Source organism: Pteropus medius, unplaced genomic scaffold (assembly GCF_902729225.1).
Source record: "Pteropus medius unplaced genomic scaffold, Ma_sr-lr_union100, whole genome shotgun sequence".
NCBI lineage: Eukaryota > Metazoa > Chordata > Mammalia > Chiroptera > Pteropodidae > Pteropus > Pteropus medius.
The window spans coordinates 1,088,806-1,232,984 of NW_024354360.1; the positions used below are offsets into that span (position 1 = coordinate 1,088,806).

Below are 144,179 nucleotides of genomic sequence, written 5' to 3' on the forward strand. Positions count from 1 at the left end.
ATGTGACCAGGGAGACTGCCACGGAATGCCACAGGACACCATCCACATCAAGTCACTCTGTCAATATCGGGAGATGTAAAAGATCTACTTAATATATAGAGAAAAACAGCAAGTCAGCCAAAACAAAGAGACAACACATGTCCCAAATTAAAGAACAGGACAAAACTGCAGGGGGAAAAAAATGGAGAAAAGCAAGCTACATGAACAGAGTTTAAAACACTGATTATACGGATTCTCAGTAAACTTGGGAAAATAGATGAACTCAGTGAGAACCTTGAAGACAAAACAAAAAGATGAGATAGAAAGCATAAAAAAGAACCAGTCAGAACTGAAGGATACACCAGTGAATAAATAGCACATTAGATGAAGCAGGTGGTGAATCAGCGATCTAGAAGACAAGGTAGCAGAAAACATCTAATTAGAACAGCAAAAAAAAAATTTAATGAGAGTAGTTTAAGGGACCCTAGGAACAACATCAGGACCAACATTCATATCATTAGGGTCCCAGAAGGAGGAGAGAGAGAGCAAAGGATTGATAACCTATTTAAAGAAATATGTCTTAAAAACTTCCCCAACTTGGCGAAGGAAATAGACATACAAGTCCAGGAAGCGCTGAGAGTCCCAAACAAGATGAATCCAAAGAGGCCCACACCAAGACACATCATAATTCAAATGCCATAGGTTAAAGACAGAGAATCTCAAAGGCAGCGAGAGAAAAGCAGTGAATTACATACAAAGGAGCTCCCATGAGACTATCAGCTGATTTTTCAATAGAAACATTGAAGGCCAGAAGGGATTGGCACAAGATATTAAAAAAAAAAATGTAAAACTGTAAGCAAGATTGCTCTACCTAGCAAGGCTATCATTTAGAATCAAAAGAGAGATGAGTTTACCAGACAAGAAAAAGCTAAAGGAGTTGATCACCACTAACCCAGTATTACAAGAAATAATAAAGGAACTTCTTTAAATAGAAAAGATAACTGAATGAAAAGGTATAGGAAAGAAAAATTCTCAACTACAAAGGCAAACATTAAAAGCAGTGGATCAATCAATTATACAGATAGTACAAAGGTTAAAAGACAAAAGCAGAAAGATCATGTGTAATTACAACAATAAGTTAAGGGATACACACAAAAGAGGTAAAAATAATGACAACATAAATGTGGAGGTGTGGGTAAAAATTGTGATTTAGAATGTGTTCAGTCTTAAGCAACCATCAGTTAAATAGACATCTATAAACTGGTTGGGAAATATGAAGCACATGGTAACCACAAACCAAAAATGTGTAAGAGGTACACAAGAAAAAAAGAACAAAATTCAAACATAACATTACAGAAAGTCATCAACATGCAAGAGAAGAACAAGAGAATAAGGAACAGAGAACTATAAAAACAAAACAATGAAATGGCAGTAACTACATACCTATCAATAACTACTTAAAATGTAAATGGACTAAATGCTCCAATCGAAAGAGGGTGGCTGAGTGGATTTTTTTTTTTTTTTAAAAAGACCCATACATACATATGCTGCCTATAAGAGACCCACTTTAGATTGAAAGACACACAAAACGAAAATAAGGGAATGGAAGAAATTTCATGCAGATGGAAACAAAAGCTGAATAGTAATACTTAGACAAAACAGACTTTAAAACAAAGGCTGTAACAAGAGACAAAGAAGGGTATTTCATAATTATAAAGGTATCAATCCATAAAGAGGACATAATTCTTGTAAACATTTACTTACCAATGTAGGAGTACCTAAATCTATAAATACTGAGAGGCATAAAGGGAGAGATTGATAATAATACAATAATATTAAGGAACTTTTAACACCTCATTAATATCAATGGATAGATCATCCAGACAAAAAATCAAAAGGAAATAGTGGCCTTAACCATCTTCTCTGACTACAATAGTATGAAACTAGAAATCGATTACAAGAAGAAAACTGAAAAACCACACAAACACATGGAGGCTAAATAACATGTCTTAAACAATGAATGGGTTGATAATGAAATCAGAAAAGATATCAAAAGATGCTTGAGACAAATAAAAATGAAAACAATGACCCAAATTTTATGGGACACAGCCAATGCAGTTTTGGGAGGGTGGGGGGGATTCATGGAGATACTAGAAAAATTTCATACCATCTAACCTTATACCTAAAGGAACTAGGAAAAGAACAAACAAAGCCAATAGTGAGTAGAAGGAAGGAAATAATAAAGATCAGAGCAGAAATAAATGAAAATAGAGGCTAAAAAAAAAACAATAGAAAAGATCAGTGAAACCAAGAGTTGGCTTTATGGAAAAGATACAAAAAATTGACAAAACCTTTAGTCAGACTCATCAAGAAAAAAAGGGAAGGCCCAAACAAATAAAAGAAGTGACAACTGACACCACAGAAATACAAAGAATTATAAGAAAATATGAGGAACAATTATATGCCAACAAATTTTACAACTTGGAAGAAATGGATAAATTCCTAGAAACATACAATCGTTCAAGACCAAATAAGAAAGAAACAAAACCTGCATAGAACAAATAACTACTGCTGAAATTGAATCAGTAATCAAAAAACTCCCAACAAACATAAGTCCTAGACCAGATGGCTTCACAGGTGAATTTTACCAAACATTCAAAGAATTAATACCTATTCTCATCAAACTATTCCAAAAAATTGAAGAGAAAGAAGGCTCTCAAACTCATTTTACAAGACCACTATTATCCTGATGCTAAAACCGTAGAAAGACACTAACAAAAGTTACAGGCCGATGTCCCTAATAAACATAAATGCAAAAAACCTCAATATTAGCAAACCAAATTCAGCTATACATTAAAAAGATCTCACACCATGATAAGTGGAATTTATTCCTGGGATGCAAGGTTGTGTCAATACTATAACAGTTAATGTGATACACCAAATAAATAAAATGAAGGATAAAAATCACATCATCATATCAATAGATGCAGAAAAAGTATTTGACAAAATCCAGCATCCATTTATAATAAAAACCATCAGTAAAGGAGAGATGGAGTAAAGATAACTCAACATAATAAAGGCCCCATATGACAAACCCACAGCTAATATCATACTCAACAGTAAAAAGCTGAAAGTGTTTTCTTTAAGATCAGGAACAAGACAGGAATGTCCACTTTCACTTCTTTATTCAACATAGTAATGGAAGTGCTAGCCACAGTCAGATAAGAAAAAGAAATTAAAGGCATCCAGATTGGAAAAGAAGAAGTAAAACTCATTATTTGCTGATTACATGACACTATATATAGAGAACCGTAAAGATTCTATCAAAAAACTATTAGAACTAATAAATGAATTCAGTAAAGTCGAAGGATACAAAATTAATGTTCAGAAGTCAGTTGCATTTTTATATACCAATAAAGAATTATCAGAGAAATTAAAATATTCCCATTTACAATTGCATCAAAAAGAATAAAATGCCTAGAAGTAAGTTTAACCAAGGAAGTAAAAGACTTGTACTCAGAAAACTATAAGACATTGAAGAAGCCACAAATAAATGGTAGGATATCCCATGCTCATAGATAGAAAGAATTAACATCGTTAAAATGTCCATAATACCCAAAGAAATATATAGATTCAATGCAATCTCTATCAAAATACCAATGACATTTTTCACAGTACTAGAACAAATAATCCTAAAATTTATATAGATTGACGAAAGACTCCAAATAGCCAAATATTGAGAAAGAACAAAGTTGGAGGTATCATGCTAGCTGATATCAAACTATACTACAAGGCTATAGTAATCAACATAGCATGGTACTGGCGCAAAAAACAGGTGTGTAAATCTACAGAACAGAGAGCCCAGAAATAAACCCAGTCTATATAGTCAATTAACCTATGACAAAAGAAGCAAGAATACGCAATGAGGTAAATATAGTCTCTTCAATAAATGGTGTTGGGAAAACTGGACAGATACATGCAAAAAAAAAAAATGAAATTAGACTACTTTCTTATGCCATGAACAAAGGTAAACTCAAAAAGGATTAGAAACTTTAAGACCTGAAGTCATGAAAACTCCTAGAAAACATAGACAGTCAACTCTTCTGACATTGCACTTAGTAATATTTTTTTAAAAATATATTTCCTTGAGCAAGGGAAATAAAGGAAAAAAATAAACAAATAGGACTGCATCAAACTAAAAAGTTTTGCACAGCAAAAGAAACCAACAAAACGGAAAGACTAACTACTGATTGGGAGAAGATACTCACCAATGATACATCCAATAAAGGGTTAGTATCCAAAATATATAACTTATATAACTTAATATCAAAAAAAATCCAAACCAATTGAAAAATGGACAGAGGACCTGAATAGACATTTCTTCGAAGAGGACATACAGATGGCAATAGACACATGAAAAGATATTCAACATCACTACTCATCAGAAATGCAAATTAAGACCACAATGAAATATCACCTCACATCTTTCAGAATGCTTATCATTAATAAATTAAAAAGCAACAAGTGTTGGAGAGGTTGTGGAGAAAAGGGGACCCTCATGCACTGTTGGTGTATGTTAATTGTAATTGAAAAATAAATTTTCAAAAATAAATACAAAATGATTATAAAGAATCATTAATAAAATCTCTGCTGGCAATGCAGTTCCTCTGTTCAGAGCCCCTATGGTGTTTGCTCAGCTAATCTAGGGTGAAGAAAGCTGAAGCAGAGAAGGTGGGCTTTTACATCACATTCACATCTCATGTGACTTAATGCCCCATTGCCCTGGCTGAGGCCACCACTGCGCAGGTAGCAGCATAGTGACCTACACTGTGCCAATGGTGCCTCAGGAAACAGACAGCGCTGGGACCTCCCAAGTACAGATTTCACTGAACAGACTTGGAACGCTCTACCTTTATTTTTCTTAATGGTGCAAAGAATCCAAATTCACTTCATAGCCACATTTCCCAACGGAACACTTCTGTTATGATAACTGGAAGTGTCTAATTGTTTTGTTGAGCATGAAAATGCTCTTACATCTCCAGACTTGAAGGGAAATTAGAGAGAACAGCACCAAGGTCCCAAACCTTACTTAGAGCAGTTCACTCAGCATCTGTAGGGGTGGGAACCGCACCATATGTAAGAACCACATGAGAGCTGACGGCTGTCTTACAAAAATCTACATCATGGTGAGTAATGGCCTATGAGCTGGATTGGTGTCCTCTGGCAGGATGGGCTGGCAACAAGGCAGGAGGTTAGAGGGAGCGAGGGCGTGAATTGGGGTGACTCTAACCCCAAGGTCAGTCATCCCCAGGAAGCCTTGTTTGCAGTGGATCCTGGAAGGAACTGGCAAAAAATATGTGCTGCACTCAAAGGAAGGCTGTTAGAAAACTCATCCAGCCTCAGAGGAGGGATCTGGACACGGGCTGCGGTCATGAGGCTGAGGAGACATCCATTTGCTAGGATCACAAGAGAAGTTCAGCTTTATTTTTAACAGAGGTTTTAGTTTTATGATAGGCTGGCGTTCCATTAAGAACTGTCATTCCACAAACAGGAGGAAAGTGTACAAGTACAAGCTGAGCAGCATTGGGCCTTGGCCTTCAACTTTATGTACATGCGGTGGAAGCTCTGGAGATTCAGCTTTGGTAACGACTCAGAAGCAGGTGTAACAATACTTTCATCAGATCACCCCATTGTACAGAATATGGCATGGCATCAGAAGAGGTACACAAGGAGTTGCTGGCTTTTCTGCCTCAGACAAGCTTAGTGCTCACAGCCAACACTGCGAGTGGATAGTATGCACAGCTTTATGAAACAGTACTATCCTGAAATTAGTGAGGACTAAACACAATGACCTCAAATATGTGCCAGCTCCCACCATGGGCCTCAGCGTCATTCAAGGTTCAAGACAATTCTTTTTATTTGGAATCCCGCCTTTCCCCCACAGTTGTGCACCTTAGAGTTAAGCGCCTGAGTTTGAAGGTGGAGACAAGCAGCAGGCTTGATTTATACCAGTAAAGTCCCAGTCAGGAGGGGGCTGTGCAGACTCCATTGGCTGTTCTGGGGGTGGCCCACTCATATAACATGAAATTACTCCCATCACGTAGGAGTGAACTGTGGAGCATAACAATAGTGCCTCTGGAAAGGAGCCGTCACACATGCCACTGTCTTAACCAGTTTCTGTTTGCAGCCCATTAACCGTTTTGGTTTCCTGCTTCTGCCAGATGAACCCTCTGTCACATGTAAGCATCTAATTTTTTTTAAAAAAAGTTCCAACTACTGTCACAGACGTCCAGTTGGGGCTCTGAGCTCTCCAATGCCCAGCCCTGAGGCTGCATCTGAGCAGGCGAGTTGATAGCTCACTGCCATAGACTCTCCAGTGGGGTGCAGCTGGTGTCATCAGGTCGGTACTGCCTCCTGGTGGCTAAAAGTTGTCCTTGTTACAGCTTTCCTGAAAGAACAATATGGTCTTAGAACTCCTGGCAAAACGGCCGGCCTCTCCTTCTCTCTCCCCATTTGCCTGCAAACTGTCTCAGATGTGGTCAAAGGCCTCAAGTCTCCTGTCCTATGTGTTCCCCCTTGGGGTCTAGGAGGACCTTCAGGAGGGGACCCTGCAGGGAGGCTAGGCTTGGAGGATGAGTCACAAAGAGCCTGCTGGCAACAAGGAGGGACATGGGGCAGTCCTTTAACCCAGAACACTGTAAGGCCTCAGGTTTGAATTGTCACAGCCGCCCACTCCGTGTGATAAATCTCTGGTCTGGCCTTGTGGTGCCCAAGAAGGAGCCCAGGGCCAGATGCCTGTGGGCCTGCCTGAGAATGCTTGTGCCGCCTCCATGCTGGGATGTGCTGCTCACCTGTCTGCCCACCACTCCTAGGGCTCCCCCAGCAGACACCCAGCCAAGTGTTGAGGCTGAAAGCAACTGCTCTCACCAGCAACCATCTCACTCATCTGGGTTTCCTGCTCTGTCAAGGGAGTGGGGGTGGCCATGGGGCACATCTAATAAGAACCAGCTGGCCCTGTCCTTCAAGCCCAAGGCTCTCTTGTCACATCTGACTTCAGTCTCCTGTAAGGGCCCCACACTAGCAGGATGGGCCCCTGAAAAATCCCCAAAGAGGGGCGGCCACCCTTGGGCCACATACCCACGCCTTCCTCCAGCTCTTCATTGTGCGGTCATGCTCCCCAACCACAGCTCTCCAGGCAGCGAGCTCTCTGGTCCATTTCTCCTGGTGTGTTGCCTCTACAAGACAGAAGCAGGGCTCCAGGTCTCAGCTTCACAGGCCTTTGTGGCACCTTGGATGCCCACTGTCCACTGAGGTGAGCCAATGAGTGGTAGGTGACAGTCCCCCCGGTGAGGTCCCACAATTGGTCTGAGCCAGGCCTGAAGCTGGGTAGTCTTAGGTAAGGCATTTATCTAAGGGACTTCACCTTCCTGGCTATGGGGGCTTCTACAGTCAGTGCTCCCCACCCATCCTTTTCCAGGTTACTAGCTCTGGTGGCAGCTGCTCCCCAAGGCACACTGGTCCTGTCTTCCATATCTCCTTGGCACTTTCTGTCCAGGTGGGAGAAGGGCTAACCTCCCATGCCTCTTGGGGTGATGGAGGGACCCGGGGCCTCAGGTGGATGGGGCCTCTCTTCCCTTCCACTGAGGTAGGAGCTAAGGCTTAGAAACCAGCCTGTCTCACCAGGGCTGGTGGCCTCCCAGGCCAGCAGACAATGTGCATCCTGGGGACATTACTACACCTGCTATTTGTTCCTCAAAACCTGCCCTATGGATTATGAAGACAAGTTACTGGTAGGGCTGTCCCAAAGGCACAATCCTGAGCCACAGTTTTTCTTTGTAAACACAAAAATGAACTACATTGTAGCTTTGGGCAATAGCACATCACTAGTTTCAGAAACGGGGTCCAAGAACCTGAGCCCTTCAGACAAGAAGCAGAGCTCACACTCTGAGCAGACCTGAGCAGGCCAGGGATTATGGCACCCATATAGCTGGCCCATGGCCAGTGGTCCTTAACTGCAAGGCCCTGCAGGGACTCCTGACTCACAGCACACCAGGCAAGCCCCCATATCTGGAGAGAAGCGTTTAATTTCTAGCACATCCTAAACTTATCCTGGTCCCCCACCACCTTCACCTTCAATAAACAAGGTGGGTGGATAAAATGCTGAGGTGTCTGCACTGTGGTTATGCCTTTTAACTCCTCTCCTGCCTTTTGTGTCTGTTATCTGTAGTGACTTGTGTATAAAATTGCCCACCACCAAAGTCAGGTCCTGTTCCATACTGGCTGGGGAGCAGTATGATTTTGCGTAAGTCACTTAACCTTCTTCATACAACTGGGGATAACTGTTCCTACTTCCTAAGACAGTTAACTGAATTATATGAGGTAAAAGTTGGCTCTCTGGCTGTTACTACATAGTGATTTGCTGACAGCAGCATTCACAATTTGTACATCATATTTAAACAATTGTTCCATTTCATTCTGACAGCAACAGACGGGACATTTTACAGAAATGAAAAGAATAGAGGTGTTCTGGGTGGGAGTGAATATTGCAATTATTTTTTCCTTTCCCAACTCCCCACTAAAATGACAGAAAGGGACCACTTAAATACATTCTCCCTCTCCCTCTCTCTTTCCCTCTTCCGTTTCTTCTCCCTCCAAGAACAGGAAAGGAAATAGCAAAAATGTGGGCATTGAAGAGCAGAATTACCAATGGAAACTGCCTCAGAAGACCCAGGAAAGCTGAATCCTAGGCTGGTAATTGGGAAACCAAGGAGCAGCCTCACAGAAAAGCCTGGAACCCGGGTGTTAACAAGCAGCTTACTTCGAAGGCTGTTGAAAGTGGGCACATGTGCCCCAGGGCCCTTTCCCACTCCACCCAGCCAGGGAAGCTCCCTCCCTTGCACCAGAAGAAACTGATCATCTCAAGAGAGCACAGGACAGGGTGTCTCAGGCAGGTATTGCTGAGGGCAGAGTCTGCACTGAAAACTGACAGGTTCAGAGAGCATTTCTGTACTAAATGATGAAGTCCTGTCCTCCGGCCCAACCTAAGTCCCCACTGACAGCCCAACCTAACCCCTGGAGGACCTGCTGTTCCAGTAGCTGCAGCCAGATGCTCCCAGGGGACTACAACTCATAAGAGAGTGGAGAGGCGCTGGGCAGACCGGTTAGTCTGATGTTGGGTGCATGCAGGAATCACTTGGAGAACTTCTTAACAGAAGGTGTTCCCCTGCCCCCAGGACTTTTAATTCAGCAGATCTGGGGCTGGGAGGCTGATACTCTGCATTTCTAACAAGCTTTCTAACGATCTCTCAGGTAACGCAGTTGCTAACAGTCTGTAGAGCACACCTTGGGTAGAAAGGGCCTCAGCAGAAGGGATCTTTGAATCCCTCTCTTAAATGTAAGCAGAAAATCAAGGTCCACGAGATTTCGGAGGGGAAAAGAAGATGGAAAAAGCAAGAGAAAAAGGCAAGTTGGAGAGAGAAGAAACTGGAAAAATCCTTTTCCTCAGAGAGTGAAGAGAGGATACTGCATCTCTGAAACAAGAAAAGAATGCAATGAGAGACAAACAGAATACAAAGCTCTTAGTAATAAAAAAGTGAGATGAAAACTCAGTAACAGGTGTGCAAGATAAAGTTGAGAAAAGTTACCAGAAGTAGAGGGAACATGAAGAGAGATGACAGATGAGAAAGAGAAGATGGAGGGGTAGAGGGCCAGCCCAAGTGGCTCAGCATCTTGGAAAATAGTTTCAGAAAGAGAACAGAATATGAAGTGGAGAAGAGTGAGCAAATGTTCAAGAAAGCCTTCCAGAGTTGAAGGGCGGGGGCTTCCACATGTAACGTCCCCACCAGGCATGAAAACTCCAAGACACCGTGAACATGCGCAGTGCTCAAGAAGACAGTGGTCATAAAAAGTCACAGGCAAGGTTTTGGGAGCCAGAGGTTAGGGGAGTGAGCCTTCGGACACTAGGGAAATGGTTTCCAGGCCAGAATTGTCTGCATGGCCAAACTCTTACCTGAAGTGTGAAGACAGAGAAAAGACACAGGCCCGGAAACACTGACTTCCCAAATGCCCTGAGGTGGGCTGGAGGACACACTTCACAGAAAAATGAAAGTGTGCCTGGGACATACAGCACATAGTCCACTGTCACAGGAATGGAACCTCCAGCTTTCAGGCACAAGCCCAGGGTAGCACTTAACTCCTGGTACAGAGGTTCTGGGAGGCTAAGGGCAGGACGCCAGTATGTCTGCATTGATCAGGGACTTAAGACAACCACAGAGTCTGGTGTGGAAATAATAACTAAGAGCCAAGCAGATGGAGCTCAGCACAGTGGTACCTATGTGGGAAACAAAAGTACAGGAAGAGCCAACACAACAGCCCCATGGGGCTCAGCCATCTCAATGATGTCATGCACACTCTGAGAAGATGGGAGATGGGGATGTGTGTGTGCACACATCCATGCACTGGGGAGGCAGATGGTGAAAATGAACTGCCATCTTTCTTAGTGAAAGCCAGACTGAAATGTCACCACACCGGCCCACTGTCGGAGACACAGATTAAACAGTGAAAACTTGTGGCCTAGAAGGGCTGCAGTAGGGGCGGGGGTGGGAGGCACTGCTTACCAGGTCTCATCACGGTGACCCGCACTTGGGAGGTCTGGCTCCCTGCGGACGAGAGGACAGAGCAGCGGTACTCGGCGCTCTCACGGATGGCGTCCCGCAGCCAGCTGAGCGTGTGGGCCCTGCCATTGGGTAGTGCATGGGTCTGCGCAGGAACACACGTCTCCAGTTCACGCCCATTCTTCTCCCAGACAAAGCGAACATCTGCAGGACCTGGGGATACACAGACAAGCTCCACCCCATGTCCCAGGACCCTGTGAGGACCCACAGGAACCTTCTGGCACAGGGGTTGGGGCAGGGGGCTGCCCAGATTGGGGGCTTCCATTGTCCCAGCTGGACCTGAAGTGACAGAACAGCATTCAGGTCACTCCCTGCCCTGCCCCTGAAGGAAGCCTGGAGGAGGTTCCCACTCTGGTCCCCAGTGATGCTGGGAGAAATGGGCATACATCTCAGTGCCCTCACTGCCCCATGGGCCCTGCTCCTTGGCCTCACTCTGATACCTTTCTCAAAGCGCACCTACATGGCTGTGTCTCCAAAACACGCGCTTAGGGGCTGTACCCCTTTCTTGGGTGGAATGACTGCTGGCAATGCTCTGGGCGTGGGCGTCTATTCTGTGGGGGGTTCTGGGCCTGGGAACTTCCTCTGCCCACCCTGGCCCTTCTGCCACTGCCTTCAGCCAAAGGCTTTGCCTCCTGAGGGCCACACATACTCTCCTCACTGCACCAAGTGGCCAGAGCTTCTGCCTTTGATGGTGCTGGGATGGGCCTTGTCAAGCAGAAAGAGTACGACTACCCCCAGGAGCTGCTGGTGAGCCAGAGGATGGGTGCCAGGGAACTGAGAAGCACTGAGGGCCTGTCCTATGGAAGGAAGGACTTGGAGGAGAGTGGAGAACGGGCCCCAGCACCTTTCTTCCACTCCCGGCCCTGGACCCTGCTGAGCCAGACTTGGGCCAGGAGCACAGTACATACACCGGGCTTCTTGCCTCATCTGGGACTAGGGACGAGCTTCCAGCCCAGCTGAGGGGAGAATTGGTGGGTCATGAAGAACAGTTCATGGAGAGCCAGGAACAAGACCTGGGCTCTGGTCCCAGCACCGGAAGCAGCCTGCTGGGGCCACCTTCCTCAGCTGCAAAGTGTGGCTGGACAAGTCTGTGGGTTTCAGGCTTCAGCCTGGGGTCCAGGGGCTGTGCTGCCACAGGCCCAACCCCCATCCCTTATTGAAGGACAAATGCGCAAGGATACCTCCACTGTGGTGTGTGTACACACTAGTTTCCACTCGAGTCAGCTGAAGAAAGGGCTGAAGTAGAATGGAAATAGCCCCTCTGAGCACCACTGGGCTCCCTGGGGTGTGTGCAGACTCGCTGTGCTGGGACGGCAGTGAACAGCAGCAAAGGCCGGGCCAGGCCCTAGGTGGGTATAGCAGCCCAATCTGCCCCCAGAATCCCAGGCCAGTCACTGCTGGATGAGAGAAGTGATGCAGACTGGGTGACGTGTGGGCCTCTCTGTCCCTGCTGCTCCAAGCCACAGCACTGGGGGCCGGGGCCAGGCCCCACTAGCCCACCCTGCTGCTTCCTCGCTCACCTGTGCCAGGTGGACAAGCCAACAGTGTGGACCAGGGGACACCCTTCAGCCTCCTTGCCTAGGACCTGGCTCTCTGACAAATGCCTACTACTCCATGTGGACTCCACCCATACAGGCAAGTGGGATGTGGGGCTGACCTGGTTCAGAGCAGCTCTGCCTGATCATCACACCGCCTGAGACTGGGTCTTTAAATGCTAGATTCTGCTTAGATGCCCACCAACTGGGGAAGGATGAAATAAAACGTGGCATCATGGAGGATGGTCAGCAGTAGAAGGAAAAACCATATCTGCCTACCTGTGGCTGGAGTCCACTGAGCAGAAAAAAACAAATTATAGAGCTGAGGGATTAATAAACCAGCACAAACAGCAACAGGCATTTGGGTGTGTGAATGTGTGGGAGTGTGTGCACTGCCAGGCCCAGGGTAACAGGTGGAGGAGGCCCCGCACACCATCTTGGGAGGGCAAGGTGGTGGTCAGAGAGATTTCTCTGTCACGTCTCTGGCCTTTTAGAAAGAGAGGTTTTTTTAACTAAGATTACTTTCGATGGATTCTCAGCACCACTGGGTTCCTGCATGACCAACGTGGCACCTCTTCACGCCTATCCAGTCTCCTTGTTGGGGACCCTCAAAGAAACTTCCTCTCAAGGGAAGGTCAGACCCTTGAACCAGACGTCCTGAGAATGACTCCTGAGGCAATGACCAGACCCTACGGAGAAGCACCAATGCTGTGTCTGTGAGGGAGAAGTTGGAAAATGGCCAGGAAGGGTCCCATAAATGATGTGACAGCCACTGTGTTGTCATCCATTAGGAATTATATTTTAAAAAAAGATTTAGCAACAGAAACGCACTAAGAATATTATGTTCAATTAAAAATATAAGTGCCTGTGTGTGTACACATATGTACACGTATGTGTAAATATGTATGTATGTGTGTGTAGGCACATTCATATATATACACAAAAAGAAGGCCTGAAGACAGCCATAATGCTATTGGTGGCTACCTTTAAATTGTTTAATTTTAGGTTGTTTAAATCTTGCTCTTTATGCTTTCCTGGAGTTTCTAAACTCAATATAACAAATAGTGCTTTTGTAATAAAAATAAAATTCTATCTTGAAAGAGAGAAATGCACCACAGACTGAAGGAAATTCTGAAAGTTGTTCAAAAGTGCTTTGCACAGTCCACTGGCTATCCTGGCCTAGTGGACAAGCCCTCCCAGGTTTGTTTACTTGTTTTCTGTGCAGGATTTTAATTTTTTTTATTCTGTCACTCTACAATTTGTTGTAGTTTTATACTCTGCCCATATATAACTCTTTCTATACATACAAAGATATGCACAGACACATATGTATGTGAACATACGTATTTACCTACCTACCTGTGCACATACGTATGTTCACATAGACACACGCCTGTATTTACACACTCCTACTAGATGCCCACTGCTCAGGCACAGATGGTCCCATGACTGAGGAATGTACCTCACAACACCACACTCTGCTTGGTTGTTCCCTGGCTGCCAGGCATCTCGATGGATTCTAACTTTAAAAACTGATTCTCTTGAGGCATGATCGAGAACATGAGACTTTTCTTTGAATGGACACGAGAGTCAGTTCTAAAAAGACCCAGTCTCCTTCCTCTCCATTGCACTGCCCAATGGGGACAGGCACCGAGACCCACTGGCCTGGAGCCACCCAGAGGGTCATAGCAGCTTTTGGAAGGTTCTTATGACCAACTGTGGGACACAAAATCTGGGTGGCTTGAGCTGGGAGTCGATTTGCCACCCCAAGCACATGGGCTAGGACTTTCTTTTTATCATTATTATTACTGTTATTTTACTATGGTGACATTGGTTAACGAAATCCTGTTAGGTTTCAAGTATACAATTTATCAGTAAGTCATATATATTTTGCATTGTATGTTCACTGCCCATAGTTAGATTTCTTCTTTCTGTCACCACATATTTGACCTCTTTTATAGGATCTCTCAGGAGCAAAATTCCCCAAGACCACAGCTCCTGGGGCACAAACAGTATGAAAAACATTTAACACATGCACTTCTATCATGAGAATATTCTTACACATCATTAAATATCCTTTAAATGTATATTTAACCATAGTAAAACATTAAAATTTTTTTTTAAAAAAAGTACTTACGTTCCACTTATTCTTTTTAAAAGCTATCCAACTCATTCTGAATGCAGAGGAAATTAAGGAGAGAGGGAAAGTGAAAGTTAAAACCAGTCAGCAGGGTCACCACACTGTGACATCAGTCGGAGCCAGACAGCAGCCCAAACCCCTCTATACCAGAGGGCTCCTCTGAAATTCAAAACACTGGGCCTGTCCCCCATAGCCACCCAGGGCCAGCCTCTGTGGGGTGGGGCTGGCAAGAGTCTCAGCTCTCAGCACCCACCACAGGGTTGGCATGGGGCAGGGGCTGTTGGCTCCGTTCTGCTCTACCCCACTCCACATCACCTAAGGAGAGCACTGGTGCAGAGCTTATTTCACTTAGTGACAAAACCAGAAGCCCTGGGAGCAATGGCCTCCCCCCTAGGGGGAGGATAAACCATCTGGAGGTAGGATCCAAAGAACCCCAATTTGGGGGGAAGTGTGATGGGATCCACCCCAAGTGCTTAGGCCATATCTCCACCGGGTACCCCCACTACCATCTGTGCAGCTCCACACAGACAAAGCCTTCTCCAGGAGTCCTGTGCATGTGGCCTATTCTGACCCCAGGGCCAGCTGCTAGTGGGAAAACCTACCTCCCATGCTCATGCCCAGGGTCCTGCCAGCAGCTAGGAACCTGGGCACACCCCTGGAGAGCTGTTCTCGGAGCACCCTAGATTGCATGTACCAAGGACACTCACAATAGATCCTCAGGACCAGGCATTCCCATGAAGGGCCCAGAGTCCACATGGCACAGAGATCAGGCAGGCCCAGCTGGGAAGAAAAAAGTTTTCCAGGGTCTCCAGCAGCCTGATTTGGTTGGCTTTTCTCCTCAAGATGTCTCAAGCCTGTCACAGAGCTGCTGGTGCCCTGTGATCAGTTAAAAAGTAAGTCCCCAGATGCCCAGGTCCTCATTACTGAAGCTATATATGGCAAAAGGTGCTTTGCAATGTTGTGGGGAAGTGCAAGGAGGTGCCTGTGTGGTCCCCCAGCTTCACAGGGGGTGGGGGATTCCCTTCTGTGGATGACTCTCCTGCAAAAAGGAGACTTCCAGAAACCACGAGACAGCACCACTCTGTTGTAAAGGCATGCAGATTATCACACAACAGAGAGAGATGCAGCTTCTGGTAAAACCACCTCATCAAGCACGAAGCATTGGGACTGCAGCAACGGAATGGGTCACTTCTCCCCGAAGTGGAAGGGTAACCCTTTCTGGAAAATGACCAACTCAAGGGTCAACTAACTCCATAGCTTGGCCTTGGCCTTTTAGCTCCGACACACACATACTTGCACCAACAGTCACTGCAGGAGCTGGGGACCAGGACCCCTTTGAAACCCAGGCCTCTCTCTACTGCCCCTCTAACCCTGATAAAGGGCTCCGATTGCTAATGCTGTAGTTAAAACATAAACTTAAAAGGCCATCCAAACCTGAATATCCAAATGTTACCTAAAGCATAGGAGGTCCATTCTTAGTTTTAAAAATGACACATGTCTAGCTCTGACAGAGTCATATAAGGGACAAGGGCAGGGGCCACAGGGTAGAGAAAGACTCCACTGTTGTTAAAATTACATAGATCTATTTAAAAATTATAAACATAAAAAAATTATGTAGATTATATGTGTATACCCACATATGCAAGTGCATGATTTGTATATGCGTGGGTAAGGACACATCACCATCAATTGCTATTACCTATGTGTCTGCATTTATATGCCAAAATAAAGCTATGTGCGCTTACGTGCGGACAATGGGATTATTTCATTGCTTATCTGTACGATTCTAATTTTGTGACAAGGAGTGTGGATTCATTATTTTAGAAAAGTACAGCATGACTGAATGCTCACTTAATTTTTTCAGCTCAGGACTGCCTTTCTCTCCTTTGTCAATATTCTCCTAACTCTCTGTAATGCATAGGTCCCTTCTAGATGGAAAGCAGTGTGCAATTGGGACAACAGCTCCGGAACCCAGAGTTCTTCCTGCTACACTCAGGCCTGAATCTGGAAATGGAGATGTGGCCAGAGTGCAACGCTCAAGGTGCTCTGGACCAAAAAGAAACACACAATTGCACACACACATAGAGGCACGTACACACATATACAGGCATGTACACACACAGAGATGCACATGCACACACATACTCTGCTGAGGTCAGGAGATAGAAGGAAGATGGTGAGCTGAGAAGCCTCTCAGAGTCACCAAGCTCTGAGGCTGTGCCCACCAGAAGTCAACCTGGCCTTAGTTGGGCCAAAGCCTGAGCCACTAGGACACAGTTTCATAAACCCATCTCTATCATGACACACAGGCCTGAGACCACAATGGGACTTCACAGGGAGAAACCTGGAAAGGGAGGCACCTCGGCGCCAGAAGCATAAGCCAACGTTGTGCAGGCTACAGCCTGAAGAGACTTGGCCTTTAGTCCCACCACTTTCTAAGACGCAAGACAGGAGATGGCCAGCGCTGCCATTTTAATCACCATCTACCTGAACGCCCACATTGCACAGTGAACTAGTAGTGCTGGCTCGTGGGCTAGATTTAGGGGAAAAGGGCAACGCATGCTTAGAATGGATGTGTCACCGGGGGCGCCCAATGCTGGTGGCTATGGCAGGGCGGCTGGGGATGCAGCCTGCACAGGGGCTCAGACAGGGACCTGCTCTCGTCTGGTCTCTCAACGGCAGGATGCCTATAGGACCTGCAGGTTTCCTGGGGGGATGTGCAATCGCCTGGTTGAGGAACATTTCTTTGAAGGTCCATCAGTGAGGTCCCTGAGAGTAAGCTGTTACCTGCTGAAAGGAGCAGAAATGAAAGGGGGTCTTTGTAGAGAGTAGAGTGGGAACAAGGCTTCAGGGGAAGCTGGAGCCACATGCCTCCCAGACACCAACAGCTTCTGCCTGAGGGGCTCAAAGAGCACACCACCTCCAGGATGCTCAAAAGGTCCCAGATGTGGGGTGTCTGTGTGTCATTTATCTGTGGCATGTGTGTGTGGTGTATGTGTGTATGGTACATGGTGTGTTATGGGGTTTATGTGTGTGTGCAGTGTGTGGTGTGTGCGGCATGTGCATACAGGGTGTGTGAAGTATACCGTATGTATTTTGTGCGTTGACAGCCCTGAGTTGGCTTGGGTAAATGTAGAGCCTCAGGCCCAAGGGCAGCCTTGACCCTGAATAGAAACTGCCCTCTGTCCACCGCTCCTGCTTGGGCTGCAAGGCCTGAAGCTAAGATTCCCTATCTTTGGCCTTCCGCTTTCCACTTGGTCCCGCCATGGAACCACTGGCAGAAGACAGGCGGGAGGCTTCTTGAAGCACCTTGGCATTAGTGAATGAAGTGAAGTTGGTGTGGCCGCAAGGGGCGGCAAGGACGGCTCTGAGTGACCCTACTCCCCCTGCCCAGTGGTAGCTGGCTGCAGTCACGTTTCAGGGATCCTTACCTCCCTTCTGCCCCCAGCCCTTCCATCACCTTTGTAACTAAAATCCTGCACTGAACTCCCCATGTTCGAAATACCCTGAGCAGCTTCTGTTCTGATTCAGCTGTGAAGTCTGTTTTCTCAGTTAACAGGTAACACACACCTGAGAGTGCATGGCTCCTGACCACATGGTCTGCCTGCGTCTGTCCTCCTGCAGGGGCCCGGGGCCTCTGCCACATCGTGGGAACTCAACATCATCTTCCCCACTTTCCCACCAATGAGCAGGGTCCCAGTGTGCTCGGGAGGCTGGAGCACTTCCTGGGTGCTTCCCCAAGAGAATCATGGCCTAGGAGCAGCATCCAGAGGTCCGTGCGCAGGCCTGGTCCCAGCACACGGGAAAGACCGAGGGCCACATGGACCTGCCCCTGGGAGTTCCGGCTCCACCACCTCCTGTTCTCAGGCAACTTCCCCTGCCCACTACCTGTGGCCTGTGAAGAACCACTAGGAACTACACATGCTAGTTCGCGGCAGATAAAGGGTGTTCAAAGGTTTGTGAGCCAACTCAACAGGGAGAAAGACAGCAGCTTGACATTCTTAGCAGCTTCTCAGTTTAAAAATCTCAAAAAAAGAAAAAAGACATGATTTGTTTTTTTCCTCATTAATGTCATCCCTCCCCTCTCAGGAGAGGATGGAGCCGACAGGGCTATAATGTGGTTTTCTCTTTGGCTACATAGATGCCCACATGTGGGGAGACCTAGACCACCAAGTACTGCTCGAAGCCCGATGCATTCGAAAGGTGGGTTTGCCTGACGCCCCAATCCCAGCATTCTCCAGTGAACACCTCCCAGGTCCAAAGGGCGTCCACTAGACTCACGGTCTTCTCTGCGTTTAAACTTCACCAAGCAAGTCCCATTCTGGAGGCTCAGGTTTATTTTTGAAGTCTCCAAATGCCACATATATCAAACTCACAGACATAGAAGTAATCTTATAAATCAGTGACTGGTAAGCCACACCTGGCCTGATGCCGGCATTTGTAAATACAATTTGATTGCTGCACAACCTCACCAACCCACTGGCAGCTTTCAGGCCACAAGGGCAGAGCTGAGCAGTTGGGACAGAAACTATGGCCTGCAAAGCCTGAAACAGTTAACATTTGGCCTGTGTGAAAAAAGCTGGCTGGCCCCTGCTTCCCAGAGAAATTGCGTCAGACTATTAAGTTTCACTGGGGATCACCGAGGGATACAGGAAGCCAGAGTTGGGAGAGGAAAGCCTCCACCCCCCACCCCCCACCCCCCACCTGAACAGATGCCCCGCTCACCTGTGGCCTGGCAGAAGAGGTGGAAGGTCCCCAGGGCATGCACGTGCTGGGCCTGGTCGCTGAGGAAGGGCGGCAGCAAGGTGACCCTCGGGAGGCTGTCAGGCCCTGAGCCTGAGGCCAGCCAGGGGCTTCGGGGAGAGGAAGATGAGTCGGGGCCCAGACAGGACAGGGAGGAGGACCCCGGAGGAGGGAAGGGCATAGGAGATGAGGCTGCGAGACAGAGGACAGAAAAGAGAAAGGGCACTGAGGCAGAAGTCATTAGGAACACACTGCATGCAGAAAAGAGAAACAAGCTCAGGAAAAGAAAAGGACCGGGGGCTGTCCCGGCCCCCTCCTTAGACCGTGCACGGAGAAGGCAGGAAATCTGGCTCCACCTGTCACATCAAGCGAGAGGGTGAGAGGAGGGCCCATGGCCGCAGCAAAGCACATGCCCACAGCAAGGATATAAGCTTCACGTTTATTCGGTTATTTTCCAAATGTATACAAGTCAAAGTAGAAAAATAAAAACAAAATAAATCTTATAAAACACAAATGTTTACACCAAAACAATAGAGTCCTATCATGCTGGAAGATGAGACTGTCCACATAGGCACACAAAAATCCAGAGTTTATTGCTCTTTGCCACGGAAAACAAGTCTCCTCTTGTGGGCGTTTAGACAGCAGAAGGTGGAGTGTGACGTCAACGATGTGCAACTGCACCACCCGCTGCTCCTTAAAGACAGCACCAGGCCACGCAGCTCTGCCACCAGGCACCCGTGGGCAGCTGTGGTCACAGGCCCACCCCGCCCTGCTGCCCAGCTCTCCTCCAGCTGTGGAAGGCTCAGGTCAGCCAAAGTGGAAAGTCTGGGTTGGTAAGAGGTGTGAGATGGAAACAAAAAATAAAAAGGATGTTCAGGTGACCAGAACCTTGGTGAACGTTCCATCTGTCTGGACAGGAGGTTGTGACCAGTGGCCGTGGGCAATGGATTGTGAAACACTCGTCCCCTCAGCTCTGGGTCAGCCCGGCTTCACCGAGGGCCCACCAGGGCCACCGCCCTGCTCTCAAAACCTTGTCCAGTGGTCCTGGGACAGCCCTCCATACTTTCTTCTCTTCAAAAGAGTTAAAACAAAAGGAAAAAAAGTACAGAAAGAAAATCTCTCTGAAAACAACACTTCCTTCAAGGAATAATTTTGTTTTTTTTAAAAAGTAAGTGTGCTCAAGAGACAGCTTCGTCTGCATTTCTAAAAGCAGAAAGAACGCATTTAGCAAAAGTAAGTTTATCCCTGAGAATCTTAAGCAACGTAAGCCATATCTTATCTATCCTAATATACAACAAAATCTAGAAGAGGTACATCTCCTAAATATTAAAACATCTGCTTTAGTAAAAAATAAATGAGCTAACACTCCAACAAAATGAAAACAAAGTCCTAAAAAATAATTACATGGAAGAAAAGCTTCGTGCCAATCTGGACAACAGGCGATAAGTTACCAATCTGATAAACTAAAACGTCATTTCCAATCTGGAATTAAATTATCTTTCAGTGGCTGCTATGAGGAGGGGACACTCAAGGTACAACTCTTCCCAGGCCAGTGGCAGTCCAGCCATCTCCCCACCACAAGGGAGGGCTCAGGTGAGACACCACCTGCAGGTACATCTCACAGCTCTCCAACCGATAGAGGGAGCCCGGGTGTGATGTTCGCCGTGTTCCGAAAGGACAAAGAGAAACCAAATCACAAGCTCGACGGAAGAAAAAAGACACAGAAGACTAAGGTTTGTGGACAACGGGCTACCTACGCAGCACAGGACGAGATCACTGCACAGCGAACACAAAGACTTTTCTGCGACCGACGCCTCAGTCCCCATCCGCATCCGAGTCGGCGAACTTCAGCTCACACTTGACGTCGAACGGCTTATCCCTGACTGGCAGGTCGTCAATCCTCTGTGAGTCCTCCCTGTCAGTGGGCGCTCTGCTGGCCGTGGTATCCTGCTCTGTCTCGTAGCCGGTGTCCAGGGCCGGCCTCGGCTGCCCTCCATTCTGCTGGGAGACGCTGCCTTGTTCCACCAGTGTCTCCTTCACACTCTGCTCGCAGTCGGAGAAGTCCGATGTGGGCTGCTTCTTCCCCAGCAGCATGGCAGAGCGGAATTTCAGGCACTGTCCGGGCAGGTAGCCCTTATAGCAGTTGTAGGAAAAGAGGCAGAGGCAGAGGATGAAGAATGAGAGGAAGAGGAACATGAGGAGGCGGTTGTCACTGGACTTGAGATACAGCGTCTTCTCTGAGTGGACCTCAGGGACTGTGTTGATAACGATCTTTGGTTCGCAGGATGTGCTGGTGGGCACCAGGCTGGAAGGTGTGGTGGCCCAAACAGCTGGGGTCTGGGGGGAGGAGTCTTGGGTGGGCCCTGCTGATGCTTCAGGGGTAATCTTACCACCTTCTGTCCGAGGGGCCGATGAGGTGGAGGCCACTGGGGCCCGTGGGACAGTCTTGACCTCCAAAACGTGCCTGGCCACGACCTGCAAGACTGTTTTGTTCTTGACCCTCTCCTCTGATAGGCACTGGTACACCCCACTGTCTCCTTCTGACAGATTGAAGATGAGCAGGTTCTTCCTGCCCACCAGGCTGTACTTGGGGCTCTCGGCTTTGAGCACACCATTCTGGAACTTCCACACCACCCGTGCCAGGTTGGACTTTTGGGAGCATTTGAGTTCTGCTGTACTGCCATGCTTGAAAAAATGCTGCCGGAAACTTTCCTTAATTTTATCTGGAACATCAAAATAAATGTGCACAGCATCAACAACCCTGCTTGCTACTTAACTTCTTTTAAAAATAGGTCAATAAGCACAAGAAGACACAAGAATTTCACCCACTGGAGCAACATGGAATCTTCCAGAACAACTAAAGAAATAAAAGACATGCGAGACCAAAAAGCAAAGATGAGCCCTGGATGGCAGCCTACAGGGACAAAGAAATCAGAAGCACCTCTCAGCAGCAGAAATCCCGTTTTGCACCCTGATTTCCCAGGAGAAAACGTGTCAGTCAGGAGGCTGAGCAGTGGCCAGTTGTGTGTTCTGGTGGCCACATTCTGAGTCAAACATGACACGCTTCTGTTCAAGGCTACCACACATGTCAGCCTTGTGGTGTCTTCCTCCTAAACTTGTCTTAACTGATGACAGCTGTCAGGTCAGGGACGCGAGGGCAGGAGCCCACGGGCACGTCTACCTTCAGCTGGAACAGGCGGTGGGATCACCCAAGGGGAATGCCACCCACGTTTCAACTGCTTGAGGACTAATCTTTCCTCTTGTTCACAAGAGGTGCAGGTTTGTTTAAAGAGCCCGAGCTAAGAAAAGAGAGATGCATCTCAAGAGCGAACATTACATTCTGGGATAGAGAGTGCTTTCGAGTAAACAAAAGATGAAGGCACACTGTGTGTGCCTTCAAATATCCTTTCTGCAATAAAAAGGACAGAGAAAGGTCACAGGGTCTGTCAAAAGATACTTGACGTCTGTTCTGAATGGAGAAAGAAAAAAATGTGGAAAATGCCACACCAAAGCATCATGAAATGGTTAAGAGACTGGTTGTTACTGAATGTAGGCAATGTAGAGAGAACGAGCAACTTACCCGGGCACGCGGATGCATCCCCGCTCATCTCCTGAATCAGACCCCTGCAAAACAAGGGGCACAGAGTATGCACGTGCACGTGCTTCTCGTGGTGGGGCAGGCAGGGCACCTGAGTGCTGCTTTCCCCCCCGCCTGGTACCTGCTGGGGCTGTCGGTTTGGTACAGGGCCACACAGGCCACTGTGGCTGGGCTCCAGGCGCAGTAGGGGTCCCGGGCCAACACACAGTCCTCACAGGTGCTATGCTTTCCACAGAAGGCCACAGGGGCCTGGACCACGCCCGAGTTGGAACCAGCATAGACAAACTTTCTTCCCTGTGGGTGTAAACACATGAGAATGGGCCCAGGGCAGCTGGCACCATGAGGGGTACCAAGTGCAGCCTCCTCAGCCTAAGGGGAGTGGTGATGAAGTGCTTCTTGGAGGAGAAGCTCCCCCTCACTCAGAACTGGAGCGAGGCCAGGTCAGATCCCGGACAAATCTGAGTGCAGCTTTGTGACAATACAGGCAGCACATGGTTTTTGAGCAAAATCTGCACACTAACTCAGAGGGCACTGGGCCTTGACCTGGATCCCTCCGTGTCCAAGTGCCCACCATCACCTTGCCCACCAGGAAAGCACATCTCTGAGCCTGTTCAGCCCCGCACTGAGAGGGAGATCCACTAGCTGGACACGCCTGGCCTCACTACAGGGCATGGTTTCAGAACCCGACATGGGCACCGGAACACAGAGAGCAGTGTCTTTAGTGTCTGAATGCAGCACAGCCCACAGCCAGGAGGTGTGAACAAATGTCACTGAAGAATAAACATGATGCTAGAAAATGAAATAAAAGATGTGATGAGGCATCCGCTTATCACATGTCTGCATTTACAAGGGGGGAATATGTAGACAGGGAACTGGACCACCATGCTCAGGAGAGCAGAACAGGCTCCTTAGTGATCTGTAACGCTCGGTTTGGGATGTCCCCACCTACTGGCCATCCCGCCTAGTGCCGAGCACTGGCAGAGAGCCTAGCATACAGGTCATCAGGGCTGGCTGATGTCTTCACTGAGCTTGACTGGAACGAGGGCCCCCGTACAATTCCACCCGAGCAGACACGGGGCTTGCACTTCGGGCGCTAGCATTCACCCTCTCCTTTGCCTGGGAGCCTCCGAGTCATCTTGACGTCCTAGAAAGACCTCTGGTTAACATCAGAAGAGTCCCAAGTTTATACAGAGTTTAGTATCTAGACTAGAACAAGACCTGATGGCCTTTATCCTCAGAGGGCAGTTTCTGAATTAACTTCAGAGTTTGGCTGGAACTCAAAGTCTCTGGTGTTGCCCCAGACCTTCTGGCCTATGATGAACTGAAGGTCACAGAAGCACTGTGTGCAAGCACAGCCAAGAGAAAGAGAAGTCCCCTCTGCAATGGAGTCAAACTGTGAGAGAAGTGGCAGAGAGAAGCAGGCCCAGTGCCCACCCGTCCAGAGCGGTAGAGATCTGGGCAGAAGAGGCCACATGCCTGCTATATTTGTAAGACGTGAAGGCACCATAGATCACAGTCAGGGGATCACATGGCTTGAAGAGGTGAGGAAAATTTCCAGGGGTGAAAGGCCAACTGGGCAACTTCAAAGGGCCACTGGGGCCCACAGAAGAAAACTGGCAAAGGCACAGACACTTATGCAGCATAGGACAGGTGGTTCAGGCTGCCTGAGGGGCCCCTCGACACCCCACCTCACTTAGGTGGCTGGGTGTGGGGAGGGCAAGCCTGCCCCAGGATGGCTCCATCCTCTCCACCCCACAGGCCGCTCAGCCCCCAGCTCTCGCTTCCCCAACAGAGGTGGCTTGAGCGCCCATGAAACAACTGACAGCACCTCATAGATTCCAGTTAACAAACATGGAAAGAGAAGGAGGATAGCAAAGTGCCTTGGGAATGAGTGACAGCGATCACTGCAGGCAAGGCCCGGTGGTGGGTGCTAAGGTCAGCAGGAACCAGGGCATTTGTGTAGCTTACAGGTCTCCCATGGGTGTTAGCCACAATGGGGTCTGAAGATGTGCCCACATGCCTCCCTCCAGGAGCTGGGGCTAACACCCCTCCCTCCATGTGGGACAGATCCACTGCCCCCGGGGCGTGGGCACAGCACTGAAAAAGCAACAGAGTAACCCTGAGAGGTCACATGGATTCCAAGACAGTGCCTTCACAGTCACCTTCCTCAAACCCTCGACCCAGTCTACTCACGAGAAAATGAGACATGCCCAAACCAAGGGCGTCCCACCAAATACTGACCAGTTCTTTCCAAAAGCCTCAAGGCCATCAAGATGAGGACAGAGAGGGGAGCTGTCCCAAACCAGAGAGGAAGAGGGAGACAGGTGCCTGAAGCCATGTGGGAGCCTGGGGCCCAAAAGGACCTCGTGGGAACGTGGGGCATCCACATCTGGTGCTTAGTGAGAGTGATGTGCCAGTGGAACCCCTCAGGACAGGCGTGAGTTGTGTGAAAGGCCCATGGGGACTCCCTGAACTATCATCCCAACTCTTCCTTGAATCTAAAATTATTTCAAAATAAAAAAAATTTTAAAGGCGAATGAAAAATATCCTGATCAGGAACTGCCCAGCATCTCTGAGGTTTGTTGAGAGCACATGGGTCCTGGCCCTCTCTCCCCAGCCCCTCACAGGTCCCCACATCCCTCTGGGGACTTTGGCCTTGGCCATGGCACTGGGCTCATGCTGTCACATCTCGGTCTCTGTGCACACAGACCATGTCCAATCCTGAGGTGTGTGATCGGAGGATGTAGGCAGAGTTGAATGAGCTCTTTAAGCCATTTTCTCTCCTTTGCTATGCAGGCTATGTTACACCACCAAAGAGTGTTCCCATGAAAAATCAGGCATAGCCTGCTCTGTGGGCTCAAAGATGACCACACAAAGCATACCTGCCATGTATTCCCAAAACAATTCAAATCAGAAACTCAGATATTTATACACCCATTATTCACAACGGCTTAGGGGTGGAAGCAAACCAAGTGTCCATCAACAGATGAATAAACAAAATGTGGTCCATCCATGCAATGGAATATTACTCAGTCTTCAAAAGGAAATTTAACACATGCTACAATATGAATGAACCTGATGACATTATGCTAAGCAAAATAAGTCAGTCACAAAAGGACAAATATTGTGTGATTCTACTTATCCAAGGTCTCTAGAATAACTAAGCTTACAGAGATGGAAAGCAGAGGTAGGTGCCAGGGGCTAGGAAATGGGAGGACTAGGAAGTTAGTGTTTAATGGAGACGGAGTTTCAATCTGCACGATGAAAAAGTCCTGGAGGTGGATGAGGTGACGGCTGCACGACAATGTGATTGTACTTACTGCTGCTGAAGTGTTCACTTAAAAACAATTAAAATGGTAAATTTTATGTAGCGTGTATCTGCCGTAATAAAAAACAAACCAAATGTGCTTGTCGTCAGGGGAGAGGAGCAGGCCGAGGACAGCACCCCTAGGAAACGGGAGGGGCTATGTGCTGTCTCATCTGTGCTCCCACAGCTTTGCGGCAGCTCTTCACCAGCTTTCTACAAATGGGCCAGGCACGATCAGCCCAAAAGACTTTGCTGGTGGGGGGCATGGGAGGCTCTTTTTGCCCCTCCATACTTGCTTCCTGCTACCCTAGCAGTGCTACTGACATTCCCAACCCACTCCGAGCCCACCAGCCTGAGGAGCAAGTATGTGAGGCTTTGGGGTGCAAAGTGCATTTCCACCTGTTCCAAGCAACGGAGCCACACCCCAGTGCATAAGCCATAACCACCCACACCCAACCCTACCCTCGTCCCTTCTCTTCTCCTCCCGCCTGTGGGACTGGCACCCAAATGCTCCAGAAGTCTCGAGTTTAAGATGGTAGGGGCTTGGTCAGCCTGGGTCCTTGAAAGACATCATGGAGCAGAGCAGAGCTGTGTTCTCATCGCATGTCTGCACTGGGGCCCAACCTTTGTTCTGTGAGTATTCACCAATTTGGAGGCCTCCAGGTGCTGGTCCCAACACCTGAGCAATGTGGTGGTGTCCAGAAGGGCTTCTATGTCTCCTTCTTTCAACAACAGTGTCAGATGGTCCACTACCCACAGCCAATGGTGACACGGGCCTGCATGGCCTGGGCTCCACAAGCTGGGTGGAGACCCCCTCCAGGAACTGGGCTGAGTGGAAGTGGCACAATCTCCTCCCAGGGTGAAGCTCCACCCACACCTGGAGAGGGAGGGCTGCTTGAGAGTACAGAAGGTCAAACTGAAATGCTCAGCAACAGGGCAGAGGAGGCCGACTGCCAGGTCTGAGGCCCTGGATCAAGACTCCTGAATCACAGTGCAGGTGGGAGAGGCCGAGTGATGGGCGGGCCTGAGGCCAAGGGGAAAAGGAAACATGGCCCACTTGCAGTTGACAGTGCTAACCCTGATACTGCGAAGGCCTCAGAGCCCATCAGCTCAGGGGTCACCGTGTGGGGACACCCACGAGGAGGAGTGAGGTCCTCAGTCATAGTCGTCACAGGACGGGCCAGGCCAGGCCCCTCATATGTATGGTCTGTTGTCCCCACTGTACAGATCAGGGCACTGAGGCAGAACTGGCCTGCTCAGGCTCACAGTCAGGTGCCAAGGAGCCAGGTTTGGACCAGGCGATCTGGTATCTGACCTATACGCTGCTCTAGATGGCTCCACTCCAGCTATAAACTGGTTTTGCGTTTTTAATTGGTTGAAGAAAAATCAAAGGAATAATATTTGTGACATGAAATTAAAAGTTCATGAACTGCTGCAAGCTCAGTGTCCATCACTAAGGATTTGCAGAAACACAGCCAGGCCTGCTTGCTCACAGAGGCTCCACACCACTTACGTTACAAGGCAGAGACTGCGATTGTGTGTCCCTGAGAGTGTCTCCCACTCACGCTCGGTCCTTTAAAGAAAATGTCTGCTGACCCTGATGTAGGAGTTAGCACCTCGTCTGAGGGGAGGGAGTAAGGTTTTCTATGCTGATGAGTAAACTGCACCAACAGCATAGCACTGATGGGGGCTCACCCTCACCAAGTTCAGGGCACAGAAGTGTTTTTGTCACAGTCCAGCATGCACCACCTCATGGCATCCTGTCAGCCCCAATAACTCCGTGAGATTCTCCCAACTTTCAGGAGAGTTACATCTCCCCAGTATGTCTTCCCTCCATCCCAAACCCCAAGCACATTGAAAAACTTCCTGTAAGAGCCCAAAGGTGGGTTAGTCTGGGACAAAGGGGCCTGCCCAGCCCCAACCCAGTGATCACCAAGACTCGAGGCCATAAGAAGGCCACCCCTGCCCAGCCACGTGGTCACTTTACCTTCTTGGAAGACAGCAGCAGGGTCTGAACTGGCTCCAAGTCCCGGAAGAGCTGTGTCTCTTCGATGATGTGGACATCATTCTCAAGGCTGATGGCTTTGTGCAGGGCACCCCGGTCTGCAAGGTCAGAGCAAAGGTCACTGACCCACCCCAAAAGGAGAAGACAGTGGTGCACTGTCAGCCACCGCAGCAAACAATTACCCTCCTTCTTCTCTACTTTTCCTTAGCAAGAAACTTAGAAACGGATGGCATTTTTGTATTACAAATGGAAAAAGAAAAGCCACTGGCAAAATCAATGAAAATTTAAGTGGCATGGGTTATTACCAGTGTTTTATGAAGAATAAATTGTTTCATTGTTGACACCAACGCCCGTATCAGTGCAGCCAAGGTTGTGCCATCAGATCAAACTATAAGTAGTTCTGGGCTCCACTGGCCCCCTGAAGGTGCCATTCTTCGAGGGCTCTCTGACAGGTGAGGGCAGGGCCCTTTATTTTGCTCAGTGGCACAGCTGGAAAGAACGCAGGGCTGACATTGGTGCAGCTACTGCTGCACCTGGCCACTGACTCCCATTCCAGAAATACTTGTTTCCTAGTCCTTGGGCTTCCAGGGAAGCAGTGCCTCCCATGGCAGGTCAGGACAGGTCTCGAACAGGGCTGCTCATGCAAGGAAGAGGGACATGCTGTCTGACACTCCTATCCAGGATCCCTTTGCACCAAGCCAGACCTACCAGACCTGAATTTCCAGATCTGGGCCAGGACTTGTATTTCTAACCAGTGCCCCAGGTGGTCTGATGGTCACGCAGATCTGAAGCCATCCAGGTGTGGAGACTTCTCAGAAATACAAATTACTCCAGGCACCTGAGGGAGACGCTGGCTGGCTGGCTGACTCAGCCAAAATCAGCTGGATTTCCTAAGGCTGTTACCAGACCCACCTGTGCCGACAAACATGACTTCATAGACAGTCCCATCCAGGGCCTGGGTTCTGTCCACCACAATCTGTGTGTAGCTCACATCACTTTTGATCAGCCTGGGCTTGTTGTCTATTGGGGTCACAGAGTCGTCCATCAGAGGGTGGTCTTTGACGAACTGCAGTGTCTTGTCTGGCAGATTGAGGGAGCTGGAGACGTTGGCCGCCCGTGCCTCACGGTTGATGCACTGAGGGAAAAAGACCATTACTGTTGACCACTCACCCATGGGCAGCCCAGCATGCACTCCGCACGAAGCCAGGGCTTCCAGGAGGTGCAAAGCTTGGGACTCGCAGTGGATTTCTTGAGAAGAGAAAAACCATGATGGCCTTTCTGAAGACAGTTACAAAACATGCAGGAAATGCAAATATGTTTTTAGCCACAAGACATAATTGTGTTTCATGATATATAGTCACTGAAGTAATTTTCACCTATTTTATAAACAAAAAAGTTTCAAGCTTTTGAAATAAAAAATAAACACATCATTCAATAGTTCTCCCATGGGAAGATTGCCAAAATCAATAAAAATAGTCCAATTCTAAATAGTATGAAGGCCAAGAGCATGAAGGATTCTTTTTATTTGTCCTAGCTCCTGATGCACATAACTCAAAATTTGTGATGCCAAAGTGAACATGTTTTACTCAATGTTATGCACAGAAGGAATGATGACTGGTGTCAGCGGAGGTGCGTCCTAGGGAGGGAAGACAGTCTTGTGGGGTAAGTTCCAGACAGCAGGCCACGTCCCCTGGTCAAAGCTCTACCTCTTGGCCACACACAGCCTGACACACTGTCACAGAACAGACAAAGCCGAATCAGCCTAGAAACCAAATCCCTGGAAATTGATCTCTACATAAAATTCATTATTTTTAGGAGACAAATGTAATTCATATTAATGAATGGAGAGTATATCTCATCTCATTGCCAAGAAATTATGTGTTTCTCTATAGGAACAGAAAATGAAACAGATGCAATTATGTTATGCAATGTTAATGCCACAAAACAACTCATGCCGGGCAGAACAGACTCCTAATTGGGCAGTATGCAGCAACAGCGGTTACACAACAGGCCAAAGAGAGGAACACAGGAAAAGGAGAGTGCGTGCCTGTCACCCTAATCCTGGGGGGATGCTTCTTCTCCGTGGAGACAGACCCAAACCCTGGCATGGCACAGGGGTATGTGCGGCATGGTGCGGCGGGTGCGGCATGGCGGGCCCCATACTAGGTTCCACGCTCTAAGTCTTCCCGCAGCCCAGGCCCCTCTCACTTACCGCCCCGGGCCTTGGCGTGGGCACAGGCCCATTGTAGCGCACCCACTTGGTGTGCGACTGCTCCACTGTGGCGCTCTGCATGTACTTCCCTCGGGAGAAGACTGCCTCAGCTGTGGACAGGTTGTAGGCGCACACGGCTGACAGCCCAATATTGTTCCTGGTAAAGAGGGGGCCATGTGACTATCTGGAGGGTGAGAATGTGGAGGAAACCCCCACCCTCCCTGGCACTTACAGTTGCGGGGTGAAGACCCCATAGAACACAGGCTCCTTCAGGCCTGGAGATCTGAGGACAAAGATGTCCCTCAGCACATTGAAGACAAGGTTGCTGTCTGGCCTGGAGCAGATCAGCCTGGCCTTCAGGAAGGAAGTCCACTTCTTCTGTAAGGTCCTCAGGCCACCCTGGTCCCCCTGAAATGCAAATATGTATGTAGAAGGATAAGGGGAGACTCCCTGTAAGGTGATAAATGAGGCACTTGGGCCCAGAATAGCTTTCCTTGAATGAAATGAAGCTGCAACCAAAAAAGAAAGCCGGCTGCAGAGAATTACATGACCACAGCTCTCCTCCTATGCAGCTTGGATCACAGATTTAAACCAAACCAAACCAACAAAACCCTGTTGGTGAAAAGCTACCCAATGGCAGCTAGAACAACTGCTCGAATCTGCCCACACTCAGTGTCACAGCAGCCATCCTGCACACTTTCACTGCTTTGGCCCTTTGGCCTATACCTCACCAGACTCATCACCTGTCTGTGAGTGACCCATGGAGCCAGGGGCCAGCAGATGCATAGGCTCCCCAGTCTGTCTCAGGCCCACGTGTGTAGGTCTGGTCTTCTCCAAAAGATGCTCCTCGTGGGAGAGCAAATCTTCATTCTTTCCTCCCTCCCCAGGTTTTCTGCTAAAGTGCCTTGGACCTGGCCGGTTCTCCATAAATGTTTTTAAGTGACCATCATAAAACACACCTGCTGTGATCTGGTCTGGAGAGAAATACTGAAACTCAGAAATATGGATGCAGAGGAATATAAAATCAAAGCATCCCTATTTATTTTGGACGGAAAGAAAACACACCCCTCTCTATCTTTACACTGAAATGGTGAAATCCCAATTGCAACAGAACTTGGTTAATGGGAAACAAAACTAACTTTCTGTAACCCGGGGGAGGTCTGAGGAAGGTGCTGAAAAGCAGATCCCCAAGGACAGAAAGCTAATCACGCGTCACTCAGGGGGCCCGAGCTGCCTCAGTTTCCAGGGACCCCTCCAGATGCCAGAGGAGGAAGGACCATCCGCCCTGACCTGAGACCTGGGGGAACAGCATGGTAGGTAAATCGACTTTTTAGAGGAAGTTTGGTGCCTGGGCGAGATGACTAATCCTCCAGACATGCTGTCTCCAAAGGCAGAACCAAAGACAAATGAGGGGATGGCCTTACCTTGCACACTCTTGCTATACGGGGGATCATCAGCTTGAAGACAAACTCATACTCCACAGACACCTCTGTGAAGAAGAAGTAGACCCTATCGTCCCCGCCCTCGGCGCTGTTTGGGCTTTCTCGAATCACGTCGGCATGGACAAAGATGGGCTCTGCAGAGATGAGGTATGCGGTTAAACAGCACATGCCTCAAACTCCCAACCACCACATCCAAGGCCCAAGCTTCGGCTGCCCAGCCACCCTGCACAGATGAGCCTGCTGTTCCTCGTCTCTCAGATCACCAGCCTCCGAAAGTCCAGGAGGCTTCAAAGCCCAGGCCCTACTGGACAGTGCCCATGAGAAAAGCCTCACATGAGTAGCCTCAAGCTATCTGCACTGTGAATGCATGTGGACACGTGTTGTCCTGAGGTAACATGAGAACATCGCACACTGATCTGACCACCCTGAGCTCCTGCTGACTATCAGATCTTATTTTATGAAAGCCTCCTAGATCCATTTTCCACATGGGGTGAAGGTGGCCTTAAAACGGTAGAAGCCCAGGGATGCTGGCTGTGGAACCCCATGTAGTTCCAGAAGTGCTCCCCTCCCCCAATGGCTGACCAGCTCTGGGGCACCCATATGAGGTTGTACCAGCAAAAGGAAAAATACAGCAGGGTGGTGGGCTCTCCAGACGAGGGAGAAACACACTCTCAATGACGCCGCCCACTTCTTACCGTTAAGCCAAGGTATCGCATACTCCGTTCTCAGAGGACTGTGGGAAGAATTTCGGGAGATGATGGGCTCACTTCCCAAAAAGTTATATGACGTCCCGGAATAAAGCTCTCCATCTTCAGGCCCAGGAGGAAAGAGGAGAGGGGGGGTCAGCCAGCACCAGCACTGCTGGGGTAGATGCCCAACACCTCACTTGCCTTTACAACCCAACACAAGACCCTCCTGGGACACGGAGGCACTTTTACCTGCTTCTGCGACATGTGTTTCTGTTTCATTTCTTTGACACAGATAATCTATGCTCCTTGTTAAACTGTATTTTATGAGAGTCAGGGTTAATAACTAATAGGAGCAAGTAATTCCTGCATCAGGAAAATAACAAATAAGACAGCAGGTGCACACAGGCTTAGGACCTGTTTGCCTCAGTGCAGAAGTCCACTCCAAGGCTCAGTCACAAACTTCCCCTCAAATGGGAGTGTCAACTCCATGCAACCAAGTAACCCCAGCGATCTGCACAAATAGTGGATATAAAATAACTTCTCCCTACAGATCTGACCTGTGGACCAACTGTGGTGGGGCTGGTTATCCTTTTGAACAATGAATTCAAAAGCTCATATTAGAGGGTCTGAGAGGCACACATAGCTTTGTGAGGATGGTGAACAAGGAAGGGAAATGGAGGAAGACTGCTGGGAAGGAGGAGGCACTGAGCATCCTGTGTGTGCTTGACATGACAGTATAGCCCTGACAGTGATGAGCATCCCAGAGCAAGACTCACCGACCATGACAGACGTGTAGCTTTGTGCTGGGTCAAAGGGACATCTTCCTTTGCCATCTTCATTTTTCCCCAGAAACTGAAAGGATGTTAGGCTCTATAATTGAATGAAAAGAAAGAGTATCATAAAACATCTGAATTTCTGTAGTAATAACATATCTTTGCTGTATCATTTAATTTTATATTCCAAACTCTGGAGGAACCAAGGGAATAATGTATGTGTGGCCAGCCACGGGAATCCCAGGTCTGGACAATGGCACCCTGGCTCTGATACCCTTGAGAGCTACTCAAGATCTTGCAGCCTCAGTTTACTCATCTATGAAATGAGGATGGCAATGCTAGTGGCTCTAGGCTTGTAAACCATCCAAGACAAACCGAATATAGAATGCACTCAGTAAGTGATCAGAAGGCCACTGCAGGATTTTAGCATCAACAAAGATGGCAGTGGGGGACCGGACAATCCAATAAACAGATAATAGGAAAAAAGCAGCAGAATCTCTACCCACCAAGACACACACCAGAATGATCAATGGTTTGAATACTAAAAATGGAAATTTGCTGCACTAACAGAAAGTACAGGCAACTTTCTCTTGTCTTGGGACAATCTCTCCTCACCCGAGACAGCCCAACATCATCTGATGAAAAACTGGACAGATCTAACACATAAAGAACTGGACAGCTTTTGTACAAAGAAAAAGTGGGGCAGAATTCAACACGTGATAAACTGGGAGAAATGCCTGCAAAATGACAGATGAGGCATTTCCAGCCCTGCACATATGACAAGCTTGTCCAAATAAGAGAGCACATCCCAGCAGGAAAACAGTAAAAAAAAAAAAAAAAAGTAAACAAGAAGAAACTCATCTAGGCAGCAAAGACCAGAAGGGACGTGTAAGCTGCTGGAAAGCCACCTGTCCCTTACACGTCCCTTCTGGTCTAAAGCCTACGGTAATGTAAACCTGTCAAGGCAAGGGGAGAGGGGACACAGTCACAGACACAGAAGCAAAAGTTCAGGGGTGCATGAAGAGCTCTAGTTACAATTTCGACACTAGTCAAAACAATATACAAGCTAGAACCTCTTAGGCTAGGAAGTATCAACTGGGGTGACAATGCACTCCACTGATGTGATTCACTGATCACATCTGGGGGCTCATTTGGGGGCTCTCAGAGAAATCTGAATGGAGACTGGGGATGAGATGAAATTGGGGAATTATTGGAAATCACCTTAGACATGATGACAAGCTTAAAGTTATGTAGGAAAACGTCATTCTTAGAAGATGCCTGTGAAGGCACTTAAGGGTCGTGGGCCACACTTCAGCACGTCCACATATATGCACGCACACGTTCCTAATAATTGTGCAACATGTTTCCCTTAAGGTAAAAGAAGCTAAGTCTGTCTTTGAGGGCTGAGGGTCTCAACGCCTAGGGAGAGTCAACGACGTGACGCAGGTGAGGGAGAGATGGTCTTGCTTCTCAAACGGCTCGAGCACCCCCGTGTCCTGCTGTCATTTCTCAGAGGGGATGTATTTCAGGATGGGAAGATCAGTGGGAAATCTGCACCCCAACAGGAGACACAGGATGGTGATGCCCCAAGACCAGGCCAATGAATGTGCTATCGTGGTCAGCTTGGGCTGCTGTGACAAAGCACAAAGACCGTGTGGCTTTAATTACACATGTGCATTCCTCACAGCTCTGGAGGCTGAAAGTACGAGTGAGATCAGGGACCCAGCATGGCTGGTTTCTGGTGAGGGCTCTCCTCCTGCCTGCAGATGGCTGCCTTCCTGCTACGTCTGAATGACAGGGATCTCTGGTATCTCCTCTTCTTAGAAGGCCATCGATTCTATCCGGTCAGGACCCCACCCTTATCACTTCATTACCCTCAGTCACCTCCTCACAGGCCCCATCTCCAAATACTGAGGGGGATTATGGCTTCAATGTATGGATTTGGGAGGGAACACCAACATTCAGCCCATAACATATGTGAACCAATAATATGCAGTCCAGGACCAGAAGTCATGCCTTTCCACTTGATCACACACTCATCATAGCTAGGCCTCCCTCACAAAACACAAAATATGACAAAAGAGAAGGTGGCAAGATTCTGGATCATAGCACATCGGTGCTCCTGTCAACAGTGCACTTCCCAGAAGGTCACCCAGGACCAGCTCTCCAGCATGCGCCGTGGGCCGTGAGTCCTGTCCGTGCCCTGCCCTCAGTCATGGTGGTTTGCAGACAGGTCGCCAGGGCCTGCAGGAGGTAGCAAGTAGGCTAAAGTATTCTGGGGCCTGAGCCGCCGCTCCTCACACAGCAGAAGTTCGAATAGCCTTCTGTGTGCACAACGGAGGCCATTTGATGCCTTAATGGAGCCCCACTCTGCTGTAATGCTGACCACAGGAGGGGCCCAGGCCTTACCAGGTGGTCACAGGTTGGCTGGAAGGCATTGGTCCCACATACATAAAGGGCAGTGGTGCCGAGTGGCTGCAGCACTCTGATATAGTTGAGGCATTCTGTCTACAAGAAAGAGAAATACATGGTCAACCATCACCAGCTTCCAGTCAATACCTTCCACCATCCACACTGGTCACATCGCTCACTTTAGAGCTCAGAACCAGCTCAGCACGTGCTGGCCCTGGTTCCCTGATGATCAGTCCCAACTGTGTACTGACTGCTTCCTCTCACCTCAAGCCTTCGATGCTCTCCACCTTCCTGCACCAGCTAAGCCCTGCTGGCCGCAGTGAAAGCAACTTCACTGAGATCCTGTTCCGCCCCTGGATAAACCTCAGTCTGCAGCCAGCCTGAGTGCTTTTGTCTCCGCAGCACCCACAGGCCAGCTATCAGGTGCCAAATGAATTTCACTGCAGTCACTAATCTATACCCAGCAAAGATGTGCTGACCAAAAAAGCAATGGAGGCTGACCTCTATCCAGTCTTACCCACCCACCACAGAAAAAATGTTTTTACTCTTTCTGAACACACAAACCATTCCTTGCTGCCAGATCTGAGGAGGTGCATGCTATGAAGGATTTCCTCAGCCTTCCTTCCCTCTGGGGGACCCCACCCTGTTTGCTCCAATGCATGAAACTGGAAACAGCAATTCAGGAGTGGGTGTGTCTGGTCAACCCAGCCCAGGGGAGAGGCTGGACTAATGAGGGGCTCCGAGTCTGTCTCCACATCATAAAGGCCCAAAGGAAAACCAGAGGCCACTTAAGGACCCACTCTCTATTTTAGGCTGAAATGTACTTGGATTATATATGCTATCATCTGAAATTATCTCCATTCAGGAAAGTTTTATTTGGTATAATTGTTTTTAAACTTGTTGGAAGTAATTCATGCTCCCCCACAAGAGCTGGGAGGGACCCTATCCACCACATAGCATCCACACAGGGCGGGCAAAGCCCTGGTCTTATTTAGCTCAACGACAACTCCCTGTAATATCTGTTATTACATAGAAATAGCTGCATTTTTCATTTCCTAAAGTAACTTCAAATTTAGTGACTTTCACTAAAGTATTTAGCATTTTGCTTTAAAAAGTTCAGCAAAAAGTTACTTGTCCTTTAAAAACTATTTTTAATTGTTTTAAAATTAGCCAACAATTGATGAAATTTACAACTCAGCTGTCCTGATCAACTCTCAAGGCACACAGGGCTCTCAGACTATGAGATACTGACATCAGCTCAGCACTAGTTGGGGGAAGGGTGGGGGGTAACCCAGAGCTCTGGAGGGAGAGGGACACTCAGCCCAGCTCCTCATGCGGCCACCACACTGACACTCTGACACTCGGTCCAGCACTCCCTGGATGGCCACCACACTGACCTGCTCAGTATCTCCTGCAGAAGGGGCAGATTCTCAAGGGATAGTGTTACCAAAAATCCAGAAATCCTATAGTAACCCCTCCAGGCTGATGGGGTATGGGGAGACATGAACCCTGCATTTTACGCTGTTAGACAATAGGCACCGGAAATCATTTTCCAGGGCCGTTTGAATAAATTCAATTAAACTTTAAAAAGTATTTCTCAAATGACTACTGTGTTTAGCACTTACTTTGAGAGATGCACTCTCACCATATGGGAATAAAGGGGTAACCTGCAAGGTGAGTCCTGAGAGACCTGAACAAAATGCCCAGGCTGCATTCCAGAAGTCATGGCATTCAGGAGATTAAAACAACTAGGAAATACCTGGTGTGTTTTTTGTAGCTTGCAGAAGTTACCTGTTTTGATTTCCCCTTTTCTGCGCATTTTGCTTTTTTATCTTCTGAAACCTTCCAATATGCCTGTTAGGAGGAATAAGAGTCCATTTCACTTTTGAAAGGAGATACTGGTTTAAGAATGTGCAGTTTACAAAGCACACAATGGCACTGAGAACAGATATTTCCCCTGAGACAGTGAAATCTGAGATTGCAAAGAGAGGCTCAGCGAGCAAACACTGAGGCCAGTGAACATCGGGGCACCCTAAAGCTCCTAAGTAGGATCTTGGGCTGGAAGCCAGCAGGGCCGGGAAGTCTCCTCCCAGATTCCTGCTGTTCACTGCAAACAACTAGACTATTGAAAGTGGGGAGGGTCAAATTTATCAAAAAGGTAAATTGTAGATACTTTCAAACATCGCGTGGGTTTTTTTAATCCATCCAAAAGGGACTCTAGAATCCAATAAAAAAAAAAAAAAAGAAGCCTTGACATTTATTTCAACTATCAGTGGACGAGCAGGATATGGTTCTATAAATTTTATGTGATGACAGCAGTTGAGAGTGTCAGAGTGACCACGTCTCAGGCAGAGTGCTTTCCGCTGAGATCTGTGATCCTGCCTCTCTCACAGGATCAGGACCGTCAGGCAGGCGGGTCACTTGTCCTGCAGAAGATGGAAAGCAACAGACCACATGACCAAAGGCTCCCACTCACCTGCCCCAACTCCCCATGTGCTATTCCATCACTAATGCCACAGAGAGAGAGAGAGAGAGAGGGAGGGAGGGAGGGAGAGAGAGATGCGCTAGAGAATATCTGTGCAGGCTGTGCAGGCTCAGAGGTCAGGAAACACATGGGCTTCTCAGTGGCAAAGAAGTGAATCCCTGTCAGTGTCTCTACACTAACTTGACTTCCTGCCAAGACCTGGACAGCAGGTACAGCAACAGCACAGTATATTTTCAGAGAAACGGAAGTCCCAATCAGGACACACAAAAGCAGGATTAAGCCCCATTTCGAACAGCAATTCCCTTCAGAAATTAAAATGAAGACAATTTCGTTATGATCTACATGAGTCAATGCACAGAGTCAGGGGAACATGATTTTGACAGGCCCTTGATCACAGGGCTTTCACCAAAGCCTGGCCATGGTCCTTTTACTTTTTCCTCTCTTTTACATGTAGGAGACACTGAAGCCTTTCCCTCACCTCAAGGGGCCACAGCGATGCCATTAACAGAGCAATGACTGCCTCTAAGCAACCACGAGGTTACACATGAACTTTATTTTCAAAGGGTAATGACCAGAATGTCATTTATTTGTCAAACAGAAATTGGGCACTATGCTAGACTCTGGAGATTAAGACAAAACAAAAAATAAGAAGTCTAGGGCAGAAAATGCACAAGATAAGCCTGAACCATCTTGAATTCAGAGACTGAGAAAACTACACCAACAACTAAGGACTTGGGAACTAAGAAAAGGCTGCCAACGGCAAGGGAAGGAACAATGTGAGCATCAGGTGAGGACCTGGCTGTACACGGATTGAGGGACTTCAAACATGTTTAAATCCACGAGTCCACGGTTATACTAAAAAATCAAAGAATTAAAAAGCTCAGTCTCCCTTTGGAAAGAACTCACTCATTATTTCAAGAACTCATGCAAAGATTTCAAGCCTTGATCCCATCATTTCCAAAGGAACTGGCCTAGGGGCACAAATAGCTGGTGACAGGCATCTCCCCTGTAAAAGCCATTTCTGGCTCGCAGACGGAGGACAGATTCAGAACATTCCATTTTGTAATCTTTGCTGTGCACATGGCTCCAGACTGCAGTGGTCAAGGGCCAGGAGAGAAGCACCTACCTCGGTGGCTGGAGGCCCTGAGTCTACTAAGGACACTGGGAGCCAGACCAAGGCTAGGGGCCAACAGGACTGCAGAGTGGCTCTCCCAGTGGGGGGACCCAGGGTGGCTCCTGGAAATCGGGACTCAAAGGACAGAGTGCCTGGGGACACCGATGGCCTGATCCTCACTGAAGTCAAACTGAATAGTCAAACATCATTTATGAGACAGTCTATGAAATCTGAACACTGATTGACATTAATTTTTTGGATGCGATAATGCTATTTTGGTTATTCTGGGGGAAAAAATTAGTCATTTCCTTTAGAAGATGCCCAGGGAAGCACAGATGAAGAGTGTGTGTCTGGCATTTGCTTCCAAGTCATGCAGAGGGAGCAGAGGGTGAGGATACTGGGGGAGGACAAGGGGCCAACCCCTGCCTGCAGGAGCTGCAATGGGCACAGGGTCCATCTCATTATTCCCTTTACTCCTGGGTACCCTTGAGATTGTCCATAATAAAAACTTTAAAAATCCAAGCTGAAAATAGTGCAATCCTTGGGTACCCCGAGATGAGGCTGCATGGACAGAAAAGAAGCCCACTCAGGATGACAGGGCCTCAGCCTACTGATGGGAGGGAGGCTGCTCCCTAGCCCCAGGATGTCTATGAGGCCAGCCACGGGGTGAGTGGGCCACATAGCCAAGAGAGGGCCTGATGCCCCATGAGGAGCCAAATGTGCCAATGCGAGGAAAAAAACACTGGAAAGATCTGTGGCCCAGACCACAGGGGAGCCCAGGCCATACCTCGTGCTGCTTCTGGGAGACATCAAGCGCATTCAAGGCAAACACGGCTTCCCGGGCGCCCACGTACAGGGTGTCTTCGTCCTCGCTCAGCAGCAAGGCTGAGTAGTTGAAGATGTCTGGCTGGTGAAACTGCACCAGCTGCACCTCTGGGGAGAGAGGGTTGGGGAGGGAGAGGGGCGCATTAGGCATTTTTGAGCCCGGACACACCCTGAGCATCTGGTCTCCCTTTAGTGTACTACCATGCCACCAGGGCTGTGGCGTGGATCTGCTGCCGCAGTGGCCAGCCCCCAGCTGGGGCCAGAGCTCAGGCACCTCTGGGTGGAACAGACTGAGGCAGCCACCAAGTGCATGGAACCCCTGTGAAGCCACTGTGCTTGACCGGTGCTGTGTTCTAACTTCTCATCTTGCTTCCTCTAGGCCAGAGTTCCAAACCTTGCACTCAGTGTGGTCTCCAGGCAGCATGACTCCCCAGGATTGTGACCCCCCACCAGCATGTGACCTCACAGGAGCATGACCTCTGAACATGTGGCCTCCCAGGAGTATGACCTTCCAAACGCATGACGTCTGAGCAGGTGATCTCCCAGGAGTGTCTCTTCCCAGCAACGTAACCTCCAAGGAGTGTGACCTCCTAGGAGCATGACCTATGAGCACGTGACCTCCCAGTAGCATGACCACCTGGTAGCGTGACCTCAGCAGTGTGACCTTGTTTCCTGCAGGCCAGACACCTGAAGCTGCTGGTTGTGGCAACTTCCTCTGCCTCCTACCATATTCTTGTCTATGAGTGTTGAGTCATCCACAGATTAGTTGTGTACAGAATTTACTTAGGGTTTTCTTATTCAGGAAAAAAAAAAAGATTTACCTCAAACCCTTTAATAAAATCTATTTCAGTGAATATATCCCTTAATCCCAGCATTTTTCAGGGATAACCACCACAAACTTAGAAAACAGAGAAAGAGGTAACATTTTTCTCTTATTAGGTAATTGTACCAATAGCTATTTAGAAATAGTAGGAATATAAGTTAGCTATTAGGGGAAATATAAATGTACAGACATTATTTCAAGCTGTCTCTTCTTTTTGACCATCTCAGCATCAATGCAAATGTTGTGAACTTGGCTTTCTGTGTATTACCAAGCTTTGGTTTTACTTAGAGGTTACGTGTTCACACTTCCTGCTCTTCTTAGTTCCAGTGCTAGACACAGAGCCACATGGGATGAAGGCCCTCCCAGCACACCTACTGCCCAGAGCTCTGCATGGACAGCCCAGCCTTGCAGGTTCACCTCGCTCAGGGCCACTGAGCTGGGCAGACTGGGGTCCCAAGACACAGCTCCCAAGAGAGGAAATAAATACGACTGACACTAATAAATAGCAAATGACAACTATTGGGCTGAAGCTCAGATGTACATAATGTCTTCAAAACAAGACACAGTATGGTTTGTGTCTGGGCAATGGGCACCAAATGTCATCAGGCGCAGGGAGGTAAACTTCCTTTTAGGGACCCCCTGATTTAGAAGCCAGATCAGAGGGCCCTGCACAACCCTGCAGATGTTTCTAGTTACTGAAGCATCTCCTCTGACACACAACTACGGCTCCCTGCTCACACACAGTGTGAAGAGTACGGAGCCAGCACAGCAAACGGAGTACCCTCATCTCAACATCGCAAGCAGATGCTTTCAGTGCCTGCCATGCTTCTGCCCTCACCTCTGTGCTCCCAGGTGATTCTAGGTATGGGTGCAAATGCCGCCACTGTCCCAAACAACACAGCGAGGGCAGTGAGCAGCCCCCCGATGGGGGCATACATCCTCATTGACACAGGCCGCAGCGGGGGCTTCAGAAGCAAATGCTTGTGGGCAGAGGCCACAGTGGGTGTTCGAGTGGATGCTGCTCAGAGCCCCAGGGCCATGATGCACAGCACGGCCATGTGCTGGTGGATGTCGTGACCCGTGAGGACCCACATTTCTCAACACGCTGAGTCAGGTCAGGTGGCTCTCAACACCGCAAAGACCTCTTTGTTCTGTTCTTAAACACGGTGGCTTCTTTACAACCTTCTGAAGAAATTCTGGAAGAAAGTAAAAAGGAAGGGGTTACCAGTCAGGATGTGTGGTAATAACATCTCGTTTCTGTTTGCTCAATATCCTCCACAGTTCTGCTGTCAACAGAGCCCCAGCCACAGGCTCTGTCTGCTGAGGAGCAGAGGGAGCTAGGGACACAGGGAGATCTGAGGGAGACAGCCCCACACAGACATCGCACTCCAGACATCTGGTAACAAAGCTGGAGTTACAGGAGTCATAGCTTCCTGTCCCTGAGCCCAGCACAAATGCAGGACAGAGAGAAGGACCCAGACCAGGGGAACACGTCCTCCTGGCTGCCCAGCTTCCTCTCTGTAGACCACTAGTGCCCAGCTGGTAATGCAATGGGAAGAAAGAGAGCAGAGCCAGGGTTTCAGTTTCCCTCGGAGACTTCAGCTTCCCAAGTCCTGTAATGCTCATTAAGGAAGATGGCCACAGAGAAAGGCCAGACGGCTGCACAGAGGCTGAGATGTGCACAGGGCCACCCCCAACCGCCCTACTGCTCCAATTCTGCCCAAAAAGTCTGCTCGTCATGGAAACAGTGGTTGTGGGCTCTGCTCTGATTTGTCACCGAGAAGCACCTTGCTGAATGCAAGCACAGGCCTGTGCTGAACAGAGAAACTATGGAGCTGGGGAACGTAGGCCTCCTGGCACCCACACTCTGCCCTAGTTCCATGCCTGCCCATCCAACCCACACGCCTTCTGCAAGATCCCCTGCAGTAGGCTGCAGGACAGCCAGCTCTGGATGCTCCAGATCAGTGAATTGGGGCAACCCTGCACGAAGTCTGCCCCGACCCCAGGGCCCCAGCAGGATCCCAGTTGAGACTAAGATGGACTCCTTGCGACTTCTCAGGAAGGAGCTCACATTGACACACTGCCCAAGTAGAGGCAGAACCCTTACCTAGCACATTTGGGGACTACAATTAAGTTACAGCAGAACCCCACACTTTGCAGACACACTGTCCCCCTGGAGGCCTCACAGGGTCTACTGGTGCTTGATTTCCTCACACTGAGTTTCCTCTTCTTCCAGCTTCAAGATGGCGGAACAGCCCACCTCCACCATCACCCTGTGCCCCTTATCGGAGGACCCGGAAGAGGCCATCCTCGCCTCCTTCTCTCCTTCCCATTTCCACCAAGCCAACCCACTTCTAGGTCTATCAGTCCAACTGATACTCCAAACTCCTCTCCAGAACTTTCCCCTCACCTCACCGCCACTGCCAGCCTCCTGACTTTACCATCCCTCAAGTATGTCCAAGGGGCAGTTGGCTCCCTCACTCCCTCTCCCATAGTCCTCTCCCAGCTCGGCCTCCTTGGCGCCCCTCACAACCTGCCATACACCAGCACTTTTGTCCAGCTGCCTACCCTCCACCCCCACACCCCACCCCAACCCTGTTCCCTGACATCTCAGGCCAAACTAAACCTCCTAAGATGGTTTTGGGAAAAGTTTCAGCTTCCTTTACACTTAGTCAAGTCACTACCTCTAGGAAGCCCTCTTAGGCCTCTTCCTCCTCCTGCCCAGGAAGGCAGCTCTTGTGTGCTCTCTTATGCCCCCAGTGTCCTTGTCTGGCCCAAAGCGCAGCAGGAAGCTCACTCGTCCTTGGCAGCCCTCTAGGCTTAATAAGGTCTTCTTTATTTTTATTTGTGTGTGTGTGCATGGGGCACAACCACTTCCCAACTCAATTTCATAAAGGATGAACTCACAGGGACCTTCACCGCAGACACCTGGCCCCTGGGGAGACACTGGGCACCACTGGGCCTCATCTGCTCCCTGCCTTCCTCATCAGTGCTCCCTCCTCTGCCACTTCCTCTTCCCAGCCCAGAGGCCCACCTTACCAGCCCCCGTCCACCTGGCATCTGTTCTCCATCGTGACTGACTATTAGCCTCCGAAGCCAAGGAGCATCCAGTCCTTCATTTTCTGCAGGACTGGCAGATAATGGCTGGAGGTGTCATCCCTTTTCCACAAAGGGCCGGATGGGCATTATCATCAGCTTTTTGAGTCCTACAGTCTTATCCCAACTACTCCAGTTCCCTGTGGTAGTGTGTGGCTGTGTGCCAATACAACTATTTATAGCACTGGATGCTGGTCTGCACACTGGGCCCTGCACTGGGGATCCAGAGGGACAGCTGGTCCAGACACTTCGCAGCAAGAGCATAACCCAAACTCTAAACGCAATACCAGATGCACTGGGAAGAAGAGAGGCTACCTTGTGGAGTGGCCGTGAGTGCTCGCTCTCCACAGGAGCTCTCAGAAGCACTCACCTTGTGAAAGAGACACGTCACCTTCAGCCCTGGACCTAGGTGAGAACCCTGCTCTCCTGCCCTCAGTAGAGAAGTGAGGCATGAGATGGCTCCAGACGCCTAGGCCAGATGAGGTCTCTTACACTGTGCTGTGTTACCAATGTGATCTACTTGTTAAGCAATCTGGGAGTGCCCAGTGATCACTAAATACTCTGCAGAAATCCCACACAGATGCAGAACACCAAGGCCCAGAGAAGAGCTGTCTATACGGATGATGCTGACGCCTTGGGAAGCGCCAGGTACTCACCTAGCACGCTTCAGGTCCCTTCCCACCACCACCACTCTAATCTAAGCAAGCTGACCTTCCATCCTGACCTCTCTACAGCCTCCTACCCCTTCACCCTGCTTCTGTTCTTGCTGCCTGGGGCAGAGGTCATCAGCTTTCTGTATCTGAATCTACATCCCTTCATTTTCATTAACAGAATCTTGATTTTACCTGGGATGGCCATGTGGCCAGCTAACCACATCTCCTAGTTTCTCTAGTGGCAGTTCTGGCCAAAGAACTATGAAAAGAAGTTGGAGGTAGGAATTCCAGGAATGCTCTTTAAAAGAAGCAGACTCCGCTAGTGTTTGCATTTTTGCCTCAGTCTCTCCTTCTTTTCCTGCTCGGAACTCAGAATTCAATGGCTGGAGCTCTGGAAGCTACTTTGTTAACACAAAAATGAAGGTCTCACTTGAAGCCACCAAGTAGAAATCCACAAAAACCAAGACTCTCCTGACACACTAGAGACTTTACACCTGCTTTCTTCTGCCTACTCTAGTGTTGTCAATAAGCTATAAACACCTTTAAATTACTGTTTTTCAGATTTTTGTTACCAGCAGTCAGATATAATTCCAAACAGATACAGCCTCCCTATAATACATTTACCAAACAGTAGCAGCAGCCAAAATGATATTTTTAACATAAACAAAAGTATATCATTTCCTCACTTGAAATGTTTCCCACTTAGATTAAACCCAAATGGTCAACTTCCATCCAGCCTCCCCTGTTTCACACCCCCCACCCTTCTACTCTGGCCAAATCTGGACGCACGGAGCTTGGGCCATCTGTAAGGCTGTGCTCCCTCTGAACATTTCCAAATGTGTCTGTTTCGGAGATCATGAGTAAGTCCAACGGCACAGTCTCATTCGTTTACTTGAGAAGACTTTTTTCTGTGTGACTGATCAGTAAGTGGCAAGCACACCTGAAAGCTTCTCAGCTCTGAACTCCCAAACAGGTAAGGGTTTCTAGGACTGCTCCCAATCAGGACAGTGAGAAGATCAATGGCTGCCAGGGTTAGAGGGATGGGAGGGATAAACAGGCAGAGCTCAGTGGATTTGCACCACTCTCGAGTGGGGTGTTGATACAGAGCAGAATTAACAGGGTCTTCTTTACTATAATTTTATTTTTACATGTTTGCATGAGGCACAACCACTTTCTAGCTCTACTTCATAAAGGAAGAACTCATGGGGATGTGGGGGGGACAGGTATGGGAATGTACTTTTTGTTGCCTGTTGTGAATCTAAACTGCTCTTAAAATAAAGTTTATTTTAAACACACACACACACACACACACACACACACACACACACACACACACACACACCCCCCAGCTCTGCAGTTCTTCCTGAGCTTGCGTGAGGCCCTGAGCACCTGTGCCCACAGCCCGGGGCCCTTCTGGCTATAGGGCACAGATGTGAGACCCACCAGGATGTTTCATTTCCCCTCAAATATCAATGTGGAGCCATTTCTGTTCGGAGGAAGTGGTTTCCAAGAGCCCCACGACAAGAACGAATTCCTACTTAGGTCCATGATATAAGTCAGTCTTCAGAGAAAAACACACTGCAGCCAGGCTTAGAACCTGGACGTAGGAGATGGAACCGGCCCTCTGGAACCCGGTGCCCAGAATGCAGAGATTTATCTCAACTCTCTCCTCAAACCAGTGAAAGAATACTCTAAAAGGGCATAAACCATAAGGATAAAAACAGGGAGAGGACATCAGCCCATGAGGATGTTAACAAACCTTAGAAACCATAAAGAACAGATGAGCATAACTAGTGGTGTGCTGGCAAACTTTAACAACTAAGGGGCAGGGGTGGGGTGCCCTGCTTTGCAGTGATATACTGATTACTGGGGTGTAATCTCCTGACACGATGTCACTGAACAAAGAGGCAGGATGGAGATGCACTGGAGTCCACCAGGGTATAGTACTTCCACCACACAGATATGACAGGCATGGGGCCTCAAGAGCACAGATAAAGTGAAACAGGGAAGGGATGAGTTTAAGTATGCCTACTTTCACCATTAGTTTTAATACAGTTCATTGAAGTTTACAAAATTGCATTTTTGACAACAGTTGTGTTCAGCACTACTGGTAATTAATTGACTTTGTGGACCAAACAGAGGTGAAACCAGAGCCTGTGAGGGGAGAAGCCACAAAGAAACAAAACCTGAGAAAATGAATGCAAGCTTAGAAATTAAAATTTTGATTTAAGAAAGAAAATACTCAGGGGGGAGGACTGGAAGATAAAACTGAGGAGGCTTCCTAGAAGTTGAACAATATGACAGATGAAAATTGGGAGAGAAAAGATAAGAAAGCAGAAGGATCAAATGAAGAGGCCCACAGCTAACAGGAGTTGTAAGAGAGAAAACAGGAAGAATTATTAGAGAAATAATAAAAAGAAATACAAATAAATATACAAATATATTTTTTTATATAGGAAAATGTCTAGAACATAAAGACACAAAAGCGCCAAGCAGCGAATGAACGGAACAAGACCTTCATCCTCCATACCAGGCATGTTGTGATGAGGTGTGAGAACCTAGGAGACAAAGGGAGCACCTGAAAACTTCCAGGGAGAAAAGAGGTCCTATACAATTACCTGTCGAGAGCCGTCAGGAATTTTACCATCAGGAACTATCGGTATAAGAAGTTTGAAGGAAAATACCCCAAAGGGCTAAAACAGCTGCAGCTTACTGTCTCAGGGACAAAGAGACAAGGTCAAAAGATGCTACTTCACTTAAAATCATGTGCACTAATTGCTCTGATCAAAATTAACTATATTTTAAAAAGAAATCGACATTCAGATTCCTTGCAGCCTGGAAAACAACAGCTCAGTGAGGGTGTAAGTGGCAGACTCCACCCAGTGCGGGTGGCCTTCCGAAGGATGGGAAGATCAAGAGGCGTCTACACAGCCACATTTGGGGCTGACACTTTTGTAGGAACAATATGATTCAGCAAGGAGAAGTGCGCTGAGCAGCAGCACAGGAGTTAGTGTAAAACGCAGCTCAGAGAGTGACCAGCAAGGGGACCTGGCCCCTTGTACCCTCCACTCCACACAGACCACCCCAGCCTTTGCACATGCTGCCCTTTCTTCCAGAATGTTCTACCCGCAAAAGCTCTTGGGGTTGGCTCCTTCCCACAGTGACCCTTTGCTCCAAGACCACCTCCTCAAAGGCTGCTCCATCCCTACCTCCACCCCGCTTCTGCTTTATTTCCTCATAGCATACTAAGGACTTGGAGATGTTTCAGTGACAATGTCTCAGTGATGTAGCCCCTCCTGGGGCAGGGCAGAGCAGGGAGAATGCAAACATCCCAGTTAGAAGACCCAGGCCAGAGCAGGAGAAGACCAAGGTGAGGCCCAGTGGCAGAAAGTCTCAAGGACAAAATACCCAGAATGAACAGAAGTTTACAATGGACCTCATAAGGGCATTCTCGACCATGGCTTCCAGAAAGGTGGAGCTGCCCTGACAAATTCACAAGCAGATGCTGGGTGGAGGCCATACATCTCCTTCTGTCCACATGGCCTGCCTGCTCAAAGTGGTTTAGTTGAGAAGAGAACACATTTTTCTTAATTGCCTTTAGCCTGGACAAACCCAAAACTGGAGCTGGGTGGCTGTCACTCCCGGCGGTACCGGAGGATGGAGCAGTTCTTTCTGCAGAAGCACGCAGACTCCCCAGCACCCATGGGTTTTACCCAGCTCTGAGCCCTATTTATCAGCAGCAGACATCGGATTCCTGATTGCCTCAGTCAGAACATGCCTCCTGTTCCCAGATGACCTTTAAAAAAAAACCATATGAACAGTCAAAGGCAGAAGGGTCCCTGCTACACAGGTGCCCCTCCTCATAGAGGACATTGCTTTATCCCAATGGAAGGGCTGAATGTTTTTTCTTTTCCACTGACCACGTGTTGTTTTGTATAATTTAAAAACTTAAGCAAAGCACACTCCACATCCACACGACACACTGCTGCCATGCACTCCTCCAGCAACAGTGGCTCCATGATCTCTGAGGGGATTTCACATTAAGAATCACAACTTTAATACTCAAATGGAAACAGTGCTGGCTTTCTTGGGCATTTCTGAAAAGCTGAAGTAGCCCGCTGGGAGCCGAGCATCAGGAGTAGCATTTTGCCCCTCTGTGTGAAGTGCTGCCTTTCACATTGAAACAGGAGCCCATTAGGAAAACAGGGTCACACATGTCACTCCTGTTACCTACCATTAATTGTGCTGGTTCATGAGGAGTGCACTTTAAATATCAGGAGAACAAAACTCAAAGGGGACTCTGAGCCCATCACTCAGTGCTGATCACATGACAGCTTTCCACCCCTGAGCAGCCCTGAATCAAGCCAGGGGACTGTAGTAGAGAAAACAGGCACAGGCGGCAAACTACAAGGGTAAGGGCTAGCTCACAAAGTTGTGTGTATGCATGTCTGTATGTGCACACATGTGTATGTATCTGTGTGTCTGAGTTTCTGTGCACATGTGTATATATGTGCATTTGTGTGGGCATCTGGATAGGTGTGATCTATATATGCATGAGCATCTGTGCTTGCATGCATGCGTGTGCATTCATGTATACATACATCTCTGTGCATGTGAGCATGTGATTGCATGTGTGGTCACATGTGTCTTGTGTGCACACATGTGTGCATACACATATGTATGCATGTGTGCGCATAGGTGTGTCGTATGTGTGCACTCTACTGCAGCACAAAAATTCTGATCTGGTATTGCATTCTTAGATGTGAATGGTGATTGCCACCTGGGGTCCAGTAAGGCAGGAACCATGGACTGCAGGTGCTATCTAGGGTCTGTTACATCCACCTCACGCCTTGGCTTCTCTTCCTGGGACCACCTGTCTGGGGCAGTAGGGATGGGTCACAGAGGGGACACCACTCACTACCACACATAAGGAACCAGTGCTCCTGTCAGCGACAGGATGATAGCCAATGTTAAAAGTGCCCTCACTAGAATCCCCAGGGAACCCATGAAAGGGGATCCGGATGACAGCTGTAGATGACTGCTGGAGCAGCTTGTTCTGGCTTCTTGTCTACAGGGTTTGTTCAGACAGGACAAGTGAAGCCCTCCCCGCCTCTAGGCCCTGTGGCCGGGACAGTGAAAGACATGTACCTACCCACACCTTCCCAGGACTCCCAGCTGAGAGCAGAAAATGAGACAGCAACCCCGAGACCATGTTCTGCTGATGTCACACCCGGGCTGTCCCCAATGCCATGACCCTCTTGCCCATCCCTAGGCTGTCCCCAACCCCATGTCCCCCACCCACATCCCCGGGTATGGTACTGATGTCACCACCTCACTGAAATGGCCTTGTGCCTCTGGGAATCAGGATGGATTTCAGGAGTTCTCTGTGTCACACGCCCGACAAAGAGTTTATTGTTTCAACTTCAGTTTCCCCAGAACTTAGAATAGATTCCTGGGAGCAGCAGTCCAGCTGCACGGGGAGTTGGGTTCAATTGGACTCACCCCGCAGAAAAGCATCCAGGACACTGTCCCAGGACGCCTGCTTTCCCCTCCAGCCACCTTGCAGGGGCAAGCAAGCCAGTCAGGATGCCCAACACAACTTAACATATCATTCCCTCACTCAGACGCAGGCACGTGTGCCATGCACATACTGACAGGAGCTGGGAAGGGGACAGAGGGCAGTGGGGTGAGGGACATACACCAACCAATCAGTCATTAATCAACTAGCAGTGACGACAGGCATGTGCTGAGAAGGGTATAAGTAGGGTGGGTGCAGGGGCAGTAGGGACCCCGCCAGCCCTGTAAACTAAAGGGCTCAGCAAAAAAACAAACAAACAAACAAAAAAAAACAAAAAACAACAACAAAAAAACCCAGAGACAAATGATCTAGGGGGTAGAAACTATGAAAAAAATCCTTGTAGCGTAAATGCCAGGGCTTGGAATTCCTAATTAATGCAGTGACCTAACACAGGCCCAGCTCAGCAGACCAGGCTGTTAACAAAACGTGTGTATGTCTATAACCAGCCAATAAATCCAGACAGTGTCAAGTGTCGCAGAAGCTGAATCATTACCACAATCATTACCACCACCCACCAAACTGGCACGAACTGGGGCCACACATCCATGGCAACACCGAAGACCCTGCTGATGAAAGGACAGCTGGGACAAGCAGAGTGACACCTTTGCTGGGCCCATTCACAACAAGTGAGTAACAGACAAGGAAGAAGGAGAGAAGGGGGCTTTCCTTTTGTTCTGACAAATTAAACTGACATTTCTCTTTCCTCTAAAACTGGAAATATATGATTGAACATGTACTAACTGACCAAAATGAATCACAAAACGACCCAAATCCAAGGCACGATGACATTGAGATCCTTCTTTTTACATCAGACCTCACCGACGACTCCCTTATATTCTCAAAAAGAAGATGTAGCATTTCAGGGTTTAGATCAGGGGCTGTCAGTCCAGAGACAGCAGGGGAAGAGGCACAAGTGAGCAAAGGAAATGGGGGGAAGATATAAAAATGGGTGATGCACGGGGATCTGGGTACCCAGCACCTATTGCCCTGTGGGCTCCACCTCAAGCCAACCCAAGCAACAGCAGCCAAGTTCAGATCTCTGACTCCAAGAGCTCACAGGGACTAACAATCAGCCTTCTGCTGAATTCCACTGAGGCTTCCACAAGATATCAACTTAGCAACTTTAGGATATAGGCTGAGAAGAAACAAAGTGATTTTATCTGTATTTTGGGCCTCTCAAAATTTCCCAATCATTTCAAGGAAAAAGTCTTCGGAAATCTTTTCTCTGGAAATAATGGGAAACAAGAACATTTAAGCACTTAAATTGTCTGTCCACATAAACTCAGCATCACTTCTGGAATGGCACTGTAAAAAAACCTGTTATTTTATTTTATTTTTTTTAACTTCTAGACCCTCTGGCAACTGACTCTCTGACCCAAGATGGGCGTGGCATTCATGCACTTGTGCAAATAAGAGGGAATGAGTGTGTAATCACTCACCTGTAAACAAAGGACATCCAACTCAGCCAGTCACCCAGGTGCACGAACTGGTCCTCAACTACTGACCACCACCATTCCCCACAAAGTAAGCCATTCAAATAGGAACTACGATTACAGTCATTAATCAAAAAGTATCCTTGATTTTTCTTCAGATATGTATGCTTTAGAATTCATCCTCCTTGAAATCCCAAAGTCTGAGGCACTGGAGAAAACAGAGATACATATAAAATATTTACAGGAAAATGATTTCCTGAAGAAACTGTTTAGTTTCAATTCTTGTTTTGATTGTTGTTTTTAAGCCAAACAGAAGTATTTTCACAGTGCTGTAGCAAGTTGCTGTGCTGTGTTTGTTATCCTTTCACAGTACAGGATGGAGCCCTCACAAGGATCTCCCAGTCCAACAAGATCACAAACGATTCAACAAAGAATCAGATGGTGAAACCAGAAGCCACATGTGGGATTAATGATGGGATTAACAGCTAGTTAAACTGATAATGACCCCTCTATGGCTGAAAATAATCCAACGTATTTTTTAAACCTCAGAATCAAACTAGCATTTTTTGTGGCTGGAATATTATTTTCTTTCCCTTTAAGAGCTTATACAATTCTTGCTATTTCTCTGAAGAAAGCTAAGAAGCAGGAGGGGCTTCCTGGAAACATGCCTTATGCCCCATTTCCTCACATAGCCCCTGGGCAGTGGAACCAATCAAACTGGCAGCATGGAACCAGTCTGCTCCCTACTCTTCCACGTCTACCCACAGCACACAACTGCCAGGGGCACCTGGGACCACTCGGGTGATCCAACATGTCCTCTAAATCCTGAGCAAACACCTCGAGTTAGCAAATGAGACCCCAAAGTAACAGGCAGAAATGGTCAGAATTCACCAGGACCCGCTGTGGCAGGGCTTCGAAGGGCTGATTCCAGGTCTTTCCTCCAGCAGTGGCTGCTTCTGACAGTCAGTTTGTAAGCAAAATTAACTTCACATCTGAGCAAGCAGGGAAGAGTCCTGGACAAGGCCATATCCACCCAGGACACAGAACCCAATGTCTTCTATTTAAACGCTGGGGGAGGTGTTGGCTCAGCAGATGGACAGGCAATGAGCAAACCTGATAAACTGTGGGATTTTCCTGTCTCACAGGTAGGTGGGGCTCAGCAGCTACCTGGAGACTGTTGAAAACACTTACTGGAAAAAGAGACTAATTCACATACAAATAAGAGGTTTAGACAAACAACAAGAATACTAAAAATTATAACCAAAAATCTTTTCTTTTCTAGAAATTCAATAAACCTTTGTCATTTTAATAAATAAAAGACCAGAGCTGCTTGTTCTGTGTTAGACAAGCATGTATCCTATTCACTCTAATTTCATGGTATTGAACACAGGACAGCAGGTTAGGGTACTATGTGTATCTGCATTCTTAATAACCTCACACAGTGCACCTGGCGTCCTCATTTTCTCCTTCAATCCAAGTCACCGTATCTCATCTTCACCAAACAGCTTCTAGCCTGTGGTTCCTGGGTAAAAATACACACTTCTGGCCTCAGCCAACCATGGAGGCCCGGGCTCTTACTTGTCTTCACTCTTCATATGGCAATTTTTTCTTCTTTCTCGAGATAGAAAACCCACAAGCCATAATTAGTTATCACACTGAAGCATGCGAAATACATACTCCTCACGCAATTATTAACTACATAGTTTTAACTAGGCATCTCTGAACTTTTTATAACGCACCTAAAAAGAATGCAAGGGTCTAACTGCAAAACAAAGGAATTAACCAGAAGAGAGAGAAACATTTCCCTCTTTCTTACAAGAAATTTGGTCCTTACCCCACACCAGTCCCCCAGAGGTGCAAAGGAGTATGAGAGCTCCAACACCCATGCCTAATGGCCACTCGTGACAGTAGCACAGGGCCAGGCTGAAGTGGGCCTTTGCCCACATTCTGGCAGCTGTGATCTTTTCTTCCGAAGGTCCCTCACCCTGGCAGTAGCCAGGTCGTCTCTTTAGCACATGGAAAAGACACAGGTGGGACAGGGCCAGAACATGGGATTCTGTGGGTAAGAATGACCTGGGCTCCAGGCCTGTCTTCCATATTTAGCAGCTGTGTGTCCTTAGGAAAGTTTCTGGGCCTCTCTGTGCCTACTGCCTTATCCAGAAAAAAGGGCATTAAAGATAGTGCCTACACCTCACTTGGTTGTTATAAGGATCCACGAGTGACCATGTGAAAAGCTTAAAGCAAAGTCTGGCATCTAAAAAGCACTGTATAATTATCAGTTAAGACTCTTCCAAACCTGAGAACATTTGCTAAGAAGACTCTACAGCACGTAAAAGCAGGGTTTGGCCGCCAGTACATCTACAGCCCTTTCTTGCAATAAGGGGTCAGAGGAGTGGTCGCATGCACTGGGCAACCTCCCAGGAGCCACTTGGCAACACCTGCAAGAACTTCTGATCCAAGTTCTCTGCCAGGGTCCCAAGTTCACTCCCACATGCACAAGATGACCAAGTATGAGGCTATTCAACCGGAAACACCTAGAAGTCCACCTGTGTTTGTGTGTGTGTATGTATGTGTGCATAAATGTATACTTATTTATATTTGAATCGTGGCACATCCTTAGGCTGGAATACGATGCAGCTGTTAAAAAGAACAAAGCAGCCACTGAGATGAAAGGATGTCCAAGATACTTAGTTCATTAAAAATTAAGGTTCTCAACAGTGTTAGAGTATGTTCCCATTTGTGCAGGCACATGATACATGACCATCTGTATGTGTATATAGAATTTAATTTTAAAAAATGACTATCTGATTAGATCAGAATTTAATCAAAGACCTGCTGGCAGTAAACAACTAGTGTGTGGCTTTGGTCTGGAATAGGAATGTATTTCATTCTTTAACATTTGTATTTTTTAGCACATTTGAATTCTTAACTTAAGCATGTGGTTTCCTAATTATTTTTAAACCAGATAGTAAAAGACATATTAAATTTTAAAAAATTAGAAAATACAGAAAATGCCAGAGAAGAACACATTTCTGAAAATTTCAAAAAAAGCTATAATAATTTTATTATTAGTAATAATGATTCCCTTTTTGAAGTTTACTAAACAGATTCATCAAAATGGAAGTTTTTAAGAACAGCAGATAGACTTAACATCACTTCCAGTCATTCTGACATTGTGTTCGTCCTCTTCCTTCTAAATAACTGAAACAGAGGAAGAGTGTTCGTTCATGACCACTTCTGGAGGGTGGGCCACACATGCTGGGGCTGAAATATGTGAGTGCACAGGGCCTGGGGAGGGTAGGCTGCGATGACCCCACAGTGCCCCTGGGTGGGGTGGGAAAGGCAGGCTTGTAGCCACACTGCAGCAGAAACAAAGACCTGGAAGTCCAAGAAGGAAGCAAGGACCTGTGACTCGTGGGTTGGCAGGAGGGGAGGGTGGGACCCAAGTGTGGATTGTGCTGAGCTCCCTGAAACTCTCTTTGTGTGCGTCCGGTACTCTCAAGCATCATTTCATGGCTGTGTGATGTTCCAATGAAATTTGATAATATTAGAATTCAGATCACTACAATTTTCCACTTAAAATTCATTTTTAAAGACTGATTTTAACCACCAGCAAAATTTGACCAAAAAGCTTTTCTATCTAGAATGCAAAGCCTATTTGTAGAGGCCTGGGTGACACACAGAGGATACTGTGAGATGGTCATAAGGTTATCCTTTCATACCTTGGGGAGTAGGAAACTGACTCGGGACTTAGACTCATTATAATGACAGGTTTGCGTCCTTCTACTGGGATATATCCTACACAATTTCTGTGACTTATGTTCATTCGACCTTCTAAGTTTTTCCAGTTAGTTGAGCTATTTTTGAAAAGGCATAAAAATGTTGTCTGCTATAAAACACAATCAAGTCATGTGGCACAAAAACTTTCCATACTTCTTTTAGGTCAATTAGATCAGAGGTACCCCTGGGTCGGGGATCAGAACCAGTTCACAGCCTGTTAGGAACTGGGCCTCACAGCAGGAGGTGAGCAGCAGGTGAGCAAAGCTTCATCTGTATTTGCAGCCGCTCCCCAGCATTACTGCCTCAGCTCCACCTCCGATCATCAGGCATTAGATTCTCTCATAGGAGCACCGGTCTCTTGGTGCCATAAAAGGTTGAGGACTGCTGAATTAGATGCTTTATTAATTCAGTTTATATTTACTCTCCCCCATAACAGGGGAGGCAGCAAAGTGTGCTGGCCAGGTGTGGGCTCCGAGACCAGCCTGCCCTCATTCAGGTCTGGTGTGACCCCTTCCCAGCTGTGCGACCTAGAACAGGTCACTAACCCTCCACACCCCCTGCAGCTACTCTACCTCTCTAGCTACTCCCTCAGCTTCTCCAACTCCCCCAAGGGAAGGATACAATGCAGCTTACCTCTGGGGATGAAGCTGCACAAATGAGGACTTGCAAAGCACACGCATGTGCTACAGAAGTGGACTTAAATAAAATGTTAACACAGTCACACAAAATGGTGCTGCCCTCGTGAACAGGTGGGACACTTCCCAGTGCATGGACAGAAAGGTCCAACCAGAATCTCACAGCCACACAGGCTGCACCCTAACAAAAATGAGTGGGGGAGGGGAAGCGGGTTTTCTTAGACACTCCTGGATCCTTCAGAGCCCTGGTGAGACAGACTTAGGGCCTGCTGTCAAGGAGAAACAAGACTCACAGAATGCAGCCACCAGTCTAGAGTCACAGTCAGAGTTGGGACTTCCCCTCCTGGGTCTTACAATCACCCTAGGACTTGTCAGCACATCCCTGACAATCCAGTTCTGGAGCAGTCTGTGGCACTGGAGATAGGGCACGTCACAGTGAGCAGGACTAGAAATTGCTCTCTGTGAAGTTCTGTCTCTGAGAGCTGTGCTTCCAGCCAATGCTCCTGGTGCCATGAGCAGCAGCTCCCACCATTCCCTCTCCAGGAACTCAAGGCAGAGACGAGGGGTGTCCTAGCCCCATAGCAGGTGCTTCAGAGATGGCGGCTCCTTCGCTGCCATTTGCTAGGCAGTGAAGGCATCACAGAAGCTGCCTGAACCATCCGGAATCCAGAGCTGGCTCAGGACTGCACTCTGGATTGCCTGTGACCCAGGTGCTCACGGCTGGGCATGGGGAGAGAGCATGTGGTTTTGCCAGGGGGCCAGACTCCTCCTGCCTGGTGCGTGGCCACCAGACCCAGCCCAGCTGCAGAGGGATGAGAGGTCTCTTCTCTGCTGTGACGGAAGGGATGGGCCTAGGAGCTTCAACAGGTCCAGGCCCGAGAGAGGATTTCTTTTTTTAAGTCTCAAAACCACAAAATACCATTCTCTTTGCCTTTGTCTTTAGTAATTAGTAGAAACTATACAGCAGAGTTACAGAGTCAGGCCCACTTGACCACAGGCCATCATCCAACTTGGGTCAGCACAGCCTGAGCCAACACGAGGCCTCTCCTTTTACTCTGGATTCCCTCCCGGGACGTGGCCATCAGAAAATCTAGCAAAAGTGCCACAAAGGCCCCAGGTCGCCTCTCCTCCTGGCAGGACAAAAAGAACATTCACCAGCTCAGGCCACCAGTTCCCACCTCAGTATGGTTTTAGACTTCTGACTGTTGACTATTCTGTGCACACACTACACACACAAGACTTATTCTGATTCACCAGTGTCTGCACCATTTGCTGTGACCTCCAGCAACACCAGTTCGGCCCGCAGTGTCGGCTGCGCAGCTCGCAGCCAAGACTCTGCTGCCTATGAACTATGTTCAAACCACGCCAGCCCATGCCCAACAACAGAGGACCGAGTGGCCACGGTGGGAGGGTGGGCTGGCTTCCCAAGAGCACTCAGAACAGGACTGAGCATCAGCCACGTCCCGAGCTGGGAGGAGGAAGAAGCACACTCTGCCGGCCCCACCTGAGGCCTGGAAAAGGGCTGGCTTTTCCTAACCTGGGAAGCACCAGAACTGCCTCTGCTGCTAAGATACTTACAGTCCAACCATCTATATGCAGAAAGGTGCCTGGGAGTAGCTTCTGCTGCACTCCCCAGCGCAAAGGAAGCCCAGGTCACAGTGAGCCACCTGAAGTCACCAAGCACCCAGATTCCAGGAATTCGCTCTGCAGCCTCTGCATGGAAAAGAGTCCGCCCACATTCCACAAGCCTCTGCTAGCTGGACCCCAGTCCTATTAACCTGTAACCTGCTCCTGGAGCCAAGCCTAATGATCCCAGAGTCCCACGGAAGCCCTGTCCTGCCATTCCACAGGAGGTGGAGTGTCCCCTTTCTGAGCCCTGTGTTACCTTCCAGGTAATTCACAATGTGTAAAATATGGAAAAGTGACTGGTTGGTGCATTACCGTCATCTGGTCATCTTCCAGGTGGGAGAACTCCCGCTGAAGGCTTAACAGGCCCTCGTTCTGTCTCTGGCCCGCCCTGAAGAGGCATCCCCATTCTGGGGTCCACTGCTGGGGAGGTTAGAAGCCCAGGTAGAGTGGTCTCAGTTTCGGCCAGGAGTGCCAAATCTCACTATTCGCAGGAACCAAAATCAATTAGAAAAATCTAAAAGAGGTTCTAGAACATACTTACACCATGAGAAGCTACGTCACCCTCTTCGCCCCCACTAGGGCCCTGCCACCTGTCCCTGTGGACTCATCTTGGCCCAGAACAACTTGGCTCCTGCTCAATACAGCACAGAGGCAATACTGCTTTACTCTGGATGGGTCATGGTCACCCCAGGTGCCCCGCCAGGGATGGGCCTCAGGCACACACATGCCACTTTGTGCATACTGTGGGACGTGGGGAAAGGACACAGGGACAGAATACAAGGGATCCCAAATGTGGGTGCTGGAACCATGCCAAAGGAAAGGGCTGCATTTTCTTACATTTTAGGACCCTTTGGGTAGAACATGTACATTTTTAAAGGCCGAAAAAATGTAGATAATTTTCCTTTACTAATCTGTTTTCTGGCCATCAGACTTAACGAGATGATAAAAAAATGGGCATGTGTGTACCCATATCAAACTGTCCCATTCTGTGAAGGCGACATTGGTTAGAGGCCTCGTTTTCTGCAGAACTGGACCTGGAGCATCGCCAGCTGGCTGTGCTACCAGGCCAGGTGGGGGCCTAGGCCACCCCACTGCGCAACTTGCTCCTCTAGCTCCTGGCACCCTCTCTCTGCCGAGTGCCAGCAGGTCCATCACAGAAACATAAATAAACCACTCCTCTCTCAGCCCTCTTTCTCAATACCAACCCGCTGCTCGAGAGACGTACCCAGGACTTCCTATGAGCACAAGGTGCCCCAAGAAATGCAGGTACGAACCTTTCATATCCAGTAGGTCTCAGTTAACCCCACCGCCAAGTATGGCTCCTGCCTTTCCTATGCCAAGGGATATGGGGCAAGTACTGCTCAGGACGAATGATTACCTGTGGATGGTCTGGCAGGTAGAGCTGTCAGGTCCCTGGGGTAGGCTGCTGTCCTATGGGGACATGGAGTACCCAGTGGGCTGACCTCAAACACAGCCTGGTCCTTGTCCTGGGTCTCTGTTCCTGGGTATGAGCCCTTCCCTTCCCTGCAGGCCTACCAGTAGCAAGGCTGCTCCTGGGCACTTCTGCTTTCCCTGTAACCACACAGAAGGACGTGGTCCAGACAGACGCAGGGGGCGGTGTAGGTGCTATTTCCTGCAAGGGCACTTCCTTATGCTCCTAGCAGTCACAGAGTCAGAATGGGGCCACTCCCACTGTCATGGCTTCTCTCTGGGCTCCACACTCAGTACCACTCTGTGCTGCTCAGTCATATCCCTGCCAAGGACATCTAAGCCTCTGCATGCCAGACACAGCAAGCCAGGTCTACAAGTGCCACGGAAGGCCAAGTATGGACACCGCCACACTGTGGCCATCTGGGTGGGTACTAGGCTGCAGAGGACAGGAGGGGGGTCCTCAGCCAGATGCAGGCAGGGCTCTCAGTGCTGTACCATTGTCAATCCAGTGAGTCCTCAGAGCCTCTGTGGCCCTGGCCCCCGACTTCCACCAGGACGTGGCCCTCCGCTTCCGCCTCTACCTCTATGTGTTCTCCCCTGCACTGGGACTCCAATAATACTCATGCCAGCCCGACCTCCAGGTGTGGGGCAGTGGGCATCCCCAGAGTGAAAGTGCCTCCCAGAAGAGCAGAAAAGGAAATCAAACCCGGCTGGCCATGGGATGACCAGGAAAAGCAAGATGCTTATCCTTGTTTGGCTTTGTCAGCAGCCAATGCCACTTCCCTTAGGGCTGGCTGGGCCCGCCCCACCTAGCTCTGTCCACCCCTCCACGTCTTTCACCTGGTTACCCAAAGCTCTGGGTCAGGAAGCTGATGCGCAGTCCAGGGAAGGGCAGGGAGGGGACACACAGGGGCCCCTGGGTGTAAGTCTCTCTGTCTCAGGCCCTAGAAGCATCCACAGCCAGGGTGGCCCCAGCTCCTTCCCTAACTTTGGGCACCAACCAGACACCTGACCACCTGACCTGGCCTTGAGGCAGTCCCCTCACCTACCAGAGCCACTCCCCTGCCATACTGTTTGGAGGCCACACCTCACCCTCTCTCTGGTTCATTTAGTCAGCCTCACTGGTCCCCTGTGAGAGGCCAGAAAGAAGTCTGGGAAGCTCAGACTTCCCCCATCACCACAGCAAGAGCCTTGTGGGGCAGGAAGAAGAGTGAGTCGGTCACCGAATGGCACCGGGAATGTGCTGACTCTTCACAGGGACTCCTGCAGCTACTCACTTAGCCAAGATCCATTACCTCATCATCTCCACTTCTCCCCAGATAAGAGCATCAAGGCTTGGAAACTATTAGAAGCAATGCCAGCAGTGCCCCAAACCCAGCATCTGATCAGGGCCTTCCCCCAGCACCACCTCACAGGTCCTCAGGGTTGGAAAGCTCTATTTGCCCTCCAATATGGGATACTCTGACCCAGAGGCCACACCAAGTTAGTAACCACACCTGGGCCTCACTGGGCTCATTTACATCCCGTTTCTTATCAAAATCTCCTACTTGCACCCAGTGATGAGTCCAGTGGCACTTGACAAAGGATGGAGAGGCCCTTGGTCAGAGTACTACAGAGCAGTGGCTCTGCAGGGGGAGCTGTTTGCACCTGGCCACCCAGGACAGGTTCCAGGTTTAGAATGGAAACCACACCCAAAGATTCCGCAGGTGACAGAAGGTTCTAGAAACATTTAAGCCACAGGGAGGGGGACTATGCAAAGGTGAGAACATACATCATAAAAATCTCAGAACTGGAAGGAAGTTTTTACAATACTCACCCAACTTGTAGACCCAAACTCAAAGCACCTGCCCAGCCTGCCCCACCTCTCCGGCCCCCAACCCCAAAGGTCCCTGGAGACATCTTTCTTTTACCACAAAAAGCTGAGGGGCACCATGCTGGGCAGCCCCCCAACACACACATACACTAGTGTGGATCCCACCATCGTGGGGTGGGAAGCCCTTCGATCTTCAGCGGGAAACAGTCGATTGCCCCCTGGGGGTGACTGCGCCTGGCTGCAAAAGCCCCATGCAGGGCAAGATCGACACTAGCCAGCAGCAAGGCCTAAGGACTACATTTTCCCAGGCCGAAGAAAGGACCTCGCAAAAGTTACCACTCACAGCTGAGGGCGGAGACAGGCTGGCCTTCCAGAAGAGTCTGACAAACTCTGCCACATTTGTTTCCTTGGCCTCAGCAGTCCCGCAAGTTGAAAAGGGTGCCAGCCCAGGAATATTTATCTATATATCGCTTTAACAGTAAAGATTTATCACCTAAATGTGTACCCATCAGGACTTGACTAAATAAATAATAATATTACAGCACACTATCAAGTCAATGTTTATTGACAAGTACAGATGAACATAATACATTATTAAATGCAAAAAGGAGACGATAAAACAGCACTTAAAATACAAGCTTATTCAGCTAAAAAAAATCAGTCAGGAATGCTCACGTCCAGAAAGGTCCTGAGTGGCACAGTTCCCAGCATTCACCCTTAACTCCTTGGTCCTGGCAGGGCAGCACTACTTGCTTTTGCAGGTCAGCTTGCGGGTGCACCTGACCTCAGAACTGTGACCACCGGTCAGAGGTGGAGGAGCACCAGGTGAGAACAGTGCTCAGCGCTGGCTGGGGGCTTCAGGGCATCTTTAAATATCTTCTTTGGACTTTCCTGTATCTTCTAATGTCTTTACATTGGAAATGCATTTTTCAGCATTTTTCTTACAAAACAATCATGTTGTTCTTAAACATCATCAATTTCCCCAGATTCCCTCTTGCAGTCTTGTCGCCCAACCCCCGCCCTGCCACCTCATAGTGTCTTTCTGTCCCTCAGCCAGACTGACCCCCACACTTTCGGATGCCCAGCATGATTAGTTACTCAAGTCTTCACCCGCTTAGGGTACACCTCATTCACCTCCACACCTGTGCTGTCCTGCCCCATCCAGGGCGAACCTGACCATTTATTCCCAAAGACAGACACAGTTTAGATCAGACACCAGACCCAGCTACCTGGGCTGAAGCTCTGGGCCCCTTCCCAGCTATGTGAGCTAGGCCAGCTTCTCAACCCTTCTGCCTTGGCTTCTGAACTGTACGACAGAGCCGGTCTCAAAAAGTGTGTGGGCTGTTTCTAACACCAGTTGGCAACTACTAATGATAGTAATATTATTAATATCTATGACAGAATGTCCTGGGCCACTAAGTATTCAACTAGCACGTCCAGAAGCTGTCTAACCCTGCTGAGGGCTATAGCCATAACAAACCACCTCTGTCAAGTTTCACATCTTGCCCTTTTTCCCCCCTTCTTTAATTCCCTCCTCCCACTTTTACCCCTGACCTATGGATGTTGCTGTTTGCCCTTAAGAACTGGATCTCTGAAGGTGGGGCATCTCCTCCCACACGCTCGTAGCGTGCACCCGGGGCCTGGCACAGCCAGGGTACGGTCCGTGACTCCACCTGGGTGCGAACCTAGGACCTTCTGCATGTAAAGCAGATGTGCTAACCACTACACTATGGAGCCACCCATATCTTGCCTTTTCTAAAATGACTTTCTCCAAAGAAACTGGTCAGAGAGAGAAGAGCTTGTCCTGGACACCTGATGAAATCTACCTCATCTGTGCACCTCCAGCAGCTATGGTCTTGGCATCCAACTCTCACATCCTGTCCTAAAAGACGTCACCCTGCTCACCCATGGGCACCTGAGGACAAATGGTGCAGATGTGAACAATGACTCATGCAGTGACCTGACATCCACCATATTCTGAAGGAGTAAGAAAACCATGGGGAGTTGGAAGGTATAATGTTGATCAGTTGCACAGAGCCAGCCTGTGATAGCCAAGGTCAGAAGAGGCACCCCATGCAGTGCACCAGGTACATCTACAGAACTTGCTGTCCTCCCCAGTGCCTTCTTGCAGTCCCAGCCATTCTGTGTCCCCATCTCCCTCACTGCCTCCAGCACCAGGGGGTGAGGCCCATGGCAGGGACAAGAGGAGCAGTGTCCCTGGCTGCCAACTGTCTCGGACCTGCATTCTCTCAGGAATCATTTCATTGTTTTAACTCTGAAACATTTCCTTCACTGAATGGGTCAGCTCTCAACGAGATGCTGTCTACTGGAGAATATAAATCTCACAGCCCTCTCCAATCTTAGATGTGGTGCCACCGTATCATCAAGTGTTTAAGTGCCTGGAGGATGAGCCTCTGAAGATATGAAGAATCATTTTTGTCCATTAAGCAAGAAGAAATGGTACAGAGCTCATCCTGACAGCCAGGTGCAGGCACAGCTTCTGCCACACCTCCGTTTCCCCATCCCTCCACCCAACCCCTGAGGCCCATGCCATGCCAGGCCTGTGCAAGGCAGACCAGACCCTATAGCCCCCATTCATGAGACCTTTGTAGTTGAGGGAGAAGGAAGCCCTGATGGACAGTCACACAAGGACCGAGGTACAAACTGCCCGTGGGATCTGTGTAAACAAGACGGAATCAGCGGTGGTGTCAGCAGAATGCAGTCAGCAGCAACCAGGCAGCCACCCATGCTGCTCTGGGCAGTGCTTCCTGTACTTGGAAAGCCAGGATGAGATCCCCCAGCAAAGCTAAGCAGCCAAGATCTGAGGGGAAAGGCTGTTAACAGGAGATAAAATCAGATCACTTTAGTGAGGAGACTGAAACACTGTCTAAGACCTGTGTACATGGACACTCTTCCAGCATTCTTTCCTAATGACAATAATAAGAGTAAGAGAATGAAGAGAAAGAGATGGGGCTGAGCAGCATACCTCACGACAGCTGAACCTAGAAGTGCGAAGACTGCAAAACTCATACCACAAACCATACCGAGTGTACCCTTAAGACTGTGGCCACTGGGGCATCCTGTGCATGGGTCCTGCCCTTAATGGGTTCAGTTCTCCTCAGGCCAAGGAAGAATGAGGACGTTCCCAGGGCTGCTCCTCACAGCTCACAGCTCAGACGTCCCCTCTGGGGTTCTTTCCCCAGGGACAGCTCTTCCCACGAGGAGTTCTAGTGCTAAGGTTATGATGGTGAGTTCAATTCCTGCTCAGACGAGTGAAGGACTTCAGGCAATAATGGCTGCTGGTCCGTCTCTACCGAATCTTGTGGCAGCTTCCAAGACCTGTGTCCCTTCCCAGGGCTCTGAGCTGCCTCCTAAGCAAGAGCTGGAAAACATCCTCCACAAAGCTCACAAGAAACTGCCTGCTAATCCACCGTGGCCCTCTGAAAGGACAGTGACACTCAGCTAACAGGTGCAGATACAAAAGGATCTTATACACCTGCACACACGAACACATCACACATGCATACATAACATGCACACACATGAACACATAACAATGCGCATGCATGGCATGAGCACACACAAACATCACATGCATGCACATGTACAGACATGCACACATTTGTGCAGTTACATCACATATGCATTTGTGCAGTTACATCACATATGCACTACCAAACACAAACGCATTTCTGTAGTTACATCACATATGCACTACCAAACACAATACACACACCACAAACATGAATGCACACACAGAGACATCACATTCATGTATACATCACACACATACATAACATGCACATATACACATATACTGTGCTCATGCATATGCATACGCATGCATACACCACACAAGCACACACACACACAAAGAGGCAAAGGAACTGTGTAAGAGTGGAGGCAAGGGAGGGCCAAGCCCCTTGTGGGCCCCGCACCCCCACCTCACATGGAGACTGCCGAAGGCAGCACGTGGGCAATGAAGACTGAGATCCCAGATGGAGAGAGAGCCATACAACATGGATTGGCCTCTTTCTCAAACTGAAAGGTTCTGGGAGGGTCACTGCCATGTGTCCCCCACTTCAAGTGCATCCTGGAGCAGCGTCTATGGCCAGAGGGTTGCTGGGACTGACCCAGGGCAGGATAAGAGGTCGTGGAGCCAGGGCCACACTGGCTTCACACCTGTGGCTGTGGGCTAGGCACCCAGCTGAGTCCTCTATGTCAGGGGTCCCCAACCCCCAGGCCAGGGACTAGTACCAGTCCGTAGCCTGTTAGGAACTGGGTCACATAGCAAAAGATGAGCAGTGGTCAAGCAAGCGAAGCTTCATCTGTATTTGCAGCCGCTCCCCAGCACTAGCATCACTGCCTCAACTCCACCTCAGATCATCAGAGATTAGATTCTCATAGGAGCACCCGTCCCTGGTGCCAAAAAGGTTGGGGACCGCTACTCTACATGCTCCCCTTTGAGCTTCTGGCACCAACACAGTGTGAGATACCCTCTTAGGACTCAAAGATCCCAAAAAACAGACATGTAGTGTTGCAGAATGATGCTTGATAACTGTGAAATTTAGGCAAATTTCCAAATGAGGCTTTAATCACAAAAACAATCACCCCACACTCTTAGGACAGCTACTATCAAAACAAGAGAGAACAGTCTACAGCCATGCCACCCTGAACAAGCCCAATGTCTGATTTCGGAAGCTAAGTTAGTACTTGGATGGGAGTACTAGGAAAAACCAAGTGCTGTAGGCATAAATAATAATAAACAAAACCCCAAAACCAAAAAAAAACCCAGAGAACAGTGTTGGTGAGGATGAGGATGCGGAGAAACTTGACCCTGAGGCACCACTGGTGGGAATGTAAGATGGTGCAGCTGCTGTGGGAAACAGTATGGCGGTTCCTCAAAAAAATTAAATGTAGAACTGTCACACGATCTATTCATTCTACTTCCAGGTATCTATCCAAAATAACTGAAGGCAAGAACTCAAGCAGACACTTGTACATCCATGTTGATGGCAGCACTATTCACAACAGCCAACAGGCAGAAGCAACTAAAGTGTCCCAGATGGATGACTGGATAAACAAAATGGGGCCTGGCCGTATGACAGAATTGTTATTGCATTCCCAGCAAGAAAGGGGGCGTTCGGTCATCACGCCTCAGATGCCCCCACCCCACTGCCCATTCAAGGGGGCCAATCAACTCCACCACCTCCACCCAGCACTGCGGCTGGCACCCAGGGGCACTGTGAGCCCATGGGGAATCGCTCAGGGGTGCACAGAGCTGCCACTAACAAGAAAGCACCAGCATTTGGGGACCTTTCCATGGCTCATCTCTACATGACACAAGAGTGACAGGAAAGGTTGCACAACTCCCCTGCACATGGTAGAGGTAGAGGGATAGAAGGCCGGGCAGCATCTGGGAGTGACCAAGACAGCACTGGAGTGCCAGTAGCCTACTCTGCTTCTAGAGCCTTCTGCTCCTGCTGACTTAGCCATTCTGCTAGGGTCAACCCCATCGAGGAGATCTCTGTAAATGGAGAACACATGCAGTACTGGCACGTGGTAGCACAGCGGATGTTTGTGTAGGTGTTCAAGTTTCAAGATGGGCCAGACCTTGGCCAGGAGACTCTGATTGCCTGCATGGCCGGCCAGGCCATCCTGCCTCCACCTGGATCGCTCTCCATGAACGCTCTACCCCGACCCTGCATCTGGGGAAGCCAAGTGGAGGGCAGGGTCAGGGGTCATGGTCCTAATGTGAGCAAGACTCCAGGAACCTTCAAAAAGTGAGGATGTCAGCAGGAAGGTACAGGATGCCTCCTTTACTAAAGCTTACTCTTCTCACCAAGGCCTCCTAGCCACACACTCCAGGCTGATGTTCAGAAGAGAACAAAGGTCGGCTAGAATATGTGCCGTGTGTGTATGTATGTGTGTGAGTATACGTGTGTGTACATGTGTGTCTGCATGTACATGTGTGTCTGTGTGTGCGCGTCTGTGTACATATGTGTGTCTCTGTGTGTGTGTGTACCTAAAATAAAGTGAGAGCTGACTGAGAACTATGGTGAGACTAGGGTAGGGCCAACATGAGAGTTACACGGATGAGAGTTACACACAGATGGGAGCCCATGGCTTACTGGGAAGAAATTTTTCCTTGGCACAAGACCTGGGAAAGTCTACCTGAAAAGCACATACAGAGAATCTCAACAGCACCTCTGGCAGAAAGTATAATGATGTCTATAAGCTTGTTTCTCCATTAAACCTCTCCCTGCCCATATGGCTGAGACCACAAGGTCACAACCACCACGGAAACAGCCCTTCAACCAATCAAGTTCACAGAGTTCACAGGGTAGCTTCCTGCAGACGAACCCAACAGAACTGGAAAAGAGAGGGCATGCGGGCGTCATACTCAGACCATTTAACCTTCATGAAATGTGAAAGGACAAGCCAAAATACCCAGAAAGGGAGGAAAAAAAAACCCACTGGCCTCTCTGACACAAAGCTACCCTACAACTGCAGAGATGCTTCTTGAAACCCAAGCACATCCCAGGGTTGATACGCTAAATCCATGGAGACATACGTGCTGGAAAAGACATGCTTGAAGTCCTAAGTCATGGTATGGAAGAAGTTCAAGTCTCAGGGTCCCCTGGGCAGTTTGTCAAATTAAAGGGTCAGCCAGCCAATACATAAACTAAACTGTGTCATAGGCGAGGACACGCGGCAGGCCTGTGAAAGGGCACACCAGAGGCAAAGCCAGGACTAGGAACTTAAGCCAGCGTGGAGGCTAGGGTGGGCACCTGAAACCAGTGGCCACCCTCTGAGCACTACAAATTGGGGAGGCTTTAGGCCTCTGTTCAAGACCACTCCTCGGCCCCCTCTCTCCTGCTGCTGGGCACCTGGGGAGGGCACTCTTTCAGGCCCTTCTCCACTATCCTCTTCTTGTGCACACTGGGGTCTGCGGCTGCTTGCCCAACCCTAAATTTTAAGCAGACACCCTGTGCATAGTCCATGCCCGGCCAGGTCCCTGGGGCAGGAAGTGATGCTGGACAAAGTCCAGGAAGTGATGCTGGCCAGCTTGGCCACGCCATGCTGACTGCTCCAGCCCTGGGCAAGAGGCTTCCACTCAGTGAAGCTGAGACTAGAGTCCAGTCCTAACTCACTTCCTGCTCCCATCCCAAGGACACTGCCTCCTCCCTCCTGTTGCTAAGTCCCACCTGTGCATGGTGAGCCAGTAGACTTCCAGCCCCTCCTGAGCTGCAGTGCCTGCCAGCTGCAGTACTGGACATCCAGGGGGCATGATGCAAAACTTTATCCCATACCAGCAGCCACAGCAGTATCCCGTGGGCACACTCTCGGCCCCACCTAGCCCCTCTGAGTTTGCACAAGCCCTCCGTGTGATTCTTACACACTCTAAAGTTTGAATGGATTGCACGATACAATTTCACACTGGATTTTATACTTTGCTGCTCAGTAATGGTCTCATTTATCTTGTCTCTGTAAGTGGCTATGAAGCTCCTCTCAGCACAAGACATCTTGAAGGACCTGTATTGCTTTCCTATGGCTGCTGTAAAAAAATATACCACAAACTCGGTAGCTTAAAACAATATAAATTTATTATCTGAACAGTTCTGGAGGCCAAAAGCCCAACATGGGCCTCACTGGGCTCGAATTTAAGAGTTGGCTATACTCTTTTGGGAAGCTCTGGGGGAGAATCCATTTCCTTGCCTTTTCTACCTTCTAGAGGCTGCATTGTTTGGCTCATGGTTCCTTCATCTTTAAAGCCAGTGAAGAGGATTAGAACACACTACTCCAAGTAGGCCATTTTGGCATAAGGGTTATTTTGAGCTGCAGGCAACTGAGAATAGCAGATATAGGAAATGCTCCCTGCCATCCCCATCTACCTAATAAATAGCAAGAAGAGTTTCGCTTTGTAAAGGTGTATCAGAGACAAACCAAAGTGAGCCTGTGCGACAAACTTTACTAAACAGCCCTTATCTATTGCAGCTTTTTCTAATCACCTTCCACGATTTACTGCCCCTGGAGCCCAACCCCCTTTCCTTTGGTCCCTTCGCGATTTCTCATCCTTTGTTAAAATGGTATATAAACCAGAGTCATCTCATTTTAAGATCCTTAATCACATCTGCTAAGTTCCTTTACCAGGTAAAGTAACATATTCTCAGATTCCAGAGATGTGGATGTGGATGTCTTCAGAGGCCATTATTCTGCCTCCTGCAAACCCCCAGCAGACTCCCACTACCATTCAGTGATGTGCCCTATAGCTAGGAAAAGTCAGGATAAAGGCAACCATAAGGTAGTATTAATTTCAAGAATGCTAGTTGAATAAAAATGCAAATGACTATTAACAGAAACTGGAAAATAACAAGGAAATCAGCACATTCCATGCAATCTTGACTTGATTAGTCATTCAGATGCAAATTTTACCCTAATTTTGGAAGGATCACAAGGAACCCCCATTCAGAGCCCAGTCGAGCTTGACACTTTCCCCACCACTGTTCCTTTGTATGAGGCCACTAAACACTACTGGTGGTGGCCTTTTTAAGTAGGTACTGTGGAGTTTCTGGTATAGTTTCTGTCTCCCAGCCCAGCCCCCAGTGCTGATTTGCCCCAGTTCTCTGACTTCCACACAGTTGGGCTGCACTGGGCACTGTCCCCAGTGTGCACCTCGCTGCACAGACCTGTTTCAAAGAAGATCATAGAAGGCAGCTACACAAGCATCTTTACAGAGCCATCAGGGCCTTGAGCCAGTCCCATAGGTCTCATACACACCTCCCTCATCCACTGCCAGCCCCGCCTGGGCATCCCCACACTGCCACCCCATAGATGGCAAGTCAGTTGATGCCCACGGCCTCCACCTGCTTCCCTCCAGAATGCATGCAAAAAGGAGAAACCAAGAGATGGAAGCAATCCAAACAAGAAAGGGAGGCAGCCAACACTCCCGGTCCCAGGTCCACATCACTGTGACATGTTCACAGGGACCTGAATCAGCTGCCCAGGAAAAGGAGCCGGGACCATCCCAGGCCAGAAGCGTGCCTGCCCAGTCACAGCCTCGGCCCTGCATGCTTGCTGGCCAGCTAGACAGACAGAGGTACTTCTCACAGACAGCCTCCTCCAGTCCTTGAGAAGGGTGGCCAGTCATTTGGGCCCGGTCACTCCAGAGAAAGACATGAGAACTGAGAAAACTGAAAGCCTGTCCACTCTAATAATAATATGCTGGATGCGCTGGGTGCTCAGCCTTCATACACAATCTCCTCACCATTAAAATGGGGCCAATCATACAGGACCCCAGCTATTCAGGGGCTCAAACAAGATCACACATGCCAAACACTCACAACAAAAATCACACCAACTTTTACAAATTCTTCTGCCTACTGTTTTGTAGATTTCTTGGAGTTTGGATTTTTTTTTTTTTTAGTAGAAAATAACACATCATACCACCTGCCAAGAAAGGAAAGAAGAAACGCTAGGCCTCTGGCAACAAACCCTGAAGAGTCAAGTCTCTGCTACCCGGCTCAGGGGCCTCACCTCTCCAGGGCTGCACTCGCCAGCCAGCTCCGTGACCCTGAACTGGCCACAGAAAGGATGATGGTACTCAGGACACGATCTGGCCTCTGCTGCCTCAGACATCTGTCCTGACACTGCGGGGGCTTCATGGCACAGTCTAGGTGGGGCCTCGGAGACAGGCTGTTGGGCCCACTCAGTTCATGACAAGGCACCGTTCAGCAGTGGGACAAGGTCCTGTAGTGAGCCTCCCTCGGGCCATGGGACAGGCTGGCCCCATTCTCATCCCTTTGAATGGCAGGCTGTACAAGATGTGGGCCTGACTGTTCTCCTGTGTGGGCTCATTCAGGGAAGCAGGGGAGGGCCTGGCCAGGCTGAGGAAGGGGGAGGAGCTCCCAACCACAAGAGAAAAGGGCCTTACAGCAGTGTGGGGAGGAGAAGGAGCCCGCTAAGGCCCAGGCCCCTAGTACCCAGAGATCACGCAGGCCCAGCCAGAAAGGTCCCCAAGGACCTCAGGGCTCTAGGGCGAGGATAGGCGGGTTGCTCCTCTCCCAAACTGTCTTGCAGGGCCCTGGGCAAGCCAATTAGGCCCTCTGAGCAGCAATGTCTAGCCTTGAAAACAGCTCAAGAGTCAAGGTGCCTGGTCTCACGGTGGCAGAGGTTGAGTGAGGAGGTGACATGCCCAAAATGCTTCCCCCAGCACAGCTGGTGGAATAAAACCAATGAAGGAAGCTGGTGCTGGCAAAGGTACCTCTTCTATCCCAGCTGCCTACTGACCATTGCTCATCTGCATGTCCTCCCACAAGTGGGCTGAACTCAGAGACCACTGCATGTGTCTGTGGGGGTGGGCGGGGCGCACTGGCTGTCCTTGTCACCCTGCAGAGCCTGGAAGGAGGGACAGCATGGAAACGGTGGTACCCATACCTGGTGGTGAACAAACAAGAAGAGATAGGCAGTGGTCCAGGAGGCTCATCCAGGTCTCGACACTGCAGGCTTAGCCTCTCAGACCCCAGCCTATGACCTGTACCCAGCCCTGACTGCACCCCTTTCCCACTGGTCACCACAGCGATGGCAGCTCTCACAGCTCTCATTTGAGGGAGGTCACAGGCCTGGGACACACAGGTGCTCAGTGATAGCGGTGTACAGACCTTACATGACAGGACCCTGGTGCCCACCTCTGGTCACAGCAGTCACCAGGATGAAGGTCTGGTGAAGTGTCCAGTGCTGCTGGGAGCAGGACTGTGATCTCGATGGGTACGAGTAACTGACTACACACTGAATGTGTGAGCCTCGGCCCTCAGCAAGATAGACCAGCCCTGGCTGTTTGATGGCTGACGCTGCACTAAAAGGGCTGTGCCCACCCTAGCAGGCCAGAAACTTGCTGGGGTCCCAGACCCCAAGTTTAAACTCCCCTAAGCCAAGAAATGAAGGTTCCAGTCCAGCCACCTGCTGAAACAAGCAGTGCCAGGCAGTTGCCAGCACAGACCTCACTCCTTTCAGTGGGACTGTTTCTAATAATCCAGCGACAGCAGGAGCAGGTCAGTCTGCAAGAGAAACAGCAGATGTGACAAGGAGCGATGAATGTAGATCCTGCGAGAATGGGCCCACCTAATCCCCAGCAGCTGTCCTAGGGGCCTTTTGCACCTCCTTCTCCTTCACAGAGGCTTTGGGGAAAACGCCGAGTATCAGGCTCAGAGACAAAACACAGCAAAGGGACAGTGGCCATGGCGGATGCTGATGTGGCTCGGTGGGAATGCCACATTTGGTGTGGCTTGGGGTTGACTTTCAGAACCTTCCAAAGCCTCCTCACAAGTCCATAGACTGTGCTTGACAATGTTTGCCTAGGGATGTTGGCACAGCCAGATGACTGTGACCCTCATTAATGACAAAGCTAGGGTCATGAAATTAGAGAAAATATTAATCCATCCCATCGTGAGTTGAAAGCTACTCCAGTCAAACCGCCATCATGGAAATGCTTTATTCTGTCATTCATGAGAGACAAAGAATAGTCATGGCTTCAAAGATATTTTGAGGCAAGGAACTCAAGTTTTCTTCATATTCTTTGAATAGAATTTTATGTACATATTTTCAATCAATGGTTGGGAAGCAGAGGACTGACTTAAATTATATGTGGATTTCCAACTGCATGGGTGGTCAGGGCCCCTAACCTCCACGGTGTTCAAGGGTCAACTGCAATTTATGTATTTAAAAACCTTTATAAGGTCTGCAATATGTTTTACAATTTTAGGATATTTTCATAGGTATTTAACATATAAGCTACTTGTTTCAAAGAACAGGACTTTCTGAATTCTCTACTTTTAAGATCTAGCTGCTGAGCGTGAAACCACTCTGGTCTGCAAATTATCTATGAAGATAATTAGTTCTGAAGGTGGTTTTCTAAACCAGCAGTAGTACCAAAAGAAACACTTACATTTGAGGAAACATATTTCTTTTATTATGAAAGATTTCACAAAAAAATTAAGGTGCCCAAGAGAGGCTTAGGTTTTCAAACAGCGGCCACTGCCATCCAGTGATGTGTGATACAAAATTCAATTCCACTTCCATTTAAAGGTGCTCCTCCATGCAGCACAAGCTCAGCAGACAGATTATCACAGTCCACCAAACCCCAGGCCCCAGAGTGCCTCCATGGGTCAACCGGATTTATGAAAAAAAGCAAGAGAAGAGTCTATTTTAAAAAACCTATCTGCAGGTACTATACTTTCCCTTAAAAAAAAAAAAAAAGTTAGCAAAGGTCCCACTGCACAAATTTTGATCAAATGAAAACCAACCTACCCGTGTTCAAGTTCACCATGTCTTAGTATCAATTTTAAGTATTAATTCAGCTCTATTTAGCACTGTGTAATAATTCTACTTTGGTCACAGCCACAAAGTGCACACACCAGCTGAGGTGAGAAATGCCAAAAACACAGACCGCCTACCTTCAGGTTCACTAAGAATAGTTCGGACACACAGCAGAGGCCCTGTGGCTGACCACCTACCGCCTGAATCTGGCCCAGAACAGGAGGCTTCTGTCCTGCAGACACCTTACCTGCACATACCTAGGCACTGTCATTCCTGGCCACACTAACCCCCTTGGCACTGCCCTCTGCTGAGGCACTTTCCACACACCAGATGCAGCCCAGGACTCTCCAGGTAAGTACCTGATATCCCAGAAGAAAGGAGGCCCTCAGGGGGCCTGCGTGGTGAGGGGCCATTGTGAGGAGTCTCATGGGGCCTGAGTGCTGGACAGGTCATTACCCTGTTGATGGAAACATTGGTTTCCCAGGCAGAGAAGCCAAAGGCCCTGAGGAAAGAGAGCCTATAACTTTAGGGGCACAGCTAGAAGGGTGATGTGGCGAGAGTGCTGATGTCACAGGAGTGGCTCTGAGCTCTGGCCACAGTGCCTGTGGCTCTGCTGTATCAGGATGCCCTGGCCTTGAAAAGGCGGGCAAGGGGAGGCAGGAGGAGGGAGGCACCAAGCCCCCAGCCCTGGGGGCTCTTCCTTGGAGCTGTAGGGTCCTGAACACCCAGCCCCCTTAGCCCACTGTGGTTGTGGCTGCTTCTGGCCCAGAGTTATCCCTGGGTCCCTGTTGCCATTTCAGCCGCCACAGCAGTCCAACGCTTTCTGCTTCTAGCTTTCCTCCCTGGGCCTGCACTAAAACCCCATTAAAGTGTGGCCTCAGATCAGCAACAGAACACCAGGCTCCACCTTGAGGACAAAGGACTGGGGGATGGCCGGAGGAGGTAGCAGTGACTACCTCACGCAGGAGGCCATCACCCGAGAGGGCAGATGTGGGCAACACCCATGGTGAGACTGGTAGCACCTTCCCCAGTCCCACGGCTGTTTAAATGCCTCTTGACCCCTGGACATGCATGGCCAAATCGTGCAGATTATGGACACACAGACTGTCATAGGTGAGGCTGCTGGGCTCTTGTGTTATTACCACCCCTTGCCCTGACCAGGGTACCACAGCAGTTGGGTGTCTTTCCCTCCCCTGCTGGCCACAGCCTCTGGCTCTCAACTCGGTTTACCTCCCTCGTGTGGCCTGGGTCAAGGTGGGTGAGACAGAGGCAGGAGCTGCCCAGTGCCCTCCCACAGCCCCAATGACTCAGAAGGAGCAACTTCAATTTCAGTCTGTGAAGTGCAAACAGCTCTGCGAGGAGCACTGAGCCTCCCTTGCTGGGTCCGGCAGTGCAGGAGAAATTACAGGGAAGCCAGGCGGCTGCAGGGTCTCAGAGGAGTGAGGCGCTCTCAGCAAGGAAGGTAAGGGGCAGGAGCCTGCCTGGAAGTCACCTCTGCCACTGGATGGAAATACAGAGTCCAGGCTAAAAACTGGAAAGAAATGAGTTTCATTCTATAAGTACCACAGCAAGCAAAGAATCAGGACATATCCACTTCCAAGTTGAGCTACCCTGTCAGTACACATGTAGGCGTTATGGTTCCAAGTGAAAACAGATCAGACTACCGAACACAGACCCTTGGTCAACACTGAGACCTGGTTCATGTGCACCAGGCAAACCCTGTGCCAGGCATTGTCTGCAACCTTTGGAGGACAGCCATTGACACATGGCCATTCCCCATGTCTAGATGGCTGGAGATACCCATGAAAGCAAGCTTAAGAGCGGGCAGATGCCAGTCCTGTACCAGCACCAGCTACTCCCTGTCCTCCCCGCTCCTCCCCATGGGGCCTGCTCCCTTTTCTCCTCCCACAAGGAAGCTCCTGGTTCACCCTCCAATAACCCCAGAACAGACATGCTGCAGTCCGGTTGTTCCTGCAGAGTCTCCAGTCGCACAGGTGTCTGTGAGACAAATGAGCCTTCTCTGCCAAGTATATCCTGGGCTCCACCTGCCCATGACTGCCACCTGTGAAGCAGGCTGGGCCACCAGTAGCAGCCAAAGGAGGACCTGCTTGGGGCACAGAGTGACTAGACAGCCCCAGGCCTGCAGCAACTACACCTACCTACCCCGCCCTACGCTACCCTACACCCATCCAGCTGAGGCTGGCTTCCGCATATGAGTCTGTTAGTTGTCAGTCCTGGGTGGGGCCGAGTGTGTGAACCTCAAGGTACACCTTCACCTGTAGGGTGGGCAGGGAAAGGGCCTAAAGAAGGTAAACCCTGAACTTCCTGGGCTCCCAGAGTGGGCGGGGCCAGTTCAGCTTGGGCAGCAAAGCAGGAGCTCAGGCACAGAGGGAGTTTGGGTGACATAGATTGCTGCCACCCAGGGAGCCTGAGTCAGTATCCAGCTAATAGCTGAGGGTAGCCAAGGTCAGACAAGGGGTACCTGGACACAGCAACATTTGCACATGCCAAGGAGACACATACCCCACTATATACATGCACCCCCATCATGCACACATGTCCTGCCACGTACAGAGTAAGAACATCCACTCCGGGACGAAACCCACAAAGTGGCACGTCCCGGATACAACGGTGGAGCCTGTGCAGTGTTATCTTTTCACTCCACCCCATGATAAACTTGCTCTCTGTTTAGTGCCTTATTCCTCTGACACTATTATTTCACTTGTTTAATCACCTTTTAAAATTCTACATGCACAGAGGGGAAATTTTACAGTGTGTCCTATTTCACCTGGCCCTCCCTCCCATTTCCGCCATACCTTCCCTACCACTGCCCCTGGCAGTACAGCCATCATGCATCCACCCGAATCTTCCTCTGCCCAGGATCCATGAGAAACACGTCAACGCGCACATGCAGTCATGAGTGCATGTGTAGGAGCACTCCTATAACATCTCACAGAGCACAGCTGGCAGGTGGGGCTTCTTTCCCAGCTTCCGAAACATGCTACACAGCTGCTATCAATATGATGTTGCCACATGGAAGACAGGCTAGCGGGATGGAATGGAGAATCCCCAAAGAGAACCAGTTTACATGAGACCATAACATACCAGAGTTGAAGTTGAATTCACTGGCCAAAGAATGGATTATCAAAGTTAGTGCTGGCACACTGGAAGGAAATAAAATTGGACTTCCCTCCCTCAAACACCTTCTTCCATATTAGACATGCTCAAGAGCTCAATTCATGTAAATGAAACAATAAAATGCCTGCCAGGAAATCAAGAGACAGCTGTGTCATCTTCCTGACAAACATAGGTACCCGGAAGTCATAAAGATGGCAAATGACACATTAATAAAAGTAATTAGCAAACAAAAGAATTGGGAATAAACATTTTCAAGGCAGAAGAGAACCATCAATATCTGCAACAAATAAATAGGTGAGAGAGAGAGAGACATCCTGAGAGAAACATGGGCAAAGAACACAAACAGGCAAGTCACATATGGAAGAATGTGAACTGATAGGGATCTTTGAGCAAAGATCCTAAACTCACCAGGATTCACACATCAGGTAATGAAGCTGCAGCTCTGCCCTCCCAGAGAGACAAAGTAGAAAGACCCCTTGCACCCAGTGCTGAAGGAATATGCAGGGATCAAGGCGCACGCACAAAAGGACAAGCTGTTAGATCTTTTTGAAAACTGATCTGGCAAGATGTATGAAACAAAGAGGTACACACCCTGGCCCAGCAGTGCCATGCACTGAATAATGCCCTGTGCATGTGGCCAGGGTATTTACGGTAGCACTGTTTATACTGGCTGTGTTCTTTTCCTGCAGCAGCTCTAACAATCGACCACGAACTTGGTGGCTAACAACAGAAATCTATTCCCTCACAGTTCTGGAGGTCTAAAGGCTGAAATTAGTTTCACTGGGCTGAAATCAAGCACAGCCCACTCCTTCCAAAGGCTCTGGAGGAGAATTCTTCCTGTCTCTTCCAGCTTCTGGTGGCTGCTGGCATTCCTTGGTTTTTGGCCACTGTATTAGTCAGGGTCCCCAGAGAAAGAGAATCAATGGGACATGGCTAGAGAAAAAGTTTTAATATAATGAATCAGATCATGAGATCATGGAGGCTGACAAGCCCTGAGATCTGCAGTGAGCAAGCTGGAGACTCAGGAGAGCTAACGGTTTAAGTTCCAGCTCGAGTTCAAATCTGAAGGCAGGAGAGGACTAATGTCCCAGCTCAAAGGCAGCCAGACAGAGGGAGGGAATTCTCTGCTCTATTCGGGCCCTCAACTGATTGGATGAAGCCCACCCACAACAAGGAGAGCATCTGCTTTACTCAGTCTACAGAATCAAATCCTAATTTCAGCCAGAGACACTCTCACAGACACACTCAGAATCATGGTTCACCAGGTATCTGGGTGTCCTGTGGCCCAGTCAAGCTGACACATAAAATCAGCCATGACACTCACATTACTCTAATTTCCGCTTCCATCTTCACATCACCTTCTCTTCTTGTCTTTTAAATCTCCTCCTGCCTCCATCCCATAAGGTACCTATGATGGCATTTAGGGCCCACGAGATAATCCAGGATCACCTTCCCATCTCAATATTCTTAATTGAATCACATCTACAAAGACCTTATTTCTAGATAAGGTGACACTCAGAGGTGTCAAATTAGAACCTGCCTTCTTTGGAGCCATTCGTCAGCTTCCTACCAGGGACTGAAAAACCAATCCTGGAGCCCAAGTGAGTGGCTCCAAGCTGGGCCAGTCCAAGTTCATAATGGAGTACTGTCTGGTTAGTAATCAACTCCCCCCCCCGCCCCCCGGCCCCCACCAACTACAACCAAGAAGACAGGACATACGATCTCATTTCCATAATGAAATGGGCCTCTCAGGTTTAAGTGAGGACTGTGGGCAAACTATGTTGCCTATAGCATTTTCCTGCAAAAACGAGTGCCCTCCTTTGACTCACACGTGAGCTGTTCCTGACCATGGATCACCATGCCTTTCCAATGAGGCAGCACAAGGAAGTGATGAAGGCATGAGTGTTCCTACGAGGCTTGCACAGGAGGAGGGAGGCACTCCTTCCTAAACCTACCTCCTGGTCCTTAAACTACACTGCTAGAGTCCTAAAGCCTAGAAGTGGCCCAGCATAGGGGTCTCTGCTTCGCCCACACCTTACTCCTGCCTCCAACTGCCTTAGTGCCCAGCCACTCAGAGCACCCCACCGGGCTCAGCTGGGGTGCACCCCAAGTCTTGCATCCCTGTCCACGCAGCTGCCACCCATCCGAGTCTCTCATCTTCTCCTTCCCACACAGCTGCCACTCATCTGAGTCTTTCATCCATCAAGAGCCATTTTACCCGAGGGGCCCCGCAGCCGCTGGGAACCACACTTCTCTCCACCCTTGTATGCCTTTGTCCTTATCCCTCCAATCTCAGTGGAGGCTCCTACTCTGTGTCCTGCACAGCCAGGCTCATCTAATCTGATGGATATATGAACGAAGCCAATTCCCAGGTGAGGTGGCCCATCTTCCACCCTCTGTGAGACTAGGTGCTCCAGCCGGGACCCACCCCTAGGACTGGTCCTCAGATGCCTCCCTAACTCCAGGGCCTCCCCCACTACACTTCACATGGTGCCAAGTCCCACTGCCCATCTCCCAAGGGTGGGATGCCTCCTAGACAGCCTGAAGGGAACTGGCCCATACATAGATGCCCCCGTCCTTCCAGGTGCTCAGCCAAAAGCTCAGCACATCCTCAACCCCCACTCCACCCCACCCAAGGCCCGACATGGCAACAAGTCCCCGCAGCTCCATCTCCCAACAAACACCTGACTGGCCCATCCTCCACCCTGCACCCTGGCTTGCACTACCACCTTCTCCAGGATTACCGTGCAACCTCTTAAAAGGACTTCTAGCACCCCTTCTACAGTCCATTCTCCCCAGAAACCTGAAGTGCTGCCCAAACCCTCAGTTCCCAAGGCTCCCATATCAGCGTTTCTTAGCACCAAGAGGCTCACGTTCCCCTGGTCCACCTCCCAACACCCAAGACTCGGGCCTGCATGAGGGCCTTTGCACCTGCTGCTCCTCTCCTCTCCAAACTCAGGCCCAGCTGCTGTCTTTTCTCAACCAATTGCCCCTTCTCAGTGAGGCCTCCTGCTGTCCCTTCTCCACTTGGGTTCTCTCCTTCACACCCATCACGTCTCGCTCCCCATACTCGATTCTATTTACAGTCTATCTTCCCCGACACTAGAATGCTTTTTCCATGTGGAGGTCCCGGTGCCCACAGTATGCTGGGCACAAGGAGGGAGTTCAGCACACTGTGGAAAGATTGGCCTGAACAAACCTGTCCCTTCCCTGGTGTCATGGGAGAACTGGGGCTTGCTGACTTGGACCATGCCGTCCCAACTAGAGGGTGGCGCCACCCTGTGGGCCACAGCTCCACCCGGGCTCCATATGTGCAGTCACAGACAGCAGCAGGGAGATGTGAAACCCTAGGCCTGTGCAGAGATGAAATGAACCAGACACACCAAAAAGTCATTTAATAAAAGGCTCGTTTCACTGGCTTCACCCGTGTGCATGACAGCATCACCACATGCCCACTCTTTTCAGAGAAAAATGGGCCTTTGTGGGCTATAAATAGCTTGGCCAGATGTGGGAATGCCTGTGGGTCTCTTCCCAAGACTCCGCATGTGCCCCACAGCTGCAGGAACAGCAAGACCCCAGAGGAAGTGACTGCAGGTCAGGCAGGAAAGGGTTAACAGGCGGTGCCTCCTCCCACTGGAACAAGGCAGTAGTTCATCAAAGCCATGTGGCCATGCAGGCTCTGCTCACCACCACCGTGTGCAGGACATGGCTGCAAGTGGAAAACCAGGCTGCGGACACACTGCACATCTCTTTTATGCACAGGAAAAAGGGAGACAGATGCCTGGACAACAGGGAGTCTTTCATGGAGGAGCCCACTCAAGGAAACAGAGGGCTGGGTTCCCTGTGCAGGAGAAACGCAGTCTGAGCAGGGCACTGTGTCTGATAAGGCCCAGCAGTCTGTTAGTAAATGTCTGCAGAAATGCAAAAAACAAGAGCACTTACCGCAGATTTAAAGGTATTTTCAGTGCCTCCCAACCCACAGTCTGGGCCTTGACAGAAGGGGGAGCTCAAATGCAGAGGGCACCAAAGAACCACCTATATCTGTGCTTCCCTCAAAAGCACTGGGTAAGCTGCACATGCTAGCCCCACGTGTGATTTCAGATGTTCCCAGAAGTCACGTTCAGAGACTAAAAACAACAGGTGATGTCTAAATAACATGTTTTATTTAACCCAATACAAGTCCAAAGAACAATCATTCGAGACATAAGTAACAGAACCATAAACAGGCTATTCCACAGTCCCTCTGAGTCTGGGCCTTCGCCTCCTGCCTGCTGTGTGTTTACAATTGCAGCACCACTGGGCTCTGACCAGAGACACATGTGGACTGCTCTGGCCCCGGGTGGCAATAGCCACAGAAGTGGGGAGCACGAACCAGTAGCATCACCACGTGCAGCATCACCGTGTGTGGCTCTGGTACAGGAGCCAGTGTGAGTTCACATGTGGCTAAAGTGTGGAAGCTTCCTATGACTATGAGAGAACCTGGCAAGGTCAGAGTTGAGCAACTGTTATGGACAGAGGTCCTGGATGGCAGACCTCTGCTCATGTCAGTCCTGGCTCCTCGGAGACCTGACCTCAGCAGGCAGACAAAGCACCAGCGCCAGTGGGTGTCTCTCATGAGGCACTGACCTGGAGGCTGGCCCCAGGGCAGCTGGACGGTGCTTGGGCTCTCTGTCCTGTTATAGCAGACCTGCTGCTCCTGTCATGTAATTTGGATGAAAGATGTTTGGCTCACATCTCACACAGATCAGCATTAAGGATAAAGTTGTGTGTGTGTAGTTTTTACATCAATGAGTTATGAACTTTCAGTCTCTTATGCCAGTGTTCACAGACTAACAGCTCAGACCACTCACCATTGGTTAGAGTAGCATCCACAGGACCCTGACCCCATGGCGGGTGGTCCTGGGTGGCTGTCTAGGTGACAGCCTCACAGGACAACAACCAGGCCTTCTGGCATATGCAGAAGTAATTTTCTTTTTAGTGTGGTTTAATTACATCTATAGTCATCCTTCTCTCAGAGCTGCAAGACAATGACGGCCACTTGCTAAAATTAAAGCATGCTGCCTACAGACCAGCACCCCATCTCACGCCCATGGAACCCCCTGCTGCTGGGGACCACCCTGGCACTAGGCAGCACACTTGGTAAGATGAAGCACTGGAATGTTAAAGACCAGGCAGCACCAAAACAGCAGCACTCAGAGTAGTTCACTTTCTAAACTCAAATTCTTAGCATAAGCCTGTTGGGCTTCAAGAGTTTGAGTCTAAGAGAAAAAAATTGCAGGTGAAACATAAAATTATATCCTGTTCCTCTCCAGCTCCCCAAATAGACAACCATGTGAACCATATCCTGGGAAGCCACAGAGCCCCTCTGTACCCCTCCCGTTCTGTGCTTTGGGGAAGGTCGCTGGCAGGCGATGGCCCCTCAGTGGGCAACCCCCAGCACCATCCGTTCCTGGAGGCCAGGCCTCCTAGACCACTTGGTCCCTGCTCTCACAGGAGGACACGTGATCCCAGTGAGTGGTCAGCTACTGGCAGAGGCCATACTTGGTTCAGGCAGTGTCCCCAGGACTCTCATCATAGATACAAATGGGCCCACAGTGGTGATGGAAGGATGAACCTGCCCTGTCCCCACGTGGAGAACCCAGTGACACAACATTTCCACATGAATCACTTCACAGTGGAAAAGGTGACCCCTTAAATGAGTTAGGTTTTCCATTTCAATGCAAGTTCTAGAATATATATTTTTTATCTTCCTAAGCACTTCCTTTTAAACTGCTTTTTATAAGCACATTATTTATATTGTGAAAGGTAAAGCCATGGGGAGCTTCCTAACATGGGAAGGTTGTGGAGGGCTCCCAGGGCTAGGTGAAGGAGCACGGTGGCCAGGAGCTCAGAGACCAAACACCAAAAGCTCTCTCTCTAAAAACATCAGTCAGCATGATGGGCTTTCTCGAGAGGAGGCAGTACCTGACATATCCTATGCACTGAAAACAAAAGTCTCTCCTGGAAACTCCCTCTAATGCAGACATGTCTGCACAAGCGTCTGGGACAAGCTACAGGTGACTGCAGGTCTAAAGTGGCCATGTCCCCTCCCAGCTCTGGGTATGACTGACAGGCACACCCCCAGACAGCACCCTCACACCTGACACTTCCACCGCCCTTGTCACTGCCACATCCAGAGCTGTCAGGAATGGTCCTGGCCATTTCCCCACCTCTTCTGAAAGCCAAATTCTTAAGCTGCTGGCCCCCAGTCCAAACAAAGAGACCTCTGCAGCCCTCTTCTCTTCTGGGTTAATCACAGTGAGTAAATTCCATAGAAGCTTGATAAGTGGCCCAGGTGGCCTGAGCTGAAGATGGCCTCTCCTGGGCTACAGCGGGCACCTGGGAGCAGCAGGTGCCTAGGGATGCTCAGTCAGAGCTTCCAATCCCAGCTTAGGTCTGACCATCACTCATAGCTGCTGCAGGGTGTGAGGCCGAAGGACCTGGGGCTCAACATGCCTCACAGGTCATTGACTCCATATAGGGAGCAGCACTGAAGGCAGTGATGGATGGAAAGCGAGGAAGCTTGGAGCCTGCATTCATGCTAACATTGGGTAGTGGCCCGATTCTGCAGCCCAGACTCCTTCCTCTACGGCCTGGGGATGCCTGTGCTGACCACTGGACAACTGACCTATGGGTCTGAGCCCCCAGAATCGCCTCACAGGGCCTTCTGCCTTTGCCACATGAAGCACCTGTGTCCTCTGTGGCTGCAGCCCCCCTCAAGCAGACTGTGAATACTCAGGCAGAGCTTTCTGAGACCCATCTTCCCTCTCTGTTCCCCAATCACCTGGTGCCCTGAGGGTATGGAACAGTTGGAGCTACTGTCTGATGTTGGGGACTACCTCCCACAAAACCTGCTCAGGAGTCAGTTCTAAAAGACCCACATTCCACAGGCAGACTGCATCCCATACCTGATAATCAGTGCTATGGATGCAGTTTCTTCATACCTTCTGGTGATGGTAGAGTCTGAGACAGATAGTTAGCTAGGCAAACTGTGAGCCAGAATCCCTTACCCATCCAACTCTAGCCCCCTCAGACTAAAGGGCTTGGATACTCAACAGGCCAAGTCTCAGGGTACAGCTCGCCTGGCCAGGTGTGATCAGATGCAGCATCAGCATGAACTGGGAGCAGAGCAGAGTGACACATGAATGCTGAGTGTGAGTTCCTGGGAACACTGAGGAAATCAGGGCAGGTCAAGCTTTGCCAGTAATGGTGTGGGTGATAATAAAGTCAGAATACAGAATAAACTGTTCGCATAAAGCTTCCAAATTGGTCCCTAATTTAGAATCAGGTAGTAAGAAAATGCTGCCGTTTGAGCTTAGTATCTCAATAACACTTAAGTTTTAAAATGAATTCTGGTCTTAAAAACTAATATCAGAAAAGGAAGAAGGGGAAGAGAAGGAGGTTTGTCAAAGGAAGAAAAAATAGTAAAGAAACAACAAATACAGGAATTTGTGAGGGTTTTTAATAACCTCAAAAGAATGGTGGGCCTACTACACACTGCATAGCTCGGGCTGCAGAGGAGAAGTGTGAACATCAAGCAGAGGAAACCTTTGCAAGGGCTCCTTCCCCGGCTCCAAGGCTTCTGGCCTTCGTGGGGAGGCACTGAACACCCCAAGCCCACTAATAGCCAGTACTCTCCATTTCTTTCCTCAGATTGGCTCCTGTATGTGACAAGTCCTTCTCATCCATTACAGCCCACTTCAAATGGGGGACCCCCTAGGCACAGATCCCTGTGGGAAAGGCCTGGCCAGGGCAGCCCAGCTGTTTCAGGACTGAGGTGGCTGGAACACAAGGATGATCCAGGGCAGTGATGGGTCAACCACTCAGACAGACCTATGGGGCTCTTGCCTCTATTCCCTGCAGAGTTCTTGGGAACCCTGGCTGTACCTAGCCCTGTGGTTGGCAGGTAAGACATCCCTGTCTCCCTGTTCCAGAGGGCTCATTGCACATGACTTAGACTTACAGAAGCCTGCACCCCCACCACGTTCACCTAAGGCAAGGCCAGACACAGACACCTCCCCCAGCTCCTCCCTGTGCTCATCAGTGATACGCTGAATGAAACATCCCCACAGATTAAATGGAACAAAATGCTGGTTACCCAAACTCTGGTGCATCTACTCTCCTTCCCCAGGCCCTCTGGACTCACCACCAGACTGAGCTCTCAGATGCCCACCTGAGAATGGGCCGGCCTCAGAGGCACATCCTCTGATTTATTACTTCCTTGCTCCATCCTTCATCTCACGGCCCCCAACCTAGGTCCTTGTCTACACCTCCCCACAAAGGAAAACCCAGTTTGCCTGGCCCTCCACGTGCCTGCTGATCTCATGGCCACACAGCCCCGTTACGGTCCCCTCCCTCCTCCTTGCAATGATCCTCTCTAATAAAGCCTCTTCTTACTATATCCACATTTGTTTTTCACATGGCAACTGATGAGACTTGAAGTCCCAAACACATGACCCAATGGACAGATGAAACCTTTGATTTCTATCTTCCCTACAACGCTGATGTCAGTGGCAACAAGGAACCTTATCTGAAAAGACGTAGAGTTGTTTTATCTTTGTGTATACCTACATAATGAGAGCCCTGTTTTCTTTACAAAATAGATTTATCTGTAAGGTGATGAAATGTATTAAATTTGAAGAAGTGAAAATGCCCCAAAATACCAGTCTACAGGAAATAACAAACGCCCATCATTCAAAACTACAAGCCAACGGCACCGAGTGAAAGCTGTCCACAGCCATTTACAGAAGCACCAACAGCCTGCTGAGTTGAAAATTCACTTGAAGCTCACACCAGCCATCTTCCGTGCAACCATCCAGTCCTCTTCAGACAAGGGTTCATCTCTGTTCAACGGGGCTACTGGGGGTGGGGGGGTGCTTTCCAGAATCAAATCTTGACCTTTCTCTTTCTGCTCAAGGTCGCAACCACTTGTTTGTTGCTGCTAATTTTGGCAAGCAGGGATGAGGTCCTTCCTCACATGACTGTGAGAGTGGGAAAAGCCAGAGTGACCAAGGGCAGGTTTCAAACCTGCTGGTTCCACTGGAGTGAGCCCCATCCCACAAGGAGACTGGCTAAAACTCAGGTTGGTTATAGGTTCAACCTTCAAAAAGTGGAGGCTTTAAACAAAATCAGATCTCCTTCTTCAGGTGCTAGGGGGTCCACAGTCCCTTGGGGACAAGCAAGGCTATGTCCCAGCCATCACCAAGGGGATCAAGGTTGTTCTATGGGTGAGGGTCCTGCTCCCTGTGGAGCTGATGCTGACAACTATAATGCAAGCCTGTTGGCTCCAAATTGAATGGGATTTCTTTCTTTGTTCAGTGTATCTCTGTTCTTGGCACTGTGCCCTCTCTGCAGCTGTAAACATCTCATGTGCTCAACTCAACTCATCTCAACTCAACTCATCGCAGTCCCAGACACGCGCGCATTAATCAGGGCTCACAGCATCAGCCCTAGAAGATGACCTGTTTCAACAGATCACCCAGGAGCCCCCATTCTGGCAGAGACAAACTGGGGACACCCATGTGTGAAGTGCTCACCCTGCACTCTATGACCAGATTCTCACTCTCTAAAAAGAACCTCAGTCCACCGCAAGCCATGGAGGACAGACAGAAGGCAGCAACTTGGCACTGCCCAGTGGGAAGGGCTGGTGGTTCAGCCAAGGGCAAGAAGGTGGTTAGAAAGTCATTTTAAAAAATGAATGCGTGTTAAGATGTTATTTAACTCATTCATGGGGAACCAATGAGATGTTATGATCCCTTCAAAAAAGAAGTCAAAGAACAAAAATGATACAGAGTTGGCTGGGGGCGGAGTAACGGGGGTGATGACCTAATTGAACAAAGTTTCCTTTCTGGGGTGATGAAAATGTCTTAGAACTAGACAGAGGTGGTGGTTGCACAACATTGTGAATGCACAAAGTGCCACTAAGTTGTTCACTGTAATGTGGTTAACTGTTACGTGAACTTCAGCTGAATTTTTAAAAATATATGGAATAAAGGAATATTGAAAGGAATTTCCAACTGGCTTTTTCTAAGGGAGGCAGTCAATTCCCCCATCCGCTCCCCCTTCCCTCACCTCACCAACACACTGGACAGAATTCTTCTCCATGTCTACAGACAGGGTTGTCTGCGTGCCTGTCTATTACTACAACCCAGAGAGCTCTAAGATAGACAAACGCCAGTCTCCTATTCAATTTCCTATTCAAAGGCCACTCACTCCAAAGTCCAAGGTGGAAAGAGGAGACGGGGGAGCTCTGAGATTTAGGAGAAAGTGGGGACTGGGACCATGTGATGGAGGCGGGATGTGATGAAGAGTAAAGTGGTGTCCAGAGGGGCCCTGTGCTTCCAGAGGGGAGCGAGGCAGTGGGAGGACTAAGGAGATGGGATCGAGGAGGACACTGGCCCCTGACAGAGAGTAAGGAACTGAGGTCCCAAGCATCACCATCCAGCACGAGGCCCAGCGGTCTCTGCAGCCCCTCCTGGTGTTCTCAGCAGTGCTGCAGCTGCCTGGGGCATGCACCAAGGGACCTAATACCTAAAATGCTGATGAATATGACAAACAAGTTTCCCTCTCGCCCAGACAAAAAACATGGTGACATTCAGGTCTGTGAAAAATAAGGAATGGTGATGCCGATTCACTTTCAGAAATGCCTTTTCTTTCTGCCAATGTAGAATTCTTTCCAGATCTCCTTGAACATCTCTCGGAACTGCTAACGTCAGAGCGGGGCTGCTCGGGACTGCTCCTTTGTGAATAAAGCACTGCTCTAGGAAGCCCAGGGTCTCCACACACACAAGACCCCTTCTAGTGGGCGTACACCTGCTCAGATAGGCTGAGCCTGTGCGGACCTCTTCGGAGGTCAGCAGTGTGACTGTTCATCAGAGGGCCACGCTCACCTGAGTGGCTGCCCAGGGAGTAGCGAGGTCACTTCTGTCCAGAACACCTAGAGCGCCATGTTGAGAGCATGTGCTTCCATTTGTATGGGGCCATGCTCAAGAAACACCTATCTTGAAGCCCAAGTTAATCACATGCATGCACACTCCTCAAAGACAGCCAGATTGTACCCTTTCACTGTGATTAATGTGGCTAATCAATACTCAAATGGTCAGTCCCCTACATGGCACATGTGAATGCTGTCTGCATGCCCAATGGTCAGTGCTGCCAAGGGCATTGTCAGCTGAGTTCTGTTCACTGGCAATGGTGACTGCCAGGTTACAAGGATTCCTCACTAGGTTCATGTGGCAATGACAAATGTGAGCGCCACATCAATTACCGGAACTTGCTGCAAGGATGCCACATTTCCACTGCCCTCTCATTACTATATAACTATTAGGTTCTAAGCTATAAGCTCTAGAAAGGATGGCTCCAGGAGTGTTTATCACTCTTTTATAAGCAATCAGAACAGAAACAAAATGTCAGCAACCTCCTAGAAAGAAACTGAATGACTAATTTGTCACAGCTGAAAACCCTCCATGAAGGGCAGTAGGGATTGCCCCATGCCTGCCTTCCTCCTGGTGGCCATGCAAGGTCATGGTCACAGAAACCTCTTCTTGGACAAGCATCTCCATGCACTTTTACAACTTCTCAGCTCAGCTGCCCATCTTCTAAGACCTCGTCCCACACCAGCATTTGGTTCCTAGAACTGAGCTCCAAAGAAGATGAGAGCTTCAAGTGCTGAAAGAATATATAGCCCAACTCACTCAGTAGCAGGGTTGAATTTAATTTCCCTTCTTCCTGTACCTGCTACAGTAGACACGTGTGATTTTTATAATAAGGGGGGAAATCACACCTAAGAAGGGCATGAGTCTTATCAATTGTTGCAAGGATATGACTGCAGAAAGAACACCTCACACCCCACATCTGGAAAGAGCCTGAGCTGTCCTGGCACCTGGTTTTGGAGCAACCGCATCTCATACACACAGCCTCCAACAGACAAGCAGTGCAAGGAAAGACTGAGCTGCTACAGGACAGTGAGATGAGCAGCAGCCAAACCAACTAGGAGGTCATTGTGCCAGACCTGGTCATCCAAACAACTCACAATCACCTGGAAAGCCCCATGCCCGGCATTTCATTCTACCTATACAGGGGCTTCCAAACCCTTCTGCGTTTGCAAAAGCCTATTTTCCTTCTATTGCTCATAAATCCCTTTCCTATTCTAAAGCCCAAAGTGACACAGATCTTTTAATTAAAGGAAGCAAAATTAATCTTGCTTGAGTAATTACTAAACAACTGTGACCTTTTCCCTCATATAGGAAAATGCTACAGCATCAAAGTGAGGAACTGCTATGGTCTGACTGTGTCTCCGCAAACTCATGTGTTGAAATCCTAACCCCAATGTGATGGGGTCTGGAGGTGGAGGCTTTAGGGGGTGACTCGGACATGAGAGTAGAGCCTCAGGGGCTTGTGCCTTACAAAAGCGACCCCAGAAAGTCCTCTTGCTCCTTCTACCATGGGAAGACACACTGAGAAGTCTGCAACCTGGAAGGAGGCCCTCACGTGACCTTCTGCACCCTGATCTCAGATTTCCAGCCTCCAGAACTCTGAGACTAAATGTGTTGTTTATAAGCCTCCCAGTCTGTGGTATTTTGTTGCTGAATTGTGAATTGGCTAAGACAGGAATCAAAATCCACAGCTCTTGTCATTCTAAAAACGTCTACTTTGAGTTCACAAGGAAGATAGCGTATTACACAGAGGGACATCCTGTGTACTATCCTCAGCCCCGCCAGACTAGCAATCTCTGCTTAAACCTCTGATTGAAACATGCCTCTTCGTTTGGCCTTAATTACCAGGATTTGTAAGGTGAGCCAACTTGTGGCCTTGATTGGAAATAGATGAAACATAAATAAGTTAGTATGACACATGCGACTCGGAACACTCTCCTTAAATGTCACGAAAGGAGGGGAATCTCTTCCAGCCTTCAGGAAGATTCACCCAGTGTGAAACTGGCAGCAACCTGATGCTTCTGGACATACCTGAAGACGTGCAGGTGACTGGGGTGCCACATATCAACTTTCCACCCCTGGGCACCAAACGCTGCCCCAGTGGCTTAAAAGCCTTAATGTTGTTCCTAAAACAGCTCATTTGTAACTCCCTGGGGATACCTCATGAGTCCAGAGAATCTAGCCTAGGGAAGGAAATGCCCTCAGTTGTGCTGATCGCCCTGCTCCAACGGCTGCACTAAACACTAGTTCTAATCCACTCCTACTCCCGCTATCAGGAGAGACAGCTGTTACCACTTAAGACCCTTAGACAGCAACGGATAATAAGGGAGCACTGTAAACATCTCTGTGCACGCTCGGCAACTTAAGATGGATGATCCAATTGCTCAAAAACCACAAACTTCCAAACTCACCCATGATGAAATAGATAACACGAACGATGCTGTTATTATTAAAGAAATCGAATTCACAATTAAAAACCTTCTGAAAAAGACATCTTCAAGCCCAGATGGTCTTACCAGAATATTCTACTGAACATTTAAGAAATAACAATTCTATACATCTTCCAGAAAACTTCAGAAGAGGAAAGATGTTTCCCAATTTCAATGCAGCCAGCATCATCCTGAGAGCAAAACCAGAGACAGCACAAGGAGGCTGCAGACCAACATGCCTCATGAACACAGACACAAAAACCGGCAACAAAATATTAGCAAATTGAACCCAGCAATATATATAAATGCTATCCCACAACCAAATGGAAGGCAAGGCAAATGTGCAATCTGCAATAATCAATACATGTAATCTACACATTAATAGTCTACTGAATAAAAACACACAAATATATCAATTTATGCAGAAAAAGCATTTGAAAAAATTCAGCATCCACTTATGATAAAAACTTTCAGCAAACTCAGAATAGAAAGAGCTCCCACATCTGATAAAGGACATCTAGAAGAAACCTACAGCTAATATGATATTCAGTGGTAGTTGACTGAATGCTTTCCTCTGAGGCCAGAGACAAGGCAAGTATGTCCCCTCTCACTGCTTCTATACTGGAGGTCGGGCTAGTGAATGAGGCAAGAAAAAGATATAAAAGGCATACAGATTAGCAAGGAAAAATAAAACAGTGTTTTTAGAGATAACATAATTGCCTATGTAGAAAATTCCATAGGGAATTTTCAGAGAATCGCCAAAAAAAAAAAAAAGCTTAGAACAAAAACATGAGTTTAACAAAGTCACAGGATACAAGATCAGTAATGTACAATGTGTCTACTCTATTAACATTGTAAAATTAATAAATGAAACTTCAACACAATTAAAATGTAATGTTCTGTAAAAGATCCTATTACAAGAATTAAAAGACAAGCTACGGGCCAAAAAAAAAATATTTGCAAATAACATATCTAACAAAGAATTTGTATTCGGAACATGAAAAACTCTCAAAACTTAATAGGAAGAAAATATTAAAACATGAGCAAAAGACTTGGACAGACATTCACCAAAGTGGATATATGGACAGCAAATAAGCATATGAGAATGTCATTAGTCACCAGGAAATACAAATTAAATCCACAGTGAGACACACATTAGAATGGCTAAAAAAACCCTACTATCAAGTATAGCTGAGCATGTGGAACAAACAGAACTCTCACATGGTGAGGATGTGAAACGGGACAGCCAACCCAGCGAACACACACCCACCATACGACCCAGCAACCCCACTCCCAGGTATTTGTCCTATGGACACGAAACCATGTGTTCACAGAAAAGCCTGCATTGGAATGTTTATGGCAGCTCTATTCAAGTGTACAGTGGAGGAATACTCGGCAGTCAAAAAGAATCAAGTGTTGATAGAGCAAAAGCTTGAATGAGTATTAAAGGTATTATGCTGAGTAAGAGGCCAACCTCGAAATACTACCTACCGCATGACTCAATTTATAGGACATTCTTTAAAAGATAAATGACAGGGACGAAGAGCGAACAGCAGTTGTATGTGGTTAAAGATGAGGGAAGAGTGAACACATAGGATGGTATAGAGGAGGTTTTGGGGGATGGAACTGTTCGGTAGCCTGATTGTGGAGGTAGTTATACAAATGTACACATGTACTCAAACTCATAGAACTACGTACCAAAATAATCATTTTTACCGTACATTAATTCAAATATAAATAAAAAAGAGTAAAAGGACTACACCAATTGGATCGAAATGTTTTTAAAAAATCGTTGCTTTTAGCCAGTCATAAAAGGACAAATTCTGTGTAATTCCACTTAAATGAAGTACCTAGAATAGTCAGATTCACGGAGACAGAAAGTAGGATGGGGGTGCCCGGATTGGGGGAGCGGGTGTTGAGTTAGTGCTAATGAAGACAGAGTTTCAGTATGGATGATGCAAAGTTCTGGAGGTGCACGGTGGGGATGGTTACGCAATGATGTGAAAGAGCTTAATGCCACAGAACGGTGCACTTGAAATGGTTAACTTTACAGTATGTGTATTTTACTACAACACCTTTATTCTTCATCGGAAAAGCAGATTTACAAATCTGTTTGTATAAAAACAAAACAATAAAAGGGGGTTCTAAAATCAAGAAGCTAAAGACCTGAACTGCAGATCACACTCTAGATATATTGCTGTTCAGTCTGGCATGTGTCATCCCAGACTTGCCCTAAGCATGTCATGCGCACAGGTGACGTTACACAAGGGATGATGTCTGTTCAGACTGTAACCAGGAATGAAAGAGAAATGTTGGGCTTCCAAAGAAGCATACTTTTGTTTCCCACAGGAGGGGACCACAAAGTAAGTAAAATATATCCACGGTCTCAAGCAGCAGCTTGCAATTTTAGCCATACCTCAGTCAATCAGAATCTCAAAGAGACACACATGTCAACAGAGGGCTACATAGACTCCAGGCCCAGCAGTCAGTGACAAAAGTTTCGACTCTCTTCCTCCTCCCCTCCCTGAGAGGCGCCCAGAGAAAGGGAGTTACACCCCCAGCAGTGTTTCTGGATCCCTGGTGGCTGCACTGTGCAGTCCATGCTCCCAATTCAGAGAAGTTCCAGCTGCTTTGCAGATGCATGGGCACCAGCTTCTGGGCACACATCCTCATGCCCCCTCTCCACTGGTTGCCAAGAGACTCAACCCCAGTGATGTCCAAATGCAAATTGCTTCTAGACACCTGGCACCAATAGACACCAAAGATAAACACAATCTGACTCATTTACCCAGCTTTGCACATCCCAAGCATTTCAGCAGTAATTAACCTTTGTTTAAACTCTGTGTTGGTGGTTGAGTCAAGAAATCACTGGCATTTTAATCTAAATAAGAACATCACAAAGATTATGCTGGACAAATACAATATAAACCAATATGACTATCTCCCAGTTCTTAACTACTAGCTGTATTCCCCTGTGTACACAGACAAAAGAACCAAATAAATAATCTCTGTAAACTCATTTCAACTAGCTTCTCTTTCTTCCTCTGTGGTTAGGCCTTGAACCATTAAACTTCCTTTCAGAACCATTTTTAAAAAATGGTTCACATGAGAACATGTGAACCATTTTTTAAAACTATGCAGGTTTCATTTTCTCTTTCAAGTTTTGTGATTCCAAGAACGTCCTGGTTGAGGACTGGGCTGAAACATGGAAAATTATCAACTCACTGTTTCCCAAGTCTCTTCCTGACAGACATGTGTCCCTCAAAGAAAAGAAAGAAGAATTTTCACTTTGCTCACACGTTCCTCCTGGCCAAAACTTTCTGTAGTGAAAGGCCAGACTGGTGCTGTGACCAGAGATTCTGGTCTCAGTTCTGTCACTGGTGAGCCCTATGGGGTCCTAGCTGTGGGGCCCCAGACATCCTGCTGGGCCACCCTGGGAAGTTCCGATGGCACTTCTGAGAGCAGCTGGTGCTTTAGAACCTGGGGGCGGGCCGGGAGCTGCCAAACTGCGCTGAAACTCATCATCAAAAGGTCCAGTCCTCCAGTACTGGACCACCACCGAAAGCAACTTTCTGACCCCCCTCCAGCTGTCAGGCTCAGGGTGTGCACAAAAACCCTGCTAGCCCCTGCAGGAGGAACTGGGGCCAGGCAGACAGATGGTGAACACCAGAGCAGCTACAAACTCAGGTCCCAGAGGCCTCACTTTTCTAAGAATTAGATCAGAGGCTTCACAGGAAGCCTGAGGCCTTGAGGTGGGTGACACCCTGCACAGTGTAAAGAGAGCAAGGATAGGCCTGTGGTTCTGGGCTCCCAGTGATGGCCCTCCCTGAGCTCAGCCAACTGGGAAGCATGAGACACATGCTGAGCGCCAGGCCCAGAAAACTGACGTCCATTCCAGGTCACAGCCCTGGCACCTGTGCCCTCCCAATGTCTGCCCAGAAAGCTGCGGCTGCTCTGAGCCCTTCTATCCTCTGGGGCCATTCATGTATTCATTCCCCTCAAACACACCTGATGGAAAAGAAAGAGAAGAACCACCTTCTCTTATCAGCTCTGGGACCGTGTAGAGCTCCTAGAAGGGAACTCTATCTACTTATCCACCGAGCATTTCATCTCCAAACCCACATACGCATTAGGCTAAGCTCGCCCCGGACACCATACCATGTTTCTTCTGTTTCACTGTGATTATTTATCACCAAAGTAACAGGATGGCCAAGAGGCCTGATAAGCATGTGCCAGGTGGACAGGAGGTCAATGTCAGCGGCGCACAAGGCAGGAACAGGATGGCAAGACCGGGACTGAAGAAAGTTTTTTTTCCCAGAAAAAGAAAATATCAGGGAGGCGGAGCACCAAGGCTTTCTGCTCACAAACACCTCTGGCATGTCCAAGTCTGGAAATGAAGAACTTTCTGGAGAGAGAAAAACAGGAATCATTCCCAGAGGCACCTGGGGAGTTGCTCAGGTCCAAACATAAGTTCACAGGCAACAGGAATAAAGCAGCAGTTTTGATTTGGTCAGTGAGAGTGGGGCTCAGGTTGCAGGCCAGATCTGTGCTCCCAGTGCCCTCAGAAGACAAGAAACGCCACATTTCTCCAAGCTGATGCTGGCCCTGGGGCCTCTGGGACAAGCCAGAAGCCCTGCCTGCTCTGGAGAGCAGGTCACCCCTTGTCTTCACACACCCCTGCAAGCTCATGCCCCTAACCGGTGTCCCATCACAGGTTCCACGCATTTGGCACACTGACCAGTGCTCTGGTTAATTTTACCTGGCTACGTTATATTTGGTCAAACATTATTCCAGAGGCTTCTGTGAAGGTATTTCTTCGGGGGGAGTTTATTTTTTTATATATTTTAAATAATTTATTTATTTAAATTAGTTTCAAGTATATAGTATATTGGTTAGACATCTATATAGTTCATAAAATGATCCCCCCAATTTCTCCCTCCCTCCCCTGGCCCTCCACCTAGCCATCCTATTAATGCTAACTGCATTCCGTCGCCGTGTTCCCATCCCCATAACCAACAATCAACTACTAATTTGTACTTCTTTAACCTCTCACCCCATTCTCCCAGGCCCCCAACTCCCTCCCCTCTGTCGCCAAATCGTCCGCTTTATTTGTAAGTCTGTTTTTGATTAGTTTGTTCTTTTTGTTCCTTAGATTCCACACATAAGTAAAATCATGTGGTATTTCTCTCTCTCTGTCTGGCTTATTTCACACAGCATAAGAACCTCTAGGTCCATCCATGTCATTGCAAATAGTAGGATTTCATTTTTTTAATGGTTGAGTAATATTCCATTGTATATATGAACCATAATTTCTTTATCCAATCATCTGTTGATGGGCACTTAGGTTGCTTCCATATCTTGGCTATTGTAAATTGTACTGCCATGAATATTGGAGTGCATAGATCTTTACGAATTACTGTTTTGGTTTTCTTTGGCTAAATACACAGAAGTCCAATTGCTGGGTGAAAAGGTATATCCATTTTTAATTTTTTGAGAAACCTCCATACTGTTTTCCATAGAGGCTGTACCAATATACAGTCCCACCAACAATGTATGAGGATTCCCTTTTCTCCGCATCCTCACCAACACTTGTTGTTTTTTGATTTATTGATGATAGCCATTCTGACAGGTGTGAGGTGATATCTTATTGTGGTTTTAACTTGCATTTCTCTGATGATTAGCGACCTTGAGCATCTTCTCATATGTCTATTAGCTATTTGTATTTCCTCTTTGGAGAAGTATCTGTTCAGGTCTTCTGTCCATTTTTAAATTGGATTTTTTGTTGTTGTTGAGTTGTATAAGTTCTTTACATATTTTGGATATTAATCCCTTATTGAATGTATCATTAGTGAATATCTTCTCCCTAACAGTTGGTTGTCTTTTTGTTTTGTTGATAGTTTCCTTTGCTGTACAAAAACTTTTTAGTTTGATATAGTCTCATGTATTTTTTCTTTTGTTTCCCTTGCTCGAGGAGATATATCTGAAAAGAAATTCCTGTTAGTAATATCAGAGAGTTTACTGCCTATGTTTTCTTCTAGAAGTTCTATGGTTTCAGGTTTTACACTGAAGTCTTTAATCCATTTTGAGTCTATTCTTGTAATGGTGTAAGAAAGTGATCTAGCTTCTTCTTCTTCTTCTTCTTTTTTTTTTTTTTTGCATGTATTTGTCCAATTTTCCCGGCACCATTTATTGAAGAGACTGTCTTTACCTCATTGTATATTCTTACCTCCTTTGTCATATATTAAGTGAGCGTAAAGGTGTGGATTTATTTCTAGGCTCTCTATTCTATTCCATTGATCAATGTATCTGTTTTTATGCCCGTACCATGCTGTTTTGATTACTTTAGCCTTGTAGTATAGTTTGATATCAGGTAATGCGATACCTCCAACTTTCTTCTTCTTTCTCAAGATTGCTGTGGCTATTTGGGGTTTTTTATGGCTCCATATAAATTTTAGGATTATTTGTTCTAGCTCTCTGAAAAATGCCATTGGTATTTTGATAGGGATTGCACTGAATCTATAGGTTGCTTTGGGTAGTATGGCCATTTTAACGATGTTGATTCTTCCTACCCATGAACATGGTATATGCTTCCATTTATTTTTATTTTCTTCAATTTCTTTTTTCAATGACTTCTGTGAAGGTATTTTTGAATGACATTAACATTTAAATCTGTAGACTGTAAATCTCCATGCCACCTCTGCCAGCCTGCCCTGCAGATTTCAGACTTGCCAGCCTCCCCAGTCATATGAGCTAATTCCTTAAAAGAAATCCCATTCTTTTCTTTTCTCTCTTCTTCTCTCTCTCTCTCTCACACACACACACACACACACACACACACACACACACACACACACAGAGTTCTGTTTTCCTGAGAACACTAATATGATCAGGGACAAAGCTTCCAGGGCCACTGGGCCTGGGCCACCTCTGCTTCAGAGCAGAACCTCACTGTGGAACAAAGTCCCCTATGAGCACATTGCACCCCATGGAGGGTTCCAACCAAAAGCCACATATGCAAATGACTGGAGACCTATCACCCAGCATCTGGCAAGGATGCACAGTTGACTTCCAGGAAAACATACCACATTACTTGTGGCAGCTCAAGGAATTATCCTGCACGTGTTACCATTCCAGACAAGTGGGAGGCATGGTGGAGAAGTTAGGGATGAGTTTTATCATTTGGCGGAAAATACAGTTAAGACTTAAGGAAAATCATAAGCCTCCTCATGGGCAAAGACTCCTAAATCCATAGAAGCCTTTTGTAACACAGACCTCGAGCTGTGTGGGAACCACTTTTCAGGAACATGCACGCGTGCACACACACACACACACACACACACACATGCACAGGCATGAACACATACAAAGGCATGAACACATACACACCCTACTACAAACACCACCAATTCCTTTTTTAGCCCCACCATGTCCTTCTGGCAGCTACGCAGGCTGGCACAGCAAAGCTGACCAATGCCTGTCTAAGTGACAGTCATGAAAGGGCCTAGCCCTTCAGGACACACTCACCTTGAGACAAGCCCCAAGAAGTAGGCAATGGTGCCACTGGTCTCCAGTGTCGGTTCATTCATGGCTATTTAAAAACTTACAGATAAAATACTTTCAAATAGGCTTTTCTTTTTCAGAACACACTAAAATGAAAGAAATTCTTCAAATCGATAAAATGAGTAAAAGAAGCACTACTCAATTTATATTAAAAAGGGTGAAGCCCAAGGGCAGGTGCTTCAGGGGGAAAATAGAAATGACCAATGAATCACAAGCAAACAAGTGATCAAGAGACCTGAGACCTTCTCTTTTCCCAATCATACTGGTGAGGTCTAAACTCGCCATTGGTGCCCGAGGGGTGAGGGGTGGGAGAGACTCTTGTGAGCTTGGAGATGGGCACAATGCTGTCCTGCCAACAGCCTAGCCACTCAGTTCAAACTGAAACTGCATACACCCTTTATTTTGATTCTAAATTTCGATTTAGACTCCATACTTTGATTCTAAAACTTTCCTATAAAAATGGTCAAGGATGTGGCAGACTGGGGAGACACCCAAACTTCCACTACAGACTGTGGGATATGGGGCATGAGCCCCACTGGGGCACAGAGGTCTCAGAGAACAATGTCAAGCACGCAAAGCACGTGCGTCTATGCCACAGTGCTGAGTGAAAAGAGCAGGCTGCAAAACCCTCCAAGGTGGGACCACACCTTGCGGAAAAAGCACCATCTGTGTGCGCACGTCCTGTCATGTGTACACGGGCAAGCACAGTGTGTCTGAAATGCACGGAGAAGACTGCACACATCCCATGCGCAAGGCTTCCACTCTTTACTCTCTTTATTTTCTAAACAATAAAAATGCTATTAAAATAAAAGAAAAGTTAGTCAGCATATCTGACTTCCTGTGCACACTAAAGACTCAACAAGCATTTTTGTAGAAACACTACAAAAAGAAAAAGCCCCACCAGGAGAGATAAAAACTCACATTAAAAGATAGAAGGCCCTTTCCTGTTTCCCCTCTGAGTCAATGTGAAATTATTTTACAAAGCAGTGAGTTTCCACTGTGCTCTCATTTCTGTAACTCCCCACAAATGCCGAAAGCAGCCACGGTTTCCATTTTCCTGCTGATAAAGCCTCACCGAAATATATCCTGCAGAAGGTGAATGCCTGCCAGCCCTGGTGGGCTGGCTTCCCACCCCACACAATATTTCTCCTGCCTTCTTGTGTGCTACAGTAGGTTGCAAAGTACCTCTCCCCTGGGCCTGTGGATAAGACCAGATTTGGGAAAAGGGCCTGTGCAGATGTAATTAATTTAAGATCGTTAAGTTAGGATGAAATCATTCAAGTTCATCCGAGTGGGCCCTAAATTCAATGACAAGTATCCTATAAGAGACACAGACTCAAGGAAAAAGGCCATGTGGTGACAGAGCAGAGACTGAAGTGATGTGGCCAGCAGCCAAGAAAGGCCTGGAGCCACCAGATGCTAGAAGAGGCAGGAAGGATCTTCCCCAAGGCCTTCAAGAGTGCAGCTCTGCCCACACCTGGAATTTGGACTTCTGACCCCTGGACTCCTGTCCAGAACTAGGACAGCGTAAATTCTGTTGCTCTAAGCCCCCAGCTCGTGATGTTTTCTTACAGCAGCCCCAGGACACGTGTGAGCATCGTGATTCTATGAGGTGGGGGCACATGTCCTTCATGGTCAGTATGCTAAGAAGGCTGGAAGGCCTCCGTGCTACACAGAACATGAAAATGTGCAGGATAGAACTTAAGCAATCATCCTTACTGCACCATTAGGCGTCACCTTCCACCTTCCTACACAGCACCCATGTCCCAGGCCACTCCTGCCCACCCCGAGGCCCTGTCCACTCCCCAGGAGCCATTGCTTCTGTTCCAGCCACTCCTGCTATGTAACAAAGTACCCTGAACTCAGTGGCCTAAACACTTCACCAGGTCCATGGTCTTGGGAGCTAGGTGTCCCAGGGGCCACGGAAGGGACACTCATCTCTGTTCCAAAGTCTGAGACCCTGGCTGGGGGACCCAATGGCAAGGATGGCGATCATGTGAAGGCTGCTCCCCTCACACAGGGACCAGAGCGTGGAGCCCAGGACCACCCATGAGATACCAACATGGCCCTCCAGAGACTCAGGCTTCCTCACAGCACAGCAGATTTAGGGCCATCGACCCCTTACTTGGCATTTCGGGGATCTAGTCCAATCACATGGGAAGCGGGGGTAGACGTGGCAGCCCAGTGACAGCAATGCTGATGAATTTGCAACCAGGTTTTTTAAATTGCCACAGCCCTTCTCCCCAGTCAGTTTCCTGTTTCCCACTTGCTCCTGAGTTCCAATTCAGTGTTCCTGACTTTGGGTCTCTAAGCTCATCCTTGTTGGTTGGCGCCTACCCTCGAGGTTCCCTCTCTGGTGTCAGGCACCCTCCATCAGCACCTATCTCCGTGATCCAGCTGGAAGCCTTCATCTGGTCCACTCTCCTGCCCACAACTGCTGAATCTCGACCCCTGCCTGGGAAACTGTGCTGGGGACATGCCAGGCACATTGCATGGCGTAAACTACAGCATATCTAAGTGACAGGGGTCAACATAGCAAGAGCTTGAACAGCAGAGCAGAGAAGGCCCACCTGCATTTTAATGACCAGGGAGGTTTCCACCTGGCCTTACCAGGTCCTGCAGGTGGGGAGATGCAGAGGGTAGCAAGGAGTGAGGTGTAACTGGAAAGACCCCCGAAGGGCCAGCAGTGATGGTGGAGGAGAAGTGAGCCTAGCGGGAAACTCCTGACGGAGGGCAGGCTGGAGACAGCGTGCTGGCAAAGAGGTCTGAGACCTGAATTCCAAGAGCCTAGCTATAGGTGGAGGTGAGCTACCTACCCTAGGAAGTGAGCTATAATAATCGAGGACCTGTGTCCTAAAAGGAGAATAAAGGGACAAGAATGTTCACAAGCCACATTCACGATGGCCCAAGCTGGAAACAAAGCCAATAGCACAGTGGACACGGAAACTGTGGTGCATGCCCATGATGCCACAGCGGAGAGCAGGGCCAAGGAGGGAGCCCAGGCAAGCAGCCTGGCCCAATGCTACACACAGGAGTGACATCACAGGTGTGTGCTGCGGAATACATGCCACACAGACCAAACCCAGCCAGGACACGCCTCTGTAGTGATTAGGAGGGAAGTGGTACCCCTGGGGGGACAGTGCCAGAGGGCCCAGGGGCTGGTGGCTGTGGTGTTTTGGGCACCACACGGTTGGGCTCCATTTGTGAATCTTTCGGTGGCTTTTAGCTTGAGTCTGGGTTTCCTATTTATCAACACTAGGAAATATCCTTTCCAATAAATGTTCCTGCCAGGACAGCCACCCCCACCTGGGCCACCACAGACTGGCGATCTCCATACAGACAGAACCTGTGCTCAGATATGACCCTACGTCCTCTTCCACTCCCTCAGAATTGCCTTCTCCCCTTCTGGGGGGGCCTGCTTGGACCACCAGGAAGTATTCTCCCTCCCGCCTCCACCTCGAAGTTTCTCAACTCTGGCTGCACGTGAGAATTCCCTGAGCTGCTTGTCAAAATCACTGATGCGTGGCCTCCCTCTTGTCCCAGGGGTTTCTGATGTAACTGGGAGGGTGTGGGGGGACAATGGGGTTCTACTTTGCTTTTTTTAAAAAAGGGTCCCAGGCTCAGAAATGAAAGAGAGAACATCACATAGATCCTTAAAAAGATAATAAATAGTACAAAAAAATTTGCGCAAACAAGTTTGACATCTTAGATGAAATAAAGATTCTTTATTTCAAACACACAAATTAGGATGAGGGACTCAAGATGAAACAGAAAATTTTAACAGCCCTATATCAAGAAACTGAATTCACCACTAAAAGCCTCCCCCCAAAAAAACCTCAGATGACTTCACTAGTAAATTCTATCAAACATTTAAGGAAGAAACAATACTATCCCTACACAAACTTTTTTAAAAAAAATGATAATAATAAATGAAGAGAGAACGTTTCCCAAATAACTGTGAGTAACATTGCCCTGATATTGAAATGAGACAGATATTATAAGAGTACACTCCCTCATGAATATAGTTACAAATATTCTTAACAAAGTCGTTGCAAACTGAATCCAGTAAAACATAAAAAAGATAATATATCATGACCAACTATGGTTTGTTCCAGGAATGCAAGATTGTTTAACATTCAAAAATTAATCAATGTAATTCATCATATTTACCAAAAAAAAAAAAGCCATATTATCTCAATAGATACAAGGGAAGCATATGACAAGATTCAATATCCATTAATAAAAACTTTCAGCAAACTAGAAAACTTCCTCAACCTCATAAAAGACATCTACATAATCTTCAGCTAACATATTTATTTTAAAAAATTAAGTTTTTTTCTTCTTAAGATCAGAAAAAAGTAAGAATGTCGACTTTCACCACTTCGGTTAAACAGTGTACTGAAAGTCCTGCACAATGGAATAAATGAAGAAAAAAATAAAAAGCATCAGAATCAGAAAGAGGGAAGTAAAACGGTCCCTATTTATAATTGTCAGGATTATCTATGTGCAAAATCTTAACGGACTACCAAAAAAGCTACTCAAATAAATAAGTGAATTTAGAAAAGTCACATAAACAAAAATATTAAAAAACAATTATATTTCTATACACTAGCAATAAACAATAGGAAAACGAAAATATTTTAAATCCATTTATAACATTCAGAAATATGAAATACTTAGGAATAAATCTGATAAAATGTGTAAAGCCTATACGCTGTCCACTACAAATCACTGCTAAGAGAAATGAAGCAAGATGAACACAGACGAAGAGATAAGACAGTCCATGTTCACTGGCTGAGAGACTTAGTACTGTTAAGATGTCAGTTCTCTCCAAATTGATCTAAGGAATTAAGGCAATGACAGTCAAAACCCAAGCAGGCTTTTTTGTAGAACTTGACAAGCTGATTTTAAATGTACGTATAAATGCAAAGTGCCTAGAATAGACAAAACAATTGAAAACAAAGCAGAGCTGGAAGGCTCACACTACCCGACTTCAAGAATTTATTAGAAAGCAACAATCATGAAGATGGCTTGGTTTGGGGGCTGGTGGGGAATAAGCCATAACAAACCAGAAACAAGTCCAAAAACAAAGCCACACAGACATGCTCCGTTACTTTTCAAACATGATGCCAAGAGAATTCAATGGGAAAGGATACCTTCTTTAATAAATGGTGTTGGAACAACTGGTTATCCTTTATAAAACATGAACCTCAATCCTTAGCCCTTACCAGTTAAAAGTTACACTTGAAATGGATAATAGATTTCGTCAGAAAAGCTAAAACCAAACTTCCTCAGAAGAAAACATAGGAGAAAATCTTTATGAAAATAGGTTAGGCAGGGATTTCTTAATTGGAACACGAAAAGCACAAACTACTAAAAACAACTGATAAACTGCATTTAATAAGAAAAACATCTGTCCTTTGAAAGATGTCATTAATAAAACAAAAAAGGCATGCCAGAGACTAAGAGAAAATATTTGCCATAAAAATAACCTGACAAAGGACTGAATCCAGAATATGTAAACAACTCTTTTAACTCAAATATAAGACAGACCAATTCAAAAGTCAACAAAAATTTGAGCAGATACTTAAAAGAACATATACAAATAGCTAACAAACAAACACAGGAAAAGATATTCAACTAAACCTCAACAATATAGCACTACAACGTACCCACTAGAACGGTGAGTTTGGGCAAGGACTTGGAACAGCTGCACTCACACATCAGCGGTGGGGATGGAAAATGACACAGCCACTTTGGAAAAAGTCTGCAGTTTCTTATAAGTTAGACATACACTTCCCACACAACCCTACAATTCCACCTGTCATGTCCATACTAAGATGTTCACACAAATGCATAAATCATTTTTATATCATTTTTTATTGTGATAGAATACACATAAAATTTACCATTTTAACCATTTAGAGTCTACAATCCAGTGACATTGAGTACATTCACTATGTTACACAACCATTACTACTATTTCCAGAACCTTTTAATCATCTCAAAAGGAAACCCCATTAAACAGTCACTCCTCACTCTCCCCTCCCCCAAACCCTGGCAACCACTGATCTGCTATCTATGAATTTACCTATTCTGGACATTTCAGTAAATTAAATCATAAAATACGTTCCCTTTTATGTCTATTTTCACTGAGCACGTTTTCAAGGGTCATCTACATTGTAGCACGTGTCAGTGCTCCATTCTTTTATGGCTGAGTAATATTTCATTGTTGGATGGACCACATTTGGTTATCCATTCATCCAGTGATGGACAATTGGGTCATCTCAGTCTTTTGGCTGTTGCTATGAACAGCTGTGTACGTGTACAGTGTTTGTTTGCATATCCGTTTTCAATACTTTTGCATATACGCCCAGAAGTAGAATTGCTGGGGTATATGGTGATTCCGTGTTTAATTTTTTGAGGAATCTTTAACTATTTTCCAAAGCTGTATGATTTTACATTTCCACCAGCAGTGTAGGAGGGTTCCAATTTCTCCACGTGCTCAACAACACGTGTTATTTTCCATTTTTTTGAAAAAGCCAAGTGGGAAGTGGTCTCTCACTGTGGTTTTGATTTGCACACCCCTAGTGACTAATGATGTTGAACATCTTTTCATGCGCTTGTTTGTCATTTGTATACCTTCTTTGGAGATATGTTTGCTCATGGTTTTTTTGTTTGTTTGTTTTGTTGTTTTGTTTTTTAGGCGAGGCAACCCTTGGTTGATCTCACAGATTGAAAGGACCTTGTCAGCCTACAACACCTGGTCTTCCTAGGTGGTCTCCTATCCAAGTACCAACCAGGCCTGACCCTGCTTAGCTTACGAGATCAGATGGAATCGGGTTTGTTCAGGGTGGTTGTTTGCTCATATTTTAACTGGCTATTCGTCCTTTTGTGTTGAGTTGTATTATATTCACAGCAATCCTGAACAGGAACAGTTGCTTATATTCACAGCAATCCTGAACAGGAAGCAATCAAAACATCCACCAACAGGTGAATCAATAAACCATAATACCTACACAACGTAACAGGACTCAGCAGTAAAAGACATGAAGTACTGATATACTCAGCAACGCATCAGAATCTTAGAAACATCATGCTGAATAAAAGAAACTATAGACACAATGGGTCTATAACACATGCTACCGTTTCGCAACTCCTGAAGAAACTAATTTCATCTATAATAATCTAACCTCAGCAGATCAGTGATTGCCTGGGTGGCAGGCTAAATGCTAAGGGGCGACAGGGAATTCTGGAAGGGCTCACAGGCCAGTCTCTGCCTCCAGTGCTCAACTCTGGTGCAACAGCGTCAAAGCTGCAACTGATGATAAATGAATGGGTGAATGGCACAGCTGACCTGCAGGCCAGAGTTTATCAACTCCTGGCCTGCACCAAGATTATGATGGTAGGTGCATAACTGTATACATTTGTCAAAACTCTACTAAACAGTGCACTTAAAATGAGTACTTTTTTATTGTATGTAAATTATACCTCAATAAAATTGGTTGAGGAAACACTGTTTCTACAGGCAAGCACACAAGTCTAATAGAGTGAGGACCATGCCCCGCCTCTACCTTCTTGTCCCTCCCGAAAGGTGTACACAGAAGGACAATCTGTGCTTAGCCCTAGCAGCTCTTAAACACCCTGGTACATTCAAATCCCCTGGATGGCCTATGAAAACACAGAGCTTCTGATTTAGGAGGCCTAGGGTGGAGCCGAGAACCCATACTTCCAGTAAGTTCGGAGACTAGATGCCACTGGCATGGGGACCACAGTTCCGGAAGTGCTCTCTTATTCTCCTAGTGGTCAGGGGATGTGGAATTAAGTTGGCGTTATAGATAAAACCTTGGCCCTCACTAGTGGCTGGAACCTGACTGTAGGAAACACCAGACCAATGTCAGGAGGGAACGCTCATGGCCAGCTGGCGACTGGACAAGCACGAGGTCAAGGCTTCACTTTCTCAACCCCTAGCAGACCTGGACCCCTTCTCCCGCCCCCCACAGCTGTGCTCTCCTCTGGGAGGGCATCCACCCCTGCCCAGGGAACTAGCTCTCCAGGCCCCGAGTGCCCATCCCCCGCTGAGTGCCCACTGCCATACTCAGGGCTCAGCTGTCCCAAGCTTCTATGACCATTCTTTGCTGCCCTGGCCTCCTCCCCTGCCTTCAGACCCCAGGGCCAAGCAGAGGTGCCTTGCACATTACAGGCCAATGACAACTTACAGGGGACAGCTGGCCTGATGAAGAAACTCCTCCCATCTGCCCAACCCAGCTCCTGAGACTGGAGAACCCAGTCAGGAGCCTCCCTCTCAGCCTCCTTTTCCTCTGCTCCATTTTTCCCTTCAGGAAGAGACCTAAACCAGAAGCCTTCTCTCAACCCTGCTTGCCTATCAGCTTCTGCCCCTCTTTTGTAATCTCTTGGTCTGCCACTCCCCCAGACCCCTCGTCAGGTCACCAGTAACCTCCATGTTGTAAGGTCAATTCTCAGTCCTCACCTCACTTGACCCCTGGCCAGTCAGTCCTTCCTCTCCATGTATCTCCTGCCATAGCCCCCAGACGCCCATGGCTTTCCCCTGCTTTGCGGGCCACTCCTGCCTGGTCTGTTAGCCTCGGACCTCTTTTCTCCATCTACCCACCTCCCTTGTGTCCCGTGCTTTAAAAACATGACCTATGTGCTGGCATCACCCAGTCCAAGTCAATCCCTCCAACTCCAGTCTCTTTTGTGTAGTGGGCTCCTCACCACCTCCACCTGGACAGCGATGGAGCTGTCTGGAGAGCCTGCTGTTCTCCCAAATTCCCCATCTCAGGACTATGCCAATCCCATCCCTCTGACTGTCCGAGCCAAGAATCTCAGGGTTACCTGGGCTCCTCTACTCCTCTATTTTCACAACACAACCCAGAATCTGGCTAGACCCCTACCTGCACAGGGCGGCTCCTGCCCCTCCCAGTGAACACTGTGCCCTAAGGCCTTGCTCACTTGTGCCTGGATGTCCTTCTGGGTCACTCTGCGTCTATTCCATACCACTGGCTTGAGGAGGCCCACTGGCCACCTGATTTCAAATCCCAAATACCCCCAACTGTTGGCTTCCTGAGTACCTGGACCTCACATTTTCTACGGACTATGATGCCATAGGTGACACAATCTGATTCATTTCCTCTCTATAGCCTTCCATCTCCTTCTATGTGACCGTGAGCTCCAATCGGGCAGGCATTCTATCTCTTGGTTTCTTGCTGTAATTGGCACTCAGTAAACATGAGGGAAGCAGTAAGACTCCACGAAGTCAACAAATTTTGGAGTCAAAGGTCCAACTCCTTCACCTCTAAAAAGATGAGCAATGGGACATCACTGACAAAGATCACAGACATGCCAAGTACCCTAATCGCCTGGGTGGCACAGCTCTTCTTGAGTAAGACCCCAAAGCTCCTTGAAGGACTGGGAAACAGAACAAACCAGATGTGAATGGGAAAAGGCGACATGTGCTTATGCCCATTCTGATGGCAGGCAGCTCAGGGCTGTAGCTGCACCCCAGGCTCAAGGCTAGCTGGGCTGTGCCCTCCTTAGACCATAGAAAACACTGGCCAACAACAAAAACACTGGTCAACAAAGGGGTCCAGCTTCAGGCCCTTATTTTGGGCAGCCCCCTAGAAATGCAGCATCCTTCCAAACAAAATAAAAATACACACCCGGCAGAGCCAAACACCACCCAAATGCTAGATCAAAACATTATATTCTGGTGTTAAAGCAACTCAAATTTCTTGCAATAGGGCAGTAAAGTAGAAAAAAAAAAAAACTAGAATTACAGACAACTTCTATCTTTCACTTCGCAGACTTACCATTTTTATGCTTTTTCTGTTAGTGCAGATCAAGGTTACTCAATGCACCTCAACTACATGAAAGGAGAAAACAGACAAAACCACCTCTGAAAATGAGTGCAGCAGCCCACAGTGGTAGGCTTTCCAACCAGCAATGGAAACCCAACTGAACCATCTTTGCTTTCATTTCTGGGCCAAGTCCCATGGAGGGGAACTTGCTTCTCCACTTGAACTAGGACTGTGGTGGGTCGGAGCTGAGGGCCTCCCACCCCATAGCCCAGACCCAGGACAGCACAGGCTGCCTCTGCTCAGCTCTCATAAATAGTGTAATGTTTGAAAGAAGTGATTCTTGGGTCACTTGCGGGTCTGACTGCAGTTCATTCAAAGCCTGCAATCCTGGGGTACTGCTAAGAAATAATCCAGGAGAGGGTGCAGTCTCTGCTTTCAAAGACAGCATTTGAGATTTTTAGGCTAGAAAAACAGAGCCTATCCCTCGGATGGAGGCTCGCACAAGCATGTAGGGAGGCGGCAGTAGGTGGATGGCATCCGGGATGCTGGAGTGCCCAGGAGCAGCAGCAGGGAACAAACCCAAGTATGCATGCAGGAGGGTCAGGCAAGCTGGAAAGTGAGCCACTCCAGGGAACTGGGACCAGCCCATTTGTTAGTCTCAAGGAGAACCTTAATCGGCGTGCCAAAATCACCACCACAGCTCCAGGCAAGGTCTAACAGCAGGGAGGATGGAAATGGCTGTAAGCCATGCCATCTACAGTGCAGAGGAGCCAGCCCAACCTGCCCACTCTCGGCAACACCCTGAGACTCACCCAGAGATGTCCCCAGATGGTGAGTTGCACCTGCCAAGCCCAGGGCAACCTGAGACAGGGGGAGAGAGGACCTCCCACCAGGCCTCTGTCACTTTTGCAGCCACTTTTCTTCTTATCTCCTATTCTCCCTTCTAGAATGGTGAAAGGTCAGGAGAGAAATAGCTGTCCCCAGCAGAGAATCACAAGGACCTAAGGCTTTCTCCCAGGGAGCACTCTTGACAATCAGCCAATGACAAATTCATTTGTTCATTTTTACACAGCCAGCCTCACCCCACTGACACCCTGCATACCTGGACGGTTCACAGGTCACAGTTGTCCTGGAAGAATCTGGGGATGGGAGAGGCACTGCTCACCACCTCACCTTCCCAGGAGTCTTTTAACCAAGCAAATTCTCAGCATAAAGCGAAAAGTAGCTATAAATAAGGGAGTAACCAGGAAGCTAATTCACTTGTGTATCTGCAGGGACCTAACCCAGGGACACTGGAGACACCCAAGAGATATGGGTCCTAGCTGCTAACCCACGAGCTCTGGCCTCAGGTTCACCACACATGACACCAGATCAGGAAGAGGCTCTTTGGCCACCCTCCCAGCCCCACCCATCTCTTCCCCACCACCAAAAACGGGACACATAGGGAGGAGTGGGAAGCCTGGGCCTGTCCACGCTGGGTGTATGAGGCGGACTTCTTCCGGAAACACAGAGACAACCACTGATCTTTGAATCGCATTATTGATTTTGCTGTGTGCTGGCACTGATGGATGACGCTCCCCCTCGCTCAGAGCCGGCCATTACTGTGCACTTCAAGCATTGGCCTAGACTTCCCTGCCTGCTGTGGAGAAGGCACTTGAGATCAAATCAGCCTCATATTACCCACACGGTGAGGGTCACATGTGGATGAGGTCACTAAGGTCACCTCTCCTCCCCCAGACACACTGGGCAACTATGGCATGGCCTTCAACCCCACACCTCAGCCCGGGAGGGTGAACCATCTTCCAAGACTCCAAGCAAGCCTACCAGAGCACCCCAATCACCAGGGAAGAGGATTCTGTAAGGTTCTATTTTCCAAGAGGCATGTGTGCTGGTCAGGAGGGTGGGAAGGGAACTCAAGGCGCCCTTTCAGAGGGCATATAGATGGTAAAGGCCATCACAGAAGCCAGTCTCCCTCCCATGCCAGCTCAAGGTCCTATGACACCCTGCAATGGAGGAACCCTGGAAAGGAGTGACCCAGCAGAGCTGCCTCTTAATGTCGGCCATTAGTTTTTATTTCTTGACTTGACTTACCTGCCAGGTATACTAGAGACAACTTTTATCAGTCTGAGGGTTTGGCCTCCCAGGAAGACAGTCCTTGCCTGCAGAAACGCCTGGTGTGTCCCCTCATTCCTGAAGTTTTTCTCCCTCGTAGCACATGGTGCCTGGGGTACCCAGAGGAGGCCTGCTTTATTCTTCTTCACTCTTGCAGACGATGTGCACAAGCACCAACCGTTCAAGTGACAATTGGGGCATTATCTCTACCAGAATCCTGGCCCCGCTGCTGCCTGAGTTGGCCTATTTCTGGGACACAGTAAACATTCCCAAATAACGGCACCCAGACAGCCAGCAGGCAGGCTCCAAGGCCTGGGGCAGATACGAGGTGACAAGCCGCGGATGTCACTTCCCCCCCTGGAAACTTCCACTCAGTGGCACCTAGTGAATTTGAAGAGGCTCAGAACAGGAGGGCAGGCTGCTTGGCCACAGGCCCCAGGTTCAGCCTGACCACCCAGAGCCTAGGATATGCTCCATGTAAAGGGAGGTTTTCAAAACAAAAGCACAGCCACTTCGTGTGGTACACGCTCCAGAAAACAGGGCCCAGCCCTCAATTACAGGCCTCATTTTCAGTGCACTACCCACCTACACACTCCCATGCACCCCCACCACCCAACGCTAAATCAAATAAACGAAAAGGGAGACCACGACGCAACTCTCCTTTCCATGTTTGCACTGGCAAACCCCCAACAGACTCAGCCCCCCTGCAGCTCACCAGGCGGCTGCAACAGGTGCAGCCAAGCTAAGGCTGGTGATTCTCCTTGGCTGTTCTAGTATCACGCAGCCAAAACCCTAAAGGGAGCAGAGGCCTGCAGCACTCACGGCCAGGGCCGACCTGCCCCACCTGTCTGAGTGCGCCGCTCCGGATCCAGAGCACGGGGACAGCGGCCTCCGCGACAGAAATAGAAGCCGCTGGGCCCCGCCAGGCCCGAGTGGCCGGAGCGTGGCCGGACTGGCGGAGGCCGGGCGGGGCCGGGCGGTCAGGAGCGCTGCGGGACCCGGCCGAGCGCGCCACCCCGCTCCCGGCCTGGGTCTACTGCGCGCCTCGCGCCCCCGCGCCGCGCGGAGCCACCTGCGCAGGAGAAAGCCAGGGAGAGGAGGGGTCTTGGGGTTCCAGGAGGGTCCCGCCGCCCCGCGCACCTGCCTGCTCGGAGAACTCCCTCCGCCCGCCCACCCTTACCTGGCACGGCGCGTCCTGGCGGTGCCTGGCCGGCGAGCGCGGGCGCAGGAATGGCGGCAGCGGCAGCGGCGGCGGCGGCGGCGGCGGCGGCGGCCCCAGTGGCAGCCGCTGAGGCCGGCGCAGAGGGGCGGTGTGGAGGGGCGGCGCGGGGATGCTGCGGCGCGCGAGGGCGCGGGGCGGACGCGGGAGAGAGGGCGCGGGGCGGCGCGCAGGCCCCTCCTCCGCTCGCCGCCTTCCCTGCCCGCCTCCCCCTTCCCCTCCCCCTCTTCCTCCCGCCTCCTCGCCGTCTGCCTGGCTCACCTCCCTCCGCCTCTCTCCCCAACCCTCTTTCTCTCTCCTTTCTTCATCCTCCTCCACTTTCCACCCAGGTCCCCAGAGGCTGGCCCCCTGCTCTGACCCTCTGCTAGGTCCAGCATGGGTTCTGATGAAGTTCCCAGTTACCACCTGGTAATGCCCCTTCTGGGAGCCTGGCTGGACCCCACCCTTCCCAGGACCCCACTCTCCAAATCGTCAAGGGTCCTGCACCCCCAGGCCCTGGTGCAGCTCTGCTGGGGACCAGATCTGTACAGTGTATGGACAAAGCACGTGGGCATCCAGGACTCTTGCCCCATTGCTTCTAAGCAAATCTGACTTTGGGCAAGAACATCGCAAACCACGACCCCTGCCAGTTTCTCAGGTGAGGTGGGCAGGCGCCTCTTCCAATCTAGGTTTTTCTGCAGCCCTTCTGTGCCCCCATGCCAATTATTTGATAAGTGTTCACCGTCTTCCACACCTGATAGCAAAGGGTTCCCCAGTGTGGCTTCTGATGACAGATGTTTAGACTAACCCATGGGTGTGGGGCCCTGGGGACCTTCAGAACACTGCTCACTTCCACTTTGGAGGGAGAAGTGACAGACCTGGGACCATGACTGGCCTGGTGATCAGAACTGCCAAAGGACACTGTCCTCAGAAAGGGACACAGTTTCCTAGTCTGGAGTCAGAGGTTCACCCTCACCCAGGCCTGGCCAGTGCTACCTGGGCTGCAGTGCCCTCCTGGGAGCCCTCAGCTACTTTCCTAATGACTATGGCTGCTGAGAGCCAGAGAAGAGTTTTAAAAGAAGCCAACCCTTTGATCCCCCCGAATCAGCAACAGCCCCAGAGCCTGTTTCCTGCAAGGGCCTCCTGACATTCTAAGCCTGGCCTTAGGCCTTAGGACCAGTGAACCAATAAAGGACCAGCAAAGACGGAGAAGGTGAAGCAAGTGCCCAGAGTGCAGGCAGGGTTGGGTGGGAGCTCACACTCCTTCCTCTGGGTGGGGGTCACACCCTGGAATCTGATAGACTCCAGATTGTCTTGGCTCCCATGCCTTCTAGGTGACCTGAGAGTCCCATCTTGCCCTTCCCTCAGGGCAGTCATCTTCAGAGTCAGCTGCACATCAGGAAGGAATCAGCAGAGAGTCCACAGCACCGTGTGTTCTGCACTCGTTGATGGCAGCTGTATAAGAAGTGGGGCTGATGCCCTTCCTAAGCTCCCTTCCGGTTGGAGGAGTCTGAATCTATGCCCCTGTTCCATTTGGATTAAAGCTTGATGGGAAGGGATTAAGGTTGGGCTGTTTCAACAGCATTCCATGCCCCAAATAGGGACCCACTCTCAGGATCAATAAATGCAAGCATTGCAGAGATGAGGGAGGGGGGCTCTCCTATATTCTTCACAAGTCGAACATGTCTAGAACACGGTGCCCTTGCTTGGTATCTAAGGACAGCCACCAGTGAGCTGTGGGTGGGTCGTCGACATCCCTGGAGCCTTCGGCTTGGAAAATGGATGTGTGGAGCACAGGATGGCGGAATCCAAATATTTGCAAAACTATTCTGGAAGAAAGATTACCCTGTGGGGTTAGGAAGGGCAGAAGGAGGACAGATGGGTAGAAATTAGATTAGAGAGTAGGTTTCCACCCACTATGAATGCTTTCTGGCAGAACTGCCTGCCAGAGGAGCCGGCCACCCCTGGAGAAGCGTGTCCTTCAGGGTTAGTGTCTAGACAGGTTCTGGGGCCACCGCAGGAGCCAGCTGGAGGGGCCTGCAGCTGGGGGATGATTGCTGAGACCTCTCCCAGATGTTAGACCCCGCCACACTCTCGTAAAACCATACGTATGGCAGGTCCTGCACCCCTTCCCACTCTCTCTGCAGAGTGGAATGGCCCTGGCAAGGAAGAGGCTTAGTTAGCACACCTGGCCTGAAGCCAACTCTTCCAGCTTCAAGACTTTCAATCCTAAACCTCTCCTGGCCTCTTTCCTCATTTGTGTAAGGGAGACAGGAGAGAATTCTGAGATGATGGTTGTTCCCACCACCCCAGCACCTTGGAGGTCCTTCTTTCCTGTGGCCTTACCCAGGTCACAGAAAGGGATCCAATCGGTCTTTTCTTTTTTTTGTCACTGTTCTGCATTCTACAATGAGGCATTTTAAATACATACTTAGGAATAGACAAATGAACCCCTGTTCATGAGGTGGTGATCTCGGACCTACTCTCCATTCCCCCAATACTGATTTGAAACATATCAAAGACCAATGTGGACCAATTTGTCTTTGAGCTTCCCCAGAAATGCCGAGTGTTTGGACACTTAGGTCATGTTCGTGAAGTATCTCTACATTTCTCACTGGCATGTGGACACCATCTACGAGCAGATGATCACGGTGACTGCCTAGGTGATGTTTAAACTCCATATGAAAGAAACTCAGTGTGGCTACACTTGGCTGGCTTCTGCCATCACCCAAATGGACTTGAGGAGAGATACCACTTCTCGGCTTCTGATCACGTGTGTGCAGTGGAACATGGGTGTGGTGGGCTGGGAGCAGTTTTCAGATTGTTCACATGGGAGTATTTGAGCAAGGGAGAAAATGTTTTTGAGAAGGGCTGACATGTTGCTGTTCACCTGCAATTGGATGTGTAGCCCTAGCCCCAGCCTGTGACCAGGGCATAGTACATGGGCTGCAAGGTGAGGGGAATGGTGGCCCCTGAAGAAATGGGCCCTGGGGGCCGAAGTAATGTCGAGTAGCCCGTGCCACTTCCAGATCTGGGGAAATGTCTTTCTGCGATGACCATAAAGTGCTCTTCTGATGCATGAGAACAGACCTCTGCTGTGAGTGCTGCTGTGGCTGCTGATGGCATGACTGCCGCCCCACCCCTCACTGTCCCCTCACACCCCAGAAAAGGCCCACTTCCTGCCACCTCTCTAAGATAACGGGTCCTCAAGGTCTCCATCGGTCACCTTATTGTCAGAGCAGTTTCTTCAACTAAAGAAGGAAGTATCTGGGTACCCCCAGTGCCCTTCTGTGCCATTGCCCTCCTGGGACCCCGACTGGATATGAGAGTTTTTTCTTAAAAGCAGTCATTGTTCTGTGCACCCCTTGAAGTAGTCTAGCTGTCAGACCACTAAGCGCTAACTCCCTGTGGCCAAGGAGTGTAATCGAGTCTCTCGTACATTCTCCCAGCACTTCCCATGTCGCTGAGCACGCAGCATGGCTTATCAACCCATCCTTTGTCATAGGAGTAAGATTCCAGACAGCAGGGCTGGAGAAAGCAGCGGGGCACCACCCCAGCTGGAACCGGCAGAAAGTGGAAATTGGGATGGCAGAATAGGACACTGGCATGCTGCCCGGGCTGACCATTAGCTTAATCAGAGATGGTGTCTTCACTGACCTCCACCAGTAATGCCTTCTTGACCCCATAGGCCACCTATGCTACCAGCTACAGAGCCACCGCACTCCCCTGTGCTCCCGGCCTCTACAAATGCTCTTCTGGCGGTACATTTATTCCACCCCACGCACACTTCCCCGCTGAGCAGAGTGTCCCCTCCCACTGTGATGTCACCTCCCACCAGGGGCCACTATAGCTGTTTCCTCATATCTTTCCTTTTAGTCTGGCCTTCATTTTGGAGGTATTCATTCTGGCATTCATTCTAAAGCTTGATGAAGTCCATTGACCTCTTTTCAGAATAATGCTTTTTAAATTCATAATATAAAATACAAGATTAGAAAGGAAACCTATTATACTGAAATCCCATTATCAAAATAGTTTAAACTGTGATCCATTTTCTTTATTTATACACTGAGTAACACACTCTAACAGCAAGTCTGATAACTAGTAATTTTAAAGTCTTGAGAAGCTGCCTGGTATTTTGAGATGTGATGTGAAAACATTTGTGTTTTCTACTGGGGCAGGTGGCACATTCGGTTTACGTGACTGTGTTCTGTTGTCTGCATTCATACTTGAAGGAATGATTAATTTCAGTTAGCAATTATTGGTGGGGGCAGAGGAGGGGATGTAATTATTTTCTTCCCCATCCATTTCACTTGGATGGACCCTCCAAAGTCTATACTGATTAAGAATTAGTATTTTAAGGAAAGAGACTTTGGCTCGCCAGTACCTAGCACAATGCTTGTATAAAATGCCCTCCAACATGTTTATTGTATTAATGAAGGAGATAGAACACTTAGTTGCAGGTGACAGAAGTTCAGCTCAAACTCTCGGCTTGCTCCCATCTTAAGGTGCTGCAGGTATAGTTGGATCCGGGAGCTGAACTGCCATTGTTAGATCTTTCTTTTGCTGACTCTGCTCCTTCCTCTCTGATTGGCTCTGGTTCTGCTTGATGGTTGCTTTCATTCTCTCCTGTCACAAGACCACTGGCAATCTTAATCGAAAATGATAACAAAGACTCTTCTTCATCATAATACGGGTCCCATGGAAGGACTTTGGTTGACTCAGTTTGGTCTCCTGCCATCCCATGAACTTATAACCCTGGACAGGGAAAGGGAGCCACACAACTGGTCAGACCTGAGCCATATGCCTATCCCTGCGGTAGGGTGTGGTCGATCACCTTGAAGCACCTCGGGGCCGGATGAGAGCATTTCCCTAGTGGGCAGATGGTGCTGAGCAGACAAAAACAACTCCGTTCAGCTGTGTTAGAGCCAGAGGGTGAGTGAGTAATCACGGTGGATTCTTCTGAGGGCAGGGTTTCCTGTTATAATAAAGAGACCTAAAATACAGTGGTTTAACCAAGATACAACTTTGTTTATGTCTTATACATACATATTGGCAGAGATAGGCAGACCAGGACTGGAGGCAGCTGCGCCATCCTCCATATAGATGTTACCGCCCAACTGGAGGGAGAAAGGGAAGGGCTCACAGATTCAAAGGCAAGACCAGGAAGTGACACACATCACCCTGTCACATCCCCCTGACCAAGACTTAGTCATGGCTGCATGTAGTTTCAAGTGAGGCTTGATCATATAGTTGTTCGCTGAGCACCTGCATGCTCAGCTAAAAAGTCTACTACATTAAGGAAGGGGCGAATAGATATGGCTGGACAATTAGGGACTGCCATACACACTCTAGTGTAATTAGTGTAAATAACGAATGTAAGTAGAATACTACTCACCCACTAGAATATCTAAAATTAAAAACATCATGTCTGTGTGATGATGTGGAGCAACCAGAACTCTCATACATGCTGGTGGGAGTGTAAAATGGTGCAGCTGCTTTGGAAAAATACTTAGCAGCACCACAAAAGCTAAAATACATACACCCTATGACCTAGTAATTCCTCTTCTAGGTATATACCCCAAAAAATTAAATACATTTTTTCACCAAAAAGACACGTACAAGAATGGTCACAGAAGCTTTATTGTTATAACCCCAAATCAAAACGATCCAAGTGGACATCAACAGTAGAGAGGCAAAGACTAATGGTATATTCACACAGTGGAATACTACTCAGCAATGAAAAAGAAAGTGCTCCAAGCAACAAAATGGATGAGTCTTTTAGACATTGGTCTGAATGAAGGACATCAGACATAAAGAGCTCATATGATCATATGACATGTTCTGTCTATAAGAAGTTCTAGAGCGGGCAAATGTAATCAGTAGTGATCGACATCAGATCTCTATCACTTGGGCAGATTCTGATAAGAGAAGACAATGTGAGTGTGAAGACACTCACTATCTGGCTCTATGTGGTGGTTAGCCAAGTGGATACATATGCCAAAATTCACTGAGCTCTAGCACTGAGGATTTCTGTACTTTCATATATGTGTGTTTTAGTTCAATCAAAAAACAAAAATATGCAGAAAGGAAAAGTGTTACATTATTAAAGCCAGTGGTGTACTCAACTCCCTAGAGGCCCTGCCCAGGGTTGGGAGGACCCCCGCTACACAGAGGCTGCCAGCAGGCAGAGTTGGGTCCCTGACACCATAGGGCTTGAGTTTCCCAGTACCAACATGCAGGCAGGGAGTGTTGGCCTTATTTTCCAGACAGGAAATGGGGTAAGGTGAGTTATGTTTATTCTTCACTGTTTGTGCCCTTATGAGACAGGATTTGGACCCTGGTGTAGGGATTTCTGGTGATACCCTCTACACACAGACATGTCAGTAGTTTTTGTGCAAACACAGGCAATGAATGGACCATGAGGTGGGCAAGCCACCTTCCCCGGGAACCACCCACCTCAGCTGTCAGTTTACCTATTGGCTGGGCCTGGGACAGGGAACTCAGTGATCTAGACTCCCTTCTGATTAATCAGGGATTTGTAGAGTACCTAGAATTGGATAAATCAAAGAGAAAAGTTGGAGATCTCATCGCCCTTATTATTATCCCTGGTTTTCTCTTTATCCACGACTTTATTCACTCAGGCCTTCTGGCCACGTGATAGCCGTCCTCTCGCAGCATTGCCGAGCTTCGCTTATTGTTTGTTGGAGTGAGTCTCTGCACTTGCCCTTCCCTTCATTCAGCACCCCTTGTCATATTGATATAGGCACTAACCATTGCTGAGTACACTGTGCGCAGGTTAGAGGAAATAATCAGCTTTGAATGAAAGACTCGCATGCCCATAAATGACTATAACCTACCTGTTATGGTCCAGTTTCATAACCTACCTGTTATGAAAAAGCCTAACTGAAAGATTCTTCCCTAAGAACTCTGTAATTGCTATCAGAAATAAAAAGTATTTTTTAAATCAGATCATTGTCTAAGGATTATGAAAACCATCAGACCTGCCTGCTTCGGACCCCACCAGCGAGCTATGGTGCTCCCCTCAGAAAACAGGGGAACCCTCCCAGTGCTAACACTTCATGTTTCCTTGCAAAGTACTTGACTGGTATTTTATTCAATAGAACCAAAATCATTTTAAAACTAAGTATGTTTACAAATGCTGAGTTTTAATCAAAATTAAGGTGGCATTTTCTATTACTGAGGCAAAATACAAGAGTAAAGGAGATACAAGTGGAAACCTTGGTTCCAGCAGAAAGTGCTTGATAATGAATCTATGCTTTAAAATTATTATGTGAGAATATCAAAAGTAGTCAAAATAAACAGAGGTAAACAAAATAAGAAGTTGACCACCCTCTTTCTTCCCCCACTTTCCTGAACAATCAAAGTGTTTTTCCCCAGGGCTTATTTTCCCTCAAACATGTAAGGTATGCACCTTTTCTTTTAAAAGGTCTGGTATTAATCTCTCTCTCTTTTTGTATTTTAAAGTAGGACTGAACAATTCCCATACTCAGAGACACCCTTCAGTGTGCATACATACTGACTTACTTCATTCTTTCAAAAATCATTCTAAACCCCTATTGAAAGTAACATGTACACAAGGTAAAACAACAACAACAACAACGTAATCCAACAATACAGAAGTATGTTTTAAAAAAAAAATTCTTGTCCTGCCTCTTATCCCAAGTCTCAGAAAAACCATTTTTAGATTCTGGTATTTACCTTTGTAATTCTAACAGAAAGAAGCTACTATGTCTCTGTTTCCTGGTCTATCAGCATTAGACTAGGCAGCTAATGGCTTCTTAGGATGAGAGATGACTCAGCACCCACCTGCCTCCACATGTCTTGTTCTCCCTAAATTTAAAACATAAGAAAATTAGAGAATCGGTCCATGAAGACCAACATTGGAACCACAGGAATTACAGAAGAAAAATCAGAAGAAAGGAAATTGGTGAAGAGGTAATCTATGAAGTTTTCCTAGAGTGAAAAAACAATAAAAAAACCCCTACGCTTAAGCAGATCAGAGAACCAAGGACTAAGGGAAGATTCCAACTAGTTCCAGAGAGAAAGGGCCAATGGGCAAAGTTCGTAGAACCAGAGGTCCATCATTGGAGCTGCTGGAGAAGGAAGCGAGGCCTTCCAAATATCCAGCCTAGACTTCTGCTCTGACCACGCCTCTCCTCGGGGCCCATTAGAGGGGTTGGAGTGGGGATGCTCCACCAAAACGAAGGAGCTGGGGCTGGAGATGCCGACTGGTTCCCATGGCCGACACGTCCCCATGGCCGACACGCAGGACAGAGCCCTGTGAGCTGGGGAAGCAGACGGTAGAACTAGAAGATCATGTGATGTTGGAGTAGTCGGATTCATCTTGGTGACTTCGGATGCTCATTCTATTGTAGGTATAATTATGCAAAATACAGGAAAAGAATTGCCAGAGAAGGAATTAAAAATAAGGTTTTATATGAAAGTACCCACCTTGATTCTGAAAGAAAACAAACCAGCAGCAACGGCAGCAACTGAGCACAGAGTCCTGCGTATAGAAAACCCCAATACAACCCCCTGAAGTAACTGAAGTCAGTGTGAACAAAGTTGAGACCAACTATGTAAAATGTTATGTGTACCATAAGAAAGCTCTCAATCAAGTAAATAAAGGATGTAAGTTATGCTTGAGAACTGGTTGAGAAAAGGGGATTCAACCTGGAAGAAAGAGTCAGTCTGGGCTGGGACAGGGGGACAAAAGGCCAGGCTTGCCCTACGCCAGGAGCAGGGTAGAGGCAACAGCTCTGGGAAGCAGGAAGAAACGGGTCATGAATAAGGAGCAGCACCAAATTAATGGGACAGAAAATCTCTGGTACTATGTGCTCAGAGGGAAAAGGCATTAGAAATTCCAGGAAAACAAAAGTGAAAAACAGCTAAGCTGCGGTGCAACCACGAAGCAAACAGCGATGGTGAGACTTGGAGGAATGAGTGAAGGACAAGGACGTGCTCCTCTGAGGCCCTGAATGAGTGGCCCAGAACGACATTTCCTTTCCAGGAAGGGTTCCAGCTGTCACTCATTCTGAGAGGAATGATGGCTATGGACTTATGATCATATACTTGTGTATTCCGGCTATTCTGTTTTTCAAGTGAACCTATAGGATTACAATACAGAAAATTCAATATGGAAAATAACCCTGTGAAAACTGGAAGGGGAAAAAGAGAAGGTGGAATAGTGGGAGCAAAGGGCAGGATGTCCAAGGGCATTTGTTTCTCATCAAATGAAACTGCTTGAAATGAGTGGGAGAAATGAACACTCAAGCTCAGTGTTTGACAATCTACAGGAAACCAATAGAAGAACTCATAATAGATGAGTGATATTAACTTAGAAAGATGTCATAATGACATCTTTCAACTACTGTCATCTCTTCTCCCATTCCCCTGATTGCTCATTTCTTCCCCCAACATTTTCACGCAAAAACTTCCAAAGAGAAAAGTTGCAAGAATTGGACGGCAACCACGTGAATACTTACCACGGATTCCACCATTAACATGCTACTACACTTGCTTTATCACATGTCCATTCAACTGGGTGTCTGGCCATTAATTCATCTCATTTAAAAAAATGCATTTGTAATTGTGGACATCACTACACTTCTCCTAAATACTCAATTTTTTCAATATCAGTTTGTTCTTTTTTATGGTTTCAATATCTTCTGCAATGTCTGAGGAAGCTAGTTAGAATTTATATGACATTCTCTTCTATTCGTTGAGTTATCAAGGTTTCTCCGTGGTTGGTCAGTTCCTCTCTTATTGTGGGTTTTCCCAGGTGTCCAGAAAACCTTAGCTATCTGTTCATTGTGAGAATGAAGCATATGCTGACTGATTTAGGCAGCTGGCTTGACCTTCCTCTACCTTTGAGTGTGTAGGTCTCTTTTCCCCATGGGAAAGATTCCTGGAGCTAATTTATGTGGGGGCGTTTTGCAGGTCCAGGCTGTGGGTGTGGTATAGGTATGGGGAGTGGCTCTTAGGCTGGGCTCCACCAGGCTGTGGGATGGGGTGGTGCGATAGATGGCTATAGCGTCCCCTTAGCTAAGCTTCCCCACATTGTGAGGGGTTAGCATGGGCTGAACTATTTGGGAAGCCCGAAGCGAAACACAGAGAGATTTGTATGCTTGAAGTGGAGGACGGGAAGGGCCACCGGACGCTGCTGTAGTTAACATGTCCTGGCTGGTCTCACCAGGCTGGTCTCGCTGCCGAGGGGCAGTGGCCAGGCCTGTAGTTGCTCCAGCCTTGGCTGGGTCCTCCCTCAGCTTCTCCATCCCCTGGTTGGAGTGCATGACTCACTCTGAGACTACCTACATCTTGGTGGTTGGCTGCTTGGATGGGGATAGGCAGGATGTGGGTCTGTTCCTCTCTGGGTCCCAGCTTGTCTCCACTTTCCCCCTTCACATCCATCTGCCCTTCCCAGGGCCTGTTTCCTGGGCTTCAGAGATGACAGCCTTCCTTGAGCTCTGAGCTCACTGCAGTGCAAGAGAAATCATGGTCCATCTCATTATACATGGCTCCATGTCCTAATGGGCCATGCTGGCCCCTACACTGGCCCCCACGCATCCGCCAGAATAATTTGATCACCTAGAAAGTTTAAACTCGTGTTTATAGGGATACTTCTATTTATGTTCTTGCTTTCCATGTGTTCTTTAGACATAATATGGTTGGTCTCATGCCTGTTGTGTTTATAATTAAATAAATTAAATGTACCTAATAGCACTTAATGACTCAAGGTATTTACCTGCCAGGTGAAACTAGGCTTTGTTGATTTAGTTGCAACCCTCCATCATACTTTAAAAATATGAGTCTCCGGCTCCAAGCTCATACAAGTCTGGAGAAACACTGCTCTCGCCCTGGGTCTTGGCCACACGTGGCACTGGGCACATCCCAGCGCCTTTCCTCTCCCTCTGGGCTCTATCTGGGCAGCTTCCTCTCTCTGGATTCTGGAGCTACAAGCACCCAAATAAAGAGCTTTCTGGAGATTCTGCAAGACTTCAGAAGGCTCTGTTCATTCGTTCATTTACGTCACCAGGACCATCACCTAAATGTAGAAACCTAATGACAGCTAGTGATACTATAGTTGCAACTGAGCACTTATGTGGGCCACTCACTGGGAAACACTCTGTTAAAAACATGTAATTTTACCATGAAGTTTTAAAGCATATAGAAGTATTGAAAAAGAATACAGCAAATTACCAACCTGAAGGACAAAAAGGCTGCCAAAACAGTGAAGCCCCTTCTGCAGCCCCTCCCAACCTCGGTCCTCTTGTTCTCTCTGAAATAACTACAGCATGCATTTTGGTGTTTAACTGTCTCCTGTCTCCTGCGCTGACATATCTGTGTAGTAGACGTGGTGTATCCTGAGGCACTCTATACATTCTTTGGAAAGTTTTAAACTCTATGGAAATGGTTAATTTGCTCAGCTCAGTGATTGTTTGGGAAAGTTAAGAGACATCAGGATGTGAAAGGTTGCCAATTAGCACACGATCTCCTAGAAAGCCAGCAAGCCCTTGAAACAACTCCTTTTCCTATTTAAGAATTCATTTTCCATGCCCCTTCATGGTCCTCCCTCCTCCATTCTGTGTTTAAGCTTCTTCTGACCTACACAAACCTGTTTGAATGTGGCCTTCTCTGGCTGTATGTAGCTTCTCTAATTATCGTTCATCAAATTCTATTTCTTGCATCAGGTCAAAATCAGATGGTGATTTTTTTTCCATCTGTTGCCACAATCTGTTCAAACCGTCACATTCTGAGAGCTCGCAGTAAATTGTGTGGCCCAAAAAGGGAGACAAATGTGCTTTCACCAAACTGAATACGGTCAGGGTTTTGCTGTACAATACTGTACCGACACTGCATTGGGACTCTTTGTAAATGATGTCGAGTTAGAAATTTTGCTATTTTCTCTGATGAGTAACACAAAAGCGATTGGTGAGATACAAGCAGGATTAAATTCAAAACCCTCGAAATAGTCTATCTCTCTAATATACCAATATTTCATAAAGAACCTTCCTATCTGCAGCCCTTTCCTCTTCAAGCATAAATATTCTTAGCTCAGAGAGAAATTTAAAGTGTATATTTGACCTTTCAAAGGAGTTAAATGCCCTGCACCTGAATGTGAAGGGAAAATCCTGCTCTTGAAAGCATTCCATGAGAAATGGGCAGTGTTGAGCTGCTCCTGGTATGCAGGAAGCTCTTTCCTTTCTCCTTAAGTGGTTTGCAAAGCGCCCTGTGGATGTGCTAATGGCATTAGGGCCACAGGAGGCCAGAGTGGCTCTTGGAGAAAAAAGCTGAGCAGGAAGCTCACTCCCTGTGATCATTCTGGAGGATGCAGCAGCACCCAGATTCACAACAGAGCTACAGAATGTGGCTGAGGTGGCTCTGAAACTATTCCAGTCCAGAGGGAGGAGAGAAGAAATTATCTAAATGTACTTTCCAGGAGAGACAGCGGGTGGGCTTTGTTGTGGGCCCAGTCCCTGGGGACCCCATTCTGTGTAGGAGTGTGGTCTCTGATGCGTAGAGGATCCCCGTGATGCGACCACATGCAGTGTTGTTCCCTTTATAAATGTCAGTGTATAGTAATGGACTTCTTTTTTGGAGCAGAAAATAGATTCATTCGTGTTCTGTAAAAAGAGCACTTTTGGGGTTAACTTGCTCAGGTGTTTAACACATTTATTTTCATCGTGCGATCACCAACTTTTGCTTTCATTTAATTGTGTGAAACTGCAGCTAGCCCGAGTTAGAATTGTCCCCTCTTTTCTTCCTGCCCCACCCCATCTTTAGGCCTGCTGCTGTTTGTGAACTGAGTGACTGAATGGCACCCATGAGGAGACGAAGGCCTGGCTGCCTTCTGGGGGTTTGCTGCCTATGCCGCTAGAACTAGCTCTTTCTGAATTCCTGAGGCAAGATTCCCTATGTCCTCCTTCCCTCAGCACTGAGAGAGGCTGAGAAACCTCTCATCAGAGCCTTCCAGAGGTTATCCTGCCCAGTGGGCTCAGGAAGCAGCCTTTAGTCTCATGGGTGTGTGTGGGGGGGTCCAACTTCATAGCTGCAGGGGTTTAGGGTGGCCAGGGAAGGGAGCTTGTAATCTGAGGCTCAGGCTTCTAAGAGCAACCGTGCTAGAATCTTACCACCCATCTCTTTGCAAGCAGGTTTCTGCCAGGTCTGAGATGGCTAGGATGATGGGTGTTCTAGGAGTGCCTGGGAAGGGAGAGGGCCCCAGGGGCAAGGAAGACTTGTCTCCTCACTGCTGTTTTCCATTTGTGGCATCTCTCCTGCCCCAGAAGACTGTGTGGGACTGGGGAGAGGATGTGGGCTCTGCAGTTGGCAGACCCTCAGTCATCTTGACCATTGATTCATCCCAGCCCTCGGGCTGCCTGGCTCCCATGCCCATTCCTTCCTGGGTCAAGTGCCCTAATAGGCTTTGACTCTTTTGGGGATGAAAGAAAAAGTGGAGTGAGGCAATGAGGGGAGATGCTGCAGCAGAAGGAGGACCCCCGAGCTGGCCACACAGGTGGGCAGGACATCCCACCAAACACTGTCCCCCAGGAGTCCCAGTATTGGGAAGCTCAGCCTCAGAGGCTGGCCTTGGTCAGGAATTGTGCCTCCCAGGAGGACTCCAGGCAGGGGCCTATTAACTGGGTCACTCCTGTGTCCCATTATTTTTGAGTTGCCTAGAAAGAATTTGTTCTCCCACAAGAAGGGAGTGAGAGAGAAAGAGACAGAGAGATTGAGACAAAGACAGGAAGACAGAGACAGAGAGGGAATCAGAGAACACGCCCAAAGGATGTCCACCCTGATGTCCAGCTGTCAAGCCTAGCCAGGGCCTGACATGAGAGTGAGCGGTCGTCAAGAGGTCATACTCCAGCCACCACAGCCTAGGTCATGACTGTCCTGCATGACGGGCCCTGAGCTGAAATACCTGCTGAGAAACAGTGACCCACCCAGCTGATGTAAGCTGTTTAGGAGGTTCACTGTGAGCACCAGATAATGGGCAGAGTGCCAGCCCTGGCCAGTGTTCTCAGGGTGCCCAGCCCCCCAAAACAGGTGTATCAGAGGATCGGGGGGTTGTAGGTGAGGCAGGGGTATGACTGGGGCTTGCAGGAATTGCTATGTGGCAGAGAAGATCTCTTGAGTTGTCTGAGGTGGGGGGTGGGGCCTGGGCCTGACTGAGCTAAGAGAACAAACCCATGGCTAGACTCCAGGGCACCCGGCTTCCTCCCGTAGCCAGCTCTGCTGCATCTAGAAGCTGCTTTGAGAGGGCAGGGCTGCTGGAGGAAACCTGAAAGGTCTGTGCATTCAAGGCCAGCTGAGCTTGAACCATGGAACTGAACTTTGTTTCAGTGATCCATTGCTATGTGACAAATGAACTTAAATATCTGGATGAAAACAGAAGCCATTTATTATTTTTCATGATTCTGTGCATGGCAGGGTAGGCCACCTGCTGATTTTCACCCTGGTTCAGGCACAAATTGCATGGGGATTCCAGGGGGCTCCCCCACCACCCCATATTGGGAAGTCCCTGAGGCTCTGGCTCCATGGGGTCTTCAATCCCCAGCTTCCCTACTCAGTGGTGATGAGTCTCAAGGCCAGTCCAAGCCAGAGGTGGGGATGTGGTCCCCTCTTGAGGTGGAACCAGGGGCTACATTTTGTTCACCATAGCTGGGGTCTCCTGGATGGTCTGAATGCAGTTGTTCCACTCCTTCCTACTGCAACCCCCCCACCCCCCACCCCGCCACCCCAGCCAGCCAGAGGCCTAGGTAGGGTGGCATTACTTCTAGGAGAGAAAGAACTTGCTTCTTCTGTTTATCTACATCTACTTGGTAACTGGGAATTGCTGGAGAACAGACAATAACACCATCTGTATAGGATTTAATTTTTGAGACATCTTAGGTACAGAAGTGTCATATTTGTGATGTTCTCATGTGACTTATATTTGGACTTCCCACCTCTGCCCCTGCCATCTCCACCTGAGCTACTGTCACTGTTATATTTTTAAAATTAAAACATTTTAAAATAAAAATTATATATGTTTAAGGTGTACAACACAATGATTTGATGTACATATACATGTAAAATGTTTACTACAATCAAGCTAATTAATATATCTTCTCATATAGTTACTATTTTCTTTGTGTTTGATGAGAGCACCTGAAACTCTTTTAGCAAATTTCCAGCATTCACTTCAGCGTTATTAACTATAGTCATGATGCTGTACATCAGATCTCTGTATTTACCTTCGGCCAACGTCTCCCTACTTCCCACATCCCAGCTCTCTGCTTCTCTATATTCAACTGTTTTAGATTCCACATTGAAGTGAGATCATGCAGTTTTTTTCTGTGTCTGGCTTATTTCACTTAGTATAACAGTCTTCCAGGTCTATCCACATTGTTACAAATGGCAGGATCTCCTTTTTTACGGCTGAATAATATTCCACTGTATATGTATCGCATATATGATGGACACTTAAACTGTTTCCATGTCTTGCCACTGTGAATAATGCTGCAGTGAGCATGGGGGTGCAGATATCTCTTCCAGAAAGTGTTTTCGTTTCCTTTGGATAAATACCCAGAAGGGGAATTGCTGGATCATACGGTAGTTCTATTTTAATTTTTTTGAGGAACCTCTATACTGCTTTCCACTGCGGCCGCACCTACTTACATTCTCACCAACAGTGCACGAGTGTTCATTTTTCTCCACGTCCTTGCCAACATTTGTCATTTTAAAATAATGAAGATTTAAACAGTCAGCAAAAAGTCAGGGAGCTAGAAGTCTTTTTGCCTGGGTGGAAAAAGCCTGAATTTCCTGAATTTCAGTGGATGTGATGTGCCTCTCTTTGGCCTGAAGTGCTGGCTAGAGTTTTACTGCCATAAGAACACTCAAAAGAAGGTTAAGGCCAGAGGAAAGCAAAGGGAGAGAGAAAGGAATGAGAAATACTGAGAAATGAAAAGGTGGTGGGATTGTAGGTATTGTGATAAGAGGAGAAATGCTGCTGGAAGCATAAGGTGAGTCACCTTGGGTTTGAAATGTCTCTCCTCAGTTGATTCTCTGCTCAGCTGATTCTCTTTGCAGGCTGGTTTGCTTGAAGGCCACCTCCAGTGGTTGGAGAGGCGTTTTCACTTTCTGTCCACATGGAGTGGTGCCTCCCAAGCTTGTGCATGAACGTTTATGGAAAGTGGGGCCATTAAACATGTTGTTTGTTTCGGAAGACCCAGCTCCAGGCCCTGAAACTCCAGACACTGTGATTATTATTAATGATTCATGCTAACAGCCTGTTTAGTCTTATGTGGGGAGTTTCCTTTGACCAACACATTCACATTAATGATTTATTAGACGTAATTTCTGAGACTGAAGACATAAGTGGACGTGATGCATTCCAAAGGTTTAACCATTTCTTCCATCCTTCAGCTTTCATTATTTCACAAATAATAGGCAAAGGGAGAGGACGTGGAGAAGGAGCAGTGATAACAATTTAGAGCCTGGAGGCTGGAGCAGGAGTGAGGAGACAACCACCAGCACAGGCCTGGAAACCGTTGGCAGCCACTTACCACTCAGGATAGGACAGGAGCAGAGCGGTCCTACTTCTGAGTCCATCACCTGTCTTGTGTTTCAAGATCCTCTGGCTGACCTCACTCAGGTAATATCTGAAAGATTCAACCAAGAAGAGAAGACTGGAATTTTGCTGCTTCGAAAGCTTTCCATGAAAGTCCTGAAAATATCTGTATGGATATACAGCTGACCCCTGCCTACTGTTGACTGGAAGCCTTATTGATAACATAAACAGTCGATTAACATATATTTTGTATATTATATGTATTATATACTGTATTCTTATAATAAAATAAGCTAAAGAAAATAAAATGTAGAGAAAAATCATAAGTAAGAGAAAATACATTTATAATATTTATTGAAAAAAATCCCCTCACTTGTCTGCTCCTCTCTGGTCGGGGTCTCTGTGAGAATGGGGGTGACCAGGGGTCATCCTAGACTGTGTTCCCTGCCAATGAGGAACTTCGTTCTTCTAGGAACAGAACTGCATCAGGAATCCACACACAGAAAGCTGCTTGATGCCAGAGGTTCAATCCAGCTCCTCTCTGGGGCTGTTTTCTGCCAGACGCAGTAGGTTTAGGTATTTGGACAAACCTGGACCATATCTAGTCAGAGGAATCACTTCCCAATTAGCTCTGGGGACAGAGCCCTTCCCTCTTGTGGGGAGTTAGCTGGAATCACTTCAGGGCCTTCCTTGGGTGCCTGCATCTGCCATGAACTGGAACACTGGTGCCTGGTGCCCAGGAAGAGGGGCTGTTCCTGGGGCCGGCTCACAGCCTCTGCCCCTGAGCTTCGGCCAGTCCTCCAGGTGATGCAGCCTGGAGAAGCCAGTGCGAGGCCTCCAAATCTCCATGGCTGGCCCAGCCAGCAACCAGCACAGATATCCTAGGTCACCAGCTTTAAATGTGGTGGGAGTGACATCAGTTACAATGGAGTTGCCAGACATAGCAGATAAAATGTTGTCCGATGTAATATTTGGGATATACTTACACTACAGTTTATTTGTGGTTTGTCTAAAATTAGAATTTGACTGAGTGGTCTTTATTTAATCTGATAGCCCCCATTACAAGGCTTTGAATTCAAGTTTTGTCATCTAATGGCCTGAAAGTCTCCTGACCTCCCTGAGACTCAGTTTGTCATCTATAAAATGGAAAAGGCACCACCTGTCTCTCTGAGTTGTTATGGTGATGACACGGAGATGTGTGAGCATCTTCTAGTTTAGTGCCAGGGCTCCCGGCACTGTCTCGCTCTCTTGGTAGGAGAACATGACTATCTCAGCAGGCAGGAAGAAGACCTGAGTTGGCACAGAATGGCTTATATTAATGCTGGGGACAAAAGTGGACATTCGTAATTGCAATTCCTGATGGAGATATTTTGCTTAGCCCACAACAGGCGTACTGAAAGTGTGGGGCATGTTCACTTCATCATCAGCACTGCAGATCCTCTGAGAGTGCCAGCTGGTCAAAAGTTGTCATGATGTCAGAGTTGCTTCCTCACATTGAGGGAGGTGGTCCTGTCCCTCAGTGCACCGCAGGAGGGAGGAAGTGGGACACCTGTGTTGGGCACATGAAGCTCCATGCCCAGCATTCCAGGATGGTGACACTGATGCCTATTAGAGTCAGCCACAACCAGGCACTTTCCTTGCTCGTGACATAAGTTACACTGTCTAATCTTCATCACCAGGAAGTCTGGCCAGGCCAGGGAACTTGCCCATGGCTCCATGGCCCACTGGTGACATCCGGCCTGGATAGCATGAGACACCTCTGCTGCCTGGGAGATTGAGGATTTATATTAGGAAATACCTTAAAGCTGCTCTTCCAGAGCTTTTCAGTTGCCATGGTGACAGATAAAAAAGTGGTTCCACCTCAGATGGTTGACAAGATATGGTGTCTGATACAATCATGGGGCATCATATGCTCAAGGCTGGTGCCTCGATCTAGCAAGTGTCTATGAATTGGTACCTGGAAAGTAGGGGATGGAAAAAGTTTCTACGGCCCAGGTGACAGCTCCACCCAGGTGACAATGGTACTGCTGGGTGGCAGGTAGAAGTTATTATGGCACATAATAGGTCATCTACGAATAGCAACTATTGTTTTAATGAAAAATCCACACAGCCAACAATGGAGAGGAACTTGAGAAACAGATTCAGAGGGTAGAGTGAGGCCCTGAAATGTTTTAATCCAGTGATTCTGCACGGCTGCTTCTAATTCACGTGTGCTCTACATCAGCAGTCTCCAACCTTTCTGGCACCGGTGACTGGTGCTCCTATGAGAATCTAGTGACTGACGATCTGAGGTGGAACTGAGGCAGTGATGCTAGCGCTGGGGAGTGGTCGCAAATACAGATGAAGCTTCACTCGCTCGCCTGGCGCTCACCTGCTGTGTGGCCCAGTTCCTAACAGGCCATGGACTGGTACCAGTCTGCATCCTGGGGTTGGAAATCCCTGCTCTATACCTTGCGAGCTATTCATAAGAATAGTTTTGGCCAGTGAACCAGGTCTCCTTTTCCCCGTATTTTTGGTTTCATATCTATATTGGTTTTCATTTTTAGTTCTGTTCATTAATGGCCTCTAAAACTCAGTCTCCTTTTTATGCCTATTTCTATTTGGGGATAGAATTTGATGATTAATAAAGTAGTGCTTATTCATGTGGTTTTATGATTTTAAAAAGGAATATTTATCGGATGGAAAATGAGAAACTTACAAGGAAATCATCCTGGTTGCTCCAGATCTCCATGCAGGTGTTGGATGTCAGACCCTTAGCATCTCCACCATGGCCTGGGCAGAAGAGCTGAACATCTTGCTCAAGGAGAAGGAGATCTGCACCCCAGATCATCCTGGGCATCTCCAAGTAGGCGGCAAGGTCGGAATCCACTGAGAACCAGACTTCTAATTCTGATTCTCAGTTAGGTAATCTCAGTTAGGGTTGGGGATCCATGGAACAAAAAGCAAGGGGATGATTTCCCAGAGTCCGAGTGTAAATTGTCCATAGATATTTCCACTGAATAGTTAGTTGATGGGTCTTTTGGAAAGTTCCTGTCATGAATAATTAAACTATTTGCCTGGGCCAGTGGAATAGTGAAGGAGACAGTGGTAGAGCAAGTCCCTCCTCATATAGGCGGTAAATAAGCGCTGTGTACATGCATGTGAGTGTGTGTGTGTGTGTGTGTGTGTGTGCACGCGCACACGTGGTTCTGTTCTCACAGGACATACACAAACATATGCTAACATCATAATTTTGCATATGCTTCCTTGGGCTATAATTTATGACAGTTAAAATGGACAACACCAAAAACAATATTAGAAATTAGAAACATTGTCTTCTTCACAGCACGCTCCTGCTCAAATTTTTATTTGAGCTCCTAAGGCTCCATTTTGTCCAGGTCTAAATCTTCGGTGACCCCTTAAGCTCCTGGGGTCCCCAGCACTGACCTTTCTGTTAGGCCAGCATCTTGTGCTGTTCCTAGCATCCACATATCCTCTCTTGTCAATGTGTGGTGACTCACCCCCTCCCACCCTACCGGGCCCAACCCTATCCCCTCATCCAAGAAGCCACCAGCTCCCTTTCCCTGAGTTGTTGAGTCATCGTAGGGAACTTGCCAGTGATGCTTAGCCTCCCAGGAGCTGTTTCCTGAGAGTCATGACTGCTCTGAGATAGTTCTGTCTCCACACTATTCTTCATACCGTGTGAGGCACATTTCTGCATGGCCTGGGATGAGGAAAATGGCTGTGTAGGGCCATGTGTCTGAAAGTGTATGTTTGGCGTGGGTGGGTGTGTGTGACTTTGTCTATGTCTAAGTTGGGGTTGGGTGGAAATAAGTGCAGACCACTTAACCAAGATGGTGAAAGTTTTAATTTTCTTTTTAGATAAAAAATTGCAATCTGCACTCTGTCGACAAACAGAACTGTGACTGATTTCACCATGCTTGTAGAAGTTTGACACGCTGTTGACCATTGTTACATTTCTAACTGGCATATTTTTATTCCTGGGGAATTGCCCATCTTTGGCTCTGGTGAGGCAAGAGGGTATAAAATGTGCTCTTGGTGCCCCATTGCAGCTGGGGGATCCTGCCTGTGAGCCCCCGGGGACCCCACATTCTTCATCAGCAGAGCGAGGTGAACATATCCCCGATGACACACATGCCCTCAGGCCCCAGGGGCTCCAAATGGCCAACAGGTCAAAAGAAACACCAATTGTCCCTCAGCGCACCAGGGGGGACATCCTGATAGCCACTGCTGGATGTCATAAAGTTTGACTTCAAAGAACAATAGGTCAATGCAGGCTTCTGAGGAGGTCTGAAGTCTGAGGGAGAGGGGGAGGATCTGGGATGGGAAGACCAGGCGTGAGTGAGGCCGAGAGAGGAGGAGAGGAACCTGGGAAGGGGGAGGATCGGAGCAGATAGGAGAGGGCTGAGAAATGCCCTGAAAGGCCTTGCTGAGCGTGCAGTAGGAAGGGTACCAGCCATGTGTGCCAGTTTATGAAGGAATTCATGAGTAATTATTTTTCTAATTTGGTTTTATTTATCTATTTTGACATTATAATTTCAGAAGAATGAACAAAAAATTATAAGCAAAACAAAGCAAACAACTCTGGATAAAGTTATGAGGGCAGAGTTTGATTTTGTCAGCTAGAATATGGGTTTAAAGAATGGTTTTAGAGTGAACAAATGGGGAAGTAGGGCTTCCAGAATTGGGATTCACTAAATAAATTAGACTATATCCAAATTAAGGTCCATTACACAGGTATTTAAACTAATGTCGGAGAATATAACGTAATGGTATCAAAAGATATCTATGGCATAATATTATATGAAAATATGGAAGGTAACACACACACACACACACACACACACCCTCATACACATAGGAATGTCTATGTATAGAGAAAGATGCCAGAAAGTAGACCAAATTGCTAGCAATGGTGAGGTGTGAAAGAGGAGGAAACAAGTAGTTTCCTCTTATTTCCTCTTTCTCTTCTTTATTTTTTCTCTACTTTCTATTATTTCATTTTTATTTTTTCTTACCTGTGTTTACCTTTAGCTTTTTTAAAACATTAAACATATATAAGTATATATTACGTATTTACATATGTTTCTATATGTTTGAAATAAATAAAATGACTTAAGGAAAGTGATTTGCATGTTGCCTGACTCCGGGCGTAGGCCTAGGCTGCCCCCTGATTTCTTGTTTAATCTGTACAATTCCCTGGAGTATTTGTGACTCTTCTCATCAGTTGTGGGTTCTAGCTCTGAGACCTGCTGTCCTAGGGCAGCCAGCTCCTGGGTGCCAGAGCCTCTGGCCTGGAGGCTCCCACCACAGCTGGCATGCAGTGGGAGCCGCTCTCAGTTACTTTGTCTGGTCAGTTCCCAGTGCTGACCCGCCACTAATTACCTGGCTGCTCTGGAAGCCTAGCACCCTGCAGGTTGTGCCTACCCCACAAGGCTTCAGGAAGGCTTGAGGAGCCTCTGCAGAGACAACCAGCCAGGTTTCTACACGAGGAGAGGAAGTTGCCAGGTGCAGAGCTTGGCCTTGACCCCAGAATGGCCGCTGCACCCCTGCCTTGGCCTGGCGTGCTGCTTAGGGGGCAGTGACCGTCAGCAGTGGGGTCTCAGACCAAGAAAAAGCTGTTGAAGAGACCCGCTTTGGGGATGGCACACAAACCTCCACTGGGCGTTGAGCTGTAATCTAGATGTTCCTCTTGCTTCCTGCTTTTGGAACAAAAGAAAGGCCCCAGGTCCTTTGATTGCAAACAGACATCATTTGTGATCACAGGAGAAAGACCACAATGTTACATTATTCGTTATTCGAGAAGACCAAACCTGGGGCTGGTCTCCCACCATCTCCTCTTTGTTATGGTATTCATCATTTTGAGGGGAAAAATGCAATTCCTGTTCTTTTAAATGCACACAAGCGTGCTTCTATGCCCTCATGTCATTTACAATCCAGAGAGGAAAGGAAGTTCAGACGCATTTTTAACTGGTTCCTAGAAAAGCAGTAGGTTGTGTCTGAGACAAAAACTGACTCATGACCCACATGATGAGAGCATTACATGTGGACACCTATTTTTCCCCTTGAACTGTAAATTCCATAGTTAGTAGTTATGTCTCAGAGAGTGGTCATTAAAAGGGAGGGGGGCATTTGGAGCAAGATGGGCATTTCTTGTTTTATACTGCCAACAGTGAACATTACGATGCATGGGGCCTTGTGCAAGTAGGTGCAGGAACCCCGACAGGAGCGACCCTCAACTCCGCAGCTGGTGTGAGCACCTAGGTAGCTCAAAAACTGTGCTCACACAACAGGGCCATTAGACACGTGGCTTCCATTGTCTTCTCTCTTTCTAGACTCTAAATCCGCGGAAGCAGGATTTTTATGTTTTCCTGTCTCACCCACAGAACCCAAAACTTTCCTGAATGTAGTAGATACACAGAAATGGTCTTAGCCCTGTTGACAATCCTCAGCTTTTGGCTGCTTCCTCTCTGCATCTTCTCTTTTAAAACCATCTGTGCTCCACGGGGATGTGCACACTGCTGGGCCCAGGCTGCAGGCAGAGGCAGTCAGGTCTCTTCGGCTTAATATTGTTACCAAGCATTCATGTTATACATACATAGGGAGTGGAGATTCACCTGTAAAAAGAGGCAAAACTGTATCCCTCACAATAAGCCAAGACCCACTGTCACAGCCTGCCATAGCCCTTCACTCCTCTGGGAGCTAATGGTGGGTTTAGAGGACAGAACTGGGCACCTCTCTCTTTGCCAGTCTCTTGACAAGTTGCTGAACCTTGGCCATTTCTTGTTCCTGCATCTGTAAATGGAGATGGTGCTGTATTTTCTGTAAGGGGGTCAGCTGGCCAGTGGGTTCCCTTCAGCGAGGGCTGGAGGCAGGCCAGGGGGCTCGTGGTACGTTCCATGAGGGCAGAGGTGGGCCCCAGGAGGGGTAGAGAGTTCTAGGGTCAGCCAGGCTCACTGGAGAGCTAGTCTGCAGATAACTGAGTGACCCAGCAGGGAACAGTCTTGGCTTTGGCTCCACTAACTGGAGAAGCTCACGGGCATGCCTGTGGGGGAAATTGAGCCTAGATGCTTGGCAGCGGATATGGGGGTGTTGGAGGGGTGGGGACATGGTTTCTATGAGTGATCTAGGAAGGTGTAAATACCACCAGTGTCTGCAGGTCCTTGGCAGCAGGGAGGGGCTGGTAGCGACAAGTCTTCTCCTTGGCAAGCCCAGCTTTTACACTTCTCAGGGAAGCTGGGGTGTGGCGGCAGGGAGGACTCTCTGGGGATGAAGATTGGGAGGATGAAGAAGGACGGCACGGGAGGGGGCTGCTCGCCCTTATCACCTCCTTTCCTTCTCAGGCTTTGTTAGCTCCAGATGCTCCTTGCTGCCTTTCTTTCTTTGCACTGTAGGCTGCAGGGGCGACCTGAGGCCAGGTGGATGGTATATGGGGAGAAGGAAAACACTATACTGGTCCCTCACCCCTCATGGCTGTTGGGCCTATGCTGGTCACTTCCAGCGACCTTGGTTGCCTCCTCAGTGAGCCAGGAAGAATGAAGTCTTTAAAAGAAGGTCAGTACCCCACCAGTGCAGAGTCTGGGTCTACCAGTGTGTCATCCCCTGCTCCTAGTTCTTCCATGTGTCATTGCCACACTTACCGCCATGTTGCCCGTTAGAGCACACACATGGTGCAGCTGGGGTGTGTAGTATCTATGTATATGCAGTGTGCATGCACAGTATGCAGGTATGTGTGCATATATACACACATGTGTTACCTGTGTGCATGCATGTGCACATGTACTCATGCCTTGTATCCTCTTCTCAAGTTATAGCTGCTTGTGGCCATTGCTTCCTCAGTGTCTGTAAAAACTGTGTGGAAACATGTGAGTGACAGTGAATAATGATGATGATGATGGTGGTGGTGTAAAGGTGGGGACAGAAAACAGACTTGACTGGCCTAGTCTGATGTGTGTGTTCCCAGCTCATTTGAAGATGGGGAGACGAATGGACACAAACCCATCCCAACTAAAGTGACAGTTCTGTTGTTGGTGTGAACCTTCAGGATCTCATAGCAAGGCTGTGCCAGACCATGCTCCCCTGATTTGTGTGCTTTCTTAGTGGCAAATGCCTGTCAGCTGCATTTAATAAGGATGTCTTCCTACTGCAGTCACATGTCTTCTCCTGCATGTCTTGGAGGAACAAACCTGGGCCAGGGGGCACAGCTGTACTTCTCACAGGATGAAAGCACTCTGGCCGTCCTGCCCCAGGACCGTATGATTCTGAGGCAATTTCTGTTTCTAACCCAGATGTCTGCATCTCCTTTGCTCACTGACTGTCAAGGGCATCATCCGGGAAGGTGCACACAACCCCTGCGTCCCTCATGATGAGTTACTGAGCATTGCGTGATAGCCCCAACTTCTGCTGCTTCAGATTCTAACACTGTAACCTGTCTCTCTGGAGAAGGGAGTGAAATTGTGCCTCTGAGAGGAAATGAGAATAGAAATAATAGAAACAAAAATCAGAATTGGAATAGAGATCATGAAAAAGCCAATTAAGACCCACGGAATTGCCAATTTTGTGAATGTTTACCTCCATGTGCCGATTATATTTGTAATCATTATGATTACACCTGCTGTTTAAAGTATTTAAACATTCAAGAGCAACCGATACACTCATCTTGTAATTTTAGTTAAATGCTTATAAGAGTTCAAATTTGCAATCAATGTTTTAAGATTCAGAGACACCTAATTTGACATAGAACATCTTTGGTTTACCAGCTGTGAGAACAGTGTGTATTTACAGCAGTGATTCTTAAAGTCTATTCTCTAGACTGGCAGCATCAGTATCACCAGAAAACTTGCTAGAGCTGTATATTCTCAGATGCTACCCATGATCTGCTGAATCAGAAACTCTGGGAGTAGGGCCTAGCAAATGAACCCCCAAGGAGTTCCAATGCATGCTCAAGTTTGAGAACCATTGCTCCACTGGGGATTGTTGACCCCTTAAGAGAAGTAAGTAGAATACTAGAAAAAGTACCAAAGAGGAGCAGACATTTTTTTTTTGATGCACAAAACCTCTTGGACGCCTATCGGAATGAGAGCTTTTCTCTCCAAACGCTTGGTTCTTCACTGGCTCTCACAGCCTTTTTTTCCCCTTTGTTTGTAAAGTGAAAGACGAAGTGGCCCAATACCAGAGCTGTTTCCTCTCTAGATTTGGAAATGAGCTCTGTGATGAGGTGCAGGCAGGGCCAGTACAGGGATCATTGATCAGGTATTAATTTTATTTGTTCCCTATTCATTTCCCTCACCCGTGTTCTAAGAAAATCAGCAAGTCCTGACGTTTCCTTATACCTATGCTAGGGAGAGGGCAGGCACTACTGAATCAGTTTACTGTGTGGTGTGTGTGTGTGAAGTATGTGTATGTGTATGTGTATGTGTATGGTGTGATGTATATGTTTAATGTTGAGTACGTGTGTGTGGTGTGTATTTGTGGTATGTGATGTGCATGTGTATGTGTGTGGCGTATGTGTGCGTTGCAGAAAAATCAGACCAGCAAGAAACTAAGCACCACTTGGAGAGTTGGAGAACTCAGGTTTACTATGGTGGCAGTCCCAGAATAGCTTGCGCTCTAAAGATCTGGGTTCCGTACTCAGGGATAACCTTACTTTTATAGGGCTTAACAAGCAAAGGGGATACATCTGTTATCTAGACAGAGCAAACAAAGGGGAAGGTGAGTCTTCAGTTGATCTTGAGGTCACCCTGCCCTTCAGCCTATGTGCAAGCATGTCTACAGAAGCAGAACAAAGAGCTGATTACAAGGTTAGCCATTTGAGTGGAAAATTCCTCTTCATGTGTAGAGTGTGTTGTGTGTGGTCTGTGTGTGTAATTTGTGTGAGCTGTGTGTGGTATGTGTGCGTGTGAAAGGTGTGTGTGTGTGTGTGTGAGTGTGTATTTTCCGCCTTCATTGAAGAGATGGTGTTGGGAGTGCCGATGGGAGAAGAGAGATTCCAGGAGGAGAGGGCACAGGAGGGTTTGGGGACCGTGACTTAGTGCAGAACCATGCCCCACATCCTGGTACTGCCCTGTGGAGTGACAAGGTCTCTAAGGGAGTGGCATGGTGCCCCAGGCAGACATGGCTTCCATCCTCGTCAAAGGGTGTTGGCCTGCTGCCTGAGAGAGCTGCCACAGAGTGAGACTCAGGCCAGTGTGGGTGCTGGGAAAGGTCATTTGTTAGTGCCTAAGAGTCCCCGAGACCTTCGCATGTCCTGTTGGTCTGTGGGGGCAGACCGAAGTTTTACGGCCCAGGAAATGATAGTTCAGAGCCAGCTGTAAGTGGATCTGAAGAAGCTGAAAAGACTGTGCTTTCCTGGGCGTCTGAGAGTGTGGCTGCAGACTTGTGCCAGCTTCGCTTAGTTTCTCAGGCCTCTTGCCTTCTTATTAGCCACATGTTCTAATCCTCGCTTCTCTCTCTAAATATATTATCCTGGGTGCACACCTAGCACTTTGAATCTCTCTCATCCTTCTCTTTCCCTGCCTTCAGAGAGAATATAATAAAATTCAAGCTGAAGTGAAAACGCTGATAACTGCCGGACACTTTGCTCTTTCTCTGGAGGTGGTCCTTGCCTGTTGTTGGGACAGAGGCTTTAACTCCAAGGCGAGGGGGCCTTTGGCGAGGCAGGGGCACATGGCAGCCAGGTCAGAGCTTGGTGACAGAGGTCGCCTGCTGTTCCCACTGCCAGCATTTGGTTTGGTCAGAGCATCAAGTGACCAGGAGCTCCGTGTTCGTATGAGGCTGGTTTTGAACAAATGTTTGTGCAGGAGGCGTGAGATGAGCAGGCCGAAGAGGATGCTGTGAAGACAGCAGACGGGCCGAGGACGTGGCGTGTGCCGACAACGCTGGGATGCTCTCTTCTCGGTCAATGTCAGACTTTTTCTTATTGATTTCTATATTTAAATATTCGAGAAATGAACTCTGTCATATTTGTGGCAAAAATATATTTTTGGTTTGTCTTTCACCGTCTAACTTTATTTGATATATTTTGGTATACATATAAGTATAAACCTTTCTACAGTCAAATATAGCATTTCTTTTCTTTCTGGATTTTTCCATGGCTTTTGTACTTAGCCTTTCCCCACACTGAAATGAGTCACCTATTAACTGCTTTTTTCATCGAATAGTTTTTATCGTTTGGCTAATATAAAACTAGGTTTATTTTGCTGAGTTTAAGAATTTAAGTTGGTTTCTTTCCCCTAAACATTTAGCCAACATCCCCATACTATTTGTTGACTAATCCATTCTCTATTCATTGATTTCCTGTTTTTTTTTTCACCCCCTCCCTAATGTCTATTTGTGGTCAATCCTCCTTGTCACCCACACCCTTAGGCAATGACTGATCTGCTTTCTGTGTCTCTGGATCTGTTGTCTTCTCTGGGCACCTCCTGTCACTGCAGCCATAGAATATGTAGCCTTTTTCACCTGGCTTTTTTCACACAGTGTGATGTTTTTTAGGCTCACCCATGTTGTAGCATGTATCGGTACTTTGTTCCTTTTAATTGTGGAATAATATTCCATTTTGTGGATAACCCAGGTTTTATTTATCCATTCACCAGTTGCTGGATATTTGGGTTGTTTCCACCTTTTGGCTGCTGTGAATTAAGCTGCTGTGAACAGTCACATACAAATCTTCGTATGGATGGATATTTTTATATCGCTGGGGGAGATGCCTAGGAGTGAAGTTCCTGAGTCATATGATAAGATTATGTTTAACTTTTTAAAGAAGCTTATGTTTTTTTGAAAAAGGAACTGTTTTCCAAAGTGTCTGCACGATTTTATGCTCCCGTCTGTGCTGTATGAGGGTTCTAGGTTCTTCCATATCCTCACCTACACTCGTTACTGTATGCCTTTTAAATACTTATATCTGTTTTTTATATTTTAAAGTGGTATAGGTGCCAGTCTTTTTCAGCTTATGCTTTAAGAGGAACTATGTTTTCAATGCCTTCCATAACAAGGGGACTGCAAACTGCCGCTTCCCCACTCAATATATTCTTATCTCAGGTCATAGTTAACTCCCAGGAAAGTTTATTTCCCCTAAAATATAAGAAAAACGTTTACTTCTCATTCTCTGCCCAACACCTAAAAATAATCATTTGAATTCAGATCAAGTAAATTTTGGCTTTGATCTTGGAGTTTACTTCTCTAGGCTTTGGAGATGAAGAAAACATCATGCAGGTATCTGAGTCCTTGAGATCCCTTAGTGTGAAAGCCGCAAAGTCCTCTGGACATCAGTGCCTAAGAAGGCTTTTCTCTTCATTAATCATTCATGGGGTCCTTTGTGTACTTTGCTCTGTGTCTCCAGCTTTGAAGCTGCCTCCCAGGACATCTGGACTGTTCCAGACAGGACCTGGAAGGCTGGCGTGGATGTAGAGATTCGGGGTGCCTTGCCTGCCTGGTGACCTGGCCACACGCAGCTTGAAGCCAGCACTTTATGTCCATAGGGCATGCCTTTCCTGTGCTCTGGCACTGCATCTTTGAAAACACCGTTTTTTTTCCAGTATAAAATGGAACTTTTTGTTCTATATTGTTCCTCCTTCACAGAGTATGTGCCACCTGACTGGGAGAATTAGACATGAGGGTCAAGAATTCCTTGCTCAGATGACTGTCCTTCAGTCACTGTTTCTTGCTGAGGGCTGTCTGTGGGACACTGAGGCACCTCACTGTTGTCTTGCAGAATGCAGGGTGGTGCAGGCATGTTTAACTTCATAAGCTGATCTTTATTTCTGGAGACCAGGCAGATGGACATAAATGGGGAAGAGATGTGTAACTGTGGGTGCTCAATTCGGACTGCCCTGTGCTCGGTGTTCCCTGAGCATCTTAGGACTGTGCCATATGGCAGTGCCTTCTCTTTCCAGAGCTTCTGCAAAAGAGGTTGGGATGCTTAAGGAGAATTTTATAGACTATGAAGAACTTTTGCTTCTTTTAAAAATACCGTTCACATATGATACCATACTATTAGTTCATCCTAGTGGAATTTAAAAAACAGTGAAGTATTAAAGTAATTTTACGTTTTTATGTTGGGAAACATAACACACATTCAGAAAAATTTAGACAAGTTATGAGCCACGCCTTCATTAATCATTATAAATCAACCCCCCTATGCAACACCATCCTGTTCAAGAAGCTGCACACGGCCTGCCTCTGAGAGCCCTCCTCCCCAAGCTCCCTCCCCCCACCGTCTCCTTATTGCCCTATGGCTGCTCAGATGTTCATGCTAGTTACTGCCTCAACTTTCCTTACTGCTGTTACTGTCTCAGCACCATCTCCAAATACTATCATCCCGTTTCAAGTGTGTTTGCTTTCTTAGCAGTCTCTTTTGACGAACAGAAATTCTAAATTTCAATGTAGTCAAGGTTTTTCAATATTTTCTTTGGTGGTTAGTGCTTTTTATGTCCAGTTTAAGAAGTCCTTGCTGGCTAGAGATCTTCAAGGTCACCTATGTTACTTCTAAAAGCTCTGCTGCTTGGCCTCTACACATAGATTCTCACCCTCCACCCCCATCTGAAGCAGAGACCAAGGCTCACGGTGGATTCCAACACTGTGGTATGACCCATTGGAAAGACCCCACTGCTCTGCAATATCACCTTCTTCGTACATCAAGGGTCGTATTTGTGTGATGTCATTCTGAGCTTCCTTGTCTGTTCTATCTGTTTGTTTTTTTTTTTTATCCTTGTGCTAATATCACATTGGCTTACTTTCTAAACCTTTATAATATAATAAATCTTGTCATTTGATAGAACAATCCTACTGTCTTCAAGAGTGTTATAGCTTTTGTGTTTCTATGAATTTTAGAATCAGCTTGTCGAATTTCACATATGTAAGTGTTGGAAATTGGATTGGAATCACACAAATTAATAGATTAGTTTTTAGAGAATTGACATTTTTATAATATTAAAAGTTTTAATCCATAAACACAGTATATCCCTCCATTTACTTGGTTAGGTCTCCTTTAAAATTTTTAATGTTATTTTTTATTTTGCAACATAGAGTTTTACACCACTGGGTGGGCCCACAGCAGTCTCCCTGAGGCTGAGCACTGGCCCAGAGTTCCTACTCCAGTTAGTGAGCCCCCTCTCAAGTTTCCTTCTTCTCTTTCTGTCTTGATTTGGATTTGAATCTTGACTAAACAGCTGGAGAACAGGGGGCAAATTCCTCTGTTCTCCAGGCCTCAGATTCCCAACCTGTAAGATAAAGACCCTAATGCCTGGGTGAAAGGTGTGGGAGGATTGAACAAGAAAATACACTTGAAGCATTTGTTTTAGAGTCTGAGACATAAGAACCCTAAGTTAATGTTAGATAAAATGAAACAAAACAGAGACAAGGAAACAAGCCATTTACAGTATGGACACTATTCAAAGAGAGCCAGCCCACTCTATGATGAGTCTCACAGAGGTGACCTGAAGACCTGAAGGAGGTGGTCCTGGAAGGACAGATGGATTTGCATATGGGACTAAGGGGAGAGAAGTCCAGGGCCAAGGTCTCACTGTCTGCACCCCCAACCTGGAGGAAAGTCTGTTAGGGAAGGTGTAAAGCCCGTCTGCCAGCAAGTGGAAGTGAGCAAAGGCAGGCTGGTGGTGGTGGGGTTGCATCGTCGGGCTGTGCGCAGGGTTGGCTGGCTGGTGCTGGGCCTCTGACCCTGCAGAGGGGTGTGTGTATCGCCCCCGTTCCTACTCAGACCTTTGTTCTCCAAAGAGGGCAAGTCGAGGCACAGTCAGGGCTGTAATAACAGCAGGGGAATGGAGTGCCAGACACTTACAAGCAGGACCAAGGTGACACCGCTCCTCTAACTGCTGAGGAGAGCCCAGAAATTCTGGCCTGGACTCACGGCATGCTCTAACATGCCAGGAATTCCACAGTCGATGCCTTAAAATTGGATTCATAATGATGTTTCTGAAAACACAGGGTATTGTAAAGCAGGACAAAATGTAACAGGGATGTACGTGAGAGCCAATCCAGAAGACCTTGGAGCTGAAGTTTATCAGACCTGCTTAGTGGCCCTGACAGTGCGACTCAGAGCCAAACCCAGCAGGTTCTTTGCCTCCCACGGGAGACAGCAGACCTGGAGGGGCAGGAAGGCCCTCCTCACGGCAGTTGCGCCCTGGACAGAGTCTCGCTGCCCCAAGCTCTGAGGATCCGACTCTGTCTCCTTCACAGACATTGTCCTAAATGGCTCCCTGCCTGTGTGTCTCCCTAATGGCCCTGTCCTCTTGTGTCCTGCACAGAACAGTCATGTTCTCGATGAGTGGAATGTGGACTCACGGTCCTATGAGGCACTCCATGGAATCTTTCCTCCAGAATCAAAGTCTGTCTGTGTGGGGACAGGAATCAGGGTTCTCTGGCGTCGCTTCTTTGGTCTCCTGATGAAGAAATCTAGACTCAGGGGTTCTGTGACCCACAGAGTTGGAGTGGCTATTTGTGTCAAAGTTGATAACAGAACTTTCTGTTCTGAAGGAGTACAAATCATGGGAAAAGTGACTTCCATACAGGCTGAAAGGAGGGAAGCTGTCTAATACACTTCTATACGCACTAGGCTGACTCAGTGCGAGAAACAGAACACAGAAATGCTAACTAGTTTGGAGAACACCTTGCCAGTGTGACAGATGGCTTCGAAGAGTCCTACATATGACACATATTTATTGGGCATTTCCTGTGCCAGGCAATCTTCTGAGTGCTGGGACATAGGCCCAAGGCAGCCAGGCAGATGGCTATCCTGCGGGCCATGCATTCTCTCAGGGGCTGGTGGAGACAATACACAAAATAAAGGAGTGACTTAGAGATGGTGACACAAGGGGACAGCAGTTGTGGAGAACAGCAAAAGAAAGAGGTGCAGGTGTGGGGAGATGCTACTTTAAATGTCCCGAGAAGGGACAAAGTACGGTAAACATGCACACTTGAAAATGGAGACCAGTGTTTTTTCTTTCAGAATCTGACCTTGGGGCATTTCTCACAGGTGAGGCACTGGCTTCCAGCTGCATGATGTCTGTGGGAGAAGCTTGGGGAAGTTGAGCAAGCAGGGACCACCCACACTCCTGAATTCTGCAGGATGGGGTCCACGTGCCTTGGAAACCATCCTCTCCTTTGACACATTTACTGAAGGAAGCTCAGTTTGCCAAACAGATGCTGATTCCTGGCGTTGACGTTGGGGAAGCTGGAGAAACAACTTCATTCTGAAACATTTAAGTTTGGGTCTGACTTTCAGAGCTAAGGTAGAGCATCAGACAGCTTCCCAAGTTAGTGAACACTGAGGGACCACGGGATCCAGAGAGGATGGCAAGGGGTGCACTGGTCATACAGTCCTGTCCTTCTCACCCAGTGATTCACAGAGCTCCCCAGATGACCCCTGGCTGGTCTGTGACAAAGACTAACTCCTTGACCAAACTTCAGGCAGGCTCCTCTGGGTCCTCGTTAGGTCTCAGTCTTACCCTGTCCTGTCTTTGGCCTATCTAGCCCAATTTTACTAAGAATCCTGCTAAGTAAGCTTAAGGGGAGACTCCTCCTACCCCTGTTCTGCTCACTTTAGATATTTGATCAAACTGCTCATATCCAACCTTGATCCGACAACCCTGGCCGGCCTTCAGCAAGAATCCTGTTAAGTTGGTTTAGCCAGAATCGCCCGCCCCAGATGTTTCCTCTTAGTGGTTTTCCACCCACCAACTTCCCCACTGCTCCTTGGTGATCAAGGCCGGTTGTCTTCACTGCATTCATGGTTGACCCCAGGTGAGTTTATCCTTAGGCTAAGTGAGGGGCTGAAACTTTATGTGGGGTGGAGGCCAGGCTCAGTCCCCTCCCTGCCTGGAGGGCTGTGAGGACCCCAATTTTGCAGAGTATCGGTGCAATCAGTCAACTTCCACTGAGTTAAGAGTTAAAGGTTTAATATGAAAGCCCTTTCTAGGGGTGATTATACTTAATACAGGTTCTGGAAGACTCTCAAACCTTTAAGAATCAAAATTCGTAGACAGTTTGTATTTGAAAAGTGTAAACACATGTAAAAATAGCCCACATAGTAAAAGTAACACCATTTATATTTAACCACAATCAACTCATGACCATCTTGTTTCATCTACACCCTCACCACTTCTCCTGTCCTATCATCTATCTATCTCTATTATCTCTATTATCTATCTATCTATCTATCTATCTATCTATCTATCTATCTATCTATCTATCTGTCTGTCTGTCTGTCTGTTGTCCCACCCGGCCCGTCTGGTCCCCAAGCCTGTCTGTC

General features: G+C 47.9%; 1 protein-coding gene and 1 pseudogene across 4 annotated transcripts; both read right to left on the reverse strand.

The window, feature by feature from the left end:
- Positions 1–5,431: 5,431 nt before the first annotated feature.
- SEMA4D (semaphorin 4D) lies at positions 5,432–110,396 on the reverse strand. Of its 4 annotated transcripts, XM_039852178.1 has the most exons (18): positions 110,329–110,396; positions 41,594–41,951; positions 39,895–40,040; positions 37,300–37,362; positions 35,506–35,604; positions 33,100–33,193; positions 32,330–32,443; positions 31,617–31,768; positions 30,425–30,600; positions 30,193–30,349; positions 28,893–29,115; positions 27,963–28,078; positions 22,790–22,962; positions 22,651–22,694; positions 19,053–19,262; positions 10,596–10,805; positions 7,117–7,214; positions 5,432–6,427 (listed from the first exon to the last, which is right to left on the reverse strand). In XM_039852178.1, the coding sequence occupies exons 2-18, from the start codon at positions 41,697–41,699 to the stop codon at positions 6,401–6,403; spliced, it is 2,208 nt and encodes a 735-aa protein (XP_039708112.1). In that variant the 5' UTR covers positions 41,700–41,951; positions 110,329–110,396; the 3' UTR covers positions 5,432–6,400. The 4 variants fall into 4 exon arrangements, with proteins under 4 accessions (XP_039708112.1, XP_039708109.1, XP_039708110.1 ...); XM_039852175.1 differs by lacking the exons at positions 5,432–6,427; positions 7,117–7,214; positions 10,596–10,805; positions 19,053–19,262 and adding an exon at positions 19,491–21,793; XM_039852176.1 differs by lacking the exons at positions 5,432–6,427; positions 7,117–7,214; positions 10,596–10,805; positions 19,053–19,262; positions 110,329–110,396 and adding exons at positions 19,491–21,793; positions 109,128–109,737.
- On the reverse strand, positions 103,970–104,083 carry LOC120594163 (uncharacterized; annotated as a pseudogene).
- Positions 110,397–144,179: the final 33,783 nt, after the last annotated feature.

Excerpts from the sequence above, each read along its gene's own strand:
- SEMA4D (XM_039852175.1), bottom strand. The coding sequence starts at position 41,699 with ATGAGGATGTATGCCCCCATCGGGGGGCTGCTCACTGCCCTCGCTGTG. Across the intron at positions 37,363-39,894 it reads TCTCCCAGAAGCAGCACGAG|GCATATTGGAAGGTTTCAGA; the intron begins GTATGGCCTGGG and ends TCCTCCTAACAG. Across the intron at positions 30,350-30,424 it reads GGGGTCTTCACCCCGCAACT|GAACAATATTGGGCTGTCAG; the intron begins GTAAGTGCCAGG and ends CCTCTTTACCAG.